Source organism: Maniola hyperantus, chromosome 10, assembly GCF_902806685.2.
Source record: "Maniola hyperantus chromosome 10, iAphHyp1.2, whole genome shotgun sequence".
Lineage (NCBI taxonomy): Eukaryota > Metazoa > Arthropoda > Insecta > Lepidoptera > Nymphalidae > Maniola > Maniola hyperantus.
The window spans coordinates 9,504,032-9,648,210 of NC_048545.1; the positions used below are offsets into that span (position 1 = coordinate 9,504,032).

The window sequence follows — 144,179 nt, forward strand, 5'->3', positions numbered from 1 at the left end:
AAACAAGTACTTTATTACTTCCACGTCGATTCTCAATTCTGTGACCATGGAGTTCCCTGAAGCTCTAATCCGTAACATGTGCGACAAAAAATCGACGGAGATAAGGGTCAATTTCGAGAACTTGCAACGCACACCGGCTAAAAAAAGTCGCGTCGGATCAGCGCACGGATTGACAATGACAAGCGTTTAAGAGCCTGGTTTATTTATTTGTACAAGCATTTCCTTTTAGCGACGATGCGCTGTAAGACAAAACAAGAAACTTTAGATAAGTGTTATTCCTCTGGGATACAAGCGGTCAGAGAGTTGTCATATTACTAGAATCAGCCATGGACTAGAGTTCACCTGACTTATGTACAAGTTTACCTGTGGTTAACGCTCTAAAACGCCATCATCCTTGGAACAGTACACCATTCGCACATAGTTCCGTATTTTCCGTAATTTAACTAAAAACCTAGGTATATAACTACTTCAATTGGTTCATATTTTTGAAGAAAACCTACAAAAAGATAGGTATTACGTAAAAAATAAACAGCACAATAAAGAACTTGCGACATGAATATTCAAATATGGCGATGTTCTTCACATCAATTGAAACACCAGCACTTTTTACGGTTATGTAATTGTGACCGAAGGGTGCCAACGAGACCCATAAGCCTCCAATGGCCGTCAATCTGTCTGTCTGTCAGCGAGCTGTATCTTATGAAACGTGATATGTAGAGAGTTAAAATTTTTACAGTGTTATTTCTATTTCCATTTGTAACTGTATAGGTACAAATACTAAATAATTCGAAATGGCCACCATGAAAATAAAAAACAAAAAAGTACGTTGTGTTATATCTTGTACAATGGTATGGAACCCTTCGTACGCGAGTCCGACTCGCACTAGACTGGTTATATTTGACGCCTGATGAGGTCTGCTACTCTATGATCCCACTCAATGTAAAGCTGGTGGTATATTATGGTAATAACTTGGGGGTCGTCGTGTAAGGTCGAGACGGCTACGAACAGGATAGATTGAATTAGAATATACCATCGCTGCTTCCACGCTTGTCTCATTTTATGGAAGGAAGACTGCTGGTAACTTTATATTGTTCTTGGAACACAATTTTCTTGAAATTTACACCCCTGCTTTTATTTACAGCTTTAATAAGTGCGAATATTCCCGACCCGGCGTGGCAGAACTGGCTAATGGTCTGGGTCTCAGCGGCCCACGAACATTCGCCAGCTCGGCTATACGAGGCATCCTTCATGCAACCGGGCGGGTCGGCGGGGTTGCGGATTGCCGGTGTCCCCCAGGACCCTGGACAAGAAGGACTGCTACGGTACCACTCCCAACACCGGAGCAGAATCCAGCAACCCTCTTTCCGTGTTCCACCCATCCCCCTCCTAACCAAACAACCTTCCATCAAATTCCTGTAAACAACCCTAAACTCCCGCACACTCCACACTCACTCTAAACACACAGAGACACACATAAACACTATACAACTAACACACCTTTTCTAAAAAAAATGGCGGACTCGATAAAACATAATAGTCTCCTGGTGGGTAGCGGCTCAGAGCCCAAATCCCACCCTGGCACCCAGGCGTCGTCCACGGACGGCACCCAGGGCCCAGGCTGCCCCACCGTATCAGGAGGGGGCAACGACCCGCACCTTAAACCAACGACCTCAGCAAACCCCATATTGGACATGTCCGCCCTAGCCGCAGCGATCCCGGCACCTGCCAGCGCAAGTGCATGGACGCTTGTGGCTCCAAAAAAGAAGAAAAAGGGAAAAAGGACAGACCGACGGACGAGACAACAAATGGATACACACAAGGACGGACAGACGGACACAGGAAATAACCGACCGACTGACACTAGGAAGGTCGAAGGCGGGAAGCGGAAAGAACCCGACTGCCCAACCGCGGGTGCCGGCGACTCGGCCGGGGGAAGCAAGGGAAGAAACGAAGGGCGGCCCCCGCTAAGTGGAGGACGTCCTCTCGTGGACACCCGCGCAACCCCTAGCTATTTCGCCGGCGGACATGCGAGCGGGCAGGTATCGGCCTCTGACCGCAACCCACATGCCTCGGGAGAGTCGAGCACCACCACCGGCGGGGCTGGGCAAACCGTGGTCATGGACAGGGGGAACGATGGCGGTCACACTGACCCCAAAGGGAACCCAACCCGGACGCGGGGCGCAACGGGCCCCGACGGTTCCAACACCGCTCGACCCCCAACGACAACAACGACAACAACAACAACAACAACAACCAAACCAGACAGAGACAACATGCAGGAAGCCCCCCACCCACCTAACAAGCGGGCTCACCCCCGCTTTAGGAAGAGGAACAGGGGAACGACACAACCAGACACACAGAACAACCCCGGACCGTCGTCAAGTCAACCTAACAACAAAAGGAACAGACTTGACGACACAATATCACCCAGGGGGGAATATAAACGTCCACGAACAGACCACAGACCACACCGAGACGCGAAGGACAACTACGCGAAAGCCGTCCAATCGCACTTGAGTGTGGCTGTGACAACTACCCCTAGAACTGACCTAACCCAAGCTGAGGCGAACACCATACAGGGTCTGATACAGAAGGCGATTTTCGCGGCCTGTATCGAACCCTTGGCGCCAGGCCAAACCCGATACGCCCCGGCGTTTGAAGGTAAAGCCTTCCTCAGCGAGGGTGTTCTAAAAATGTGGTGCCACGACGACCAAGCGCTTAACTGGCTCAAGAACGTGGTACCAAATTTGACATCACCCAAGAGCGGAACAAAACTCACTGTGATACAACAGACCGAAATACCAATTAGGGTAAGGTCGGGGCTATACGTCCCGGGCTACGACGGGGAGATAGGCCAACTACATCAAGTCCTATCTCACCAAAACCCGTGGTACAAGGTGTCACAGTGGGTTTTGTTCAGCTACTCACGAACAACTAGCAGCCCTCCTGGGGTGTTCCTAATATTAGGAATCCCCAACGAGGAGCTACCAACGATCCTGGAGCGCGGCAGGAAGGTCGCCTACTCCACGGGCACTATCTACATCAGGTTCTTCACGGATGAAGGACTAAGTGATGTACCGCCCGGGCATAACTTAGAGCCTGAAAACCGAGAGGAGCCTGATGTGGGTGGTGACATGGATGTGGATGAACTAACCAGTCAGCTCCCTGCAACACCTGAGCCCTCCGTGAGCACAGTCCTCGACAGAATCGAGGAAATGCTAGCGGACCCCCGGACGAACCTTATACGACCCCGGGAGAAAAAGGCGACACAAGACGCTCCAGAGGAAACTGCCCCTGCCGAACAACCCCCGGCACAGAGGGCGACGGAGAAATGAAAATTATCCAAACCAACCTCCAGCACAAACACCTTGCCACGGCCACGTTACGTAGGCAGCTGGAGGTTGAAGACGAGACCATCGCCCTGATCCAGGAGCCGTGGGTCAGGGGAAAAACTATATGTGGTTTCGGAAGCTGTCATGGTAAGATCTTTTCACACAGCACCGACGAACCACCAAGAACATGCATCTACACTCCACGCTGTATTACAGCGTTACTACTAACACAATACTGTTCCAGAGATCTGACAGCAGTCAAAATAAATAACGGAATACAACAAGGCATGGGGCGACCACCAAGACCGGTGGTTCTAGCATCAATATACATGCCCATCGAAGACCAAATACCACCAAAAGAACTGGTGGAACTTGTAATACACTGTGAGGATAACGACATCGATTTAATTATCTCTGTCGATAGCAACGCGCATCACAACCTATGGGGATGCAAAGTCAACAACAAACGTGGTGAGCAATTTGTGAACTATATACTAACCACTAACCTAACAATTATTAACATAGGCACCGAACCGACCTTCGTGACGAGTAGGTACCAAACCATAATTGATATAACCTTAGCGTCAACCAGAGCCGCAGATCAGGTAAAAAACTGGCGAGTCAGTGACGAGCCTTCACTATCTGACCACAGGCGGATATGCTACGAGCTAGATCTCATGATAACTCCACACGTACCAAGGAGAAACCCAAGAAAAACCGACAGATTAAAATACAAAAGCCTGCTGACACATCAGATAGGCGTAAATAAACCACAAGACATCGATGATATCGCCAACATCGAAGAAAACGTAAATAAACTAACGAAATATATTAAGACAAGCTATGAACAAGCTTGTCCCCTAAAGAAAAACAACATAAAGCAACCATCGAAAAACAACTGGTGGGGTCCTGATCTGGAAAGAATGAGGAAAAAACTCAGACATCTTTTCAACAGAGCCAAAAACACCAAGCAAGAACAAGATTGGGACAACTATAAGGAAGCCCAATACCAATACAATAAACGCGTCAGGGAAAAGGAAAAAGCTTCCTGGCATAAGTTCTGCACAAGCATAGAATCAAACGATACTGCTGCTCGCATACGCAAGATTCTAGCAAACGACAACACCCGCACACTCGGCTCACTGAGGAAAGCGGACGGAACATACACCAAGGACGACAAAGAGATAAGCGAAACGCTCATCGAAACACACTTCCCTGGCTGTAGAATAGTAGATTCAACAAACTGGGGAAGCACCCTTGGTCACCATCCAATAGAAGAGGATTGGGACTTTGCCAACAACATAGTCACGCGAGATAGAATCAGCTGGGCTATTGACACCTTCCACCCTTTCAAAACAGGAGGGACCGACACCATTTTCCCAGCACTTTTACAATGGGGAAAACTTCAACTGACACCATGGCTGGAAATAATATACAAGGCCTGCATAGCATACAAATACATACCAATGGCCTGGAGAGAAGTGAAAGTGGTCTTCCTACCAAAACCTGGAAGGAGTGACTACACATTGCCGAAGTCTTTCAGACCAATCAGCCTTACATCTTTCCTACTAAAAACGCTCGAAAGACTTGTCGACAGGTCCCTCAGGGACAGAACCTTAAAACATCTACCTTTACACTCACATCAACACGCTTACAGTACGGGCAAATCAACAGAAACCGCACTTCATTCTGTTGTTACCAAAATCGAACATGACCTCGAAAACAAATTATCGACACTAGGCGTGTTCATAGACATTGAAGGAGCCTTTGATAAAACAACTTTCGATAGCATAGACAAAGCCTTGGGAAGATACAAGGCGTCAAAAACCATACGCAGCTGGATAAGAGCTTTACTAGAACAGAGAATCATACAACTAGACATCAACGGAGTCACAAAAGGCATAGTGGCGAGAGGCTGTCCTCAAGGAGGTGTCCTGTCACCAATACTATGGAACCTTGTAGTTGACGACCTGATAACCAAACTAAATAAAAGTGGGTTCTATACCATTGGTTATGCAGATGATCTCACCATCCTAATCAGTGGCAAGCTAGAAAACACATTATACGAAGTCATGCAACGAGCTTTGCGCTTAATAGAAAGATGGTGCAATGAAAACGAACTTACAGTAAATCCGAAGAAAACAGAGATGATACTGTTTACCAACAAAAGGAAAATTGAACTAACCAAACCACCAACTTTGTTTAACACAAGCCTTGAACTGTCCGCAGAGGTAAAATATCTCGGTGTGACACTGGACAGCAAACTCAGCTGGAAAAGGCATACAGAAGATAAAACCAAAAAATCACTAGCAATACTAAACCAATGCAAACGCATGCTAGGGAAAAAATGGGGGCTAAAACCAAAGATAATGAAATGGTTATACCTATCGGTAGTAAGATGTTCACTAACATATGCTGCACTTGTATGGTGGCCAAGAACTCTCCTTACTACCGCCCAGCAAGAACTACAGAAATTTCAACGACAAGCATGCCTCGCCATTACCGGCTGCATGAGCACCACACCAACAGCAGCGTTAGAAGTCATATTGGGCATTCCGCCCCTACACATACACATCAAAGAAGAAGCAACACTCGCAGCCCTGAGACTGAAAACCTCAGGGCATTGGAAAGAACAAAACACAATGCACACTAAAATTCTAGGGCAAAGCATAAACAAAGAACCACGTTTGCAGTGGAAATGCGACAGAACCGAAAAACAACACATACTAGACAAAAACTACAAGATAAACTCAGAGAAGAACTTAGATCCGAAGCCAGCACAAGACACAATAGAAGTGTACACCGACGGATCCAAAACGAAAACGGGCACAGGAGCTGGAGCCTACTGCCAAGAACTAAACATGAGAATAAGTCACGCACTCGGTAAGGACAACTCTGTCTTCCAAGCAGAGTGTGTGGGCATTATGACCGCGGCTATAGCCGTGGCCAATCGACAGGTAACAAACTTTAAAATTAACATTAACTCTGATAGCCAAGCTGCTCTTAAAGCCTTGGCTAGATTCTCGACGACCTCACAACTCATACAAGACTGCCACAAGACTCTGGAAACACTCGCCATGTCAAACGACATCACCCTAAGGTGGGTCAAAGGACATGATGGAGACCAGGGAAACGAGGCGGCCGACGCACTAGCACGAAAGGCTACGACATTGAAGGTGATCGGGCCAGAACCTATTGTTCCCATACCCTTCAGTGAGTATAAAACCTGGTTGCATGAACTAACACAAAAAGAGCATTCCCAACTATGGGCGAACACAACAGACTGCAGGCAAGCCAAAGAGGCTTTCCCCAACATAGACAAACGGCAAACTAACAAACTACTCCGCCTGGACAGAGGTAAACTTAGAAAGGTGGTGGGACTCATAACAGGGCATAGCCCACTAAACAAACACCTTTTCGTTATAGGTGTCACCGACAGTCCTTTGTGCAGGGCATGCATGGAGGTCGACGAAACACCGACGCACGTGGTCCTAGAGTGCACGGGCGTAGCAGAACAACGCGAACGCCATTTGGGTTCCCCGACCTCATTCCATGAAGCCCTCGGCAACCTGGGCGGTCTACTCGGCTTCTGGAGTGAGCTTGGATGGCTGGAGTGAAGACTTCAGCGGGAAGGGGCAATGCACGCACAACAGACGGAAACGTTTAAGTGCGGAAACCAGCCCAGAGCGAAGAAGAAGAAGAAGTGCGAATATTCGTACTTCATACTTATAAAATGAACAGTATGCGTACGGACAACACTTTATTAGAAACTAGATGATGCCCGCGACTTCGTTCGCGTGGATTTAGGAAAACACGCTCAGTTGTAACCAGTGGCACAAACCACAGATTCGAGTAATAGTGACAAAACATTTGTTAAAGATTTGAAAGTAAAATAATTCTTCCGTATTTTCCACATCTGTTTACAGTATGGATTAAAGATTGCTTTATAGTTCAACGTCCTCATAAGGCGTAATAGTTTTGGAATCGACAAGGGCACCACAAAACTATCGAATGTGTAATTGAGTCGTCGTCATGAGTCATTCGCCCGGGCACATCTGCTGCGTAACGCACTGCGAGGATGCCTTGTGGTATGTTGATGGCTTCATGGGTAACTTTTTAACCTTATTCATTTGTATGCAAATTTGAATTTTGTAACGTCAGCATTTTGTATTTTTCAGTGTTGTAGCAAAGAATATACTAACTTAATTTTTTTAATGATTAAAATTGTGACTACACTTTGGTAGCCAAAATTGAATAACATCAGATCAGATTTCTAATCAGATCAAACTGGATTAATCCAGGTTTCATCATCATCTTGAGAAACTCGGCTCACTATAGAGCACGGGCCTCCTCTCAGAGTGGGGGACGGGACACGGGTCTAAGGAGACCCGTGTTTGCCAATCTGCGCTTCTTGGCCAGCCTGGAAGGCCAAGCTGGCCAAGTGCAGATTGGCAAACTTCACATACCTTTGAGAACACTATAAAGAACTCTCAGGCATGCAGGTTCCCTTACGATGTTTTCCTGCACCGTTGAAGTATGTGATACTTAAAAGGCACATAGCTCCGAAAAGTTAGAGGTGTGTGCCCGGGATCGAACCCCCGACCTCCGATCAGAAGGTGGACGTCCTAATCACTAGGCTATCACAACTTTTCTCGTTGATTAGAAACTATGTAGTTATATACCTAATACATAATTAATTATGTACGTATGTAATAAATATACTTGGTAAGAGCGAGTGTAGTAATTATGTTGAATCCAAGGTACAAATCCCTTCTCTCTTGTGAGAAAAATGGTGTATGCGTAGACATGGCAATGCCACTGGGGATTTTTATATTAGGACCCTGTGGAATAATTAAAGGTTGATGATCATGATGACGACTGGCATATTTTGCTTTATCCTCCATGAACTGTTAGGATTATGTTTGAACTAGAAAACATCACACCTTGAGTCTTGACTTGAATACAAAATTCACTTTATAGTGACAGCTACACACCACATTGCTTGATCACCTACCCTATGGTAGGTACATTAGTATGTTTGGTTCCGGTACTTTTTGTTTAGCCCCTCGGCAGCCGCGCTGTATTATTTAGCGAAAACCAAAGGGACTCGTTTAATGGACTCCACTATGAGGGGAGTAAAAAGATTAGATTTCTTATCGCACAAAAAATCTAACCATGGAACGTACGTGCGCAATTAAGTAGGAACAAATTGTATTGATTGACAGCGTCATATAATAAATTATAGCCTTGTTGCATTTCCCTGTAATAAGTTCCATTCTTTATAATGTAATTAGGTAAATGCTCTTGAATAAATGGAATTGTACTTGTATCTATAATTAAAATGTCGCTTAGTTTAGTTTCAGTAATCAGCCGTAATCAAAGTCTACCAGATCAAGTAATTTATGAAGATTAATTTCCATACCGATCCAATACAATCAATACAAGACTTCTTATACTTGATGGCCATTAGAGCAGCCTTTGCTTCCTGATGCTAATTAAATAGATTGCCCATCTGTTTCTACATGACGCACGGCACAAACTCAGGCTTTTTGAGCGTAACAAACATCTGACAGACTCGACCTGGTTTAGTCTGTTGGGAGGCTTCGGCCGTGACTAGTTACCACCCTACCGACAAAGCCGTGAGATATGTTGTGGCCGTATGGTAATAATTAAATGCGGCAACGGTGAAAGATGTTTATTGAGAGCCGGCTTATGATCTACTCTCGCTTATGGACTAACAATACTAATAAAGAAATCTTACATACTATTGTCTTAATCGTATTGCTTAACTACCTAACCTACATAATTTTGCATCACCTCTCTTTCAATCCGATGTGCAGGCAACCTAATTCGATATATTGAGGAGTTGCATTTTTATGTTACTTAAACTGACAATTCGTACATATTACAACTCCCCTGAAAATGTATGCGGTTACCCCTCCCCTTAAAAGAAAAAAAATGTTAGACGCTACATCGAATTAGAAGAAAAGATGATGACAATCACAAAAATAAAATCTAATGCTAAATAAAATTAAAATTATGTAAGGAAACATTTTTTTTAATCGTTACTTCCTGTGCTCAAAGTGCAATTTATCTTATCTCTTACTTCGTATGGGCATACTTTCAACTTTACTTATAAATAGAAAAATCGTTATCTATTAAGTGCAAAGTCAAGGATTTAACTTATACAAAAGTTTCGAAAAAATCTCATCATAATAAAATAATCTCAAAATAGCATCATAGGTATTAGATATGTATAAGCTGAGGTATCGATTTCACAAATCGACTTCAAAAGATTCTTTGACCTATCAAATCGTCGTCATCATAAGTATACAGCTGTCGTATAGCATCGTCGTAAGACGGTAAATATAAGGTTTCTATTCTATAACCCATAATAATACCTATTATTAAGTAAACATCTCAGGTATTCATATTTCCTGGACAGTCAAAATAAATCTCTCCTAGTCTTCATCTTCCTTTCAAGTTACTTCTTCACATAATACAAATAAATAAACAAATCAACAAACGCGGCGCGTACTCTCCTAATTAATATTTAACATAACATGCTTGCGAGCATTTTTCATAACACTTATAATCTTCATCAAACTTATTTCTTTCAATAAGTATTTCACTAACATTCAACTTTTCATAAAAATTCTAGGTCTTTCACTAACACCAGCGCGGTAGATAATGATCAAGAGTCTAGACAAATATATAGTTGAATGAGGAGGTACTAAATATGCGCAAAACATCGCGTTTAAACAAATAAATAACAATCATCTTCCTACGTCAGTATGTCTCAATCTAAAAAAAAATTGTATATTTTATACCTATAGCACTTCTACAGCCGAAGGGTGATCAAGCCTTTGGTTTGCAGAGTCCTAACTTGTCAAAGCCGGGTATAGTCTTATATCGTCAAAACTTGCACGAAACTAGACGAAAAACGTCTGTAGGGGAAAAAATTCTCTTTATTTCATATTCATTTCGTTGTATTTGCAAATTGCATCTCGAGCAAAACCATTGTCTCGTATAACAATACAAAATGTTCGGGTACGCGTGTGTCGTTGACCACGCGATGACACCGTTATAATTCTCTGAATTATTAATATTTACGAAAGAAGTAAGTACCTACCTACTTATTCATTTATTAATTATTATCTATTATTAGTTTAAACTATCCTACACACTATATAAAATCTTACAAATTAAGCACGAACGGAACTTATTAGTAGATAGTGGAGCAAGTATTATTTATTATAAAAAACCAATATTTACCTAACCTACGTACAAAATTAAATTAACTAGGTACCCAAGATAAAAAATTACAATAGCTACACATTCTACCTGTTTGCCCATTACGAGAGATAAATTGCACTTACTTTAACTGTTAGCGACGCATTTCAAGTCAATTTCGTGACCGCCGTGTAGTCGCCGTCGTCATCAGGACTGGTTTTGGTCATCAGGTCCGGAGGTCTGGAGTCTGCGCCTCTTCTTTACTGCATCTTAGTGGGCCGGGAAAACCCTGGACTCCTCGAACTGGGCCGGGAATACCCTGGACACCTCCTAGTTGTGGCCGGGATAACCCTGGACGCACGATGATGCTGGGCCGATCAATGAAGCTTGAGATGTCTTCTGTTCATTATGGATTCATTTTTTTTGGCTTATTTCTTGATATTAGTGTTTCTTGATTTTTAATACAGGACGTGGAATTAGTTTCTTCTTTTTGTTCTAGCTGAGTCTTGAATATTCTTTTGAAAATTGTGTAGTCTTCTTCTTGATCGGTGCCCAGCCGGTGCACGCACTTAGATTAGGCATGCACCGACTGGCAAGGGTCGCCATGAGATATGTTGTGGCCGTATGGTAATAATTAAATGCGGCAACGGTGAAAGATGTTTATTGAGAGCCGGCTTATGATCTACTCTCGCTTATGGACTAACAATACTAATAAAGAAATCTTACATACTATTGTCTTAATCGTATTGCTTAACTACCTAACCTACATAATTTTGCATCACCTCTCTTTCAATCCGATGTGCAGGCAACCTAATTCGATATATTGAGGAGTTGCATTTTTATGTTACTTAAACTGACAATTCGTACATATTACAGCCGTGCCAAAAAGCGATTTAGCGTTCCGGTACAATGCTGTATAGAAAGCAAAGGGACAAGGGTTTAATAAAACCATACTGAACCATACTGACTCTAGAATACTATACAAAGCTATAAATTGGACTATACACGTAGTTCACACCAGAGAAATGAGAATTATGATAACTTCGTTAAACAAATCGTCATAACAAAATATAGACTTAACATCAAAGTCGTGTGAAAATTAACGAACGATTCTTAGAGCCCACATGAAAGCACCATCAATAACAGAAAATGGACGAACCACAGAAATAGCAATCCATTATAATTTGTAAACGAATTTACGCACGATGCGGGCGATGGGAGTGGTAATTATCACCATGGCCTGCCCACGTCGCTATTGTTCTTACAACTGAGGTATTGTAATGACAACCACAAACCAAAGACTTTCCATCGGTCTACATCTGCTGTTGATAAATCATATTCAAAGATTTATAATCGACCGATAGAAAAGTTTGATAGACAACCGATACCAGTCTATTTGCAAGCGCATAAACAAATAAAAATAAGTTTTAGACCAGTTATAGGTAAGTATACGAAAGTTTTATTCAAATGAATGTTCACAAAGTGCTTTCGAATCATCAAGTGAGTCAGTTATAATTCGGAATGTTCTTACCGTGATGAATAAGGAAGAAACCAGTCGAAAGTAAATAATAAATAATAAATAAATAATAAAGCTTTATTTAATTCCATACAAAGTTTTTGACATAAAGTTATAGTGAGTAAGTACTTAAAATAATTATGATTAGTAGTTAGTTAATATTATAAAATTAAAATTAGGGTTAGTATGTTAGTATTACAAATTATTTACATAAGTACCTAGGTCTAATTATATTATAATGTAAAGTTAAAGTTTATGTATGGACCCCCTTCGGGTAAAAGCCTCCTCCAAGGATTTCCACTTGGCTCTATCTTTAGCTGAGGCTAGCCACCTTCGACCCGCTATCTCCACTATTTCGTCTACCCATCTGGCATATGGCCTGCCTCTGGCTCTGGTGCCTCTTGGTCCCGACCATCTAACTGATCTTGTGGTCCATCTATCGTCACCGTATCTAGCCACGTGACCTGCCCACCTCCATTTCCTTTGTAGTGAGAAAGATAAGGCGTCAGTGACTTTTGTTTTCTTGCGAATGTCCACATTCTTCACCCTATCTTTTAATTTTATGCCTAGGTAACTTCTTTCCATTTTTCTCTGGGTAGTCTGAATTTTGTTTCTGGTTTTGTGATCAAACGTCCAAGTTTGGCAACCGTAGGTAAGACATGGTAATATTTCTGAATCCATAACTGTTTTCTTAGCGGGCAACGGGAGCTGCGATTTGAATATTTCTTTATGAGCCCAGTATTTATTCCAGGTGATCGCTATTCTACGCTCTACTTCTTCTATATTTCTTTCATTGTTAAAAGAGATCTGTTTGCCAAGGTAGGTGTACTTTTCTACAAACTCGAGAGGTATGTTATTTACCAAAATGGGTGATTTGTGGAAATTAGTCATTACTTTCGTTTTGTCGAGGTTCATTTCTAATCCAACTTTGATACTAGCCTGATGTAGGTTATCGATCATACCATTTAATTGCTGTGCGGTCTCTGAAAACAGAATGATGTCGTCGGCAAACCTGAGGTGACTTAGAAACTTCCCATTAATATTGATGCCTTGTTTAGACCATGGTAATGTTTCCATTATATGTTGTAAGACGGCTATAAACAGTTTTGGAGAGATCGGGTCCCCTTATCTTACGCCTCTATCTATGTTAATTTTTGTGCCTGTTCTATCTAACTTGACTCTACTCGTACTATTGGCATAGATGTTTTTCAAAATGTTTATGAATTTTTCTTTTATATTTTGAGCTTTTAATGCTTTCCAGATGCTATCGTGTGATATTGAATCAAAGGCTTTTTTGTAGTCGATGAAAGCTAGATATAATGGTCTTCGGAATTCTAAATATTTTTCTATTACTTGGTCGACTACTTGAATATGGTCCACGGTGCTGAAGTAGCTTCTGAATCCTGCTTGCTCGATTGGTTGATGTGCGTCAATGTCTGGCGATATTCTTTCGAGCAAACAGGAAGCAAATAATTTGTAGAGGCAAGGCATGAGGCTTATAGGACGGTAGTTCCCTATGTCCGCTGGATCGCCTTTTTTATATAGTAAGATGATTTCAGATTCCGTCCATAGCTGTGGCACAGACTCTTCATGTAATATCTTGTTCCATAGGAGTGTGATAGGTGACAGTAGTAAAGTCCTTGCAAATTTGATGCATTCGTTTGTGATTCCATCTGGCCCCGGGCTTTTTTCAGACTTGAGCTTCATAATTTGTTCCAGGATTTCAGGTTCCGTGAACTCTTGAATTGGGGAGGTATCTTTGCATGTTTTATAAATATTTGTTTGATTTAATGAGTTTGTTTTGCTATATAGTTTTGTATAAAAGTCTGTAGCTATATTTATGATTTCCGTTCGGGATTTGAATTTGGTAGAGCCACGCTGAAGTGATATAATCCAATTCTTTTGTCTATCTAGCTCTTTATTTGCTTTTTTAGCTGATCTAGACTTTTCTAGGTGTCGCTGTATGGTGTTTATTCTGTAGGTATCGTAGCATCTTCTTATTTCTTTATTTGTAATTTTGTAGAGTTCCTTCAGCTTTTCTCTATCATTCTTGTTTAGTTTTGACTTATTTTGTAAACTGTTTCTTTCTTTCATAAGCTCTAGTGCCTCCTCTGACAAAATTCTGCGTCTTTCTTTACTTTTAATACTTTTCAAGCCCTCAAACATAGCGTGCATAATTTTTCGGCAGTATTCATCGGCTTTATAGTTTTCTTGTGTCGATATAAGTTCCGGTATATATGTTTTTAGGTTTTCAAGGTATATTTCTTGCTCTTTCAACGTTTTCAGAGTTGTTGATATATTAGAAAAGTTCCGCCTACTTTTTTTCATTGATTTCAGATTGATTGTAGCTCTTAGTAATCTATGGTCTGAGCCAAAGGAGAATGACGATAGTACTTCATATTTAGAAAATAAGTGGGGTTTTGTAGTCATAATATAATCAATCTCATTTTTTGTATTTTTGTCTGGAGAGATCCATGTCCATCTATTTTTATTTTTTAACTTGAACATGGTATTTATAATTTTCATGTTGTATTCATATGCGTATTGAATGAGTCTTACGCCGCGTATGCTCCTGTTCCCATAGCCATATTTGCCGGTAACTAAATGCTCATGGCTTTTGGGTATCCCGATCTGTGCATTAAAATCCCCCATAGAGATTATGTATTTTGTAGAGATAGAGTCATGAGCTTTCGCCAAGTCTTCATAGAAATTGTCTATGTCTTCTTGAGATGAGCCTTCAGTAGGTGCATATGCCTGTATTATTGCAAAAAGTAAGTCTTCCATTTCGATTTCCAATACTCTCTCCGATATTCCGCTGAATTTTTTAATATTTGCTCTATATTTTTTCTTGACTAGGAAGCCCACTCCATAAAGACCTTTGGTAGTGCCTAGGTAATACATGATGTAATCTTCATCCTCGATAATATTCTCTCCTAGACGACGGACTTCACTCATACCTAATATATCATGGTTAATGTTTTGTAGAGCTGCCTTTAATTCGATAAATTTTTTTGCTGACGATAATGATTTTACGTTGAGAGTACAGATATTCAATTTGCTTTTCTTTACCATTTGTGTTTTCCTTGGAGGGTTTTGGTCGAACTCTCCCGCGGTGACCAGCCGTACTGGGAGATTGTAGGGAGGTAGAGGGTCCTTTTGTGGTTGCTATACTGCGTTGGGCTGTGTTGTCTTCGCTTGGCCTTGAGAAGAATGTGTCTGAGAATAGTTTAGTTTCGGTTTTTGTATTATATAATCTTTCATGTAAGTTGCTTTATTTTTCTTAGATGGTTGTTTATTACTATGTAGAGCTGTTTGACTGCTAGCCTGAGAAGTCTCCGGGGATTCGGAGAGGTTTCTCTTGTTTAAGTGGTTGCGAGAAGCGGGCTTGTTCTTGTTCAATATAACAAGTTTGTCATATTTTATAAAGTTGTAGTTTCTGTAGTTGGCTTTGCAGCTCCTTGCGCTTGTTAAGGACTTCCATTGGGTAATATTCTTTCATGTAGTACGAGGTGTTCTGTAGACATTGCTTGTTTTTTTTGAATTTTGATTTTAAATCCCAATGTAGAGAACGATATCACAACCGGCCTGACTTTCTCACCTTTCTTTCCCAGTCTTCTAACAGCTTCGATGTGGCTACTATCACATTGGATTTTGAAGTAAGTATTTATTAAATTAATTATTGTGTCCTCTAAGTCGTGGTAAGATTTTTCTCGCTCTTCTACTCCGAACAAGACAAGATTCTTGCGTCTAGTATGTCTTTCTAGGTAGCTTATTTTTGTGCTTTGTTCAAGGACTTTTTTCTCCAAAAGTTCGTTTTTTAATTCCAAACTGTTAAACTTTTCGTTGATATTGTTATTAATTGTGTTTTCAATATCTTCCTTCATCTCTAGCATGTCTTGTTTTTGTTGTTTTAGATCTTGTTGCATGTTCAGTAACATATTTTTTATTTCTTCCATATTGTATTAAGATTTGTGTATTATGATGTGACACCAAGCGACCTCTATCTTCTGGTAATACTTCTTTTCAATTCCTATAAATCATTTGACTGTGCTACAAATTTCGAATCCAAGTTTTCAATCATTTGTACAACAGAAAAAAGTTTATTTCGGTGAGTCGTTTGTTATCGATAAGAAGTCGCCACCTAGCGGAGTTCAACGTGTCGGCATATAGGCTCCACGCAGAAAGTTCAGCGCACGCTCGCTAGATGGCAATGCGCGTAATTACGCTATGATTTTGCAGAGTGATTGATGCACAAATTTTTAGGTTATCGATATTTCACTTTATACTAATAATCCAATTCGCGACTTTCACACTCGTATTTAACTTTAATTTTCAAAATCTGGCATGTCAAATTCTGTTATTAGTTCGAATTTCTGCGTTTTTCTATGTTTTAGCACTATTTTATTTCCTTCGTACTTGGATCACTTTTTCACTTATTTGGCACAAAATCTTGCTATAGCTTCAGAACTTCATTTCACTTCTATCGAAAGTAGTGTGAGCCAATTGGCCCACAGATATCCATAGCAAGCCGCGTCCGCCAAACTCAAATATTCAGGGAGCTATTGAACGACGCCAGTAGCAACAGCCGCATCTCATTGGATACGCCGCTCTATCACAGCGTCACTGACGTCATAGGCGCTCGACTCGAAAGTTCACCTTTATTAGGCTGAAATCTATAGAGCGTACTTTGCTCAGACTTAATACAGACAGAATAGAGACAGATATTTTATGTAAGCGATATAGCGCTGTCTCGTGATAACAGTGTCTTCAGTCTGAGCAAATTCTAAGCACGCTCTATAGATTTCAGCATTAGTGACTAGCTGATGCTCGCAACTTCGTCTGTGTGGATTTAGGTTTTTTCTTAAATCCCGTGGGAACTCTTTGATTTCGGGATCGAAAGTAGCCTATATCACTCTTCAGGTATTTAACAATATCCATGTAAAAATCTCTTCGATCTGTAACAAACAAACAAACCACTACGCATTTATAATGGGTAGTGATATCGCTCGGTAAGTCGGTGGTTTGTAGTTGCCCTATGAGGCACAATAATGGTATGCTTGATGAACTAATCGCCTGCATACTTGATATGGTAATTGGTCGGATTTCACGCATGATGGCTTAATAGCTAATAACAGTGACAATATTATAATGCAAGTAAAGTAAATCTACCACGAAATGGCTTTATTTCATCAATAGCTTGGTGCAGGTGGGCGGTGCAAGACTTGATGGTTGATAGGTTTTATTATTGATTGTGCTGAACTTTAAAAAAACTCGTTCTCTTAAATTTACTGTCCCCCATAGTTATTACAATAAATTTAAAAAGATACACAAAACAAATATAACTAATAGGCGGCCTTATTGCTAAGAAGCTATCTCTTCTTATTGCAAAGAAGAACCGGCCAATATCATTAGAATAGAGACTAACTAAAATGTTGGATATGCAACATTTTATAAATTATACCTATAACCTAATACATAGTTTGAAATGTTTAAAGTAGCCCAAACATTTCAAAGAATGTCAAAGGAGGGTATAAAATAACACTATTGTTAAACCAAATAATATTAACACCCAATGATATTAGAAGAAATTGTTAACACCTTTTCAATGATCATAGCCTAGTATCAAAAGACATAAAAGGTGTCTCGTAGTGAGTGACAAAACAGTCGCCAAGTGACACCTTGATAAAAACTTTAAAATGTTGCACTGTTTTCATTTTATGACATTGATATAGGTGCGACTCAAAACGATCCTATAGCCAGCTATAGACTGAATGTAATTCGAAAAATATCCAATCCCAAGGGAATAAATTATAGTTTGCGATAACCATCGTTTTGCCCATATCAGCCCGCAGATTTGTCCCGTGTCCCCCCATAAGTCATAACGAACAGCGAAAAAATAAATGCCACTCAGAATAGTCTCGGAGGCAAAAATTGAATTAACTCAGCCATTAAACAACTAGCTGGAAATGTCACGATGAGTTTTCGTTTAACTTGATTTTTATTAAATTACCCAGAGTAACGAGTCACTTGAGATGATAAATTAAAGAGATGGTGGCTAGGTTTTGTTTGTAAGGACGCCGGACGATGGAGAGTGAGCAGACGTATATAAGTTCGAGCAGTTGATCGTTGAACAACGTACACGGAGAGCTTGAGCAGTCGCTGTCAACTGCTAGATCAAGTAACAGAATATACCGTGTGCTGATCGCAATCATCTCTGATTAAGCAACACTCTCTCGACTCTCACTATTGTCTATTGGCTACATAATGGATTATCGTAGCAAGATTACCATAAATTCATTCAAGAGATTGTAAAATTAATGATGCAGCTTTTTTGTAATCGACCAGCAATTGACAACTGCACTCGGAGCAGTCGCGACTCCAAGTGAAAGTTCTCTATGCCGTCGCAGCTTAAAGTGTTTCCATATAGAACATCTCCTCTATAAGGTTAGAGTCTTATAGGGAGAAGTTGAGTAAGTGACCTCACAAGATCTCTAATGAAAATCAGGGATTCTCCTACTAAAATAAAAAAGGATTCGCAAGCATCTGCTAGTGCCCATTCGATAACCGTAAACGTTAAACAGTTAAACAGACCGTCCATAAAGAAGACGCTCTCAACAATGACTCAAAAGACATTCGGTTGGCTTAAGTGTCCAGTTGAGTATTAAACCCGCCTACGACATAACACTTGCGATGGCCCGACCTCCGCCCTCTATCCCACACTTTATAGCGATCTCCGGAGCTCGTACAATAAACACTTCTGTAATCGGGCTTATGAATAAAAATAGCGTGTTGCTATTAGTGCTTATCTTAATATTATAAATCTTAAACAAATTACTAGATGATGCCCGTGACTTTATCCGCGTGAATTAAGTTTTTTTAAATTCCCATGGAGTCTCTTTGATTATTTATCCGAGATGAAAAGTAGCCTAGCGAGTAACGACAACAGCTTTCTGATTTTTGCAAGATACTTACAAGCCCACACAACGCAAGTGAAAAAGGCATTTGCAAAAAAGATTCAGGGATCGTATTATTTTATGAGAGGTACCTTACATGGTAGGTACATCACTAATCTTACAAATTCACCACTACAATTATGCACATAAATGGTATTAACACTTAGCATTACTCGACAAAAGGAACCCACGGAGAAACATCAGCAAAAACACGAATGCACTTGAATTGCAAGTCGCGTTCAATGATTAAGCAAATTTGAAATGCATTTTCCATAAAGTCAATTTTAAGTGCTGTGCCGCCCGCAATGCAGTTGCTATGCGCTGGCCACTCTCCAGAATCGAGATTGTATGGAAAATTATACAACCTCTCATGGAATCCTTTAAATGGAATCGCGAAGAAAAGTATAGGTATAAAACTCGTATTAAGAAATGGTCGCACAGCGGTGTGTAGAGCTTCTAAAAATTCAAATTGGAATATAAAATTTTGCTGTTTCTTCGAATTGGTTAAGCGTGCAAACATATAAAATTTTATAAACACGATCGTCAGCATTCTGTACAGCGATCATAAACTTGTGTAAGTATCTACCTATATAAAACTAAATAAATAAGTATTAATAGTTATTTTACTGCATTAGTTTTTTTGAATAATTAATTACTTTTGCTCTGCCCTTTCACATCTGAACATCTATCCAACCACAAACGAACTTGAAAATTATGAATCAAGTAGGTAAGCATATCTCAGTAAGTAGCTTGCGGAACGGAACTTGCGGAGATGATGCTCGTAAGTCATACACGCGGCTCTCTAGTTTTGATGGTGCAGTATATGAATAAAAAAATCTGGCCTAGAAGACAAGGGGAGATCGTTTTAGTCCCTGCGAGTTGAATACGCTCTGCACGCGAGCAGAAGTTCAGAGGATTTTTTTTCTTCCTCCGAGGAGAAAAAAAATAAACATGCGGCTCTGCTGTAACTTATTTTGACCGTGCAGTCAACAGTGCAGTGTTAGATAGCTACATGTGAGTGAACTTGCACAGATTGATGATGCGTCAGCCGCCTCCGCACCACTCTGCCTGGGTGCAGTCTGATAACCTTTTAAGTCGTTTAACTTATTTAGTGCTATTGGTGTAAAGCCATTTATTGTATTAAGTGACTCGATCTGTAGTTTGTTACATTGTCTTCCTTTTCTGTTAGGAATTATTATTAGAGACAGTTTTAAATGCATTATAAGTACCTACTCCTACCTATATTACTAAGTGTAAGTATATCCTTTGATTTCCACTACAGAGATGGATTTATTGTTACTTTATTATTCTCATTATTCTATAGGTAACCGATCCGTGAACTTCAAAATCTGACCCAGAATTTTCTAAAAATTATAGTGTGTGAACTTAAAAAAAATATTATGCTTATCTTACCATACCTATCACTTTTATATATAACTACCTGATGCCCGCGACTTCGTCCGCGTGGATTTAGATTTTTAAAAATCCCGTCATAACTCTTTAATTTTTCGGGATATAAGTAGCCTATGTCACGCTCCAGGTCTTTACCTGTGCAAAAAATCATGTCAGTTCGTTGCTCCGTTGCAACGTGATTGAAGGACAAACCAAGAAACAAGCACACTCGCATTTTTAATAAATGGGTAGTGATAAGAACAGTGCAATCTATTTATAGAAGGTCATAAAGAGTGTAATCGTATCAATCAATTTTGAAATTCCTACCAAATGTCTCCCAATTAATTTTGGTGGCACCCGCCAATGATACCAGTGTCAACCGTTCACAACTAATTGATAACGAAGCGGCACCGCGCCAAATGCACGTGACACAAAATCAATAATCCAATGATGGATGATGCAGAATTTTAATTAAGCTCACATCACCGTGTTAGTCGACAAAATGAGCTTATAATGACATGGATCGTATAAAGATGGCTTAGATTAATAATGCAAGAGATAGGTAGGCTTAAACAGTAGAGCGCTTATGGGGAACATTTTCAGATCAATAATCACACTAATATTCAACGTACACGGAGAGCTTGAGCAGTCGCTGTCAACTGCTAGATCAAGTAACAGAATATACCGTGTGCTGATCGCAATCATCTCTGATTAAGCAACACTCTCTCGACTCTCACTATTGTCTATTGGCTACATAATGGATTATCGTAGCAAGATTACCATAAATTCATTCAAGAGATTGTAAAATTAATGATGCAGCTTTTTTGTAATCGACCAGCAATTGACAACTGCACTCGGAGCAGTCGCGACTCCAAGTGAAAGTTCTCTATGCCGTCGCAGCTTAAAGTGTTTCCATATAGAACATCTCCTCTATAAGGTTAGAGTCTTATAGGGAGAAGTTGAGTAAGTGACCTCACAAGATCTCTAATGAAAATCAGGGATTCTCCTACTAAAATAAAAAAGGATTCGCAAGCATCTGCTAGTGCCCATTCGATAACCGTAAACGTTAAACAGTTAAACAGACCGTCCATAAAGAAGACGCTCTCAACAATGACTCAAAAGACATTCGGTTGGCTTAAGTGTCCAGTTGAGTATTAAACCCGCCTACGACATAACACTTGCGATGGCCCGACCTCCGCCCTCTATCCCACACTTTATAGCGATCTCCGGAGCTCGTACAATAAACACTTCTGTAATCGGGCTTATGAATAAAAATAGCGTGTTGCTATTAGTGCTTATCTTAATATTATAAATCTTAAACAAATTACTAGATGATGCCCGTGACTTTATCCGCGTGAATTAAGTTTTTTTAAATTCCCATGGAGTCTCTTTGATTATTTATCCGAGATGAAAAGTAGCCTAGCGAGTAACGACAACAGCTTTCTGATTTTTGCAAGATACTTACAAGCCCACACAACGCAAGTGAAAAAGGCATTTGCAAAAAAGATTCAGGGATCGTATTATTTTATGAGAGGTACCTTACATGGTAGGTACATCACTAATCTTACAAATTCACCACTACAATTATGCACATAAATGGTATTAACACTTAGCATTACTCGACAAAAGGAACCCACGGAGAAACATCAGCAAAAACACGAATGCACTTGAATTGCAAGTCGCGTTCAATGATTAAGCAAATTTGAAATGCATTTTCCATAAAGTCAATTTTAAGTGCTGTGCCGCCCGCAATGCAGTTGCTATGCGCTGGCCACTCTCCAGAATCGAGATTGTATGGAAAATTATACAACCTCTCATGGAATCCTTTAAATGGAATCGCGAAGAAAAGTATAGGTATAAAACTCGTATTAAGAAATGGTCGCACAGCGGTGTGTAGAGCTTCTAAAAATTCAAATTGGAATATAAAATTTTGCTGTTTCTTCGAATTGGTTAAGCGTGCAAACATATAAAATTTTATAAACACGATCGTCAGCATTCTGTACAGCGATCATAAACTTGTGTAAGTATCTACCTATATAAAACTAAATAAATAAGTATTAATAGTTATTTTACTGCATTAGTTTTTTTGAATAATTAATTACTTTTGCTCTGCCCTTTCACATCTGAACATCTATCCAACCACAAACGAACTTGAAAATTATGAATCAAGTAGGTAAGCATATCTCAGTAAGTAGCTTGCGGAACGGAACTTGCGGAGATGATGCTCGTAAGTCATACACGCGGCTCTCTAGTTTTGATGGTGCAGTATATGAATAAAAAAATCTGGCCTAGAAGACAAGGGGAGATCGTTTTAGTCCCTGCGAGTTGAATACGCTCTGCACGCGAGCAGAAGTTCAGAGGATTTTTTTCTTCCTCCGAGGAGAAAAAAAATAAACATGCGGCTCTGCTGTAACTTATTTTGACCGTGCAGTCAACAGTGCAGTGTTAGATAGCTACATGTGAGTGAACTTGCACAGATTGATGATGCGTCAGCCGCCTCCGCACCACTCTGCCTGGGTGCAGTCTGATAACCTTTTAAGTCGTTTAACTTATTTAGTGCTATTGGTGTAAAGCCATTTATTGTATTAAGTGACTCGATCTGTAGTTTGTTACATTGTCTTCCTTTTCTGTTAGGAATTATTATTAGAGACAGTTTTAAATGCATTATAAGTACCTACTCCTACCTATATTACTAAGTGTAAGTATATCCTTTGATTTCCACTACAGAGATGGATTTATTGTTACTTTATTATTCTCATTATTCTATAGGTAACCGATCCGTGAACTTCAAAATCTGACCCAGAATTTTCTAAAAATTATAGTGTGTGAACTTAAAAAAAATATTATGCTTATCTTACCATACCTATCACTTTTATATATAACTACCTGATGCCCGCGACTTCGTCCGCGTGGATTTAGATTTTTAAAAATCCCGTCATAACTCTTTAATTTTTCGGGATATAAGTAGCCTATGTCACGCTCCAGGTCTTTACCTGTGCAAAAAATCATGTCAGTTCGTTGCTCCGTTGCAACGTGATTGAAGGACAAACCAAGAAACAAGCACACTCGCATTTTTAATAAATGGGTAGTGATAAGAACAGTGCAATCTATTTATAGAAGGTCATAAAGAGTGTAATCGTATCAATCAATTTTGAAATTCCTACCAAATGTCTCCCAATTAATTTTGGTGGCACCCGCCAATGATACCAGTGTCAACCGTTCACAACTAATTGATAACGAAGCGGCACCGCGCCAAATGCACGTGACACAAAATCAATAATCCAATGATGGATGATGCAGAATTTTAATTAAGCTCACATCACCGTGTTAGTCGACAAAATGAGCTTATAATGACATGGATCGTATAAAGATGGCTTAGATTAATAATGCAAGAGATAGGTAGGCTTAAACAGTAGAGCGCTTATGGGGAACATTTTCAGATCAATAATCACACTAATATTATAACTTGGTGAAAGTTTGTTATGTGTGTGTGTATGATTGTTATTCTTTAACGTAAAAACTACTAATACGGATTTGATTAAAATTTTGACAGGAGATAGATTATACTCTGGATTAACTTTATCCCGGAAAATCAAAGAGTTTCCACGGGATTTTGCAAAAACTAAAACCACGCGGTCGAGGCAAGTCGCGGGCGTCAGCTAGTAGTACTTAAATTATGTTTCCCGGTTAAATAAGAGCGAAAGTACCCAACTTATAATAAGGATAACCAACCTTCTCACGTTCTCACCTAGAAATTACTTGTTATATCTACTTATGTAAATATTCATTTCATAATAATAACTACCAAACCAAGCAATTAACTACTTGAGAAATTGATGACTATTATTACAATAAACAATATAGTCTACCTTGATTAACAACATAATTATAAACGCACTCATAATAAATGTTTATAGTTCGAAGTGATAATCACCAAGAAAGTACTTGAGCAATTTCAGAAAATTATACCAAGGCATACGAGGAAACCATAATTATTGTTTTATTACTTGCATGATATTTTATAATTGTATACTTAGCTACAATCAGGCTATTATAAAGAGGGATGATTATACTTAAAGCTTGCAAGAGTATGAATTGACATTATGATTAAATTGACTATTATTTACCAAGAAATATATATAAGTATCCGAGTATGAAAATCAGACGCAATTGCGAAATTTTATGTTAACCTCCTTGGTCTTATACTACTTAGGTATAAGTATCTTAGAATTCATAACAATATACGAACACAATAAACTATTGACCTATCGAGGACCATACATAATATAGCTCTATGTATTTCAAAAATACTTGACCAAGTGCGTCTATTTTAAAGTCTGTTCAAACTAAACATTTTTTTATTTACTTACATAAAATTTTATAGTAGAGTGACTATTATAACGGATGATTAAGATCTTTTACGGGTGCATTGACATAAAAAGGGGTCAATATGGGATCATCTCTAAATATAGAATTAAGACTGAAAGCGAAAACACAGGGTGTGACGAATTTCGTTAGCACCCTAAGATCGCCCCCTGTGGGCGAATGAATAACCATGAAATTACTCGTAAAAGTTGCATTAGTGCGGCAGTTTGAAATGTCCTCTGGCTCTTGTGGTCGACTCGTAAATTCCTCATATAAAATCATATTATTAGGATCGTTTATAGATACCCAAATAATTGTCTATTGTCTCTCTCAATATTGGCTAATAATTTTGGTTGTGTTTTATAGAAAGCTAAGAAGCAGAGCCTTTAGAATAGTAATATATAATTAATATACAGTTATACAAAATTAAACATTTTAATTTACAGCGCTGTGTTTAGACTTGGATAGGTACTTAGTACTTACTAATAATTAGTTTCAACTCTCAACCAAAGTTAAAACTCCCTCAGATTCAGGCACCTTTTTGAAGAAAATTGCGTACAATCGGCATTAAAATTGCATTTAATTCTTGTAAAATTTATTATTGTGACAAGCATCGAGCTACAATGATGCAAGTTTTTAATTTTTTTTGTAGGTATACTTACTGTTACTTGTGCTATAAGACCTACCCTATCTCCTAAATTTAATAATTCTAGGTCAACGGGAATTACTCTATAGCTTTCTTGACAGACGTGACAGGCAGACAGACGGACAGTCAGACAGAAAACGAAGTGATCCTGTAAGGGTTCTTTTTTCCTTTTGAGGTACGGAACCCTAAAAATAAGCATAGGTTTCACGGCGATTAATAGCCTCATCTGGTGACAGAAGGGCTGGCTCATTTTTTGCGCAACGGATCAGCCTGACTGTCCAGCGCGGAAATGCAGTATTCCACGCGGGCATGATTTGTATAGTAATTAGATAAGGCTAGCTTTCAGTTTTACTGTAATATTTTCATGTAGGTTTTTTATTATTAGCTATGTTTCATTAATGTTAAAATCTTATGTATAATAATCTTATTTTCTTTTTACAAAAATAACAGTAATTGAAACAGCCAAGTAGGCATTATTTACTAACAATTTTTTTTATATCTAAATTAAAAGTTAAAAAAACATGTAGGTTAAATTATTACAATATCATATGGGTTAATTGCTGAATACACTTAAAGCCGATTGTTTCCTAAATAGAGAGAAATAAATATCCAAGAACCAATTCATGGTGGGAAAAATGCTTGATTTACTCTTCGTTTCTTCGAACCGAACCCCAAAAAAAAATATTACGACAGCCATCACATCGGCGTCATAAAACCCAAATTGGGATTATTAATAACCCTGCCCGCTTATTATTGTAATTAATTTAACGATTCCAACTTCACCGCGTCTCACGACGTTGACGCCCGGTCATTTTGAAGTACACATGGTAGAACGTATGTTGGCAATTAATTAATTAATTGTAAACAAAGTATAAAGCAGCATGTACTCGTTAGGTAGTCATTACTAGGGCTGCCAACTCTTCTTGTCCGTGAGGGAAGTCCTGACTCCGTCTCCTGGTTTCATATTATATACTTTCATGTTTCATCCCATAAGAAAAAATAAGAAAAAACTCGACCGCCCTGCCAAAAACAAACCAAAAAGTAAATATAAGTACACCCACCTAAACTTACCCCTACCAAATTTTATATATTCGTTTATTCCAGACAAAAATACTCATCAATAATACACAAAGTACAAATTAAAATTGAAACATTAAAATCTAAATACATACCTACAATAAAATGAATTTATTTATTTTTTATTTTATTTATCACAAAACCGCCGACAGAATTACACACTATGTTTTTAAGTTCTATAAGTCTCATGTAACTTAATTTACGGTCATAAATTAATATAATATGTTGTTTATTTTATTCATATTATGAAAAAAAGAGGTTTGTTCAGTGTTCCTATGAACCTATTTTCCTGTTCATTCTAAAAGACAGATAAGCTCATCATCATAATCATCATATTGTTATCAACCCATCGCCGGCCCACTGAGAACGGGCTTCCTCTCAGAATGAAAAAGGTTTAGGTCATAGTCCATCACGCTGGCCAAGCGAACGCACAAGAACTCTCAGGCTTGCAAGTTTCCTCACGATGTTTTCATTCGAACGCACATACATAGCTTAATTGCAATGTTAGAGGTGTGCACTCGGGTTCGAACCCCTGGCTAACGTCTAACTACTAGTCCATCGCTTCTACAATTATCTAAATATATAAAAGGAAAAGGCGACTGACTGACTGACTGACTGACTGACTGACTGACTGACTGATCTATCAACGCACAGCTCAAACTACTGGACGGATCGGGCTGAAATTTGGCATGCAGATAGCTATTATGACGTAGGTATCCGCTAAGAAAGGATTTTTGAAAATTCAACCCCTAAGGGGGTGAAATAGGGGTTTGAAATTTGAGTAGTCCACGTGGACGAAGTCGCGAGCATAAGCTAGTTTTTTATAAAATTATTTTCAGAGTTGGCAATCCTAGTAGTGGGCTTATACTTGTACGTATTTTTATTATATTTTATGCTTTTTGATTGTCATTTTGGGTTTTAATTGGGTAATTATGGCGTGACGGCAGCGTTCGGTAATTTTTGAGTCTAATTGGATAGGGTTGCACAGCGGTTAGCCTTTTCAGACGTTTTCGATTTCGATCTCGAACGACAAATTGTGACAGCCTCGATTTACACAAAATAACGTGTGAGTAAATAAAAATATTTTTGACAAAATATTACCTTGGCTTAATTAGCTCTCTCTTTTAATCAGTGGCTCTGCACTGTATGAAAGTTTCAGTTCAGTTCGTTAATTGCATTAAAAAAAGCAAGGTTATTGGAAGGTACAAGTTTTATTAGTATAGTAACCAGTGGTTTCGATATCATCGTCATCATCATCATCAACCCATCGCCGGCTCACTACTGAGCATAGATCTCCTTTCAGAAGAGAAAGGTTTGATCACACTCCACCACGCTGGCTAAGTGCGGATTGGCAGACTTCACACACCCTTGAGAATATTACCACCCTACTTGCAAAGCCTTCAGAGCCTCAATAGCTCAACCGGTATAGGAGTGGACTGAAAACCGAAAGGTCGACGGTTCAAACCCCGCCCGTTGCACTATTGTCGTACCTACTCCTAGCACAAGCTTGACGCTTAGTTGGAGAGGAAAGGGGAATATTAGTCATTTAACATGGCTAATATTACTATTAAAAAATAATAAAAAAAAGCCGTGCTGCCAAGCGATTTAGCGTTCCGGTACGATGCCGTTATGATACCGGGTTTTAATAAAAACTGCCATACACCTTCCAGGTTAGGCCACTTCCATCTTAGACTGCATGATTACTTACCATCAGGTAAGATTGCAGTCAAGAGCTAAGCTGTACCTATCTGAATAAAAAAATACATATTGTGGAGAACGTTCATGCACGCACTTTTCTCACGATGTTTTCCTTCACAAATGCTATTTAATTTTTTTAAGACACGTAACTCCAAAAATCTAGAGATGCGTCGCGGTATCGAACCCCGATCTCTCGAATAAAGCCTTTACACCCTAGTCTGTAAATACGTATTCTTGCGTTTTTTATTTATTTTTTTGTATTTAGGTATATTTTGGGTAATTTCATCCATTTATCGTCTGTTAAAAAACAGTCAGCAGCGTTTGAATGCATTCGAGTACATATTCAGTTGTTAATGAAATAAAATGAAAGTATTAATTATTTCATGTAGGTACCTACTTAGGACAGCATGTGCCACTCATGATATTATCAAGACTACCACCGGTTCGGTAAGCAGATTCTACTGCGAAACTCGGCAGGTAATTGGATAGCTATAAATTAATCATAATTACAAACCAATCATTAAAAATCGGTCTAGCTACTGCCATTTATTAGATTCGTATACGAATATCTACATAGGTACATCGTATTCGGTACCCGAAAGGTGCCGAAAGCCATCATTCGTAATTGGACGCATTTTTCGACGTGTCATACGTTTGCTTCTTGAATGTCAGCCGTTTTCCACTCCAACGGCTGCACAAAGGCGGCTGGGCACCGTGACATGATGAGCTGTCACCGCGATGATAAACGATACGCCATCTCGCGCGGCAAATGAGAAATCTAATTCCCGACTCCCGTTACTTCCTTTATCTAATAACTTGTTATATAACACGAGGAAGGTATTAAACGTTGCGTAGGTGCACTTAATTGTGTTTGAAATTGTTCCTGATGCTTGTGGTAGTCGTTTATTTTATGACACCACTTCGCCAGAACTTACCTAGGTACCTTATAAATGCGAAAGTGTGTTTGTTTGTTGGTTTGTCCTTCAATCACGTCACAACGGAGCAACGGATCGACGTGATTTTTTGCATGGATATAGATAAAGACCTGGAAAGTGACGTGGGCTACTTTTTATCCCAGAAAATCAACGAGTTCCCACGGGATTTTTAAAAACTTAAATACACGCGGACGAATCCCGGACATGCACTGTTTTAAAGTAATTAAATATCACCTGTCTTAACAGTAAAGAAAAATATCATGGGCCAACCTGCATGACCTGAGAATTCTCCACAATATTCTCAAATGTGTAAGAAGTCTATCAATCTGCACTTGGCCAGCAATAGGCTGGCGATGGGTTGAGACTTTGATATAATCAAACACAGTACCTATTAGTAAAAACCAGCTAAGTACAACTTTTTATAGCCTCTTCCAAATACTGCACAAATTAACAACATCCTCATAGAGCATGGTTTTGGTTATGTAGACAAGACAGTGTTTATATTTACGTGTTGACAAGTAAAATAACGCAGCAAAGTAGACAGAGTACCTACCGATGTATTCATAACTTCCGTCGTTGATGATATGAAGCATCGTAAACCCTGCATTGTTCGGGAATGTTTCAAGTATAATCTATACGATCAATTTAGTACATAGGTACTAAATTGATCGCATAGATTACATAGGTACATAGCTACATAGCTACATAGGTAGCTACTAGCTATAGTCACCAATAGGTCGAGATGGCAATCGGGGGTATGCGGTGTATGTGTATCTACACGACTTGACGACCTCCCTGGCGCAGTGGTAAGCGCTGTGGTCTTATTAGCTCGTGGGTTCGATTCCCGGCAGGGGTTTGGAATTTTGTAATTTCTAAATTTCTGGTCTGGTCTGGTGGGAGGCTTCGGCCGTGACGAGTTACCACCCTACCGGCAAAGCCGTGCCGCCAAGCGATTTAGCGTTCAGATACGATGACCAAAGGTGAATACGTTTAGTAAAAACTGCCAGACTCTTTCCAGGTTAGCCCGCTTCCATGTACTGACTGCATCATCACTTACTATCAGGTGAGATTGCAGCCAAGGGCTAACTTGTATCGGAATAAAATTAAAAAAAATAACAAATTTTAGTTAAATCGGTTCATTAGTTGTGGCATGAAGGAATGACACGTGAATTTCGTTTTTTTTCAAAATCCCTCGGGAAACATATTTTGTTACGGGATAAGATAAGTCTCTTTTACAAAATTTACAAAAGTTTTACAAAATCCCACAGGAACCGAAGATTTTTATGTGATAGAAAGAAGCCTATGTAATAATCTAGGGTAGGTATAATCTATCTTTGTTCTAAATTTTAGCCAGATCCGTTGAGTATTTGGGTTTTTTAAATCCTGCAGGAACTTTGTATTTTTACGGAATAAAAGCAGCACTTTCCATGGGTAGATACGCGACAGGTCGAGACGGCAATTGGGGATGGAACGCCCCGCACAACCGTACAGCCTCCGCGCTAACCCAGTGCGGACGAGCGCGGGTGACGTGCGAGTGTGCAGGGCGTCCCTCCGCCTCATACCAATATTGCCATCTCGATCTGTCGTGGACTATAGGTGATTAGGGATCATTATAAAGTGTAGAAAGACGAAAGTCATTCGCTTTTCATAAAATAAGGAAGGGTTGGTAAATCAATCATTTCACAAAATCAAGACGTACTGAACCTAAAACAAAAGCCTTTAGAAATGCCTTGTTTCGATGGTAATTCATTAAGAAATCACATTTTATTAATCAAACATCTGGCTGATTTAAATGCAAAAGTCTAATTTCAAACGGAAAATAAGTAGGTAGGGTTTAGGTAAGTATAGTACGCGACAGGTCGAGATGGCAATCGGGGTATGCGGCGTGGTGGGTACGCACGGGCGCCCCGCAAACCCGCACGTCATCTACGTTATCCCGCACCGGGTTAGCGCGGTGTCTGTGAGAGTGTGCGGGGCGTCCCCACCTCGATTGCCATGTCGACTTGTCCCTACTTGTTTCTATTTTTTTTTTAATAATATACCTCCTACCTACTTAATGAATTTTTCTGAAGTTTGATTCGTCTTACAAAAATTACAAAGATTCCAAAAGTTTTTTCCAAATAATTTAATAACGAAGAATCGTGAATTTAAAAAAACAGTTTCAGTGTAGCAAGTCACTGCTTCGCAAAGTCTCTCTAGACGTCACTGACCTTTTCAAGTGGTTCGTCTGAAAGCCGCCCGCGCCATTGCGTTCATGACTTTATAGGTAGGTATGTAGTTAGGTACTGCAGGTAGGTAGCTGTACATAAGAATTTAGAAGACAAAAAAATTGGAGAAAACTCTCTGGGTTCCGAACCCGCCAACGGGACTCTAAATTCGCTCTCCGTCCGTCTGTCCGTCCGCCCTTCTGTCTGTCAGCGGGCTGTACCTATCTCGTCAACTGTTCTTAACAGGGGTGTAGTTCTATTGCCCTATAATAACCAATACTATTAATTAAAATTTCAAAATAACCGCCATAAAAACTGTAAAAAAATTACTAAGTGTTATATTTCTTGTACGATGGTACGAAACCCTTCGTGTGCGATTCCGACTCGCACTTGGCCGGCTTTTTAGGGTTCCGTACCTCAAAAGGAAAAACGGAACCCTTAGAGGATCACTTTGTTGTGTCTGTCTGTCTGTCTGTCAAGAAACCTACAGGGTACTTCCCGTTGACCTAGAATCATGAAATTTGGCAGGTAGGTAGGTACATCTTATAGCTGACATTTGGGGAAAAATCTGAAAACCGTGAATTTAGGGTTAGATCACACAAAAAAATTAAATTGTGGTCATGAACTAATAATTAGTATTTTCAACTTTCGAAGTGAGATAACTATATCAAGTGGGGTATCATAATATTAAAGCTCTTCACCTGTACATTCTAAAACAGATTTTTATTTATTTTTATGCATCATAGTTTTTGAATATCGTGCAAAATGTCGAAAAAATACGACTGTACTACGGAACCCTCATTGCGCGAGCCTGACTCGCACTTGGCCGGTTTTTTTCATTATATTCATTTCATTAATTCCATCCACTTGAGTGATGTCTCTCCCATCCAATGCCATCAAACAGCGAGACAAAGCTATAAACTGTGTCAAATTTAAAAACCCTTTGAACATGCCGTGAACATAGCCGTATACCAAAATAAAAAGATCGTTACCAATTCGAGACATGTGTCCACATGTTGCTAAAAGACAAACCGTGTATAATGTGATAAACTATAGCCACGTAGCGTCCCGACAGCTTTTAATTACTGCCTTTTAAGATGTTCTTACTTTTATTTATATCCACATAGTGCTGACTTGGATGTTAGTAGCTTGAAATGCTATGGTCGTGATTGTTTTTCTAATGCCCTGTGTGTTCTTTTATCTTTTAAATTGAAAGCAATAAAGGTTAAGGTAAGTTGGTATAGATATATTATGTGCGGCTTTGAGTAAAAATAAGCGGTGATTGACTTATGGGCAGATTACACCTACCGAGTAGTAAAGCGAGACAGTAAAATGTCACTCGGCCGAGACAGTGCTGTGGCTGAGAAATTGCGGCGAAATTGCACTCGTTAAAGTGTTTATATAGGTACCAACCGAGTACTCGGCCGAGGACACTGACTGAGTACTCGGTAGGTGTAATCTGCCCATTACTGGCCATCACCGCTTCCGAGTGGAAAGGCTTTACACATACACGTTAATCGGAGGATCCGGGGTTCGATCCCGCGCACGCACCTCTAATCTTTCGAAGTTAGGTAGGTATGTGCTTTAAAAATTTCTAAATAAGTAGGTATTTCTTGCTTTTTCTTAACTATTAATTCTTAATTATAATTTTTTAGAGTTCTCCATAATGTTCGTATTTTATTCGATTCAAAAACTATGAACATTGTAATCTTTTATATATAAAAATGAATCGCTGAATGTGTTGCTGATCGCAAGTCTCGAGAACAGCTGAACCGATTTCGCTAATTCTTTTTTTATAATATTCCTTGAATTACGAGGATGGTTCTTACGGAGCGAAAAAATTAAAAAATTGTAAATATTAAAAAAAATAAAAAAATAAGAATCGACTGTTAGGCGGTACGAAGTTCGCTGGGTCAGCTGGTAAATAATAATATTCTTAATCTTAATGTTTCGCTTCAGGTTACGGGACTTCATAGCATACTAGTATGGCAACATTATTCAGATTAACCAACTTAAGAAAATTAAAATTATAGTTCTGAACCTCAGACTAGAGTTCTGAATCTTAGACTATAGAAGCATCTACGGTGCGACAAGGCTATCATGGCGCGTGGCGAAAATCGGAACTAATGTTACTCTGAAATTTTGTTCTCCAACAGCGCCCCCCCCACCTGTCATTGTCATTCAAGTGCCAAGAGAGCCTTGTCGCACTGTAAAACTTAACTCTAAGTAAAATGACAGCTGGGTGTAAAGATCGCAATCGTGTATTGGCTATTGGCCAACACCAGCCCACACTCTCTCCCTATTGGCTAAATTAATGCATATTTGCAGCAAAAATATCATAAATTCAGCCTATCACAAGTCACAATAATATGACAATAATCGACATGACAATGGTAGATATCAATAGTCTTTGGTATCAATAATCAAATTAAAACGCTCAAAAGGGCTAGAACCTAGTGCCGTAAAACCAGTTAAAATCAAACCAAAGCATCAATCCGGTATTACTGGTCTGTGATCGTAGACTGAGTAAAAAATCTAGACCAAGGAACGTTTGCTTTCTCATTCACACTAAAAAAGAGAGCACAGATAAAGTTACTAATGTGCTAAACAGAGACGCAGCTAACCTATTTTTTTGTCCCTTATCGTGTAACCGATTTTTTTCAAGGAATACAACTTAAGTTGCAAAACAAACTTTGAGAATTTGTGGCGTCATTGTATTTCTCATTAGTTATTTAGGTACTTGTTTTCACATAAAAAACGTTTAATACAAATATTGTTGATCGGTTAATACAAATATTGACTACTAAATAATGGTAATTGTCGTGTTATTCATCGTTACGTCGCGCTATCGCTATCTCAGACGCGGTTACACAGTACTTTAGTCTAGCTTTTTACTCAGTCTACGTCTATGATCAAAATAATGTACAAATACCTACTCTTTGGTACAAATCTAGACTAGTATATAGTGATCTGTGGTACAAATTGTAATCCCAAAGGAACTTCTTAGGCTCAAAAAGGCTAGAGCCTAGAACCCAGAGCCGTAAACCAGTTAAAAAAATCCAAACTCCCAAACAAAGAAATATTTGATTTTATCTCTAAAAAAGCATAATCTTAAACATCCAATTTTGAATAACTTAAAAAAAAATGAACGCCCTACGTCTACCTGGTCGTCTACCAAATTACCTTTATGGAGTATTGTGCAAAGAAATTAGACCTTTAACCTCACTTAATATCAGCTGTTTGTGCAATACTTTGGGAGCAAAAACAGTTGATGTAAAAACTTTAAAACCATTGACTTTATCTTACAATGTTATTCGTCAAAAATCAAAAAAGGTACCTTTAATACTTTCCATCTCTCAATAATCCAGTATCTATCTACTCAGAATTAGCTCCAAAGTTGCCTGCCTGCTTAAAAGTTTTAGTCATTGTATCATAAGTAGGTAGGTAAATAAATATTATTTTCCTTAGTATTGACAGTTTTTTACCTCATAATCAATTAATAGCAGTGCAAAATGGAAATAGTACCTTGGAGGAAATACTTGTTTTGTAATAAAAATCTTATCACCCAAATACTAAATTTTAATGATTTGGGAGCTTAGCTAGCAGGTAGGTACAGTGAGAACTTGTACTGAAAGTCTTCTGTAAGACAAATAAAATAATACTTTCAAAGTTGTAAAGGTCTTTTTAAAGTACCTACCTAATTTATGTTTGCCTTATGAGGAAGTAACAATAATGGCTGCTGCTAGCAGTCCAGCTGGTCGGAGAATGTATACTTATTAATAAATTGTTGATCTGACTGTCGTATATTTCTGTCATAGTGGTGTTGTGGTGACTGGTGGTAGTGGTGATCATCTAGTGTGCGGACCGGTCCGGTCAGTAAAAATTTTGTCTTCCGTTGGTCGGTTGGCTAGACACTGGCATACGTAATTGGCAGAGATACACTAACTAAAGCTACATTATTCCTGCGGCCCTACCGCGGTTGTTTGACAGCTACAATGTCACGATCGCAATCATCTCTGATTGGTTAATGCTCGCTCACTATTGGCCACAATGCATTGTTGCAACAAGAATCGCACAAATTCAGCCAATCAGAACAATTGAGATTGTAATAATGATTGATGCACGTTTTAGACAATCGCCCTACTGAGTGACATAGGATGTTTTATTTTCATAAAAAATATTAGAGATCTGTACAAAAATTGTAATAAACTACCAATGCAAAGCCAGGGCGGGTCACTAGTTCTAAATGGTGTCTTTTCAACTTGGCTTAGAAATCACTGTATTATTTTTAATTTGAAATCATTTTTCCAGCAAAAAGATGAAGATTCAGATGATGAGGATGTTGATATATTTGATGGTGATTCATCCCTGACAAAGGATTCAAAAGTTGTCAAACTCAACACTACTTCTCTGAGAATGGATGCTATACTTAAATCCACTTTAGGAGTAGCAAGGAAGTATGTTGTAATAAATATTTGTCTACATTATTGAATTTTAAGACTGTACATATGTAGTAGGTACACAAAAACAGGTGTACTATATTATATATAGTCTTCTTGTTAGGATTTCTGAAAAGACTTTGCTAGTATAGGGCCTAAAGCGCTTCCTCAGGCATTACAATTGTACACTTTTTCTTTGTTGCCTATATTTTAAGGTTTAAAAAAAATGAAAACTTCTATCATTTAATTCAACAATTCAAACACAATGAAAACCTTTTCTTTTCAGCAAAGTAGAAAAATTATTTTATGAGAGTAAAATAAGAGTTAATGGTAAAAAGATTTTAAAGAAAAGTATCCCAGTGCGGGTAGATTATGAAATTGATGTCATAAAAAGTGTCAGCCCCAAAAATCCAGACCATTTGTATGTAGCAAGGATTGAAATACTAAGCATAACTGCCAAAGAAGATAGCATAGCAATTACAGCAAGAAGATTCAAGAATCTGCTTATAGAGAATTATGAAACAGATCCATACAAACCTTCAACAGCTGATGAAGATAAATGAAAATCGAAAATAGTAACAAATTTTTATTTTTAACAGTAAATTAAGCATTAAATATAAACATAAAGGAAAGTTTTCTTGTCTTTTTTTATACATTTATGTGGCATGATCAATTCTTCTTTTCTAATATATGGCTTTTTTCAGTGCCATGTCAGCACAAGGTATGATCAATACAAAACTTAAAACAACATGATTTTATATATCAAAATCTATATCACAGTCTGAACTTTCAAACATAGATAATTGTGAACTAGACACTGGTTTTTTAGGATTTTCAAAAGAATTAACACTATTTTTATTTACAGAATTCTCTGAAGTAACTACTGTTGAGTTTATTACATCTTTATTACTTTCAACATTTTCATCATAAAATTTACTCAGATCACGTTTTCCTGCAAATTCGAATTGTTTTAATTTGCTTAGAGAAGTATTTAATACCTTTTCATTGCTTTGATTATCTTCAGCAATTTTTTTATCATTCGAATTAGATCCCGTTTGATTCTCTTTATTTAATACAGAATGTTCTATAACTGCCTTAGTAGATATGTTTTTATCACTATTCTGGCTTGAGTTACAGTAAGAACCATTGCCACACAGTTTGAAATCTATTCCAAGATCAGCAAAAACATCATTAACACTTGGTACTGCATTCAACATTTTATTAACGTCACATTCATCACTATCAGATGATGTATCCACTTTGGTTTGTTTTTTTTTAGTAACTCTTTGTTTTTTATTTCCAAACTCACTGGTATCTATAATCACTTCTTTTCTTTTCCGTTTCGAATTTTTCTTTTGGACTGTCGGCAGTTTTTTGTCTATTTTATTAAGAGTTGCGTGTTTCTTTAGAGTAGCTGCTAACTTTTCATTCATTACTTTCACATTTCCTTCTTGAATATCAATTGGTCCTTTGTTATTTTTTTCGTTTACTTTAGCTCCATTTTTGTTATTATTAAAATACGAACTTGTAATGAGAGACGCTGTCAAAGGAATATTGTCATCAGAAACATCGTCATATTTAGTGAATAACTTATAATTTCCTCTTTCTATATCATTTTCTAGTGTTCTGAGGTCTATCTGCAGTAATTTTCCATAATAAAATAGTTCTTCTTTCCATATTCCTATCAAATTTAGTTTAGTTAGTAATTTTTTTGCTGTGCAGAGGTAGTCAAAGTCTGGGTACTTTAAAAATGTTGAGTGTAAGGCATCTACGGTATCTTCCAAAGTACAATCCTGCATCGATAGATCAACTAGAGATATAGCGAATATGGCATCGATTGGTAATATTGTGGTTCGATACATAAGGCGACAGTGTGCTTGGGATAATCTGTGAAGAGACACAAATTTTTATTAAAATTACAAGGTCTCAACGACGGACAACGCTGTACAAAACTGCTATCTCTTTCTAAAGATATTAATATAATGGTTAGGATGTTATGAACAAAGGCCAGAAGGATAAAACTTTTACAATAATTACCTTATCAAACTGTCGAGCATTCTAACGGTAGTCCTCGAAGGGTCTCTGTTCTCAGACTTCCGCTGGGTCATGTAGTAACATTGCAATATAGTGTTCGCTGATTTTGTCATCTGTGTGTGTCTCGGCCCGATCAGACCTATGTACATCTACAAAATAATCATGGACTAAATTATGTTTGTTTTATATGACAAAAGATTGCAGGATGCATTTAAATCGGCATCCAATTGCACGCCCGTACCGGGATAGCGCGGGGGGTGTGCAGGGCGTTCCCTCTCAGATTGACATCTCGAACTGTCGCGTACAATAGGTAATCATCATCATCATGATCAACCCATGACCGGCTCACTACCGAGCACGGGTCTCCTCTCAGAGTGAGAAGGGTTTTGGCCATAGCATAGCACGCTGGCCATGTGCGGATTGGTAGACTTCACACACCTTTGAGAACATTATGGAGAACTCTCAGGCATGCAGGTTTCCTCACGATGTTTTCCTTCACCGATAAAGCAAGTGATATTTAATTAATTAAAACGCACATAGCTTCGAAAAGTTACAGGTGCTTGCCCGGGATCGAACCCCGGCTTCCGATTAGAAGGCGGACGTCCTAACCACCAGGCTATCACAGCTTCAATCACAAAACAAATCCATACTAATATCATAAATTCGAAAGTCTGTCTGTCTGCTATCTTTTCACGATCCATCCGTGTCCGAAACTACGAAAGCTAGAGATAGCTTGCTTGGAAGGGGGCATAAGGTACTTTAGGTCCCGGAAAATGAGAGTTCTCCCGGGATTTTTAAAAACCTGATACCAACCGGACGAAGCCGCGGTTATCATCGAGTTATTAAATAAAATATTGAATCTTACTTGCAGCTTTTCAATGGTCCATTTAGTTTTCGACTCGACTTTGTTGTCATCGCCAAACAAAATGTAGGAAGACACGAGTTTATCCCATGATCTGTTTTTTGAATCCAACAAAATGAATATTAAATCGAATCTGTAACAATAGATTAAGCTGTTAGAAAAAATAAAATATACCTATGCAGTTTCTATGAGGAAATAACAGTCGGAATAATAATGCGCGAATCTTTATACTATGCATACTATTCCCGAATCATAACAAATCTTTTACCTACTCAACAAGGGTGTTCCCAAGGAGACGTTGACGCTCAAAGGCTGGTCTGTCTGGTAGTGGCCCTTGGGATTGCACGCCGCTATCACCGCGCAGCGAGAGTTCAGCTTGCATACTATTCCCGCCTGAAAACGAAGGGATTGACGATGAGAAGACGAATTTTTAGGGTTCTGTACCCCAAAAAGAACATTACATGTCGTGTGGACGCGCCTATATAGTCTGAACTATATCACACATCTATTGTATATATAGCTTCCAATATCTAAATATATAAAAGGAAAAGGTGACTGACTGGCTGACTGACTGACCTATCAACGCACAGCTTAAACTACTGGACAGATTGGGATGAAATTTGGTATACAGAAAGCTATTAGAACATAAACTACGAAAGGAATTTAGAAAATTCAACCCCTAAGGGGGTAAAATAGGCAGTGGCGGATTTGTAGTCTTGGCCGCCCTAGGCCCCAGGCCATCTAGTAAGTAGGTACCAGCCGCCCCTTTCTTAGCACGCATGATAATAGACTACATACTTAACGATTTTTTTATTTCCAACTTTTATCATAATTAACATCAGTGAATTTTTTTCATGATTGGCCGCCCATTATACCTGGCCGCCCTAGGCCCGGGCCTGCTGGGCCTTAGGGCAAATCCGCCACTGAAAATAGGGGTTTGTTTGTAGTCCACGCGGACCAAGTCGTGGGCATAATCTAGTTATAAATATAAATGAAGTACAGTAGCTGGCAAGAAATATTGTACATCAAGCTTTAGAATGAGATTTCAGCTTTGTAGAACTTTGATGTCACTCATACTTATGTGACGTTTTGTCGGCCTCAACGACAGAGACACGCTCTACAAAACCGCTATCTCTTTCTAAAGGTCGATGTAAAATATTTCTTGCCGGCTACTGTAATGTTACCTTAGCAACCGATATAGTCTGTTGCTCCATAGCCTCGTGTATAGCGGTCCGGTCGTGGTCCCTCAGATGCGATATCTCGTCGATGCAGCAGACCCCGCCGTCTGACAACACCAGGGCTCCCGCTTCTAGTTGCCATTCACCATCTTCCTGATTTGACATTGCAGGTTATTTTTGAAACCATCAACCAACCAGACCAAACAAGCAAAAGAATATCTATAGGTATATAATCCTAATTCTTGGCTTAAAAATTGGCATTGTAAGTACTAAAGACCCTGATCTGAATGAAAGTACGCTGGATCTTCGATTGCCGACTTGTTTTAGAAGCAACTAGATTTTAATGATTTTTTGCTCTGATAGCAGCAATGAGCGTAGTCAGAACTAAATGTTAGTGATGAGATATCAGTCAACAAAGTGTCAATTTTGTTCCCGGTACGCTCGGTAGGGCGTTGAATCGGCACAAAAAATAACTATTATTTTGTATGGCACAACTCAGAAAAAGATCTAGCACAACGGGTGATAGAAGTAGTACACCAGACAAGGTGTGGTGAGCCGTGAGGGTGAAATTCACTTACGTGGCGTATGGCACTTTAGTAGGAAAGCGCGGCGTCAGCTCTGCGCTCGCCTTTAGCAGCTGCGACTTGCCGGTACCTATGTACAGAGGAGAGGGGATCATAACAACTTACTCTAAGAGCTGCGCACGTGAGGCCGGCCCTCGTGCTGCCGGCGCCGGAAGTGAACACCGAGCGCGGCGTCAGCTCTGCGCTCGCCTTTAGCAGCTGCGACTTGCCGGTACCTATGTACAGAGCAGAGGGGATTATAACAACTTACTCTAAGAGCTGCGCACGTGAGGCCGGCCCTCGTGCTGCCGGCGCCTTAGCTAGAGGCTAAGGGTGAGTACCCCGGACCCCCCCGGCTAGGAAGCCGACGTCTTAACCACTAGGCTAACACCACAGTCATACCTGGGTCACCGACTAACAATAGATGGCACTGCCCCCTGACATGTGACGCATGCTTGTCGTCATTCGTCGTGTTCTGTTCCTTCTCGGCGATATGGTTGGACCCCGTTATGACTGTGAGCAACACTGCTAGCTTCACTAAATATAGGCCATACACCTGGAATGAAAATCATCAATTAGAATAATGATTACTAGCTGATGCCCGTGATTGATTTTCCGGGATAAAAAGTAGCCTATGCCACTAACCGAATCTTTAAGGATATCCATGGTCGGGCCAAAAAGTCTGGTCGATCCGTTGCTCTGTTGAGACGTGATTGTAGGGCAAACAACCACACATTTTTATTATGGGTAGTGATGCGAAAGTGTGAGTCTCGAGTGAGTGAATTCGGGTACTCAAATATATGCGCAAACTAATTTTATCTGTAGCAATTACATTAAAAAATAATTTATTCAAACTTACCTGTGGACACACAGAAGCTAAGATCTGATCCCTCCCTTTCAGCGGACACTGTTGATACTTGGCCCAGAAATCGTCGAAGCAATCCTTAACATCCGGGGCCATGGCGATCACTTCGGACCTCTGAGCATTGATCACTTCTATATAGTTGGCTTGTAAGACCAGTTCCACTTCTGACTTCTTGGCCTGGACTGAAGGGCGCCAACGACGTCTCACTGTTCCACTGGAAACGCGACATACATATGTAGCTCAAAACCAAAACACAGACAAAAAGATACTTGTAGAAAATGGCAAATTGCTTTTTCTTGTTATATTTATTACTAGATGATGCCCGCGACTTCGTCCGCGTGGTTTTTAAAAATCCCGTGGGAATTCTTTTTTTCTGGGATATTTCGCCTATGTCATTCCCCAGGATGTAGGCTAACTCTATACCAAATTTAACTAAATTTAACTGTTGGGCTGTGAAAAGCTAGCAGACAGATGACAGACAGACAGACACACTTTCGCATTTATAATATTAATGTGGATATATTATATTATATTTATAATTTAAATGTAGTAAATAAATTATACTCATACCATATTATAACATCATCACCAGGCTTACAGGTGTCAACCAGATCATCCTCCAGCACTACCCACATGGAGCCAGGTATTGTGCCAATACTGAGCTTATTCACTTGCTCCTAAAAATATATCATTAAGGTTACACTTCTGACACGCTTCTTCATACAAATATATTAAAGTCAAAGTCAAATAATTTATTCAAAATATTTATTACGCTTTTTGACGGTCGGTTGTTGGATTTGTAAGATGATATAGTGGTGGTAATTTTTACGCGACCTTTAAACTTAAGCTACGAGGGTTTCAAACAATATATAGGCTGCGTGTTCAATGGACATTTACTATCAGATAAGATTCAAAAAACATAACACACAAACTGTAGAAAAACTTGTACTTACTTGTATTTTGATTTCTTGGTAATCCTTACAATGTTCTCTCGACACCAGATTTACCTGTGTGAATGTAGAACATTTGCACCTTATATTGGAGTTCCAACATTTTGTTGGTGCTTTTATAATGTACCGGTTTTCAAAATTTGCTTCAATAGTGTTCTCAAATTTGCACTTCATACATATGTATTTCCTTTGGTACTCTAACATCTTTGCCTGTGTTACTCGTACAGTGGTACCTTGAAAATAAATTTTTGTTAGCAGTGGTCTAGCTAGACAGGGTTTTTGATCTGGGATCGGGAAGGACAAGGCAATGTCATCACCAGAGATTGCTCATTGTAATAAGTAACCTTTAGCTTAAATAATTAATTTAAAAAAAAGTACCTGTAACTTTCAAAAAGCATCCGAGATCAATATTTTTGGGGAACACAGTCCTATGCAACTCCGGGCAAACAGGAAGGCCAAAGAATCTAGCATGTACATTCCTTTTCAAGTATTTAAAGCTTAGTTTATCTATCATTGACTTATATTCATCTTTCTCTAGAATATTCTGTTGAGCTTTTATAATTTCTTCATTACATGATTTTAGTGTGGAAACAGGACTGCATAAAACTTTGTCACCAACATCTGGGTATGTTTCAAATAGTTTCAGGAAACTGAAATACAGTTCAACAACATTTTAATCATCAATCTAGAGAAGTTTCATCGTAATCAACCCATAGACTACAAAACCACAGTACAAAGAGCCATAGAGAAGAATCATCCCATAGCAGGCTCACTACAGAGCACGGGTCTCTTCTCAATGAGAAGGCCTAATTGGAAAATCAGAGTGCCTATGGGATTTTAGGAAAACTTAAATCCACTCAGAAGTCACAGACACATCTACTTTGTACAAGCTACTTTTAAGATGGAATGTCTAAGTTCCCTTAGGATTTTTAAAAAACCTAAACATAAATCTACACGGACGAAGTTGCGGGCATCATCCACACAAACTAAGCAGTAAGGTATCATTGATTTTTAGTCTTACAAAACAAATTGCTTCAGGACTTTTGTTTTAAATATAGTGTATAGTTGTAGGTACTTACTCAATTTTGATGCTGTAATATCCCAGAACATCCTGTTCCGATAAAATATTCAAGCAATCTTGTAAATGAAACTTTGTAACATATTCTAATATCATTGTTTAATTAATAAAATTAGAGATCAACTATTCGACGATATTGAAAAATAACAATGATAAGTTTCTGTAAAAATAGTAATGCTTTCAGATTTCACTCAGTCTTCACCACAGGTCTTCACTGAGCTAAACTCAGCATATTTTTTTTTATTTCATTGTTTATTTTAAATACCTATATTTTATTATAATTCTCTCCCTTGTGCTCAAAGAGTATATAACCACATAAAAGTATATAACACAGAATACATTTACTCCAATATAATCACATATATAATCACTACGTTTTACTTGTGCTCTCCCCTACCCCTATATTCAAAGTACTCTGTGCCCCATACCAATGTACCACAGAGTACATTATATATACTGGCAATGTACTCTGTGCTCTCCCCATAGAGTATAGTAGTATAAAGGCTCCCCCACACAGCCGCGTTATTATCGGTCGATAATATCGCATGCGTTATTGCAATATCTGTTTTCAGTACATTTTGTATTAGGATGGTCATGTAGTTACACACTGCTGCGATAATAACGCCGCTATGGAAGTAGGACGTATTATCGCAGCAGTGTGTAACTACATGACCATCCTAATACAAAATGTACTGAAAACAGATATCGCAATAACAAAAACACAGTTTTTTGTCTTTATTAGTTTTTATTTAGTTTTCTGTTTTAAATTTAGTATTGAAGGTGTGTAGAAGCCATTTATGTTGCATTGCTGTGTAAAAGTTGTAGCGAACGGAAATTATGAAACATAACCTTTCATACGTAATTATGATTTCTTTTGTTGTTTTGTCCCTTTCGGGTCTTCGCGTCTGACAAATCTCTTTGATTCTTAAGTCTGAGACTCCAAAGAGTATAATATAATCACTACTGTGAGACTCTAGCCAACAGCTGCTTTCCTGCTTTTCTACGTCCTACGACCGTAGTGATTACATTGACCAACATTGACTACGACAATGACGACAACCAACAACCCTCGAAGTAGGTACCCTAAAAACCAACCTTTTTGTATGTATTCACTCTGATGACACTAGCGGTAGGGAGGGACAAACAAACTTATCGCCATACACTATCAAGTTTGCAGCGGCCTTAATTAAAGCGGCGTCCAGTAAACTTGACGGGGTATGACAGATGACTATTAGCGTTTTGCTATCAGTTGACTTTACGATAAACTCGGTCATGTATAGCAGCAGCGAATAGCGATACAGTAGGTACTATTCTATATCAATGTAGGCCATGATTGATGGCCAGTGGCCAGCGTAATAATGAACCACATTTTATTGAGTTTTAAGTGATGTGATACTCTTTGGAATGCTATAGAACCATTAAGGTATGATATCAATACCTAGCGTAAATCCTAGAATTATTATTTATCATCCATGCGAAAATCACATTTTAAATATTTAAGAATGCCGCCAAAAATGCCGCAGTGACGGCAATTGACTACCTACTGTCTGCTGTATTGACAATTTTTTTTTAATTGTCAATTTGTCTGAGGGCTGTCTGATGGTCATGGCGTTGTAGCGGAATGGATATCCATTTTACGGTGCGATTGTAGAATTCATTAATTTAAAAAAGTTTGTGGTTATTTCAAAATTCGGTCGCTTCCGTCGCTTCGCGAAAGGGCCAGGGGCGGACGGAAGAAAGCAATGGCGGAAAACAGAAGTTCGGACAACGTCGTTATGCCGGACATTACCGAAGTAGCCGAACCCGATTCACTGTCGAATGCGGCCGAGCATGATGCCGACGACGATTGCTCTGATGGCGCTACGGTTTTGTCGACAGCAATTAAGGCGTCCCGGCGGACGACCGATTCGAATGGAGTTGTCACGGTGCCCGTCTCACTTCCGGTCGGCACGCTCATCACGGGCACTACTTTTAATGTTATAACATCGGACCAGCTGCAGCACTTCAAGCCTATGATATGTGTAGATAACGGCTTCATCTCGGGTGGCTCGGTGCCGGAGGACATAAAGCCGACGCACATAGTGATACAAAACACTCCGTCGTCGCCGACAGCTCGCGAGCAGAAAGATCATGACCCACAAACAAATGAAACAATTTCCACCAAATCAATGAGTAATCGATCATGGGTCGAAACCGCGTATATGCCCATTATACCTGTGAGGTGTAAGAACACTTCTGCGGAGCTTCATAAACAGAGGTTAGGATCTGGAGGTCGAGGAAGATGCATAAAGTATGGAATGGAATGGTATACTCCAAGTGAATTTGAAGCACTGTGTGGTAGAGCATCAAGTAAGGATTGGAAGCGCTCAATAAGATTTGGCGGGCGAAGTCTACAGGCATTGATTGATGAGGGTATACTGACTCCACATGCAACCAGTTGTACTTGTGGGGCATGCTGTGATGATCAAACTGGTACCTAGTTCCATTTTACAATTATTTACCTACAGCCTACTAGATGAACATCACTGGAAACATTTTTTTCATTATTGTACTGTCCTTGGTAATATTATGGTAAAGGTATGTTTTCTTAACTTTACTACATCAAGGACAATAACAGATATTGCTGTTAATATTTTGTTCTTGTTTGACTGGGTATATTATGTATAGTATACCTACCTAATTACAATGTTAGATTTAGATTTATATGAACACAGCATGCTGCATGCATGCAATATATCAATAATAGTACATACTATTTATTAATTACATTGGAAAAGTGTAACTTATAAGGTTAAATCTATTCTTTTAACTAAGTAGTAGCGGGTAAGTCCCATTTGTTCTATAGAACTTGATGTCATTGGATGAAATGAGACAATTTTATCCTAATTTGTTTCATAAAACAATTGTGTCTTTTCTGTCTTTAATAATGTTCTACAACAAACAAAGTTAACAAACTGTCCTTTTTCGTCACAAAATGACATCAAGATCATTTTTAGGGTTCCTTTGTCACTTTTCAAGTACGGAAACCTAAAAATCCTGATCCTATATCCTCATGATATTCTGTCATAAAAAAGAAAAGTTTTTTTATGATGAAATGCTAGTACATACGTACTAGCATGAAATCTATGGAACAAATCAGGATAAGAGTCTCATTTTGTCTGATGACGTCAAGTTCCATGGAATAATTGGGACTTACCGAAGGTACCTATTTACCATAATGATCACGAAATACGATCTAATATATGAGCTCACTTACAGTACTAGTCCAGTAGGATTAAAATTGGCAGCTGAGATGTTAGTTACAGGTCGCATGGCAATGAGATTGTTTAAGGCAGTGACTATTAGTCTATCATCCGGAAAGAAACCATAGTCCTCGAGTAAGGAGGCGCCTCCTTTGCGAACACCTTCGTGTTCCTAGTGCGCCTCAGAGGGTGTGTAGGGACCTTATTGTCCTCAGCAGGTGCCGCTGGCTGGGTTGCGCGAACGTGTTTGGCCCCGTAGCCCAGCCACCAGGCGATCCGTAGAACATCGTGGGGTTTTAGTCGGAGTCCGACATAATTTCCGTGCCTCCCCAGGTGTGGTGGTATCCAAGAGGATTTCCCCATGGAAAAAAAATGTATACTAGCTTATGCCTGCAACTTGTCCGCGTAGACTACGCAAATTTAAACCCCCTCGTTTTACCTTCTTAAGGGTTGAATTTTCAAAAATCCTTTTTAGCAGATGTCTATGTCATAATAGCTATCTGCATGCCAAATTTCAGCCCGATCCGTCCAGTAGTGAGCTGTGCGTTAATAGATCAATCAGTTAGCTTTTCCCATTATATATTTAGATTTGATATGACACATTTATTAATAAATCCCTATTTTATACTTACAGCAATGGGGCCAATAAGATTATTCACTCCATATAAAAGAAAGCGAAAAAATCCAGAAGGTAATGTAGACAGTACCTATGGTAATAAAATTTAGGAAACATGGAGATAATTTTAACATTCCTTATATAATTATTAGGACTAGAAGAAAAGAAAATAAAAGTGAAACGTGAAAGTACTCTTGTTGAAGCTGATGTTGATAATATCCACCAGACAAGCAGTAACAGTCATTCCAAAGATGATTGGCAGACAATCGCAGAGGGACTCGAATCCAATACAGACTACCAGCTGTTGGGGAGTCCAGAAATGACTACATCAGGTGACAAAATATTATTTCCTCTATGTTAAATTCAATTTATTTACTACTAGATGATGCCCGCGACCACGATCGTCCACGTGGATTTATTTTAATAATCCCGTGGGAGCTCTTTGATTTTCCGGGATAAAAAGTAGCTTATGTCACTCTCCAGGTCTTCAACTATACCCATACAAAAAAATTCTTCAATCACGTCGATCCGTTGATCCGTTGCGACGTGATTGAAGGACAAACCAATAAACCATCAAACAAACACACTTTCGCGTTTATAATAAGGGTACTGATCAAATTTCAATAGCAAAGTCTTACCCCCTGTTCCCACTTGTCGTTTGTCGGACCCGGATTTAAATCGGATGTTCCAGTGGCAGAACATTTTATATGAAGCTATTCACACTTGGGGGGGGTAAAATATCATCAAATTGGGTATTTGACTCCAAATTTTTTATTACTTTATTATAAACTAGAATTAAAATAATGACGTAAGCCGAAAAAACTAATTAAATCGATCAAATAACAAAAAGTTATAAGCATTTAAATATTTCTAATTAGACAGTGATAGCGATATAGCATTTTGACGTCACACCTTACTAATGCCATAGTAGCTTCGTGCCATACAAATTTTCGTTTTGCGAAAAAGGGATAAGAAGCTAGAAGACCCTCCCACTCCAAAATTAATATGCCTGTAACTTTGTAAATCTTTGTTGGATTTTAATATTTTTTTCAGCGTACGTCATTATTTTTATCCTAGTTTATAATAAAGTAATAATATTTATCAAATTCAAAAGTATGAAAATACCCAATTGTTATTAAATTGTTTGTCATTATAGGTCTTTCAGATATGAACAAAGTATTGAAGAGGTTGGAAGATATTGGTCAGACTCTAATGCAGCTTTCCAGTGAATTAAAACAGTGTGTTGAAGATGTAAGAATTATGAGTGCCAGACAATTGGACAGGCTCGAACAGGAGCGCGCATCCGCCATACTCGCGAGTGTGGACGCTTCAGTGGAAGCTGAACAGGTCTCACTACATAGTGTAGACGAATCAGTCCCCAAAAAGGTAAAAGTAAAAAAGTAAAATATGCTTTATTGTACACCAAAACCAAAACAATAGACATATAACAAAGATAGCATGTACAATAGGCGGCATTATCGCTAAAATAGCGATCTCTTCCAGGCAACCTTAGGGTAGAGGATATTATAAAATTAAAGAAAGCCACCATATCACATCACTATTACTTTATACACTACTAGCTGATTGCGTATACTGACTTCGTACGCGTGGATTTAGGTTTTTAAAAAGTCCCGTGGGAACTCTTTGATTTTCCGGGATAAAAAGTAGCCTGTCCTTCCCCGGGATGCAATCTATCATTGTACCAAATTTCGTCAAAATCGGTTATACGGATGGGCCGTGAAAGGCTAGCAGACGGACAGACAGACACACTTTCGCATTTATAATATCAGTATGGATTTTGCGAAAGTGTCTGTCTGTCTGTCTGCTAGCCTTTCACGGCCCATCCGTTCAACCGATTTTGACGAAATTTTGTAACCTAATTTCAGAGATGCAAACTATATCTTTACCAAATATTATGTAGATCGTTTAGGTTTTTGAAACTCCTGTGGGAACTCTGGTTTTCCAAGATGAAAAGTAGCCTATGTCCATCCCCAGAATGCAAGCTATCTCCATAGCAAATTTCGTCAAAATCGATTAAACGGATGGGCCGTAAAAAGCTAGCAGACAGGCAAGTTAGACTTACATACTTACATTCGCCAATGGGTTCAATAAAAACTGCCATACCCCTTTCAAGTTAGCCTGCTTCCATCTTAGACTGTGTCTAGTTGATATTTATGTGTAAATAATTTATTTAGCGAATTTATTTAGAAAAAAAATATTATTTTCAGTGTGCAAATTGCAATCGTGAAGCATCAGCTGAATGTTCCCTCTGCCGTAGAACGCCATATTGCTCGACATATTGCCAGAAAAAGGACTGGGCGTCCCATCAAATTGAATGCCTACGAACCGTTCCAACAATCCATGCAGATAGCCAACAACATCAGTCTATAATGCTCATTGTTGAGAGTCAACATCAATAGTGTACAAAACTTGATTTTAAAATATCATATTGGGGCTGATTCTCTTGTACACAATCTCTAATCTAAATTAACAGGTCTAAATTTAGCGCCATCCTTTTCCACAAGCAACCTTATGAAAGGGATAGATGTGTCATTTTAGTTTAGTTTAGAGATTGTGTACAACGGAATTAGCCACAGTGTAAATTTAAACTTGCGTCGTATAATCAATTTTTCCTTAGTAGACCTAAAAGGCAAACAAATTGCAGAGAACTCTGAGAAGCGCGTAATTTATAAGCTTTACCTGGCATTTTAGACGTTCCGAGGTTGTTCACTTGGTAATGGAACAAATCGACCAAAATCAAATGTCACGATCTGACTAAAAATCAAATGTCACGTGCATGTTTATTTTATTTTATCTAACAATACATGGTGTTGCTAAATAATTTTTATTTCACTAGCTGGTATGACTTACTAATCTTTTTTAATCATGTCACAGATCACGTCGATCTTGTTTAAGACACAGAATGCCAAAAGATGTAAAACGGTACGCAAAATGGCAAATTTGTATAATGCTTTAGTGTTTCCATTGACGCGAAGCTGGGCGGAGTGGAGCGGAGAAGAGCGGTAAAATTTGGCAAGTGTTTCCATTGAAGTCGAGTGGAGCTGAGCTGAGCAGACCCTGACCATTGAGCCGTATTTCGATCAGTCAAATTTGTCTGCCCTACCCTACCCGCCCCGCCACACCGTCTCGCTACCCTCCGCTTGGCACCACAGCCTACTCGCCTCTGTTCTTTCCAGTTCAGGGCCACGTGTTAATATGTTTTATTTGAAAGTCCGCTCCGCTCCATTTACACAGATTCCACTGATGCGGAGTGGAGATTTCGAGTACTGTGATTGGCCAATTTGATTGTGATTGATCCGCTCCGCTCCACTCCTCCCAGCTCCACGTCAGTGGAAACGCACCCTTATGCGCGAAATGTTGAATCGCGTAACGCCAAATGAAATGCCAAATTGCTATGTTAGTAAAAATGAATAAAAAAAACAAAGCTATATGAACTAAATTAAAGTAGAAAATATAATAAGGGCAAAATATGTTAATAAAAAAGTAAACTACCAAAAAATTTACAAAAATTTTATTCGATCGATTAGTGTCATAAAAATGAGTTTTAATTCTGCATTTCGTCGCTAAAACGCTACCCGCCAGCCATCTTTTTAGGTTCATTACCGGCATGACGTCACACGGATTGGTAAGCAACGGTGTTTTCTTAGTGAAATACATTACAATTTCAAACCATGTAACGTCACAGTCGGAATTAACATGGCGGCTGAGGTATCATACGTTTTGGATATTTGTAGAACAGATAAAAAAGTAAAATCTTTAAAATGAATTATAAAATGAATTATTTAATTTATAGGCTGAAATTAACATGTTTCGATTGTTTAATACTATCTTGTTAATACATTTTGAGATTTTTTCTCGCTTGGTGTAAAATACCGTATTTTGGCATTTTGCGTTTTTTGTCCTAGTCGATGATCGATCTCATTAAACGCTGTTATAAAACTGTTACTGTTATTAAGTATTGTTATAAATAATTTTTATAAGTTGTATAGGTACAATAATATTTTACTATTTACTTGATATTATTAATGAAGTCATTAGTATTATGAGAAATTTAAGTTAAAAAAATTAAATCGAAAATAAAGATTATGAATGGGGAGCGTACCTAATTTTTTCTAAAGTGAAAATAAACGTGATTTCAATTTTTTTTTTGTTTTGCTATCTCTGATGGATACTGTGCAATGTTGCCAACTTAGTACTCTAGGTACTATAGTTCGCGACAGATTGACATGCCCGCCGCTTCATACCCCGATGGATTTGAGGCGGCGGGGTACCCCGCACGTCACCCGCTCTATCCCACACCGGGTTAGCGCGGGGGCTGTGCAGGTGTGTGGAGCGTATAGCAGCACCACAGCAGTGAGCGTGGTAACATGAACATACTGGGAACTAAATGTTCGTGATGACGATAAGGCGTCTGCATAGGGTCAACACGAAGACCATACGACAGTGTCAATTTTTATTCCCAGTACGCTCGGTGGCGGTGGTGCTTCTAATTGTACAAAAAATAGATGCTGTCATTTTAGTCATTGCCCAGTTGGTGTATCTAAAAGGCAATTTTCAGGAATTGAATTAATGGCACACCTCTTCCAGTGTATTTGTACAAAGTCCATTTCAGTGGGATTCTGCTAAAAAGGCGAAATCATTTCCTGTCTACAACCATGGACACACAACGGTACTAAAACTAAAGACTTATTTCATGAAATCACTTTAATTCATCTAGCCGTACTATACTCCACACATCTAGACGGATCAGTAGGGAAATATTCTTGGCATTTCGTCATTAGTCTCTTCAGAGCCTGGATGTATTTCCTCTGGGTCTCGTCATTCATGACGTGCGCGACGTTTTTGGAGAAGATCTTCTCACGTCCGGTACGCGCGTGGATGCCCACCATTGTCACACCAATGGGCCATGGGGCGTTGCCAATCGCCATCTGTAGATATGCGTCGCTTGCCTGTACAAATATTGGAAAGTGTTAGAACCACATACAGTTAGAATAAATCTTTATTTTTTTACAGACCAGCTAGCGCTTGGCTGCAATTAGACCTGCTGGCAAGTGATGATGCAGCTTAAAATGGAGCGCGCTTGCCTAGATGTTTATATGAAAGCGGTTTCGCTTAGATGAGACACTACGCCTTTGAGGCCGAGATCTATAAAGCGCGCAGACTGCTCAGTAAGTTAAAACGAGACAGATTTATGTGAGACATATAGCTCTGTCTCGTTTTAAGTCTAAGCAAAGTCAGAGTGCAAAAATGGCGAGTGAGATCTTATTTTGTAAGCATTATATACATTTATGCTTTTTTTTAATACCATGATATAATTCCTTTCCAATAAATGCTTAGTGATTTCCATGAGGCTGTCGCAAATGTCTTCCGGGAGGGTTTTTTTCTTGAGTTTCCTCATCAAGGGCTTGAGGTACACTTGTGTTTGTGTGTACGTCGCCCGCGTCATCTTATGTTTGATTGCTGTTTTTTCTGTCGCTGTACCAGAGTTTAACTGCTGACCCCACAGTTTCAAAAGGAACTGGAAAAAAAATCAAAAACTAAAACATACATAATAGCTCATCCAATATCAGTACCCATATTAGTTTAAACTAGCTTATGCTCACGACTTCGTCCGCGTGGACTACACTTTCAAACCCGTATTTCACCCCTTTAGGGGTTGAATTTTCAAGAATCCTTTCTTAGCAGATGCCTACGTCATAATAGCTATCTGCATGCCAAGCCCGATCCGTCCAGGAGTTTGAGCTGTGCGTTGATAGATCAGTCAGTCAGTCAGTCAAACCCCTTTTCCTTTTATATATTTAGATTCAAAGATTTAGCATTTTGACTTTGCTCAGAGTTAAAGGCGAAAAGAAATATCGGACGCGGCTGACATCCTTGGCATGAATTACAGGTATCGGGATAAACATAGTACACTGAACGGTGCAAACTATCAGACGTACCTAAGTCGCAGACGTAACCTTGAGCGCTCGGACTTGCGAGAGATATCTCGCAAGCCGCGTCCCATCGACTGTGCAATCCTATCTGTCGCGGCTGTCAGCGGCGGAGACACGCAAACCACGTCCGAAACAACTGTGCAATCCTATCTGTCGCGGCGGAGACACGCAAGCCACGTCCGAAACGACTGTGCAATCCTATCTGTCGCGGCTGTCAGCGGCGGAGACACGCAAGCCACGTCCGAAACGACTGTGCAATCCTATCTGTCGCGGCTGTCAGCGGCGGAGACACGCAAGCCACGTCCGAAACGACTGTGCAATCCTATCTGCCGCGGCTGTCAGCGGCGGAGACACGCAAGCCACGTCCGAAACGACTGTGCAATCCTATCTGTCGCGGCTGTCAGCGGCGGCTTACAGACACGTCCCAGTTTGTTTAGGCCTGTCTTTTTAAGAAGCGTAAGTAACGTGAAGCTAGACAGGCCTATGTCCAAAGAGGACAACCTGATCTGTAAATTGCTGGTATTACCAATTTTTAAAATAAATTATGTAGGATAGGATAATTAAATAATAGGAATAAGAATTAAGTAATACGGTTAGTTAGTAATATAATATGTACAATTAATTGTATCAGAGAATAAAGGCTATTTTATTTTATTTATTTTATTAAGTAAGCTAAAGCAACGTCAAAGTGCGATCTCAGCCTTAATTTTACTTTTGGTCAGAATCACAATACAGGATGTAACCAGAACGTTAGCAAAAAGCTAGCGTTATTGTTATGCTACCTAAACACAATCCAATACCAATAACCATTTGCCTCATATTGTAGTTTTAGGGTATTAGTATGTTTCAAACCAGCAATAGGGTGCAAAACTCGGGTCAATGCCCCACCTACGACGCGGCTTTCACTCCGAGTGTCCTACTTACAGAATTCGATTTTTTTTAAATATTTTTTGCAGTATCATATCAGTAATCATAAGTACAGCACCTCTACACTATCACCTGTCTTCGTTTTTGCCAGCGTTCTGGTTATACCCTGTATGTATTTTAAAACAAAAAATACCTGTAACAGGATCATTATAACATTCATGTCATGATTTCTGTCTCCTTGACCCATGGTCTTTGCCATTTCTTGTATGAACTCGTATGTGACTGAATCTTCTAAATCATCTTCATTTTGTGGTTTTTCACTTTCGTTCTAAAACATAAAAACTAAAATTATAATTCTTATGCATTGCAAACCTCCTACTTTTTAGAGTTTGGTTAGAGGTAGTTTTTATCTTATTTTCCAGAAAAAACCAATTTAAAAAATACATTTCAAATAACTTGTTATTAATCTTGTGATTTATAATGTACTAGCTTTTGTCTAGCTAAAAGCATTTATTTTTCCAGAATAAAAAGTGTCCTGTGTATGAAAAACACAAAATGTCTCATTTTTAATATTACATAGTTTTAGTTATTAGTGTGGACTGCTTGCTGCCTTATTTAGTTTATTCTGAGAATACAGTAAATTATACAAATTTACCTGTGTTCCCAGTGCCAATATTTCATTGAGATAAGCCTGATCCACTTTATCCATAGCTTCTTGAAAGTCATTTCTTAAACCCTGAAATAAAAATTATACCAGTTATAACTTTCGGATTAAACACTCAAATTAGTTTAAATGCCTACTAGCTGATGCCTGCAATGTGTTAAAAAACCTGTGGGAACTATTTTATTCCCAGTGATAAAAAGTAGTCACTCTGCAGGTATTTCTTCTTCGCTCTGGGCTGGCTTCCGCACATAAACGTTTCTATCTGTTGTGCGTTATGCAGGTCTATAAATATGTATATCCAATACCCATGCGACGTGATGTTGCGACGTGATTGAAGGACAAACCAACAAACAAACACACTTTCGCATTTATAATATGGGTTACATTACATGATTCTTTTAAGAGAGTTTTTAAGAGTTCATCTTTCTGCATACTGCAATAGTACTTTTACCTTTGTGAATGTTTATACTTTATAGATCTTAAACATCAATACAAAACTACTCTAACTCATTCTATTTAACTTAATTAATTTACCCTATTTGCTTCTGGTTCCTGTATTTCAATTCTTCGTAACCTTCTGAATGCCTGTAATTCACTTTCACCAAACAATATGATGGGATGTGCTCTTTCTCTCAACCTTTTGATAACTTCAGCTCTTGGCAAGGCCACACTTTCAGTTTGTTCATCAGTTTCTTGCTTTTTAGCTGCAATTTTTATTATACATGATGTTTAGAAAAATCTATACAATAAATAAAATTTAAAGTCCTGACTGACTGACTTACATATCAACGCACAGCTTTAACTGCTGGTCCTAGAGACATGAAATTTGGAGTGTATCTAATGTATAGATTGTATGAGTCTGTCATTTTTCAAGTTATTTCCGTTTTCGGTTTGGATTTTCGGTTACAAAAGAAAAAATATGTTGGTATTAATTTTTTTTATTATTTCAAGATTTTTGAAAATTCTACCCCTACATCGATTTTCTAAATTCCACCCGAGCGAAGCCAGGGCAGGTCAGTAATAAATACATTAAAGTAAAAACTGATTTTGAACAATTCAGCCTCATTTTGTACATATACCTACTGATGTACAAAAATCTTTCGAAAGAATAAAAATCTATATGCTATTATATACACCAAATTTATCCTCACATAAGTTCTATAAAATAAGCATTAAGCATGTTTAGTTAGATGCACACGGCACAATGCCAAAAATGCAAAATTAAAATTGTGGTGTTTGTAATGATATAAAATTACCGCAAAAATTGAGAATTCAGAGGGGTCAAACCTTTTTCTATGTCTTCTATTTGATTATTGTCATCAGCCAATTTATCTAGGTGTTTTTGTGGTCCATATTTTTTATAGTATTCTTCTTGTTCCTTTGCTAGCAGTTCACCTCTCTTGAAATACTTCTTTGAAGAATTCTGTAACCAATTTAAATTATCTTAATCTACTTATGCCTGCAATCTTGTGTGTGCAACTATGTGGACTTAGGTCGAAAAATTCCATGGGAATTTTCTGATTCTCCAGGATAAAATGTAGCATATGTCCGTTCCCGATATGAAAGCACTATCAAATTTCGTCAAAATTGGTTAAACAGATAGGTACCTAGGCTGTGAAAAGCATCGATGTTGAAAAGCTAGCAGACAGACACATATTTTAACAACCCCCGCGAAGTCTGTAGTTTCTGGCGAACCACTAGAATCGTGTAGGATTATCAAGCCAGGATGTCAAACGTACCTACCAGGATATTTTTCTCTTCAAGAAGTTTTCGTTTTCTAGCAATTTCTGCCTTTAGAATGTCCATTTTAAAATAATCAGCCAATGTTATAATGTAGGCACTTGAAGATGTTAAATAATTTAAATATTTTAATAAACTCTCTGCTTTATTATTTTCAACGAAAGAGCAAAATATTACAAAAACAATCAAATAAATCATGAATAAATACCTATGTCTCTGTCCAAGATCCAAAGACTCAATCCACAGATTCAATCTGTCACGGGATACGTCAAACGGCATTTTTTTAAACTGGTTTTACAGCTCTGGGTTCTAGCCGTTTTGAGCCTTGTGCTCGTCAAACGGCAAAAAACTGTCAAACACAGACTTAACATACAGGTACATAATAATTATTTAGAAGTCCAGAAAAATGTATCGTAATGGTAGGTACCCCTTCTTCATGCTTGTGGCAAACAACATAAAGCAACCATGCAACCATAAGCAAACACCACAGAGTGCGGTGCGGTGCGTTGCACTGCGATGCGGTGCGGTGCGTTGCGGTCGTTGTGGTCCACTGCGCTACGGTGCAGTGTAGCAATTTGCTATTGCGCTGGAACCATGTCTCATTGACATCGAAATGACGTCATTTTGACGTCAGCCGAAATAAAAATATACCATCAGCTCCAATGATATCATAACTCTATGATCAGCTCGAAACTTCAGTCTAGTGCTGACGTCACTAAAATGGTGACCACGCGTATTAGCAATTTGCGGGACTTACAGCTGAGATGAGAATCATAAATTCTTGTCATAAATAATTGTTCCATTTGAGTAGTTATCGGATGTGAGCCATAGATTAATAATTAGGTAGGTATTGGTCTCGATGCTATGAGCTTTGTATAGCGGCTTTTGAACCAAATTAATCGGCCGAGTAAGAGTAGTTAAAAAATTGCCGAGTATGCCGAGTATCGAGTAATAAACGAGTACTAGGCCCATCTGTAGTAGCTTGTTTCAATTTATTTTTAACCGACTTCAAAAAAAGGAGGAGGTTCTCAATTCGACTGTGTTTTTTTTTGTATGTTTGTTACGTGATTACTCCGTCAATTATGAACAGATGATGATGATTTTTGTTTTTTTTTGTTTTGTAAGACATACTTTAGAGGTGGTCCCATTTCAATTTTGGTAAAGATCTGATGAATATCTTTGGAGATGGAGAACGGAACTCCTCAATGGACAAGCGTAAAATGCTCGCGTGAACCATAGGTACCTACTTTTGACATAACAGTTGACCCGAGAGTTAAAATGGAGTCATTTTTACGGACTATGATCGGTAGACGTACCTACGTTCTTAGGGGTTATAAATTAGCATCTTATTGGAATCTAAGTTTTGTATGGCATCCATAATATTATACTAATAATTTAATCTTGATTGATATCGAACATATTTTAATCGATAACGATATAAATAGACGATTTCAAAAGATATTTAACAAGACGTAATGCATTTTTGCTTTGCAATCAGAACAGAAGAGACAAAATACTATCGCTAAAATGTATATTCTTTTAATTTACCTTAGTTGTCTTTTAATACAAACAGAAGGTAGGTACCAATCAATCTTTTCACAAAGCAAATCCGTTACGATACCCACTTAAAGTTCGAAGTACCTACCTAGGTACCTCTAATGAAATTAAATCAAACTTACTAGGATCACAACGTATAATAGGAGGTACGAAAGTCCCTCGTGGGTTCGGAAGATTTCATGCATCGCTCCAAGACCTTACTGGCAATCACGTCTGTGGTGGTGCAATTATATCACACAGGCACTTAGCAACTGCCGCGCATTGTGTTATTGGGTGAGTTGTATGTTTATTTTACTTGAATTTCAGTTTTAAATTGCCGATTTGAGAAGATCCTTCCAAATTAGCCTATTTATTTGAAGACCGCATTGTCACTCAGGTGAAATCATCATCATCATCAACAACCCATCGCCAGCTCACTACTGGCTACCAGTCCACCACGCTCGCAGTTAGCTAATTTGTCGTACAATAAAAATAAAAATAAAATAAGCATTTTAGTTAAACTCTAAACCCGTATTCATGTCATGTAATTTTCAGAACTAAGCCTGAATACATAAAAGTTGTGGTTGGTACAACTGATTTAGATAGAGGGGGATTGAAATACGAAGTTAAATCAATACACGTACATGAAAAGTACAATATCAGTCTTAAATTAAATGATATTGCAGTCTTGGAGATTAAAGAATTGTTCGATTCGGAAAAAGTCGAAATACTACGACTTGATGATAAGGAACTACAGGAACATGACATTGTCCTTTTGACTGGTTTCGGAGCTAAAGAGGTACCTATTAACTGACGATAATGTACCTGAGTACTTTTATAAATTGAAGGAACTACCTATCATGTCATTGATAGAAATCATAATAATTAAAATCTGAATTTAGAATAAACCGATTATTGTGTCATTGTTTCTTACAATAAAGTATGATGATAAACTTTCGAATTTTACTACACGTAGCCACACGGAGAATCCAGCCGTAGAATGTACGCGTTGAATATAAAGGTATTCAATCAGGAAACTTGTCAATTTGCAATGCGATACAACAGAGAAGTATTTGATAGCATGCTCTGCACATTTTCGAGGATTGGTCAAGGTGGCTGTCACGTAAGTACCAAAAATAACAGACTGATATTAACTTTGGATTTCCACGAGTATTTTAATTTCTAAGGAAATTTTTACTATTTTGCTTGAAGTTAATGCGTAAGTTGCGAGGAATTTAAGTATCCTTAAAATTAATAAGAATAAGAATAATTTATTTTGAATTTAGAATTTAGACACAAGAAACAAGTTTTCTGCCCTCTGCACTAGGAAAACCCTGTATTGCAGAAGGCAGTTACAAGTTTTTTAAAAACTAAGGACTTAATATATTATATCTAATATTATACTAAAATTATAGGTAAGAGAACGAGTTTCCTACCCTCTGCACTAGGAAAAAACCTGTGTTGCAGAAAGGCAGTTACAAGTTTCCTAAAAACTAACCTAATAGAAATGTCATGAACATTAAATGAACATGAAGAATGTCAGAAACATTAATGTTAATGTAATTGTTGTAAATATTTTGTTCTAGGGAGATTCAGGAGGGCCCTTGACTAAGGATAACAAACTTGTTGGATTAGTTTCTTGGGGAATACCATGTGCAGTTGGCTTTCCGGATGTGCACACAAGGATTTCGTCTTATGTGCTGTGGATAAAGAGCATTATAGATAGAAAGCTTTGTAGTTATTGCCGCCCGAGAACACTTAAGACCGCAATGAATTTTAAAATTTACAAGAAATAAATGATGATGACGAAGTTCAACTTCCTACCTACTTAATCAAAATGATTGATAATGATGATACCAAAGATAAAGAAAATGTACTATCTACTTAACAGTATTAGGCAAGGAAGAAATGAAAAAATTTGGTGTATTATAAATTTGTAGTTTACTACAATTAAGTATATCAATTAAAAGATTCCTTGATCTTCGATCTATGTCATCTTTTTCAATTTCTTGATTTGCATGATGTTTACCTGCAAAACATTTTAAGTATAGTAATATTATATCACTTTACAACATTTTAAAATTAACTAGATTTAAAATTGGTTCTACCTTATAGGTCCGACTATAATTTTTTAATTCCATCAAAACTGCCATGACAGGTCGTCCATGGGCACATTGAAAAGGAGTTTTGCATCGAGCAAGCGAATTAATCATATTCAAACAATCATTTTTCGTTAGCTTATCCCCAAACTTAATTGCGTATCTACAAGCCTGGAAAAAATCAAGATTTACCAATAACTATAACTTATGCATTAAGTATGCATGTGTAAGAAAAGTAGGACCAAGATGAGAGCACCTTGAGGTGCACCAGAAGACCAGTTTCAACAGAAACACGTGATGTATTAAAATATTTCTTACCTCACTAAAAACAAGTTCCATTATTGATTTCGGATACAAGGAGACATTACCTCTCAGTGATTTAATTGCCCCAATTTGTTCTGAAATCAATTTCTTTACAGCTTTCATAACTATTTCGACCTGTAAAAGATGCATTTTACAGCAAATTTCTTTACTTACCTCTTGTCTCATTATTTCATTATTAACTATCTCAATAATGTACCTGTCTGGGATTTTTCCCTAGCATTGCTTTTGGTACAGCATTGAACAATATTTTATTCTCTGCCGTAAACGTCCATTGCAATCCAAATTGAGCTAATTTATCTTGATGATTGACTAAATAAAGATAATCATCTTTACTTAGTACAATTAATATAGGATCTATATCAATACTTTTCCAGTCACTGCCCTGTATGTAGTCTGCATGATAGAGCACGAATATTAAAATTACGGAAAATGCATGTACATATTATATTGAACTAATAAATAAATACAATGAGATTTACCTGATAAATTATTTTCGAGCCTGACTCTTTCATCTACAGCATGCTGGTCAAACAACACAAAGAATTCGGAAGATTTGCCAGTTTGTACTGACCTACCGTTTAAAACAACAGCAATAAATTTACGATCTACTTGGCCTAAAACCTGAAATAAAAAAGATGCCTGGTATATCTTTTACCGTTACATCGATATTAGACGTATATTATGAATTTAATACAAATTAATGCGACAACTTTAGCTCTCATTAACGACAAAGAATCGAATGTTAGATCAGCATTCTGTTTTTGTATATCAGTGTTGACTTTTTCTATGTGCTTCGAAAAAAGATTTTTGACATTTTGTACTTCTGGTTCAAATATTTCTGTATTTAATAAAACATCATTTGCGAAGTTGGTATAAATCATCTGAAATCAAAGTTTGGATTAAATGACACTTATTAATCTTTAAAATATTATAATATTCTGGAGTCCGCTTACATCTTTATAGTATACATCGTCATCATTATATAAATACGCATTCTGAAGTTTACAAAGGTTGTCCGCTATCGGAGACATACCTAAAATGATTTTAGTTTGTGATTAACCGTAAACAATACATACGTACATGAAACAATAGTATCCCAACGAATTTTAAGAAATTTACCTTTTGGTAAAAAACGATGACGACTTTTTATTTGAAAGCTGTAAATTTTGTCACCATGATTTTTATCCCTATCTATCTGTAGTGATTGTGTTTCCTGGCCTGAATTACGTTTTAATCCAACATTTTGAATGAGCTTGTCTACTTTATCTTCCAATGATTCCTTGCAATTTGTAAAAATATTCAATCTTTGAATAGAATGACTGGTATTTACATTTTGATTGCTTTCAAAATCGTTTGCTTGTTGTAAATCATTATTAATATTCGAAATTCCATTTTTAACCAAACTATGATCAGAATGTGTTACACTGTCTCTTCTATTAACAAAAGTGTTTTCAAATTCTTTCTCAAAGTCTCGTAGTTCATTACTGTGGCAATGTGGTTCTATGTCATGAGGCATTATTTCTGTACTGTCGCTTTCGGATTCAAGTATTATAAGGTTTTCCTTTTCAATTTGACGGTTATTACTTTCGTTATCAACTATTTCCTGCATCTCTGATGGATGTACCTCTTCTGAATAATAATAGGCACTTGATGTATTGCATATTTGTAAAGAATATGTCTTATTTATTGCGTTGTTATCAGTATGATATAATGACCTCTTATTACCGCCTTCAAGGTTATATGTATTACCGAAATAGAACGATTGAGTATGGTTGTCAACTTGTGGCAAATTATAGTTCATAGAATGAAAAGTTTCACTTCTACAATTAATTATTTCGTGGCTACCAGTCATCTCAATAGTATATGAATAGCCTGGAGGTTTCTGATTATAATATCTGTTTAAGAAATTACAATTCGAAATCTCTTTGCTACTTTTATCTACGGGCAATTTTGCTGGTTTATTATAATTATTTTCTTTTGAAATTGCAAATTGCTCTTGGTCATGTAGAAAGAAATTATTACGTGAAGCCTCACTGATAAAGTAACCCATCCTTTTGACTGCTTCAGCGTTATTATTGTGGCTATTATATGTTCCTATAGGAATATCAGTTTCGTTATAAGTATTATTCATTTCCCTTTCATCTATAAAAAAATTTATAAAGTATCAGGTACTAATAAATAAAATTATTAAAAAAATTGAGCTCTTAAAAATTCTTACAGGGCTGTCTACAAAGTGTTCGAGTATTTTTATATTCTTTCACGTTATACTGGCTCGTAATTACTGCTTTAATAAGATCATATGATTTTACAATCTGATAATTTAAATTATTAACTTTGTTATAATTTCCTGAAATATAAACATTTGACATTGTGCGATTCAAATTTTCATCTGCTTTTTTATACAATGATAATGTTGCAGTGTCTTTTGTAATTGTTTGATACTGACTTTCATTATTAATAAAACTATACACATCATTTTTTGCACAGCTATTATTATACTCTTTGAAAATATTTTTATCTGTTGACTTGAGCACTCTTTGTTTTAGGTATTTAATCCGTTTTCGCACTGTTTTTGTAGGTGATTCAAACCTCTTACTAAGTGAATCGTTGAAGTTAATGTGTTTATTCGTTTTAACAGACTTCTTAAATTTCTTATTTGTTTTAACAGGTTTCTTAAACTTCTTTTTTTCTGAAATCTGTAGATTTATCTTATCTCCACCATTATTTCTTGAAATGTTGATTAAAGAGTTTTGATGATTAAAGTTTTGCTCTGATGTTTGTTCTACTTGTTTCTTAGTTTTCTTTATTTTGGAAACCTTTCGCTTCAGTCCTATATTTGTTAAATCCTGCATCTGTAAATCCTTTATACTATTCAAATTAATTGGTTGTTGCATTAACTTGTCTTCTGATGTTTTTCTAGTGGAATATTTAGGATAGTCTCTTGAGTGACATGGCTTATTAGTTTCAGTCTTATTGTTTAATATTCTTTGCATTGAAAGATCTTTCTTTTTCTTCCGATTTCTTTTCAAAATTTTACCTACAATAAAAGCAATATTACAAAACTGGTCTACTAAGAAAATGTTTTAAAACGTCTATAGGTATTTTTTTTTTAAATCTTCCAACAAGTTTACCTTTAACACCATTTTGTAGTTGAGAAATTTTCTGTGGCTTATTTTTATTATTTAATATTTTTTCCATAATTCCTTTTATTTCTGTCCTTGTATCTAATTTCTTTTCTGCATTTCCTATTTTATTTATCTCTTGTTTTTTAGTTACCAAACCACCACTATAAAACTGGATAAGTTTTTCAATTAATTTATTGACTTCCTTCCAATCTTTAAATTCAACTAAAGATTTTTCAGAGTTATAATTCATGTCATAATCATAAAATGGACATGTTATAAATATATAGTAAAATGGGATATTCGAATTAAAATAATTATTTCCATCTTCATCATGCTAGGAAAAGTAATATTAAATGCAAATTTTAATACTTACTAAATTACATTATTTAAATATTAAATACTAAATAAACAAGTAATAAAATAACGAATTATAACAGTTAAAATATTACCATATTTTTTGTTTTATAATTTATTGTATTAAATTTAGATAATTTTTCGTTTAATTTCCTGTGTAAAATTGATTTGTTGATAATTTTGCCATTTATATAAATCCATTGGTGATCATTATTTGATTCTGTATTATTTTTACCAATAATAGCTTTAACTTTGTATTCATTTTTCTCTATTTTTAATTCTTGAAAATCTTTCTCACTTATTTGAAAAACTGACCGTATAGTATCATGCATGGTACTATTTTTATGTATTTGAAGAATAATATCATTTTGCGAATCATCTCTTAAACTAATAGATACATTGCAATGCACGAGCGATAACTGTTGTAGTGCTATTTTAATGTTTTGTAATTCATTCCGTGTATCTATTGATTTTCTTTGAATATTTAAATTATACAGAAATCCTTTTATTTCTACCTGCAATAAAATAGAGTAAATTGATAATAAGTAATATCATAGAGCTGATTTACAGCTTATCAGCTTTCGACTGAAGAGTAGGTATTCGTTTTTTTATACAAAGGAAAGTTAAGTACTTACTGTAGAACCTTTGGATGGTCTGGATGTAGTTTTACATATTTCTTTCTCTTTACTATTAAAGAATGTTTTCATCCAAGTATCATTTGAATTTTCATGTCGTGAAGTTATTTTAACACATTGCGAGACTTCAATAATGCTTGCCAGAGATAGGCCTCTATACCCGTACTTATCCGGTGCAGATTTTAAGGTGGTTATATCAACATATTTACTAGTAGCATACTTTTGCCCTAGCAAGCTAAAATTATCTTTTAGGATACCATTGCCGTTATCCAATACCTGAATGAAATTTTCTTGAATACAAACTCTTATTGCAATAGAAGAAGACGCAGCGTCAAGTGAATTATACACCTAAAATTGATTTTAAAATTGAAATCATTATTCCTACTACTACCAATAAAGTTAAAGAATTAAGTACCAGTTCTTCTATCACTCGTTTGAAATTGTTGATATGAATAGAAGCACACAATAAACTTTGTTCGACTATTGATATTTTTTTCATAGCCATATTTTTTAAACAATAAATATCATAAAATAATATCGACTTAAAATAATTGAAGTATTCTACCTATTTTTGATTTTCTCTTGTTTCAATTTTGATTAGTATTCGACATTCAAACCTAACAAACATTTAAACTTTATGTTCCCGGATACTTTTATAATTTATACTTACGTAGGTACCTTCTATTAAAATGGACTTTATGTTAATAATTAATTAACTAAATGCAATAATTTCATATTACATCTTCTATTAATTTACTATTCTAGTCTATACCTAAAAATTATTGTAATAGGTATGGGTGCGATTTTTACATAATTTGTTCATCAATCGAAAATTCAAATGAAGAAAAGAAAAAATAAGTTCATCCAGTATAATCAAGGGCCAGAGACTATTTGCTTTTTTTTACGTGATTGTCAACTTTTTAAAGAATAAACCCGAATATTTTTTTTTTTTAAAATTTATTTTACGGCCCTGGATAACAGTCTTTTAAGGCCTTTCAAAAATTTACAAATACTAAAAATACAAAATTGCTAATAACTAATTAGTCTAACGTTTTTACACTTTATTTATAGTATTGCATATATAATTAAAAATAGACTTAAAATATGACGTTTTACACAACAAGTCCTTTACATGGCGGGGAAAATCAATTTTTTGTTTTTGTTCCATATTTATAGTGTTTAATAAGTCTTTGTATGCCAAAAGCTGGACATTTGAGTATCATATGCTTAACATCAGCCTCCTCATATTCACAATAGTTGCATTTTTTACTGTTTAGTATTTTTATTTTATTCAGGTGTGTTGGCACCAGACAGTGACCAAATCTCAGTCTATTCATTAATGATGTAAATTTTCTAGATTCACACTTCGTTTTGAAATACCATGGTTGTATTGGTATTTCCTTTTGAATTTCCGCATACCATTTTCCTTTATTTTTATTAGTCACATCCCACACTTCACTCCACAATTTCTTTTGTCTTATTTTAATTGTATTGCATAAATCCGTAAATGGCACTTTGATGCTACTTGAACAATCTTCATAAAAATTACTTCTTCTTGTAGCAGAATCAACCACTTCATTTCCTGTTATGCCTCTGTGGGAGGGTACCCAAACAAATTCTATATTGATTCCACTTTGTTTTAAATTAAGTAAACCCGAATAAACCAAACAAAGAACAAAGAACATAGATTCGTGCAAAGAACTAAACTAATGCTGCGTATACACGGTGCATGTAACCGATGCAAGTAGCATTTACGCAACTTGCACTGTGTTTAAACCCGCGTGGTTTCCCTATCTAACTATACACGGTGCATAAGTCTATCCCGCTCAAGTAAACCCGCGTGGTTTACTTGAGCGGGATAGACTCATGCACCGTGTATAGTTATGTACCATCATTTTTTTTATTTTCATTCACGGAAAGCAGCTGTAAAAGTAGGCTACAAAGTCAAGTTAAACCCTCAAGGGTACTGTATAGAACAGATCAATGAAGGGGAGGTGTTAGGTAGGAACCCAAAAGGTAAATAGCGGGCGATTTTATGAAATTAATTGTAAACTGCTAGTCTTAAAAGTATTTAAGTAATAAATTATAGTGCTTATAGTCCGTAAATAGTAGATTATTCAACATGGGGGTAATGAAATGTCTTACATTACGGGCGCCGGGATAAATCAAAAGGGTAGGGAGGTATTGTAGAATTTGTAGAGTACCTAGGTAATAACTCCCGGGCGGAGCGAGGATGACTTTTGCATCTAGAATCCTGAGTATTCCTGAGTGAAGCATGGGGTTTAGAGGTGCCCAAGACGTAGACAGCATTACCCACGCGTTCAATACTCTACTTTTCACACCTCGTGAAAAAAATATCTTGGTGGGTATGCTTAGATAAATACCTAGTTACTTATCTGTTTTTTAAAAGTTTCTGGGAGCAAATCGCTTACATTAAACTTTGAGCATCTATTTTACATTTTAATAGTTTCCGGATTCAAACAGCTATCATCGTCGTCACTAGACATTTTTATTTCAAGAATTTCAATAACACCACAGTAAAATAAAATTGTTATAACGTTTCGCAGTTAAGTTTTGGAGGGAATTTTAAATAATCACTTTGTGGTTCATCGTTCTGGCGAGTGAAAGGGACATCATGACTCATCGAAGCGAGACAGCAAAATTCACGAGTGAGAGAGACGCCGTCAAAACGAGATAACTATATTTTGATTGAACTAAAAACTCATTAATAATAAAAACCTCCTTGGAAGGAACAAAATTTTCTTCGGATGCGGGATCAAAGACCCATAGATCTAACCTACCATGAACCTATCTAATCGCTACGGGGATGTTCTAAATTCAAAATCTTCCCGGCGTATTTTTTGTAATTATTAAAAATTAACGTAAAATTAAAAATAACTGGCCAAGTGCGTATCAGAACCTTCCTTAGGTAGTTATGCGTGTTCTGAAATAATTTAAGAACATGCATAAGTCCGTAAGTAGTCATCCTAGCTGCTAAAAACGTTGGTGGTACCTATTATTACACTATATCAGAAACTCTCGCTAAGTGCCAACTACAACTGTGTAAAGTTTCCAATCAATTCGATCCACGATACGTGAACGTATAAAAAAACCGGCCAAGTGCGAGTCAGACTCGCGCACGAAGGGTTCCGTACCATTATCAGCTACAAAAACGTGCAAAAAACAACATATTTTGTTGTATGGGAGTCGAGCCACCTTAATACCTATTTATTTTATTCTGTTTTTTAGTTATAGCGGTAACAGAAATACATTATCTGTGAAAATTCAACTGTCTAACCATCATGGTTCATGAGATATATACAGTCTGGTGACAGACAGATTTTATTACACAGATGAAGCAAAACAATGGAGCCACAGCGTTAGTTTGATAAGGGAAGGTTACACTACCTACGTTCATTAAAAGTTCATGTGCAAACCATCGATTGGTGTTTCAACCCTGAACCCAGCCTGGGGGTCGAAGTTGCTACTATAGCTGGACACTCAATAGTTATCCAATGATACATCGTAATGAACGTTACGTGAACTAGTTACGTGGAAATATTTTATTATTGACACAATTAATATTTAGGTACCCTACCTACTTTATTAGTTTAAACTTGGTGCAACTCGAACGCAATTACTTAGTTATACAAAAATAAATACCTAGGTGTCTATAAATGTGTGACCATGTTAAGTTGACAGTTTGATAAACACAAAAATAATTCTTTTGCATATTCTAACTCTACTAAATATTGTATGTAACAAGAAAAAGAGATTAATTATTAAATAAATATTTAAATTGTTTTAATAAATACCTACGTAATACGTAAAATATTATGACGAATATTAGTTTAGAAGAGGAAATAAAATTGTTTTGGGAGTACATAAAACGGTGAGAACTGGTGTGTGTACCACGTGTTTTGTGTATGCACTGCACCTATTTTGCAAAATGCACTTTTTACTGAGTTTTTATTAAGTATTTAGGGCGATTACGCACTAGATCCGACTTCCGTCATCCGATTATTTCTCCGTCATCCATCATATCGGACGTACCTATAACGTATAGCTATGTCACTGAATAGCGTGGGCTCAAGGGCTAACTTGTATCTGAATAAAAAAAATAAAAGAACCACGTTCAAATCCTTCCAAATTAACCCACAGGAATCAAACTCGGACGTGCCAGTTATAAGGCAAAACCATGATGGCGTACCATTGCACATCGTCCGCGTGGATATACTTACCTAAGTTTATTGAAAACCGCGGAAGAACTCTTTGATTTTCCGGGACAAAAATAGGTAGGTATACCTACATAGCTTATGTTTGTTGTAGGATGCAAGCTATCTATTTAGGTACCAAATGGATGATACCGTTCGACTTCGTCCACGAGGATTCAGGTCTTTTAAAATCTGACAAACTGTAGCCTATATCCGTCCCCGGGTAACTCTGTACCTTTTTCAAAATCGGTTGAGTGGAGTAGCCAACAAATGCTAGCAGACAGACGCACTTTTGCATTTATAATATTAGTAGGATGGACTTGTCAACCAAAAGAAATAGTAATAGAAAAGTTTTTTATCCAAAATCCAAAAAAACTTATAAAAGTGCTTTCGAGTCGTCAAGTGAATCTACAATAGCGTGTATAATCCGCGACAGGTTGAGATGGCAATCGGGGTATGAGGCGAGCGGACGCCCCGCACACCCACGCTCGCCCGCACCGGGTTAGCGCAGGTGTGCGGGTTCCTTCCCCGATTGTCATCTCGACCCGTTGCGTACTAGGTATGTATTTGGTAACACGGAGTTGATTAGGTAGATAACCTTACAGTATTTTTCTTAAATACGAAGTTAAAGTACCTAAGAACCACCTAAGAACCTAGTACGTATCTACAATTACCCTTTTGGCTACATTCCAAAGTTTTGACGAATATCTTATCGCTCGGGATGGCACGGTGTCATTTATTCTTGCAAAACAATGTCCTGCAGATAACTGTAGGCCTACACGGAAATATGTCTCCTACTGACTGTATGTCAGTCCCTGTTATAAATAGTGCAATAGATCAGGATACTGCATTAGTCCTGCGTAGAAGATTGTTCGGTGAAGAACAGGACTATTTAAGGTAAGAAACTACTAATATTAATTTTTAGTATCTTCCAACTTAGTCGTCTACCATTTAGATGCATTCCAGTTTTACGTCAGGCATTTTTAAAGTAAAGTTATATTGAAATTTTAACTTTCCCACCAAAACAACAGCAAAAAGCAATACCTTATATGGTCTAATTTAGGTACAAAGTAAGAATACTGTCTTGTGTAATCCAAAGTATGTTTTTGGTGGTCAATTTTCACTTAGTTATCTAACGGTCATGTCCAACTGTCATGTCCCCATAACTTAGTTATTTGTATTAGGTACTTAATTAATTTGGCATTTCCTCAGCATTTACCTACTTACTATTTAATCCAGATTTTGATATTACTCTGTCAAAATGTAAGCCGGTTAACCGGTTAGATAACCGGTTCAGCTAATTTTAAAAAATCGATCAAGTAAGAGTCGGCCTTGGACATAAAGGGTTCTGTACCATCGTACAAGAAATAACACTTTTTTTCCATGGTGGCCTTATTAAAATGTTCATTATTATTGTTGTTAAAGTGGCAATCGAAAATTCTGTGAAATTTTTAATTTTCTACCTATAACGGTTAGGTAGGTACAGCCTGCTGACAGGCGGACGGATGGACGGACAGACAGTAGGGCCCCGTTGGCACCATTCATATACGGAACCTTAAAAAGCAGGCTACAAAGCACAAAAGGAATTCCAATGCGTGATCAATGCAACTCTTTTTGATAAACAAACTCCGTTCTAGATTTAGTAGGTAAGTATAGGTACTTTGGCTCGAAACATTTTTATAGTTTCTTTTAAAATTTTAATTCTATCTAAGTAATCCTTTATTTCAGATGACGTATAAAATCATATTGATCTCTGTTGTCATAGTTTCGGCGCTATGCGCTGAAATACCATCTCATTTAACACTAGACAAACAAGCCAACATAAAGCCAGATGTAGCTGAAGCCATAGAAACACATGCGGTTTACAAGAAACCCTTGAAGCCAGAGTTAGAACATCACCCAGTGTATAGAGCAGAGGAACTTAAGACGGGTCGTGCAAGGATTGAACCAGTGAGGGCCAAAGGTCCTATTGTTAAACATGACATGCTAGCTGACGAACCTACGCTAGCTTCTGATGTTGAGAAAGCTGTGAGTATCCTTAGAATTTTATCTTTAATTTATTATACTTATCGTCACTTATTTCATAGGATCACTTCGTTGTCCGTCTGTCTGTATGTATGTCTGATAACATCCTTTTTCTAAGGAATGCTTGGAGGTGTCAAGTCGAAATTATTATCAAATACTTATAAAGAACTACTTTCCCTCGAAAAAATCAAGCTTCTAAAGTCAACGCAATCAAAAAATTACGGCCATTTATGCCGCATACAACTTACTATGCTAGCTGTGATAGCCTAGTGGTTAGGACGTTCGCCTTCTAATCGGAGGTCGGGGTTCGATCCCGGAAATGCACATTGCACATTAACTTTACGGAGTTATGTGCGGTTTTAAGTAATTAAAATATATCACTTGCTTTACGGTGAAGGAAAACGTGAGGAAACCTGCATGCCTGAGAGTTCCCCATAATGTTCTCAAAGATGTGTGAAGTCTACCAATTCGCACATGGCCAGCGTGGTAGACTATGGCCAAAACCCTTTTCTCTGAGAGGAGACCCGTGCTCTATAGTGAGCCGCCTATGGGTTGATCATGATAATGATGAAATAATTAAATTAATTTTGTTGAGCTAGAATCATCGCACACGTAAAGAAAAAAATCGAAAAGCGTTAGTTTGTAATTATATCACACAAAAAATATTTTGTTTTACAATTACAAACTTAGGTACATTTGCAGTTGGAGATAATAATATACTTAATATGCAACAAAATAATTACCTATAAAGTTCACGTATCCTTCCAAGTTACAGTGCGCTAGTCCAACTTGCACTCTGCCGATTTTTTAAAGCATAATGAGTAATTTGAGTCATACCCAAGTAACAAAGACTTCTCGTTTATTTCAGGATAATTATGGATTCTCCAATCCCGTAGAAGTAGCTTATCCTGATATTCCTTACGCCCCTGGCTACGGTTATGGTAATGGATTTACGGGACCAAATGGGTTCGTAACGTTTCTTTATACCTAGCTTATGCTCGTGACTTTATCCGCGTAGACTACACAAATTTCAAGCCCTCTATTTCACCCCCTTAGGGGTTGAATTTTCAAAAATCCTTTCTTAGCGGATACCTACGTCATAATAGCTATCTGCATGCCTTTCAGCCCGATCCGTCCAGTAGTTTGAGCTGTGCGTTGATAGATCAGTCAGTCAGTCAATCAGTCACCTTTTCCTTTTATATATTTAGATTTAGATTTGTGAATTTATATAAAGGTTAATTCTAAAGCTTAGGTATATCTTTTCTATCTTTTATTTCAGTTATGATTTGTACAATCCCAGTGATTACTACATGGAACCTGATACTTCGGCCACTGGATTACTTTGGAGTCAAGTACCAGATTCTAGGGTTTGTTTAACTTACCTACTTTTTTACTGGTCATAAGTTGGTATATTGGGTGCGTCATTGTTAGGATTCCTTACCTCAAAAGGAAAAACGGAACCCTTATAAGATCACTTTGTTGTCTGTCGGTCTGTCAAGAAACCTACAGGGTACTTCCCGTTGACCTAGAATCATGAAATTTGGCAGGTAGGTAGATCTTATAGCTGACATCGAAGAAAAATTGAAAACCGTAAATTTGTGGTTACATCACACAAAAAAATTTAAACTGTGGTCACGAACTAATAATTAGTATTTTCAATTTTCTAAGTAAGATAACTAGGTATATCAAGTGGGGTATCATATGAAAGGTCTTCATCTGTGCATTCTAAAACAGATTTTTATTTATTTTTATGCCTCATAGTTTTTGAATTATCGTGCAAAATGTAGAAAAAAATTAGACTGTACTACGGAACCCTCGGTGCGCGAGCCTGACTCGCACTTGGCCGGTTTTTTTTTAATAAAAGCCAATCCCCTCCAGAGTCCAACTATGCGAAAGGGGTATGTGCACTCATCCGTATTCGGTTCGTATCCGTGATTCTTCCAAGTGGCCGTCATACGCACACCGCACACGTAAATACGTACATACACACGTAACAAGCTTTTTGTACAGTTATATATATTATCTTACTACTAATAACTAAGTACAAATCTATTGATTATACAAAAACATATTTCTAAATAAAACGGCACAATGGTGGTAGGTAATTTATTCGTATTTTAGTTTATGTTTGATGTAAATACACTTAATTATCATGAAGCTTTTTTAATTCGAAGCCCATAAATTCTTTGGAATGGGAGTCTAGAGTTAATTGCCACGGGCGCCGCGGAAGAAGGTTTCACTCGAATATTTTGAGCTAAATATGTTTCTAATTATTTGCAGACGCTCATAAGCTACGCAGGCAAGACTATCAGCTGGCTTTTCAGCAGTGTTTTCGTCCTCATGCTTGGCTCTCTCATCACCGTAGGAGTTTGTAGTTACACACATATCTGCAGCATCACTTTCGACGGCGTGGGGCCAATCCACGAGGAGATGAGATCTTTGATCACACCAGAGCGATTGGACAGGATAGGCAAAGCTGCAGACTTTGTGAAGACGGCCATTGATAGATATCAAAAGATACAAACAGTAGCTGAGCCGGGGACAAGAAAACGTCGTTCATCTTTTTTTTGAAAACTTAGATTTTTAACATTAAATAGTACTTCCATACTTTACCATTTTCCTTTTCTTTTATTTCTTAACACAAATGAGCTCGGCTCGGTGGTTATTTTCAGTGTTACCGCCGTACTCAGAGTCGCCAATCGTTACTTAAGATTGAGTTAAAACGAGACAGATTTATGTAAGAGACATAGCTCTGTCTCGTTTAACTCAATCTTAATTAGTAACGATTAAGCGACTCTGAGTACAGCTGTTAGACACAGAGTTAGATCACCCCACTGTTGTTCATAATAATAATATTAACATTAAGTACAAACTTTGTACCTAGACGATAAATATAATATATATCTGATAGGATAGGCCTGTAGTCAGATATCACGTCAGTACCTACATAATCAAGAGTGGAAATATCCACTAGCACAGCCACTAGTACGCGACAGGTTGAGATTGCAATCGGGGTGGGGACGCCCCTCACACCCGCACAGCCCTCGCGCTAGCCCGGTGTGGGATAGCGCGGGTGAGATCCGGTTGTGCGGGGCGTCCTCCCGCCTCACACCCCGATTGTCATCTCGACCTGTCGTGTACTTATAGGTAAGTACAAGTTTGTTTTGCTTCCAGCACACTATTAGGGGTAGGTACTTCCGATTTCCATTACGATGATTTGATATGTGTAGGTAATCATAAGGCCATTCAAATTACTGTTTACGAACTATGCAGCAATCACATTACTAGAAATTCAATGTACTTAGGTGGAATTTGAAATAATAAACATATTAGCCAGAAACTCAAAAACCCCCTAAAAAGAAAACAAGTACCTACCTACAAGTTATTAAAGCTATTAGTTCTATGCAAGGAGGTATAGAATAGGCGTCTTTTCGTGCTCTAATTACCTACCTATGACGTAGGTACTGTATAATAATTTTACGAACATAGGTATTGGCTATCCGATATTCTTGGTGACATATTGACTCTACTGTCTACATGATTGATGATTTCTATTCAGGTGTTCGATCCCGAGCACGCACCTCAACTTTTTTGACATAATGTGCATTTGAAGCATGCTTTAGCAATATCGTTTGCTTTATTAACGGTGAAGGAAACATCGTGAGGAATCCCATTTCTGAGAGTTGAGCGAGAGCATGCCTGAGGAGAGCTCTCCGTAGCTATTAGTAATCCACGCCAAATCTTGTCCAGTGAAGCAGACTTTGGCCTTCTCATTCAGAGAGGAGACCCATGCTCAGTAGTGGGCCGGTATTAGTTTGATAATGAAGACTCAGAATGAGAGCCTCAATAGCTCAACCGGTATAGGAGTGGACTGAAAACCGAAAGGTCGACGGTTCAAACCCCGCCTGTTGCACTGTTGTCGTACCTACTCCTAGTACAAGCCTGACGCTTAATTGGAGAGGAAAGGGGAATATTAGTCATTTAACATGGCTAATATTCTTTTTTAAAAAATAAAAAAAAAATAAAAAAAAAAATAATGAAGACTGTCTTTGTGTAGAAAATTCCGTGAAAACATCGTGAAATGAATTTAAATGGAGTTCATTAAAAAATATGTAGGTGGCATAGAATTCACTCTTCGGCAAACACAGCTGATATCAAGTGAGTTATTGCAACCTAGTTCACTGAATAAAATATTCATGGATAAAGACACAATGTCAAGTCGAAGTCACTTGCTATTGATCGTGTTAAACTATACACCTACCTAGTAGACTACTTCTGGAATTAATTATTGTAATATACCTAAAGGCAATATTTTCAAGGTTATTTATAGAAAATTGTATGCATAAATAGGTAAGTATTTGAATAAATGAAAAATATCTGGCAAGCTATTGTGACAAATGATATGACGACCTAGCGAGTGGTGTAAGATTTTGCCTCACAACTAAAAAGTAGGTGACATTCCCGGTAATGAGATACTTTTTTTTTAATTGCAATAAAACTTATAGTTAGCCTTATCTAATTACTACAAAAATCATGCCCGCGTGGAATGGTGCCAAGAATACTGGCTGCATTTCCGCGCTTGTCCAGCCAGGCTGATCCGTTGCGCAAAAAATGAGCCAGCCCTACTGTCACCAGATGAGGCTATAATCGGGGTGAAATGTCTCGTAAATTTTTTTAGCACTGAGACTCCATGGCCCCAGGGTATCCATGGCAAACGGAACAAAAATGCAGTAACTCTCAATAAGAGAGGCATACTTGCGCCGCTTGCTGTTTTTAGCTGAAAACACGATAAATCACGGTTTTGTGATACTGAAAACACAAAACGGTTGTGTATTTCTTTTGATAAGTGAAGAAGTAACTTTGTACGACACTAGCAGAACTGAATGTAAGTATATAATATTTCCTTATGAATGAATTTTCCCCAGTAGATATTATGATAAATCACAGTTTTATTCTTCGAAGTTTATACCTAAGTACTGCTCATATTGTGCTCATTGTGCCAGTCTTTTCAGGCTAAAATTGGATTATTATGGCCTAAGATAAATAAAACGTCGCAGATTATGACAGTTTTATACAGACTTACTACAGTTAAAAGCTTCGATGTTTATCCAAACCACCATTTAATAAATTAATCCATCAATTAGAAAATTGATAACGCCATGATGACGCACAGAAATAACTACCTGGGCTAGTGACTTGCAATGGAAGTGAATCATCCTTAATTTGTTCTCACTAGGTTCCCATTACTAAATTATAATTATTATGTTAAGCATAGTTTGCTCCATTTTTAGGAGTTTTAGGGTTCCGTACCTCAAAAGGAAAAAAGGAACCCTCATAGGATCACTTTGTTGTCTGTCTGTCAAGAAACCTATAGGGTACTTCCCGTTGACCTAGAATCATGAAATTTGGTAGGAAAGTAGGTCTTATAGCAGACACGAGGGGAAAAATCTGAAAACTGAGTTTGTGGTTATATCACAAGAAAAAAATTAAAATGTGTTCATGAACAAATATTGCTATTCAACTTTCAAAGTAGTACTATACCAAGTGGGGTATCATATGAAAGGGCTGTACCTGTGCATTTTAAAACAGATTTCAATTTATTTTTATGCACCATAGTTTTTGAATTGTCGTGCAAAATGTCGAAAAAATACGATTGCAGTACGGAACCCTGAGTACGCGAGTCTAATTTGCACTTGGCCGGTTTTTTGTTATGCAATTGTGTATTAAATGCAATTAATAATAGACCTATTTAAGTCAGAGGTTTCGTATTTAAAAATGGGAAACCTAATTTGAAATATCATACCAATCGTGTCGCTGAAAGGAGAGTGTGATTTAAATACAAGTGAATAATATTGAAAAGGTAAGTTTTTTATTTATTTATTTATTTTTATTTTTCATATACAAAAAAATGTAGTTACAAAGTAATAATAAATTAAGTTACATTGGAAATGCTTATCTGTAAATAGAGATTTCTTCCAGCTTCCCATTCAAGCTTATAATAAGTTTTTAATTATTTTTTAACTTCATCTCTTATGTTATTTGGTTTCCCTGGCGCAGTGTAGAGCAAGCGTTTATGGAAGGTATGTCACGGGTTCGATTCCTGGCAGGGGTAATCTGGTAGGCCTTCAGCCGTAGCTACATGGTCCGATGCGGCGTACAAAACAATTATAAGGGGTATGGGTTTAAAATAAACAGCCCTGAAATTGCCATACTTCTTCCAGGTTAGCCTGCTTCTATCTTAGACTGCCTCATCACTTCCAAAGCTAATTTGTATCTGAATGAATAAAAAAATTCTTTGCCTATTTTTTTTACAGATGTTCAAAATTATCTTTATTGCATCTATCCTGTCCATGGTATATGGAGCCCAGTACGCTTACTTTGATAATAATCTTGTGGAATTTGATGATCCACCAGCACCAGTAAGTATATCTAACTAATTACCTATTTTAAGGTCTGTATGTCTGTCCGCCTGTCCGTCGTGTCTGTCAAGAAACCTATAGGGTACTTCACATTGACCTTGAATCATGAAATTTGGCAGGTCTTATAGCACACGTAAGGGGAAAAAATCCGAATATCTTGAATTTGTAGATATTTCACAAAAAAAATTTAAATGTGTTGCAAAACAAATAAATTAGTATTTTCAACTTTCAATGTAAGATTACAATACCGAGTGAGGTACCATATGAAAGGAATTTACCTGTACATTTTGAAACAGATTTTTATTTATTTGTATGCATAATAGTTTTTGATTTATCGTGCAAAATGTCGAAAAAATGTGACTGTAGTACGGAACCCTCGGTGCGCGAGTCTGACTCCCACTTGACCGTTTTTTTTGTCTTCTTTTTAATCAATCTATTTATTCTATAATATCGTGTATGTTTATTTTTCAGACTATTTCACTCCCTTACCCTTATAAAGAGCATAAAGTGGTAAAGGTAGAGCCGCGACCTGCAGTGACCTATGATGTTGGAGTTCGCACTGCTGTAGTTTCGTCACCTCCTGCTGTGACCACATTAGACTTGATCCTGTCTCCGATCAGGCTGATCTGGTCTGTGGCAACGGTATGTCTTTTCCTGTGATTTTATTGCAAACTAGTTCAGCTTCGCCCAGGTGTGCTTATCTATTCTATGGATAAATAATAATTAATGTGAATTATTTACGATACATAGGTACTCGTACGTACGTACTTAATAATAATTATAAACTTTCCTCGTGAAATGTTCTGAATGATAATGAAACATGTAGGTATTCAATATAACTGAGAAATTTAGGTAAGTATCCAGTTAGATATTAGCTTTGCCAAAAAAACAGCTAAAATATGCTTAACTAGCAAAATATAATCAGCTCTTGCTCCATAACATAATTATTTTAAGGCAGGTGATCTGAACTTCATTAGTTATTGCGATCTACATATTTTTATTTTTATCATACTTACAATGATTTTATAATAATACGACGATATACCTATAATATGTAATTTCCTATTTCTTTCCAGTGCGTTATTGGATTCATAAAGAGGGCCATTATGTTCGTCATCACTTCGCTCCCAGCGCTTATCTTCGGATCCAACCTTTCTTCTATCTGTAAATTTTTCAACATCGATCCATTGTCTTATGTGAATGATATTATAGTGTCACTAGTGAATCCTGAAAGATTAAAGAGGGCGACTGAATTCGTGGAGACCGCTATTAACAAGTATAGAGAACTTCAAAAGGTTTAGATTTTAATTATGTAGATAGGTATTTGAAATGTATGTAAGGATCTATTAATTGAATTTATAGTGATAAATAAAAAAATATTAACATAATATTTTTACTTTTATTGGAATCGGAGGTTGCTGACTGTTAGTCAATTTGTAGAGGCCCGTCTACATTGCAATGGGATGCCAAATTATGTTAGCATTAACACAAATAAAGGAAAAAGTAGAAATATTTCAGTCAGTTAAATAGAATAACCTTCAACATTAGGAAATTAAGTACAAAAAAGGACAACAGCACACAACAGAAAAATTCATGGTAGGTAGGTAATAGGTATATCCATAATGCGTAACAAAGCATACGCTATGAACTTAAATAATTGGTGACGTAATTACTTATGATTCAACATTTAAAGTATGTACTTACTTAATTCCGGTTACTGATAAACTATATTATGGTTTGACTCTGCTTCGTGGTTTGACCTCATCTTTAGTGTATCTCAAGTAGGAGCGTGACTCTATCGTTGAAAATAACATAACGTAAACTGAACAGGAAGAAAATATGTAAACCTTCCTAATGAAAACGGGTTTGGAAGAAGAAATAATTGAGTTAAGAGGCGAAGAATTCACGTAAAATTGTCACTTAAAGGTTCGTACGCACCTGAGCGGCGCGGCGCGGCGCTTCAGTCCGACTGCAGAACGCTTCACCTCAGGCCGCTCGACGGTGCCTACCGCACTACAACTTCAGTACGCGGCAGCTCGCGTCACTTGCGCGTCACTTCTACACCCGTTCGCGTACGAGCAACAACGTCGCAAGATGAGCGACAGTGAAGAGGATTTGATTATTATTTCTTTGTTGTGCAGAAGAAGAACGAATTATCGAAGAGAAAAAACCGGCCAAGTGCGAGTCAGGCTCGCGCAATGAGGGTTCCGTACTACAGTCGTATGATTTCGATAATTCAAAAACTATGATGCATAAAAATAAATAAAAATCTGTTTTAGAATGTACAGGTGAAGACCTTTCATATGATACCCCACTTGGTATAGTCACTCACTTCGAAAGTTGAAAATACTAATCTAAAATATTAGTTCATGACCACAATTTAATTTTTTTTGTGTGATCTAACCCTAAATTCACGGTTTTCAGATTTTTCCCCAAATGTCAGCTATAAGATCTACCTACCTGCCAAATTTCATGATTCTAGGTCAACGGGAAGTACCTACCCTGTAGGTTTCTTGACAGACAGACGGACAGACAGACAGACAGACAGACAGACAGACAGACAGACAGACAGACAGACAGACAGACAGACAGACAACAAAGTGATCCTATAAGAGTTCCGTTTTTCCTTTTGAGGTACGGAACCCTAAAAAAGAAGAAGAAATGGATTGCTGACATACCAAAGTCACGCTATCAAGAAGGATATCACATTTTGTTTCCTCGCCTTCTTAATGACTCTGTACCATTTCACATTTACTTCAGAATGTCAAAGACAAAATTCTTTATGCGATTGCCTAATAGTTTTTGTGGAAATTACATTAGAAACAATAGGTATACCACACAGGTCGGTAATATAATCCTACAAGAAACCTATGTCCAGCAGTGGACATATCTATCGGTTGATGATGATGATGATGATGATAGTTTTTATGGAAATTATAAAAAAATATTTATGCATATCCATACTTATATTATTATCAACGCAAAAGTGTATTTGTCTGTCTATCTACTAGCTTTTCACGGCTCAACAGCTTAACCGAATTTGATGAAATTTGGTACAAAGTTGAATTACATCCCGGGGAAGGACAGGCTACTTTTTATCCTGGAAAATGAAAGAATTTCCACGGGATTGTTAAAGGCCCATTTATATGAAGTTTGGACCAGAGGTAGCTTGCATTCCGGGAATTGACAGAGGTAGGCAACTTTTTATCCCGGAAAATCAAAGAGTTCACACGGGATTAAAAATCTAAAAAAAAATGCAACTAGATGATGCCTGCGACTTCGTCCGCGTGGAAAAGGGATTTATGAAAATTCAACCCCTAAGGGGTAAAATAGGGGTTAGAGATTTGTGTAGTCCACGCGGACGACGTCGCGGGCATAAGCTAGTATAATATAAACACAAGTACAACAATAGGTAGGCATATTTCCGAAACTATTAATTCTACCTAGATGAAGTAGGTAGGTATAATATGTACATAATATATTATAGTTATTTAATCAGGATTATTTTTACCATTGATGTTTTCTCATAACGCTCGGAGAGACATTTATACATTTAGACACTGGGAAGGGGGGAAGCCGACATCCTAGGGGTTGGGACCTTTGAGGATATACTTCTAAGAGCATGAGGAACACGTCATGTGTCAAAAATTAAACCTACGTTATTTATTTTGAGGTCTATCTTGCCGATTCTTGCCTGTACTTTAAATACCTAACAAGATGCGCGTGTATCTTATTCGAGCGACGTACGCATACTGAAGCGCCGCGCCGCGCCGCTGGGTATGTCGCACTAGCGTCACTGCACTGCGCGTCGCTTCGGTGCGCTTCAAAATATTCTCTCCAGCCGTGCCGCGCGGCAACGCGCGGTGAAGCGCCGCGCCGCGCCGCTCTAGTGCGATATGCGCCATACAAAATGATAGAAATGATATTTTGAAGCTCTGTGCCGCGACGTGAAGCTCACTGAAGCGCCGCGCCGCGCCGCTCAGATGCGTACGAACCTTAAATGCTACTTTTGTTAAAGTTAGTTCATAATAACAACATTGTACAAGTTTGTCTTATTCGGTTTTAAATATTATTTTGATTTCTACATATGAAATGACCTTTTACTAAACATCATGTACCTACACAAGTGAACCACAAGTGCAGCCGATAACCTTGTGCATGTATTTGCGTGATGTCACTCAGTGGCATATTATTTTCGTCCTGGTGACTCAAAAGATAACAAAAGAACTGAGATAAATCGACAAAACAACGACTTTGAACAAGTATTTCAAACACTGAATCATGTCAGTGTACCTACCAGTATTGCATTTCCTTTTGATGTATACAGCTGTTATTAGTGAAATAAACAAGTCTAGAGTGAAATTCTTAAACCTAGTTGAAGCAATTGGCTTGTGAATTATGTTACTTTGGCCTCACTGCAGTCAAGAGTAGGTACTGTGGAGGATATTTTAAAAATAGCTGATTTATACGAAGGAAACAATATAATAAACATGCGGTCAATGTAACGTTTATACGGGCTATGTGTCATTGGCGCCTTATCTTGTGAGCAGTATGATAACCACATGTTTTACTAAATATTTACAGCAGTTGCAATTTCGCGTTGTATGCTCGCGGTACTCGGTACTCTTATCATTATATTAACGCCAGCTTATGGCCCGTTGTTTAATTAAAAAGATTTCAGGCCTGTTATCAAGATTTTATCTTTGTGAAGCAGAAAAGTTATCAACAATACGCATCAGTCATACATGAGATCACCCACATTCAGGACTTAACATGGGAAATTCGAAGAGTAGAAAAATGAAAATAACCCAGAGTGATGGGCAAGCGCCGGAAGAAAATCGAGAACGAATTAACTCTATTAAAACTGAGTCTCCCGATGTAAACGTTGTCAATAAAAGCGCTGAAATAGAAAAGGCCACGGAACAAATGGAAGAAAAGAATAACGACAATGCGAGCAGTGCGTCTACTGTTGAAGTTTTGGATGAAAAGTGAAATGTTGTGCCATACAAACAATCTATAGTTATCCTATTCTAAGTCAGTGCAATCTCTGATTAGTTTATTTGTCTAATCTTATTTTGGTTAATATCGTGTAATTATAATGGTAATTTGAAATATACTCAATTGTAATTCAATTGTTTTATTGTTGAAATTGACTATTGCAAATCGAAATAACCTATTTTTGAATATTTTGTATATACTTACTTAGGTATTTTATCTAATACTTAGAGAGAGAGCCAGCGCGTGCCAGACCTTCCTTATTTTATAAAAGCTGAAAGTTTCTCTGCGATGTCCCCAACACTGGGAGGAACGTTTATATGGATGTTTGTTTGGATCATGGTGGCTCTGGGAGATAACAAGTACATAGTAAAGGTATAAAAATCTTACGTCAAAGTATACAGTCTAATTTTTTTATAATAAAAAAATCATGTCATGCATTGCCAGACACTTAGTGTCGTGAGAGCCCTCACCAGACACCCTTAAACATTGATAATTTATTAAACTTTAAAAGGTGTCTGGCAGGGGGTTACCAATTGTCTGGAAATGCATGAGATGATTCTAATACTATAGAATACCGTACAATAGTAATCAGAATACCGAAAAAAATATAAAAAATTAGACTTTATACTTTGACGTAAGATTTTGTACCCCTTTATTACCTGTTATCTCCCAAAGGCACTATGATCCTAGCAAACATTCAAACAAACGTTCCTTCCAGAGTTGGGGACAATGCACATAGATACTTTCAGCTTTTATAAAATAAGAAAGTTCTGGCACGCGCTGGCTCTTAGGCCATAAGTAGAATACAGGGAAAATGCTATCATGACGTCTATTGTTTAGCTAGTGGTAATGGGTGCATGTCAAACCTTTTTTATCAAAAACAAAGTATGTAGATAAAATACTTACGTAAGTAAATGATGAAAAAACAATAACAAAAAAAAACATTTTGGCTTGATAACAGAGCATTTCTCTTTTATGTTATTTCGAGTAGCATTCTAGTATCGCATTACTGATAAGAGTTATCCGGCGACTTTCTATCGACCTCTGTAGGTACATTTTATACAACTTTTATAGGCCTTTCAACCGTTTTGTATTTTTAATACGGCTGAATATCAGTTTCAGTTATTACTTATAAACTCAATTTTTATTATTTATTCATACAAGCCTATGAATATTAATATTTTTTATTATTATTAGATATAATTGAAAATTTTACAATAAAACTTAAAGCTAGCCTTACCATATTTCTATATAAATCATGCCCGTGTGGAATGGTGCCTGTATACTGGCTGCATTTCCGCGCTGGACAGTCAGGCTGATCCGTTGCGCAAAAAATGAACCAACCCTTCTGCCACCACATGAGGCTATGGAATCTCTACCTAACATTATTTTTCAAATTCAAAATTTACTTATTTCATATAGGACAACTAATGTTTCTTGTGCTACGTCTGTCTGAGTCTGTTTCCGGTACCGGTTCTGAATGCAGCTTAAATTGAGAAGAGCCGGCAAAAAACTCAGCAGTTGCTCTTTTCAAATTGTAAAGAAATACAATTACCTAAGTAAAAGGGTATAAAATATACAAGTAGGTACACCATCTAGTGGGCAAACCCTGCTATGGACTTCATAAGAAAGCTCAGAGTCACTCAGCGGGCGATGGAGAGAGCTATGTTTGGAGTTTCTTTACGTGATCAAATCAGAAATGATAAGATCCTTAGACAAACTAGAGTAACCGACATAGCTCAACGGGTTGCAAAGCTGAAGTGGCATTGGGCAGGGCACATTGTGCGGAAAATTGGGATCCCAAGGTGCTGGAATGGCGACCTCGCACTGGAAGGCGCAGCGTTGGAAGACCCCCCAACTAGGTGGACGGACGACATCAGACGAGTCGCAGGGAACCGCTGATTCAGACGGTGCAAGACCGTGTGGAAGTCCCTACAAGAGACCTATGTCTAGCAGTGGACGCCTATCGGTTGATGATGATGATGATGACACAGGAGAGAAAATTATTATTAGTACAAACTACACAGCAACTACAATCATAAAAGCAAGCATTATACTTAGGTAGCAAGAGATATGTAGGTATATTTTAATGATTTGCATTTACATGCAATTTCAGTTAACCATACAGGCTTTTACGTACAATGGGCTTAATTGGCCATTTACCATCATTATAACACGTTCATGAAAAGCCCTTAAACACTCTGGCGTCGTTTGTCGTCAATTTAGTACGGGATTCATTTCCAACTACTTGAACTAATAATAGGTACCTTTACTATCATCAAACGAAATTATTTTCAGGATTTTGTGTTTGAAAATAATTTTTAGGTTTGGTTTTGCTTGCACTATTTATTTATAAATTGTGAAAATATTTCATAGCTTAGGTAGGTACTTACTTCTACTTATTTTATTTTAGCGAGTATGTTTCGTTTTTTATAAGCTCTGTGTTTTAAAATGTAAGTATACCTAAATACATCAAAAAGGTATTGAAAATAATTATGTATAATGCTCTAGTCTTCTAAATATATAAAAGGAAAAGGCGGCTGACTGATTGACTGATCTATTAACGCACAGCTGAAACTACTGGACGGATCGGGCTGAAATTTGGCATGCAGATAGCTATTATGACGTAGGCATCCGCTAAGAAAGGATTTGTGAAAATAAGGCGGTGAAATAGGAGTTTGAAATTTGTGTAGTCCACGCGGACGTAGTCGCGAGCATACGCTAGTTACTAATAAATCATCAAGTACAACAGTATTAAGTATTGAATGGTTCCATCAAGTACTACAAGAACTATAAGATATAAAAAAACGGTAGATATACGGACATACATAAGTATCTAAATATATGAATTATTTGCGTCGTCACTCTGACTGGCCGTTCGCGGGCCCGCCTATTCGTTACCATGGTTCTCTCGACCATAACATTGAACAATAATCATGGTATAAATCTACTTCTTCTCACAACTTCACTGATCATCAACGTGGTAGCTAGCTAGCAACGTTTCAAAACTGTGAACTAATAATATAAACGTGTAAAATATTTTCATAACATTTCCTAAACTTATTTTAACAGGTGACTTTACATCTATAGGTAGGTACGATCATAACATGATAATAATCATTTATACATAGTTAAAGTAGTAGACGTAAATTTTATTCTTGTAAATAAATCAAAATATTACTTATCATTATAAATTAGGTTTTGGTGGTATAATACCAAACTGGGGCAATGTATGGACAAAACGGTTGTGCAGAAAATACATGTTGCAAAGTGAGTTCAAAATTATCTAATCTGGAAATTGGATTCTGGAATGATTTGGATTGTAATTGATAAAATGTGCTTTCTAAATTTTTTTACAGTTTAGTTTCGCTTTTAAAGTGCCTTCTTATTTAAAGTTAAAGCAAACCTGAGGAATATGACTTTCTTTAAAAAAAAGTTTGAATATATTTTCATAAAATCCTTCGTATAAAAACCTTAATATAATAATTTTTACGATACCTGTCCAGACTCAGATTATTGATAGATGACGTGATAATCTCAAAAATATGATTGGTCAACTAACCACCGCTCCGCTCCGCTTAGTTGACAGGCATCCTTACGTTTTGATTAATTAGTATTTAATTTCTCTTTTTATCACAGCATTCTTGTTAAGAAACAAAATGACCCAAAACTAGATAGGTACCTACGAATTAAAAAATTGCACGGCATATGACTTCATTCACAATAGAGATTAAGTAGGTAGTAATGCATGGCTTAAAATTTTATTTTTTTATAGAAAAGTATCTCCTAGGCAGTAATTTTAAACTTTTAGGAACTACGGAGGTTTATGGTTGTATTTATTTGTGAAGATTAGGCTGATATCGAAAATTATTTGCTATATAAGTAATCTAATCTTGAATATTATGAAGCTGCTTCCAATTATTGTAACGACAATTCTCTTTATCAACCTTAAATGGTAAGCAAAAAGTAAAACTGTTGCATCAATTGGTGTTGGTGAATACTTAACTGATATAATAACATATTTAATGGATTTCTCTGGTACCAATCAATAATTACGTGTTTGTTAGAATCTAATCTTATAAAGGTAAGTGTGTTGTGGTTTTCCATTTCTCTGATAATAATAAATTTATGGGCATATGATCTGATTAACTTCATATCTATATTAATGGAAAATGTGTGGCACTGGCAGGTGGGGTGTATTTTACCGAGCGACTATTGTGAGTAGTTAACTTGTAAGTAGATACTAAAAATATATTTGTCGAGTTTTACAAATTACAAGCCTGATTAAATCTATGCACGCTACTTTACGTAATAGTAGGTGACTTTGGAATTGGAATAATTTATAAAATATGTACATAGGTTAAAATACTTACCTATTTCATAAGGTACCTTAAAAGTGTGAATATAGCACTGGTAGAAAGAAGTTTAATCAGCAATATTTTTTAATGCACGCACCTAAAATCTAAATATGTATAATAATTATAATATGCACTGTTTTTTGTGTCATTATAGGTAATAATAATTGTTTCTTATTTTATCTCTTTTTCAATCCATATACCATAAATCTTTAAGTCTGCTAAAGATACTCACGACAAATCATTTAATTTAAGAAAACATTGAACAAGGGTTGGCCCTATCATTTCCTTCCTCATTTAAACGATTGTTTTTGTTAAGAAAACACAAAGTCAAACAGATACATCATCATCATGATCAACCCATAGCTGGCTCACTACAGAACACGGGTCTCCTCTTGGTATGAGAAGGGTTTGGCCATAGTCCAGCACGCTGACCTGATTGGCAGACTTCCCACACCTTTTAGAACATTATGGATAACTCTCAGGCATGCAGGTTTCCTCACGATGTTTTTCTTCACCGTTAAAGCGAGTGATACCTATTTAGTTATTTAAAACGCACATAACTATGACAAATAATAGAGGTGCGTGCCCGGTATCGAACCCCAAACATCCGATTAGGAGGTGGACGTCCTAACCACTAGGCTATCACAGCTAACGCAAATAAATACGCTAATGCGTAATACATTACAATAATGTTTGAGTTCGGTTCGTCTACCTATATTAATTTCAATAGAGATGTAACGTCTACTTTACAATGCCTATTGAAAGAAAGCTTTATGCCGCAGCAACGCAGCAGCAGCGGCCAGACCCAAAGGCAGTAGGATGCCGAGTCAACCCATAAAGCTGTACTATCTGCCACCCTCGCCACCATGCCGGTCGGTGATGATGACCGCCAGGGCCTTGGGCATCGACCTGGAGTTGGTCCTAACAAATATTATGGAGGGGCAACACAAAACACCGGAATATTTAAAGGTAGGTCTACAATTTCCTTATCAGTTTCTTATAGGAAGGTATATTTTGATAAAATTTAGGTAAACATGGTAGGTCAGTAATATGGTAGATACAGCCTACTATGAATATGAACTATCAAACAATACCTAGGAATATTGCAAAATAATCAAGTAGGTATGTCGTACGGTCTATGTTATTGTACCTACCTACAGTCAAATCATTTTTATTACAATTTCAGATGAATCCTCAACATACAATACCAACCATGGATGACAGCGGTTTTATTTTATGGGAAAGGTAAAAAAAAACTACTTAAATCTTTGTTTATCTAATACCCACGACATCGTGGATTTAGGTTTCATACAAAAATCCAATGGGAATTTCCGTAATAAAAAGTAGCATAATATGTCTAACTATCCTGTACCTACCTTTCATCAAAATCCGTAAGGGTGCGTGTTCATTGAAGGGGAGCGGAGGGGAGACGTTTTAATAGACCAATCAGGGTTATAGTTAAACGATGATAGTTTTAGCACGTCATCTCTCAATAATCTGATTGGTCGAAAACACACGTCTCCGCTCAACTCCACTTTAGTGGAAACACTTAAACTGATGGGTCCTGAAAATCTAGCAGACAGCCAGACTGCCAGACACACATACACACCTTCGCATTTATAAAATTTATTAGTACGGGTTAACTTCCATCGCATATCATCCGATACTCGATAGTGATGGTTACGTAACACTGACCCAACTAGATGGGTGACTGACTTTGGCCCCTAGACCATTTTGGGCTATAGTTCTCCGTGCGCCGGAGTCGGTCCCGCTTATTGTGTCTCTAAGTTCTAACATCCGATAATATCATTTGAAAATTGTATCTAATCATACGTGTTGGATGCGCAAGGATACGAGAGCCCACTATATTCGAATTATTATGTAAAAAAAACTTCCACCATTAGGTAGGTATATGAGAAAATGAAGGGGTCACCACCTCAGCAATAATGATTAGACGGAAAGAGGCATAGGTAGTTACTACTAGGGATACACTGTACTAACTTGAAACATTTAAACCAATTTCGAAAATGCTGGCGGAATACCAATTCCTTCCATTTGATCGGATTCAAAAGTAGGCAATCTGACTTGTGAACAATCCCAAACTAACCAGCTCGTTGAAAATCCTGGGGCACCGCTGAGACGTAAGCTCTCTTTGCGTGTTCTACCTCGTTTGACCCCATCCCACCCTCCCTTTTCTACACAGACCACCACCTATAGACTCCTAATAGCCGGATACCCGCGATCGCCAAACTTAGGCAGTTGCTTAGCATAAAAGTCGGCCCATGCCCGTTCGGTACCCTCATTCCGCACATTGTATTGATTGCGTGACTTTTGAATTCACCAATCGCCTGTCCCCCGCCAACATATTATTACGATTTTGTTTCCATGCAAAATACGCACCGCACGCCATTGAAAACAATTTCACTCTCACCACCTGGGTGCCTGCAGTACCTACCTACAGCAAATTCTTGAAAAGCGGTAATGCATTGGCGGTTCCTCTGCTGCTGCAAATGTTCGAATAAGCGATTGTAATCACTTAACAACCGGCAACCAGCCAGCTCGTTTGCAGACATTTGAACCGTTGAGTAGTTACGAACGGACATACATACAAAAATACATAACCTCCTTTTGGGCTTCGCAGCAGGGGTAAAACAGGTAGTCTACCTTTGTTAAAATTTCATTCCATAATTTTTTGCTAATCCACCTAAATCCACCTATGATTTCCTTTCAGTCGCGCTATCATTGCGTACTTGGTAAATGCTTACGGACGAAATGATTCCTTGTACCCGAAGAATCCACGGCAGCGGGCGTTGGTGGACCAGAGGCTCAACTTCGATCTCGGCACATTGTACAAACGCTATATGGATCTCTATGTATGTATATTTTGTTTTAATCTACCTTGAAGATAGCTAATCTATGTTATGATCTTCTAAATCAATAAGGTAAGTATATAATTTCTATGATAGATGTAGAGCAGATTTTTTTCAATTTTAGCTGATTTTGATGAAACATCTAGGTTGTTGCAACAAAATTTTAGTCCAAAACTAGGCATGTGCCTACATGGCTGTCGGATATTGACTGGACGAGAAAGTAAACTTTTTTTGTAGATTTATTTTTGACTAGTACCTAGTTTAAGTAATTGTTAAGAAAAAAAGTATACTTACTTACTAAATTGGAATAATTTAACAGAATAACTACGCGGATTAATCGCTGCAAATATCAAATATCTTTTGTAAATATTCGTCGAATCGATCCTCATGCCGAAATAGAAAATCAATAAAAAATAATTTAATTGCAGGCTCCGATGTTATTCCAAGGCGCAGAATACAACGATGAGGTAGCTGAGAAATTAAACGAAGCTCTGAGCTGGATGAACACTATGCTGGAGGGAAGGGTGTTCCTCGCTGGGGATAACTTGACGATTGCTGATATCTCTATCGTCGTCATTTTTACTAATTTAGAGGTTAGTTACTTATTAAGTACTAGTGCCATAATATGGTTTATGATGCTCGTAAGATCGTCCGCGCGGATTTACGTTTTAAAAATCCAATGAAAAGTTTCTGATTTTCCCGGATAATCCGTCTCCAGGATGTAAACTATCCATAAGCTATGTACTAAACCGATGATGCCCGCAAATTCACCGAAGTGATGCACAATCTGTAGAATCAGTACCTAGTACGTTGATAATAATAATATGTCAGTCAGTCAATTTCACCTCTTGTACCTCAATAATAATTAATAACTTATCCATAATAATATAATAGATGCGAAAGTGTGTCTGTCTATCTGTCTGTCTGCTAGCTTTTCACGGCCCATCCGTTGAACCGATTATGACGAAATTTCGTAGGTACCTACAGAGAGAGCCGAGATAGCTTTTTAACCCGGAAAATTAAAGAGTTCCCACGCGATTTTTTAAAAACCTAAATCGACGCGGATGAAGTCGCGGGCATCATCTAGTGTAGTAATTAATAACTAAGGTAATTAATTAATAATAAAGTTTCTAGATGTAGAGAGTGATTTCTAAATTATTGTTACAGGCATTCGAATTCGACTTCAGTGCACACGAGAACGTGGCAAAATGGTTTGAAAGAACGAAAAAATCCTTAGAGCCGTACGGGTACGAGGAAATCGATCAGGCTGGCGCTAAGATACTGGTATCGTTCATGAAGAAGGAATAAAACTACAAATCACTCGCATTGTTTGTTTTACCACTTATGCAATAAAACTCAACCAAACGCTGTGGTTTATTATTTTCCTTATCACGTACATGATGTGAGGTTAGTTCACCCAATAAATGAAATTCGTTTAATTTTAGAAGAATGCTACAAAATATACCTACTGTTTCGCATATAAATTCGTAAATTGCGTTTGGAATATTATGGCATTCAAAAATTTCTTGAGATGACTTCAAATTAAAGCCGGCTTGGTACATCGGCTACAATATATCAATGTAGAAAAGTCATCAGCTCAAGTACCTAGTCCAAATCCTTGACTTTAGTTCTTCTAAGTAGGTAGGTATTAGTTCGCGACAAGTCGCACATACCCGCACAGCGCCCGCGCTGGCCCGCACCGGATTAGCGCGGGGGCTGTGACGGTGTGCGACGCGTCCCCAAACTGATTGCCATCTCAGCCTGATGCGTACTATATGTAGGTACTTTTGAGTGCATCATTGGAGATGATGTCGTCTGATGGACAAGTCGAGGTGATTCATGTTTGTCCATCTCAGATGAAACAAGAGATGAATCATCCTCATCTCTTATCCATCAGATAAGCTACTCAAGCATCCAGGCGCTGCTGTGGTGAGTATTGGAGAGTATTGTATAAGACGAATAAGTGAGAGGTCCAACATTGATCTAGAATCATGAAATTTGGCAGGTAGGTAGGTCTTATAGCACAAGTAAAGGAAAAAAAATCGAATTTGAGGTTAAATCACACGAACAAAAATTAAAATATGCTCATGAACAAATTATTAGGTATATAATATTCAATTTTCATAGCAACAATAACTTTACCAAGTGAGGTATCATAATATGAAAGGGCTTTACCTGTACATTCTAAAACAGATTGTTATTTATTTTTATGCATAATAGTTTTGATTTATCGTGCAAAATATCGAAAAAAACCCTCGGTGCGCGAGTCTGACTCGCACTTGGCCGGTTTTGTAATATTTTCAATAGTTGAGTACCTATATTATGTACCCAAATGCTTTCATAGCTATAAATCGTAATCCTTTACCGCTATAGCTAAAGAGAGTGATGATAGCAGATATAGATAAACCACTCCCCAATATTGATGAATAAGATGTTACGATGTGCAGCTTCCGGTCTCATACGAACATCCTGACTGTATGAATTGTGGTGGGCATTTCTATATCACAACACAGAACAATGAGTCGGCACTAGCGGTCGAGTCGCGGCTCGCGTTGTGTTCAATGTATCAGGCTATCATACCAGTCCACGTTTTGAAAACAAAGTCAATTGTTCAGAATTGAAAAAAAAAATCGAAACGAGCAAACATAAGGCAGTATTCACAAACATTGCGACCGAAGCAGTGAAATCCAACGAAGAACAATCGACATGAGAATGCGATAGTAATTTCACAGGAATATTTTTAATTGAAAAATGTAGTTTTGTGTTGTGTTTTGTGATACTAACATGTTAACCAGAGGCAGAGTGATATCGAACATGATTCTGATTGAAGTAGGTACCGTTTATTTGTTACTTAATTCTATAAGAGACTAGATAAGAATTAGCTAACTAGATTTTGCTGTCTGCTCCGCCCATCTAACATTTGGTTAAAGCTATAGGTACCTCTACTCAATTTCTAGTAGGTAGTGGCCCGATTTCGATTAAAATTTCTATCGGAACACCTATTATATAGGTAAGACTTTTGATTTATGAAAGTTTTATTTGTATTGAACCAGTAATTTTTCGCGGACTTACAAAATACAACAGACAAATAGAAATCTTAATATTATGTAGGTATTATATTATATTCTATCATCATCATCAACCGATAGACTCTTGCGCCGCCTGAATCCAGGGGTCCCTGCGACTGTTGTCCGTACACCTAGTGGGGGTCTTACAACACTGCGCCTTTCCGTGCAGGTCGTCATTCCGGCACCTTGGGACCCCAATGTCTATCGGTTTTTCAAACTACCTATATGTCCCGCCCATTGCAAATTCAGCCTATGTCGGTTACTCTAGTTCTCTTACGGATCTCCTAATTTTTGATTTGATCACGTAGAGAAACTCCAAAAATACTTAATAATGTATGAGGTTTAATGATCCAATTTTGAAAATTCTTTCACCGGCCGGCCGGCTTTGTAACCAATATACAGGGTGTATACCAGAACGCTAGCAAAAACGAAGACAGGTGATAGTACCTACTGATGATTACTCATACCTATGATGCCACAAAAAAAACGCGGAAAAAATTCTTTATTTTGTAAAAGTTCACGATATACCTACCTATTGCAAATAAAACATCTGACTGACGCTAAAGGTATTTTTCAAACCCGCAATGTATAGCGTGCAAAACTCTTGAGTTTTGACATTGCGGGTTTGAAAAATACTACACCACTAGAATTTATTGGTATTCGATTGTGTTTAGGTAGTATAACAATAACATTGAATTTTTGCTAGCGTTCTGATACACGCTGTATTTTAGAAGAAGGTTACAAAGAAACTGAAACCTTCATCGCCGTAACTGAATAAAGGATGCAATCATTAATTAATCACCACGCTCGGACTATTGTTGTATTGTTATTACACACATTAAATCTTATATGCCGTCTGTAATAAGCCACATGCAATATCACATAACATAATTAGACTCTAATAGTCATGCCTTTAGAAGTAATAGGATACTGAGCATTTCCTTTGTCTAATGGTGATGACTATGAGATTATTTCTTCGAAATCATATTTCATTGAATTCTTGACAAGTTGGTATACTGACCTACTCACCTATTATTAAAAGAAATGCAGTTTGCGATCCTGTAAACGTTGAGGCTATCCAGTTCCTCGTCCTCGATAATACAGATCTAGGGCAAAGACTTAAAATGACTAAGCTTTTTTAACTAAGTCGTGTATAGTGTATACTTAAATACTAACTTCTAGTGCAATTCAAAAAACACAAGAACAAAGTGTCTTCCAATAGAATCTAAGAAAGAATTAACTAGAAACTAAGATAAGTCAATGAACCGATTCTTAGGCTACGTATAAGTTTAGGTTAATATAATATTACTCATTAACTCGTAGGCTTGATTTTAATTTTAGTTACTGACTTGACTTTTTGACTTTTGAAATGTGACGTGTACGAGCCTTTAGCCAAAGTTATCAGGTCTGAGCCAAAAATAAGCAGACGGCTTAGTATACCTGATAATATAGGTCGAAGAAGAATAGTTTGTCCTGTGTAAATATTTTCTAACCTATACCTAGTCGTCACAGTCATGATCAACCCATCGTCGGTTCACTACAGAGCACGGGTGTTCTCTCAGAGTGAGAAGGTTTTTGACCACAGACTACCACTCTGGTCAAGTGTGGATTGGCAGACTTCACACACCTTTGAGAACATTATGGAGAACTCTCAGGCATGCAGGTTTCCGCACTATGTTTTCCTTCGATATTTGATCAAAAACTTAAAACGCACACAACTCCGAAAAGCTAGCCCGATCTATAGCTGTGATAGCCTAGTAGTGAGGACGTCCGCCTCCTAATCAGAGCTCGGGGGTTCGATCCCGGGCACGCACCTCTAATCTAAGTACTTACTTATTTTATACATATAGTAGTAAGTATAATCCATAGATACCTACTAATATTATAAATGCAAAAGTGTATCTGTCTGTCTGTCTGCTAGCCTTTCGCGGTCTAACCGTTCAACCGATTTTGACGAAATTTGGTACAGAGATAGCTTGCATCCCGGGGAAGGACATACTTTCTATCCCGGAAAATCAAAGAGTTCTCACGGGATTTTCAAAACCTAAATCCACGCGAACGAAGTCGCGGGCATCATCTAGTTTATCATAATATCAAAGTTAGTATGTAAGTATTTGAATAAATTGTGTACTTATCTATTTCAGAAATTAATATGTATCACGATATTCATTACTGCGATAACAGCCGTCCAATTCCCGAACCACCCAACATCAGAAATGTCTGCATCTGCAGACGTAAAGTTTTTTGTCAAAAGTAACAAAACAACGGAACAATCTGACGAGAGTGGACATGAAATTGAAACAGAAATAGAAGAAAAGAAATTCTTAGATGACGCTTTAAAAACAGTATTAGATCCTAGAACTGTGATTGGGAAAGTTGATGAGGTAGTTGAAAACTTCAAAATCCAGCTTGAAGAAGTTGATAAGGAAAATAGCACGATAGAGTTGTTTATGGAAGAAATGGATAAATTAAGCTTAGAAATATGTAAAACGTCGCAAGAATCTCTTTGGGACTACGTGACTGATATAAACAGTGAAGTGAAGAAAAATAAAATGGTAACATATAATTAATTCCATTGTTAAGCACTTATTTCATTGGAAATGTAAATCTACACAGGTTTCCTAGCGCAACTATTATATCGCTCAACTTTTATTGTGCTTTTTCTGTTTACTGGTATGTCATGATTATTGCATACAAGAATCCATACCTAATCATATGGTTAGTAAAAAAGGCAATCAACGTAATGAAAATTTCAGGTCCGAATAGCAGCCGAAGAAGATGAAATAAAGAAACAGTATTGGACTATTTTAAAGAAAAAATACATGAATGACCAAGAACCCATGCTCGATTTGAAATTAAAGAGAAAAATAAGAATAATCAAAGAGAGGGGAACTAATGTCCAGACGCCTCAAAGTAAAGTAAGTTAACCATTCTAAGCATTAACCATTTTGAGAAGGTAAAAGTCAACTTAAATTACACTGTACTAATTTGGAATAAACTTACGATAGTGTGTCGATAGAGGATCAATCGTATTGAATTATTTTTATTGAAATAATCTATTCCCGTGGATTTTCCAAAAAAAAAATTTCATTTGAACCTTGTCCTAAAGGTGGCTCCACACCAGCCCGGCAGCTAGGCTCCACACATGCCCGGAACAAAGCCGCGGATGTTACTCGCCGGCATTACCGCGGGCCGAGCGCCACTAATTTCAACGATAATCACAGCGATACTGCGGCTTCTACGGCCTACAGCGGCAATGATATAAAACATTGGCTCCATACCGCCGCCGGTAAAGCCGCCGCTGGCCCAACCCGACGGCATGTGTGGAGCCACCTTAACAATTACATACACAGCAAAAAAAATAAAAATTATCCAATTTAGTTTAGTCGTTCTAAGGTTATGGCGTAACGTGATGAAGGGAAAAAAGGATTTACTTATTTACTTATAAAATACTAGCTTATGCCCGCGAATTTATCCGCGTGGACTACACAAATTTCAAACCCCTGTTTCAGCCGTTTTGAGATTGAATTTTCAAAAATCCTTTCTTAGCTGATGTCTACGCCATAATATCTGCATGCCAAATTTCAGTGCAATCCGTCCAGTAGTTTGAGCTGCGCGTTGATAGATCAGTCAGTCAGTCAGCTTGACCTTTTATGTAAGGTATATTGTATTGAGGTATTTCTTTCACTGAGAAGTTGTTAATTGATTAAGTAGGTACCTACTTATGTGATTTCTCTTTATTCTGGATTTCCTTCAAGTCGTTGCTTATATGATACAACAAGATATTTCATTAGAAAGCGTAATATAGCAATTAGCCATCTGGATTTTACACGTAGGTATACCTAGTCCCTATATCAAACTAAGTTATAATTCTATAAAACACCTACTTACCTACTTGCCATATATAAAAATAATATTAAAATCTGCATACACACAATGTACATAATTTAATATCAATGTAAAAATATAAATATTTTTCATAATCATTGTAATTTGATAATATTGATTTGAATTCAGGGCCATCGTAATACAAGGGTTCTTATATACCCCAAGTTTTTTACTCCAAAGTTAATATAGTCCGTAAAAAACCGGCCAAGTGCGAGTCAGACTCGCGCATCGAGAGGTTCGCACTACAGTCATATTTTTTCGACATTTTGCACGATAAATCAAAAACTGCTAAGCATAAAAATCTGTTTTAGAATGTACAGGTAAAGCCCTTTCATATGATACCCCATTTGGTATATTAATCTTACTTTGAAAGTTGAAAATACTAATTAAGTAGGTAGGTTTATGAACACATTTTAATTTATTTTTCGTGATGTACCTATCCAGGAATTCACTGTTTTCGGATTTATCCCCTTACGTGTGCTATAAGACCTACCTCCAATATCCAGTTAGTTAAGGGTTCCGTTTTCCCTTTTGAGGTACGGAACCCTAATAAGGGCTAAAATCATAACTTTTGGCATGACAGTTGCCAGATAAAGTTAAAATGGCGAGTGAGAACTAATTATTCTATATTTTAGCAACGCGAGGAAATAGATACAATGCAACGTATTTGGAGCCGAGTGTCGGTGTGCGCCTACAATGCGTCTGTTTGCAATGACGAGGATTCGCAACGAACAATGAATGGTCAGTTATTATATTTAGCTTTCTTACGTATTAAACATCGTATAAAGTCTAAGTCTAAAGTTTTGTTGAGATGTCCACTGCTGGACATACTCGTAGGTCTCTTGTAGGGACTTTCACACGCCACGGTCTTGCGCCGCCTGAATCTAGCGGCTCCCTGCGACTCGTTTGATGTCGTCCGTCCACCTAGTAGGAGGTCTTCCAATGCTGCGTTTTCCGGAACGAGGTCGCCATTCCAACATCTTGTAACCCCAACGTCTATCAGTTTTACGATGTGCCCTGCCCATTGCCACTTCAACTTCGCAACCCGTTGAGCTATGTCGGTTACTTTAGTTCTCCTACGGATCTCCTCATTTCTGATTTGATCACGTAGAGAAACTCCAAGCATAGCTCTCTCCATCGCCCGCTGAGTGACTCTGAGCTTTCTTATGAGGCCCATAGTTAGCGACCATTGTCTCGGATCCATAAAGACGAGATTATAATAATATTGAGAGGTATTAAAAACCTTGTCGTTCTTATGGACAAATACAGTAAAAACGCAAAAAGAGTGACGTTCCATTTACTAAAGATAGGTTAGTGAGGTTAATGGTACTTTATTTGAAATTCCAGACACACTTTTACGAGCCCATTCCATAATTTCAGACATAATAACAGTTTTCAAAACGAGTAACGACACAGATGAATTGGCATACTACTGGAAGGCTTACAGAGATGCAACGGGGAAGAAGATTCGACCAATCTTCAAAGATTATGTCAATAGAATGAACAACGTCGCCGTATCAGAAAACTTTACTGATGCCGGTGAAATGTGGCGATACGTTTTTGAAGACGACGATTTCATGAACACCGTTAATCGACTGTGGAATGAAATTAAACCATTCTACAATCTTCTGCACAGTTATGTAAGAGCAAAGCTCAAGGCTTATTATAAAAAGGAATTAAAAGATGATGAATCAATACCAGCTCATATTTTAGGTATGGTTAATGTTCGCTATAATAGCAATCTTGTAACACTGTATCTTTGCTTACGTACCTATACTCGATTTCTGGTTACTCATAATGAAACTACGCCTGCACACAAACACTAGCAAAAATCTTTTTGTTTCTAGGTAATTTGTGGGCTCAAGAGTGGCAAGCAATATACCACAAAGTTGCAGCGTATCCGAATATTGAAAGAGCGACGGTTTTGCAAAACGAAAGCATTCATTTCAAGGACCTCTTTAATGCCGTAGATGAATTCCATCAATCACTCGGATTTGAAAGTGCCAAAGATACATTTGCAGATATTAAAGAAACAGTGACCTCAGTCAATTGTTTACCCTCCAGCCATGATATGTGCGATGGTGTTAATTACAAGTGAGACAAACATTCTATTTACACAAACGACAATCTTAGCAGACAAAGAATTTCGAAAACAATTTCTAAATTGATAGGTCCTATCATATTCCTATCTTTTTCCCCAGGAAGCATTATTCAGCCAAAGCAACAATACAGCTCCTATGTAAATTTTACTACTACCTATTAGTTTTTTTAAAAAGAATATTAGCCATATTAAATGACTAATATTCCCCTTTCCTCTCCAATTAAGCGCCAGGCTTGTGATAGGAGTAGGTACGACAATTATAGTGCAACGGCCGGGGTTTGAACCGTCGACCTTTCGGTTTTCAGTCCAGTCCTATACCGGTTGAGCTATTGAGGCTCTAAATTACAGTACAGGCTCTAATTTACAGTATATTTGGTAGAGATACCTTCGGTTGTTTATTTGGTGACCAAAGGTTTTACTACTAACGATATTAAGTGTCAATGTTGCAGAATTAAATGGTGCGGCGAGAAAGTATCAGACGTAACAGTGGGACTGTCCAGAGCCGCAAGACTGTTGGGGCATGTGCAATACTTCAAGCACTATCGCAATCTTCAACCATTGTATAGAGATGGCCCCAATCCAGGTTTGTTACGAATATACTACTAGAATTAATATCAATGTAGAAAAAAACAGAACTCTTGATGAGAGAGCCTTATTTGCCCCGTTTATCGATTTTAACCTCTATTTTTCCGGTTTCCGGTCTCGATACTGTTTCCCTAATATAACAAGGGGCCAATGTATCAAGTAAATAAAAAAATATTCCAAATATACCATTCCAAATAAATAAATTAGTGAAGGCCCGGTCCCGTTCCCAGGGGACTAACGTCAATCCATTGGCTCTCTTGCCATCTATTTTAAAACTTCATGATCGTCATTGGCCTGTGGCACTATTACAACTCTTTGTGGGTACCAACCTCTTCCACAGTTTTTTTTATTTGTACCAAAAAACATTTAAGTACAATAAAGAGAAAAAGAGAGTAAAAGTGGACAGGGAAGCACTAGTTTTCTTTTGCTGCGCGTGGTTCTTACTTTGCCTTTGCCAGTTTGTGTATTTTTTCATTCTCCTCAGGTTTTTATGCTTTCCATTCAATATTTGTTTAGCCTACATTTTGGTATTTTCTGCTCAAAAGTATTTCAAATTACGTATTTTAAAAGGTGAATTAAATTCTAGTAACAAAGACAAAATGCTACCGTAGCCATGCTAAGGCATGTTAGAAATAATGATAAAATAGGTATTTTATAAAAATAACATCTTTCTACACTGAGGTTGTTCTCATCTGCAACATTCTAGATTTTAGACTACACAAGTCTAGAAGTTAGGAAATAGTAAATTTATATTTACAATCATTTATGATTTTATTAATGAAACGATTTGGTAACGATTCCAAAGAAACATTCGAAATTAGTTCTAGTGGCCATAAATTCTAACAAAGGCGGTTAAGACTCAAATGTGTATTTTAATTGTATCTATGAAGGATTTAATAATATGAAGTGTTAAGAATCAAATAAGTAACTAAATAAGTAACTTTTTATGATTATGTACATTCTAAATTGATCCATTATAGTATAAGTATATCGATGTAAGTATAGGTACATAATATTATTATATGAGATGTTCCGTAGGTACACTTGTCTTTGTCGGTTTGCATAAGTATACTTGCAAAAATTGCAGAATGATCTGGGTGTTTATATTTATTTACTCAAGTTCAAAAATTTAATGAAAAAGACGCGCATAAAGGACAACTTAGGGCCCTATTAGAGAGATAAGCATTAGATAATTTCATAAAAGATCTTTGACGTACCTAATTTCATTGTTTGCATTGACAAAATAAAATATACATACCTATAGTCGTTTTAATAAAGAGGTAATTAATCAAAACCGACCCAACGTACAGACCTAAACTAGAATGAACTACCTAAAGCTTAATACGACTGGACATTGATTAGCCTTTTTTGTCGTTTTTTGTACCTAATAATAAACCGCAACGTAATACTAAGAACCTAAATAGAAAATGAATGTAAACGAAAAAACATAATTGAATTTTTAACGCTCTGTTTTTAGACATAGGTTTGAAGTTTTGTATCTAGTTTAGTTTCATATAACACAGATACTAGACTCGCTTTTGTTCAGATGACATTATCAAGATTTAAATAGTACCTACCTATCTAATATTATTATGATGACGATAAGAAATATGATCATTTTTTTTCAATTAGTTAAGCGTGAAGTTTGAGCTCTTAGGTTCAAGCCTTAGATCTCTATCTGTACCTAAGTATATAATTTTTATACTTAATGTAAAAATGTTTTGTTAACTGTTTGGGCTTGAGTGTTAAATAATAGTTTAAAATCTATTAATTAATAGATTTATAGTATTAAAATCTATCTATCTGGAAAGAAAGGAAAAAAGGGGTTATTTGAAAAACAACCATGATAATAATATCATCCTTACCGGGCTAGCTTGCTTCCGTCTATCGTCACTACGAGTTGGTGACATAGATGAATAATTGGGTATCAAATATTTTTATTTAAAAACGTAGCTGTAAGACTGCGAATTTTCTCAAAATAAATGCACTAAGATTTACCTACTTATTTATAAGATTAAAACATTACCAATTAAAAGTTATTTTATTCGTTAAACAATAGTAATATATGCAGAATCTTTGCAGCCTTCCACGATGCAATCTCCGATATTGCAGCCGTGCAGTTGACCTCGCCGAAGCACCTTCAAACCTTGAACTTCGTGAAGGTAGAATCAACTGCTGAATCTACGCTAAACCATTTACTTTGGCTGGCACTCGAAAAGTTTCCACTCATGGCTTACGCTTATGTTCTTGATAAATGGAGATGGGATGTCTTTGCCAATAGCACTATGGAAGATTGGAACCAATATTGGTGGGACCTCAGGTACAATACAAATATTACGATCAATAGTAATAGAAATATTTTTTATTCAAATAAACTTTTACAAGTTTCCACTTTTGAACCGTCAAATGCTCAAACACTGTACTGGTTCAGAATGTCTTTTCTACCGAAAAGAACCAACAAGGAACTCGGTGGTTGCTCAATCAATAAAGATTAGGCACTATAGATATTATGTGGTACAACTTACGAATATTTACGACAGGTTACGAGTAGGTACCTATGTACCTATATAAATAGTTTACATGAAGCTTGCAAAATAATATTATAGTCCGTAAAAAATGACTCCCTCACGTGCCATTTTAACTCTATGGTTCAACTGTCATGTACTGGTTCACCTTTAAAATCTTAAATGTATAAAAGGAAAAGGTGACTGTCTGACTGACTGACTGATCTATCAACGCACAGCTCAAACTACTGGACGGATCGGGCTGAAATTTGGTATGCAGGTAGCTATTATGACGAGGGTATCCGCTAAGAAAGGATTTTTGAAAATTCAACCCCTATGAGGGTGAAATAGGGGTTTGAAATTTGTGTAGTCCAAGCGGACGAAGTTGCGAGCATAAGCTAGTAAGGACTAAATTTGTACTTTTGAGCAGAACTTTGACACAAAAAGTTAAAATGGCGCGTGAGGAGTTAAATTTTACGCATTATATACTTCCAATTCCGACTCTTTGTAAAGACCAATACTTATTATTTTTATGTAGGAACCTTGTACCCAAGATCACCAAATCAAAGCAGCATGAAGGTATTGTAATCTGTAATATCATTTATGTAAATAGCTCAATCAAAACATGCATCTAAGCATAATATTATCCAGTTTACTTAGCGTAAACTTAATTAAATGTTTCATTCACGCTTTATGAACATAAGAATTTTAACCAAGAATAGTATAATAGTAGGTACCTACCTTCCAAACGTGGAAAAGTAAAATAACAATCGAAGTCCATAATATAACGATATGGACTTCGATTGTTATTAATTTACTTTTGAATAATCATCATCATGATCAACCCATCGCCGGCTCACTACAGAGCATGGGTATCCTCTCAGAGTGAGAAGGGTTTTGACTATAGTCTACCACGCTGGAAAAGTGCGGATCGGCAGACTTCACACATCTTTGAGAACATTATGGAGAACTCTCAGGCATGCAGGTTTCCTCGCGATGTTTTCATTCACCGTTAAGCAAGTGATATTTTAATTACTTAAAACCGCACATAACTCCGAAAAGTTAGAGGTGCGTGCCCGGGATCGAACCCCCGACCTCCGATTGGAAGGCGGACGTCCTAACCACTAAGCTTCTTTTGAATACCTCCCTGGCGCAGTGATAAGCAATGTGGCATTGTTATGTGCTCCCGGGTTTGATTCTCGTCAGTTCACTATTAGACTATGTTGATAAAAAAATTGTTACCCATACTTGCAATGTTATTTGTGACGTCATGTTGGAATGCATACCCATTGTGAACTATTGTTAAATAGTTGGTTTCAGTGGTTTAATCAACTATTGTATTGTCATCGCAGAGTTATTCAACCTCAATTATTATTCGACCATTTGTTGTCATCGTAAAAATAGGAGATCATTCTTACTCCTTATATAACGCGTAAAATTGAACTCCTCACGCGCCATTTTAACATTTTGTGTTTAAATTTCATATCAAAACTTCGATTTTAGTCCTTATCCGTACTTTTGACATGACAGTTGACCCATAGAGAAAAGTCGCCTGAGAAGTCATTTTGTACGGGCTCGGGCGGGGGATACTTTCCATCCTCACATAAGCACATCTTTGTTAATACATATTATTAACATTAGGTACGTACCTACAGATTTATCGAAATATTGTGCTATTCTAATAATTTTTGGTTTTAATTATTATCAAACACCACGTGTGTTTTCAAACAGATTTAATCTGTATTATATTTGACCTTGTTAAAGAAGATAGGTACTACTAATGGTAAGTATGTTGCGATACATCACGTACTGAGCATTTTATGTAAATGCACAGTTACTTACTAGGTATTTACCTGAACCATCATGACAACGGCAATGAAGGCAAAAATTGGTTCAATAATGAAAAAGTGGCTAAGCATGAATTTTTTTTTATAAGAATACTAGCTTAACCGCCCCGGCTTCGCTCGGATGGAGTTTAGATAATTAAAGGGGAGGTTGAATTAAATTTTTCAAAAAAAATAATTAGCGAAATTGGTTCAGCGGTTCTCGAGATTTGCGATGAGCAACACATTTAGTGATTCATTTTTATATTTATAGATTAGCCAAGTTCATCATGATGATCATGATATTCCCCTTTCCCCTCCAATTAAGCGTTAAGTTTGTGCTAGTAGTAGGTACGACAATAATAGTGCAACGGGTGGGGTTTGAACCGACGACCTTTCGGATTTCAGTCCGCACCTTTTGACCGTTGAGCTATTGAGGCTATCTAGTAAAGTGTTATGATTTTTTAGATTTGGAAATTCTTGTATTTGATTTCAGAACACGAGAGACTGGCATATCACCCCCTATGGATCGAAATGAAAGTGATCTAGACCCTGCTGCCAAATACCATGTGGTTTCTCATGTCCAATATATTACGTAAGTTAAAATATAATAACGTATTACTGCTTATTGTACCTAATCTAGGCCAATCGTTCAATGCAGACAATCACACTAATATATTTTTAAAGGTGAAAGTTTGTGTTTATTTATGTGTGTGCGTGTGTGTGTGTTTTTACGCAAAAACTACTGCACAAATTTGGCTTTTTGGAATGGAGATAGATTATACCCTGGATTAAACATAATATGCTACTTTTTGTCGCGGAAAATCAAAGAATTCCCACGGGATTTTGAAAAATCTAAATTCACGCCGACGAATTCGCGGGCATCAGCTAGTAATAAATAAGGAAAAAGGAAATGTACTGGACACTTTGTTTAACATAAGACGTGCCGCCAAGCCACCAAGCTGTTTACCGTCCGATAGTACGACGACGACGTTTGAATTGAACTACGAGTACCTACAGTACGCGACAGGTCGAGATCGCAATCGGGGAGGGAACGCCCCGCACACATAACAGACAACAAAGTGATCCTATAAGGGTTCCTTTTTCCTTTTGAGGTACGGAACCCTTAAAAAAAAAGCGGAAATATATTATGATCTCGATTATAACGAGTTCGATCAACAAAATATTACAAAAAACATCGGTCAAGTGCGAGTCGGGCACGCACACGAAGGGTTCCGTACCATCGTACAAGAAATAACACTTTTAATTTCATTTTTAATTTTTATGGCGTCATTTTGAAATTTTCATTAGAATTAGATGTTATAGCGGCAATAGAAATACACATTCTGTGAAAATTTAATTCTCTACCTATTACGGCTCACGAGACCCACTGACAGACAGACGGGCGGACGGACGGACACACAGCCGAGTCTTAGTAATAGGGTCCCGTTGGCACCCTTCCGATACGGAACCCTAGAAATTATGCTTTTTAATTCCTTTTCTGTATTTACTACGACTACTTTCAAAATGTGCAGGTTCAGAACGATTCGCCCTTTAAAACGGCTATCGAATCAAACCTTGAGAACTTAAATGCAAAAAAGATAGACACATTAATATACACGTAACAGCCCATTTTTTCCAATGAAACCAATTTCAAGCACTATGCAATTAAAGCATGTTTGATAAATTGTAGCCAGAATAATGATTTTAAGCGTTTAAACTACCGTGAGTGATTTCCATTATAAATAATATCTATCCCGGCCGTACTCACGTGTCTAGGCGCGCGCGGCCCGCAGTCACAGCCGCGGCGCGTGCGCGAACTCCCTTGAAAAAGACTTCGAAGAGGTTTGAAACTAGTCGGGCTATCGTCGACTAGACACGTGAGTACAGCCGGGACAGATATTATTTAGAATAATGATTCTTGTTTTGCAAGTGCAGTTAATATTTTGTTGTCCTTGATTTGCTATTTCACTTCAGGATCTCCAAATCTTCCTCTTGACTTGTATCAATTATACTTACTTACTAGGTATGAGAATTATTGTCATGTCATGATCAACCCATCGCCATCAAAAGGGTTTGGCCATCCACCACACTGGCGATGTGCGGATTGGCAGACTTCGCACACCTTTGAGAAGATTATAAAGAACTCGTAGGTATGCAGGTTTCCTCACGATGTTTGTTTATGTGATACTTAATTTCCTAAAACGCACGTAACTTTGAAAAGTTAGAGGTGCGTGCCCGGGATCGAACCCGCGACCTCTTAAATAGGTGGCTGACGTCTTAACCACTAGGTCATCACCGCTTGACTTTGAAACTTGTTTTTCAATTTGATTATTGAGTTACAACTGTTGTTTAATCTTGGGAATTAGATTAAGTTGAGAATTAGATACGGTCTAAGTGGGTAAAGTGAATACTTTGAACGTATTTGCAGTCTCATAAAGTTAATTCGTGCTAATAATAACAATAATAAGAACAACATTAAGTATTAAGGGTTCATTATCATTAACGGATGTAGGTACAATGCTAACGATTGTGGACTTTATTATGGGAATTTTTCTATTCAAGAAACTTAGGATCTTTGTATGCATTTGCATCTTGATTAACGATCCATATTTCTAGTTTTAGTAGATCGAACCCTCTTAAATTCCTATGAATGTCTACAGATTAGGAGTCGACGGAATATTGTTATGGATCACATTTACTAGGTACTTATCAGAAATATTATCCTTTTATTTCCCGTTTGTCATTTAGTTATGTCTCTTTTTTAAGTCTTTATCAAGTTTATTTTTCCATAATAGAATAGAAATGACTCGCACACGAAGGATTTCGTACCATCGTACAAGAAATACTTAAAACCTGAGCTTAAAACTTTTTAATTTTCTCTTTTCTTCTTTTAAGAATCTTTTAGTAAGTAGGTAAGTAAGTACCTATTTATTTGTTGTTATAGCTGCAATAGAAATACACATTCTGTGAAGATTTCAACTTTACCTATTACGGTTTACGAGATACAGACCACTGACAGACAGACATATATATATATATGTATATAATATTATGCAGATTCTAAGTGTTCACGGTGTTTTAAGTTATGTAGAAAACAGAAGATAAGTATAAGAATAGCCGCTAGGCGTCGCGACGCCTAGCGGCTATTCTTATACTTATCTTCTTCGGTTCTTGAACGTGGTTCATGATCATTTCACGAATGATGGATAATATTATAATCATTATGAAATTTAGTTCAATAAAACATAACAACATTCGTGACAAATAAATAATTTATTTAATGTAATTTTTTCTTTAGATAATAATTTAATAGTTCTAATTTTTAAATTGCTACCTCTACTCGAAAAATGTATTATATATGAGAATGTAGGTATGCCGTATGATACTAATTAATAAGTAAGTATAGATATAAATAAATTGCACGATGCCCGTACGATAATAGGTATAGCACCTGTGTATATCACCAAGGCTCTTATAATTTCCATAATAAATCGCTGTGATGACAAAAAAGACTCTATCTAGTATCTATAAAAGTATCTATTAACAGTATTATTGACAATAGAATAATCTAGACTAGACAGCTAAATAACTACCCATCACTATATATACCTACCTATATTGTAAGGGTGTGTTTCTTTGTTGATTGTTGGTTTATTGGTTTGTCCTTCAGTAACGTCGCAACGGAGCAACGGATTGACGTGATATTTTTGCATGGGTAGGTTAAAGACCTAGAGAGTGACATAGGCTACTTTTTATATCGGGAAATCGAAAAGTTCCCACGAGATATTTAAAACCTAAATCCACGCGGATGAAGTCTCGGGCATCAGTTAGTAAAAATAAATAAAACATATTTACTTGATGTAGTAAGTAAGTACTATAATTAAATTTTACATGATAAACCCAGCCAGCCCAGGAAAACTTAAGTAACATGCGTTCGACCTTAGAATTAAAAAAAATGTCTGATGATGGCTAAAATGTTTAACGCCAACTTAACGCTTGCCCGAGCATGCTGGGTGTGACGAATTGTGTTTGCATTCTGATGGTGTTTCGGCTGTAATTGATTTCCTAATGAAAACATCGCATTGTTCGGAACTACCTACTATAAAAAAATTCGGGGAACAGTATTTTCGTTTGTTTGCGGAAATAAAATGTTATGTAACTTTTTAGCTTCTTTCAAACATCCATACTAATATTATAAATGCGAAAGTGTGTCTGTCTGTCTGTCTGTCTGCTAGCTTTTCACGACCCAACAGTTTAACCGATTTTCAAAAAGTTCCCACGGGATTTTTAAAAACCTAAATCCACGCGGACGAAGTCGCGGGCATCATCTATTTACAAATAACCACGATTACGCAGCCCTTGACTGTGATAATCGGTAATGCATACCTATTATTATAGTAAATGCGAAAGTGTCCCTATCTGTCTGTCAGTCTGCTAACTTTTCACGGCCCATCAAAATCGATTTTGAAGAAAGGTTAGAGTTTGTTTGCATCCCAGGGAAGGACATAGGCTACTTTTGGTTCCGGAAAATCTAAGTTCCCACGGAGTTTTAAGACATGTAAATCTACATGAATGAAGTTGTGCGTATTGTCTGCCTACTCGTTACACAAAACTAGCATCCTGGAGACGGGCATAGAGTATAGACTATCTTTATCCCGGAAAATGAAAGGGTTTCCCACAGGAACCTAAATCCAAGTCTGGGACGTCATGTACCTAGTATGATGATAAACAGTCCAAGAAAATGCACTAGCCTGATGGAAACCCACTATTATAGGCTACGATATGAACTAGGAAAAGGGCCTACCTGTAGATACAGTTCGTTACTTGAAGTGTCAAAGATAAGGTCTTGATGAATAAGCTTGCTGGAAGACCTGTACCCGTTTCGTATGCATAAAAGCTTACAGTAGTATAATCGCTTGAAATTAACAAGGTAGGTATGCTGCTTCCATTGCCTTATAGAGACTAGACCGGAACGAATTCCGAATTAAGGTCATCCATGAAAAACAAGAACAAATCTTTAGTTCACAGTAGTTTAATAGTTACCAATTGTTATTGTTATTGTTATTTCAGCTGGCATACTAAAATTATTATGTTTGTTCAATTAGTAAGTTACATTCAGTTATGGTAAAATGCAGCCACCCTGAAATCTCGCTTTCAGACTAGGAACAAGATAACAGTTACAATTTAACTTATCCCAGTCATTTCAATTGGAAATCGTATTTGGGATTTCATGTTTATGTCTAACTATGCTTTTCAACAAAGTCAAACACCGCCATATCTCTATAATATAAAAATGAATCACTAAATGTGTTGCGCATCGCAAATCTCGAGAACAGCTGAACCGATTTCGCTAATTCTTTTTTTATAATATTCCTTGAAGTACGAGGATGGTTCTTACGGAGAGAAAAATTTAATTCAACCTCCCCCTCAATTTTTTACACTCCACCCGAGCGAAGCCGGGGCGGAATGAAAGGCAACTCGTAATGTTAAACTTGTACGGATTTTTTTCTGCATTCTTTTCATAATTCTTGTATTTTCTTGGGTTTCTTTAAAAATAAAACAGCAAAAATAAAGCGTTCTTTTTGTTGCTGGTAGGTAATAAGAGTTTGCCGATGGGTTTTTAAATTGACATGTATAGTACCTACCCCATAGCACCCCATAGTAGCAACAGACATCATCAAAATCACAGTACTCTGTTGTGCTCTAATGCCTGTTTTTTTTATAAAGGTACTTGATATCACACATCCTGGAGTTTCAAATCCTGCTATCACTATGCAAGAGAGCGAATCATACCGGACCTTTGCACGAATGTTCCATATACGGCGATAAGGAAGCCGGAAAAATGCTAAGGTAATCCTCTATTTGGTACCTACTTCATGAGATAGTACCTGTTTCCTGTGTTGAATTTTAATGGCACTTAATTTGAATAAATATATCTTATCACCTATCTGTAGGACTTCATTAGGGTTCACAGTAAGTAAATCCATACTCCATACTAATAGCTATTATAAATGCGGGAGTGTGTCTGTCTGTCTGCTAGCTTTTCAGGGCCCAACAGTTCAACTGATTTTGACGAAATTTGGTACAGAGATAGCTTAAATCCCGGGGATGGTCATATGCTACTTTTTATCCCGGAAAATTAAAGAGTTCCCATGGGATTTTTAAAAACCTAAATTCGCGTGGACGAAGTCACGGGCATCATCTAGTATTAAATAAATATGTAAAATATATCAATATTCTTAATACAACCCGTTTGAAAAATATTAGTATACCTGATGTTTGCATACGTAATATCACACTGCCGAAACGGTAGGAATCTACTATCTAAAAAAATCATAATCAATGTATTTACAGTTTTATTACCTTACTTAAAAATGTGAAATTCATTTCAAAATTTTTTTTATATTCTGCATTTAAGTAGATACCTACTTACCTATTTTTATTTTTCTACATGAAAAAGTTAGACGTCATTAAAATAAGCTGTCTTCATTTTACAAAGATGTTGTTTATTATACCTTTTATCACACATTTGCTAATAAGCGAAATTTTCCCGACAGCGACGGTATGTCTCTAGGTGCTAGTGAAGATTGGCGGACAGTATTACATGCTATGACAGGTGAAACTGAATTATCAACAAAAGGCATCCTAGAATACTTCGCAGCCCTGAAAGACTTTCTCAAAGAAGAAACAGCAAAGTTAGAAAGAAAGAATGCAGAAATGGATACAAACGCACCAATAATAATAGGAATTGTGGCAGTTCTTATAACTTTACTTATGTTTATACTTTATTGTGTTAAAAATAGAGATTCAGTTATTAAAATCCTTTCTTACTGTAGCTTAAGTAAGAATGGTTCGTTAGATATAGTTACCAATGAGCTGTCACAACGTAAACCCAATGACGTAGATGATGGAGTATGTGAAGATAAACTATGATAGAATATAATATGTAAATAGTAAATAGGTACAATTTATTTTTAGGGTTCCGTACCTCAAAAGGGTAAACGGAACCCTTATAGGATCACTTTGTTATCTGTCTGTCTGTCCGTCTGTCTGTCAAGAAACCTACAGGGTACTTCCCGTTGACCTAGAATCATGAAATTTGGCCAAATTTCATGATTCTAGGTCATTTCTAGGCAAATCTTATAGCTGACATTTGGGGGAAAATCTGAAAACCGTGAATTTAGGGTTGCATCACACAAAAAAACTTAAATTGTGGTCAATTTTTCAATTTTCTAAGTAAGATAACTATATCAAGTGGGGTATCATATGAAAGGTCTTCACCTGTGAATTCTAAAACAGATTTTTATTTATTTTTATGTACCTATCATAGTTTTTGAATTTTCCTGCAAAATGTCGAAAAAATACGACTGTAGTACGGAACCCTCATTGTGCGAGCCTGACTCGCACTTGGCCGGTTTTTCGTAAATTAAAATGATACTTTAGTTATTTGACTTTAAAGGCAAATAAGTAAAGGAAACGCGTAAGAAGGAACTATGCACACAATGAAATCAAGGAATATTACTCTCATGAAAAACTTTGGAAAGGCTATGGCGCCAGGAAAAGCGTGCCGCGTTCGCCAAAGTTTTTGTAATTTGTTTACAACTAGATTATAATATTGCTAACGTGTGTTACAGTTTCTAATTATATTTATGTAATTATAATATACTGGTTTTATAGTTATTTATGGTTTTATACGTAAGAAATGTTGATTATGAATTCTGTACTGATTGTAGGTAGGTATGTTTATAAAATAATGTTGACGTTATGAATTATTATGAATAAAGAATGATTTGGTAACTGTTTTTAATTTTCAAATTTTTAATGCAATCAGCCAAATTGATATTTGAATATGTGTAATTTAAGGTCCATTTGCCCATATTACATAATACAGATTTATAAGCCGTTATAGCTCAGTGGTTAGGATGTCCGTCTCCTATTCGGGAGGTCGGGGGTTCAATCCCGGGCACGCACCTCTGACTTTTATCCACTCGCTACGGTGAAGGAAAACATAATGAGGAAACCTGCATGCCTGACAGTTCTACATAATGTTCTCAAAGGCGTCCCAATCCGCAATTGGCTAGCGTGGTGGACTATGGCCAAACATGTCTTATACTGCGAGGAGACCCGATGACCCATGTTACGAATTCATCCATAATATTATAAATGCGGAAGCGTGTTTGTTTGCTTGTTCGTTTGTTCGTTTGTTTGTTTTTTGGTTTGTCCTTCGGTCCAGCCGCAACGGAGCATGGGTATCAAGTACTATCTACAGTTAAAACCTGAAGAGTGACATAGGTTAATTTTTATCCCGGAAAATCAAAGAGTTCAATCTTTAAAAATTCATTAACTAGTGTGGTAGGTATATTTTTTTTGGAATCAGCTCATAAAACCCTTTCATTTGGTATCTCACATAATAGGTCAAAAAACTTGAATCCTATGCAATTCAATAAAAATAGTAATGACGTCATAAAAAATTACAACCATAAAACATGTTGGCAACATTAAAACTATAATATAAGTGTCCTTGTGACCTTAAGAATAACGAATAGAAGTCAAATCGCAATTCTTATATTTTGAAAACGTAATTCCTCTTGCGGCTCGGTCTATCCAGGTTCAATGAACTACCAAAAGTTGCACTTTTGCATGAGAGGTTAATATATTGGATTGCCTTTGCGAAAAGTCAGTAACGTATCAGTTGCGACTTGCGACCTAATAACTATAACCAAGGAGTTAGACCACGGAGTAGCAAACGTCATCAGTCGTTAAAAACACCTCCACCTAATGATAACAAAAGCGTAAATTTTCGGAGGGACAAAATCCGTAAGAGGAAGTACCAAGGTATAAGTCCCGCAAATTGCTAATTCCCATCGCCATTTTAGTGACGTCAGCACTCGAGCTGATGGTAAATTTTTATTTCAGCTGACGTCAAAATGACGTCATTTCGATGTTAATGAGACATGGTTCCAGCGCAATAGCAATTTGCGGGACTTATAACCGACATAGCTCAATGAATTAGCAAGTTGAAGTGATAGGGCAGACGAGTTCAAGAGTGGAGACCATTGTACTAGCAAGCACTTAGCACAGTATGGGACGACCTCCAACCCGCTGGACGCTGACGGCTGAAGGGAAGTGGGTGGTGAGAAACGCGGTGGACCGTATGTAGTATACCCTTGTGAAGGTCTATGCCCAGTAGTGGACGCAAACAGGCCGATTGATTGAAAGCTTCGATTAACTAATGACAAAAACAACGAAATTATTGACCGACAGAGATAAACAGCCAATTTACTGAAACAAAAAGCACAAAAGGTGAATGTAGGACATTGCTGCTCTACGCAGAACTTAAAGTAAATTATCTGAAAGTTAAGGTATTCTGTGCTATTTGCTACTCTAAGATCGACACCTCTAACTAACTTATCAATTACTATTGTAAGATCGAATTATTAAAGGATACGGTTGCTGTACTTTATACATATAGCTGAATCTTAGCGAATGTTTTGACCTCAATGGCGCAGTGGTGTGCGCTGTAACCTTATTAAAAGATCTCGAGGTTTGATTCCCGGCGGAGACAATTAGGGAATTTATAATTTCCTAATTGGCACAGGTCTGACCTGCTGGGACCGATTTACCGTGCCGACATTTAGCATTTCGGTATGATGTTTCATAGAAGTCAATTTGGGGTAAGTATAGATATATTCTGTAGGGTAGTAATAACTAGGTAAGTATACCTACTTATTAATAAATAAATAAATAAAAAAGCCTTTATTACAACGTAACGTAACGTAACGTTTGTAACGTATTAGAATACGTTACAAATAATCACCTACTTATTATAAAGAGGTAAAGTACATCCAAACTTAAAACCTACTTATTATTAAGAGGTAAAGTTTTAAGTTTGGATGTAGGATGTGATCTCCGAAACTACTCATCCGATTTCAAAAACTCTTTCGCTGACAGATGCTACACAGTCCCAAGTGCTGTGGGTTATAAAATATATGTATCGTGAACGAAATTGCGGGCGAAAGCTAGTGTTAAATAAAACGTATCTAAATCTAAGGGTAAAGACGGTCAATGTGGCAGACATCTTCGTGGAGATGGGTAATCGCAGTGTAGGACAACTCCATGAGCCTCAATAGCTCAATGGGTAAAGGAGTGGACTGAAAACCAAAAGGTCGACGGTTCAAACCCCGCCCGTTGCACTATTGTCGTACCTACTCCTAGCACAAGCCTGACGCTTAGTTGGAGAGGAAAGGGGAATATTAGTCATTTAACATGGCTAATATTCTTTTAAAAAATAAAATAAAAATAAAAACTCCAGCCCGCCGTACCGATGCATGGTCTGAAAAGGGTGGCGGAAAGCAGGTGGATGAGAAAGACTTAGGACCGTGTTTGGTGGTGCGCTCTCGAAGAGGCCTATGTCTTGCAGTGGACGCATGCAGTGGATTGGATTGAAATCTAGGAACTGGGAAGATTAACGAACCCAGAGCATATTTATCCAAGGAAACCTGTCTACCATTATTGGAAGGGGTCCAATTGGGTTTAGAAAGGCTGACGTACCTACCTGAAATAGACTTTAGCGATTAGGAGAGCACGCCTTTAAAAGGTTTTTGTATTACGAATTCTAGGAGCTGAGTTCGAAAATGTAAGTTTCAGACACCTGCCTACTCAGTTTAGAGACAATATTTATTTTGACATCTACAGTTTCTTCAGTAGGTAAGTATTATTTGCTCTTATTTGTTTACCAAACATTACGTATGTGAAACTGCCGATAGTGACAAGGCGACAAAAGACGTGTTGTCGAAATCCTCCAAGAGCTCGTAGAACATTTTTAGTAGGTGCTTGATAAATGATTCTTTATCATAAATTATGATCTGACCATATCAGCCGGTCCTTATAGAACATGAGTAGATTTATAGTATTGCAAGTTACCTACTACAGAGACCGATTATTACGAAGTCGGCGGCGTTTAGTAAACATGTCTGTAAATGTACCTACTTAATAAGTTAATTAAAGTGCTTAAAAGTGTAACTGAAAGGATCCTTAAAGTAAAGAAACGAATAGAGAAGTACATTAAAATTTATGCATGGCAGTTGTGACCTCTGATATTATGATGATAATGTTGACCTGGCAGTTCCATCTGAAATTCATAAATCCACAACGAATAGCGAAAAAGTTGGTATAAACAGTCCTATTTCAATTTTCACTACTATAATTACACCTGCTAATTTCACTCATAAAATATAACATTACGCAATTGTGAAGTTGGGAAGATGTGTCATGAACCGTCCTTGTTATCACTTCAAAATTATACCTAGATCCATTCTAGCGCCATACTCAGGCAACGCAAAAACTCTACTTTGCATACTTTCAGCATTTGTCAAGCACCTCATCAAAATTTTTCACAGCCTCTCAGTAAGAATATGAATCGGTAGTTGGTACTAACTTTAACTGCAATCATCCAACAGTTACCACTTGCGGCTAACGCACGGGACATTGCGACCCGACCCGCGAATCTAGCTTCGCGCGCGATTTGAAATTCGAATTTCGAACACCTCTGTGATACTGATATAAAAATTTAAAATTTTAATTAATTCAAATTACGAATGAGTTTTTAAAATTATAATCTCAAAATTATAATAATTCTTGTTAAAAATATATGAGTATTTAAAAAAAGTCGAATGGGTTATAAAAAAGAAACATTGATATTACTTTGAATTTTAAATAAAATAATGAGTGCTTAGTGATGAAACTTGGTTGTGAATAACACTTTAAAACATTGGTAAGTTAAGTATGTTCTTTTTATATTTTTAAATGTTACGTATGGGTAACTATGTAGGGTTGCGTAAAATCTGCAGCGTTTTAAGAATTAATATCGCAATCGATCTATGAAAGTAAAAGTCTGGTACTAATTAATTTTTTCTTTTTTGCGATTGCCTTTGCAACAAAGCAAGCCTACTTCAATTCGATATACTTACATAAACTTATAATATAAAGTGTAAGCTCGCATTGCAAAATAAATCCACCAGATTTTATTTCTGGTCCAACTTATTAACTATGGCACTAAACATGCATTAGTGCGGATTTAACTCGCGCCGCATGCGGTTGATTCTGCAGAAGAACATAGATTTTGTGGTGGAATTAATTACACGCGTTTTTTGTTCACTAAGTAGCGCTAACTAGCTCTATGTCACAGAATTCCGCGGAAAAATTTAGGTTAAACTCTTTAGTGCGGGCTTAACTTACATACTAAAAACTCTGAGAAGACAAAAAATGTAACAGAAATAAACAATCAATTATTGTTTTTCATGTCTATTCACTATTTTTACATCTTTTTAGTCATGTTTACTTGAGATTTTTAAAGGTTTTTACTTATTTTATTTTACTGCTAAGGCACAAATATCTCTTTAAACTAATTTTTTACATTCGATTTTCGCTTTAATGTTTTTTTAAGATTTTATAAAGAGTACCTATCTATTTAGATAGGCAAGTTAAAAAAGCAAAATACCTACTTACTTTATATCCCGTGGGAACTCTGATTTTGTGAAAAAAGTATACCTACTTAAATATTTCCGTCTACAAGATGCAATTGCAAACTGCAAAATGTAAAATGCAAAATACTAGCTCTGTGCCAAATTCGGTTAAAATGGATTCAGCGTTTGAGCCGTGAAAAGGTACCTAACAGTCAGACAGACACATTTTCCGCATTTATAATATTAGGTAGGTACTACGACTACGGGTAGTAAAATATGGATTTAGTATGTTTTCATCAAAAGTCTATTTGTTTTGTTTTCTAAGTAACATAAAGTGTGTAGGTACTCGTACTACATATAGGTAGCTACTTAATGCAATATTTAATGCAGATTTAATCTGGGCTGAATTTGGAAAATTAAGTGAAGTCTTCTCATGATCAGTACCTCAATGCTCAGTATGACAAGGGCTCAGTTCTCAAGTTTTACGGTAACTAGAATCATGAAATTTGGCAGGTAGGTAGATCCTATATGGCAGATGGCAGGTAGGTAGGCTTTAGGGGAAAAATCTGAAAAATGTGAATTTGTGGCTACATCACACAAAAAAATTAAATTGTGGTCATAAACTATTAATTAATATTTTCAATTTTCGAACTAAGATAACTATATCAAGTGGGGTATCATATTAAAGGGCTTTACTTGTGCATTCTAAAACAGATTTTTATTTATTTTTATGCATCATAGTTTTTGAATTATCGTGCAAAATGTCGAAAAAAATACCACTGTAATACGGAACCCTCGGTGCGCCAACCTGTTTCGCACTTGGCCGGTTTTTTTAAATAAAAATGGCGAGCAAACGAGCAGGCGGGTCCACCTGCTCGCAACTTCGTCCGCGTGGACTACGCAAATTTCAAACACCTATTTCACCCCTTTAGGGGTTGAATTTTCAAAAATCTTTAGCAGATGCCTAAGTCATAATAGCTATCTGCATGCCAAATTTCAGCCCGATCCATCCAGTAGTTTGAGCTGTGCTTGATAGATCAGTCGGTCAGTCAGTCACTCTTTCATTTTATATATTTAGATAATTCTCATATAATGTTATGAGTAGGTATATGATATTTTTGAATTCCTTCTGTTTGCTGTAGCTTACAGCTATGTGGATTTTAATCTGAAATTAACTGCGCGCAGCCAGGCGTGACCACGCTGCAGTTATGGGTATATTGCTTGTATTGTAGGACTGTTTTTTTGTCAATTACGAGATCTGTACATGTTGCTAGCTTTACTAGATTTTATCCAAGGCTAGATTATTAAGAGCGAACTGAAATTTAGTCTTAGGTAGTCATCATCATCATCAACCGATAGACGTCCACTGCTGGACAATAAGGTCTCTTGTAGGGACTTCCACACGCCACGGTCTTGCGCCGCCTGAATCCAGCGGCTCCCTGCGACTCGTGTGATGTCATCCGTCCACCTAGTGGGGGGTCCTCCAACGCTGCGTCTTCCGGTGCGAGGTCGCCATTCCAGCCTCTTGGGACCCCAACGTCTATCGGTTTTACGAACTATGTACCCTGCCCATTGCCACTTCAGCTTCGCAAAATATGCAACCCGTTGAGTTATGTTGGTTACTTTAGTTCTCCTAAGGATCTCCTCATTTCTGATTTGATCACGTAGAGAAACTCCAAGCATAGCTCTCTCCATCGCTTAGGTAGTAAAAGTCATTAATTTCAAAATTATGGGCCTAATATTCTATTTTTCCGAGTTTCGGCCCCAGCAGCCAATATAATAATATAAGTAAGAACCTTTAAGAACCTAATAATTATAATTGTTGGAAGCTAATAAATAATTTGATTGTGTATACCTACCTACTTGTAGGTGGAAGCTGGAAAATGGGAACACATCAATGACCGCCGTAGTTAAAATTAATTAGGTAGGTAAATGATTAATTAATTTACTTGTTAATTATAATCTAAAGCATAAACTGAAATGGTTAACTACATGTTTATTATGGCAGTTATTAGGGTTCCGTAGCCAAATGGCAAAAAACTGAACCCTTATAGATTCGTCATGTCTGTCTGTCTGTCCATCCGTATGTCACAGCCACTTTTTTCCGAAACTATAAGAGCTATACTGCTGAAACTTGGTATTCTGTAAATACTTAGAACTGAAACTCAAAAATTTTTTTTTCATCAAACCCATACGTTTGGGTTATCTATGGATAGGTCTTCAAAAATGATATTGAGGTTTCTAATATCATTTTTTTGTAAACTGATTAGTTTGCGCGAAAGACACTTCCAAAGTGGTAAAATGTGTCCCCCCCCCTGTAACTTCTAAAATAAGAGAATGATAAAACTAAAAAAATATATGATGTACATTTCCACCGAAACTTCCACCGAAAATTGGTCTGAACGAGATCTAGTAAGTAGTTTTTGATTTATCGTGCAAAATGTACGGAATGTAGTACGGAACCCTCAGTGCGCGAGTCTGATTCGCACTTTACCGGTTTTTTATAGACCCCTAATCGGTCGCATAAACCAACGAGTCGATTTCGTAAAATCTGCATCAATCATTATTACAGTCTCAATAATTGTTCTGATTGGCTGAATTTGTGCGATTATTATTGCAACAATGCAATGTAGCTAATAGTAAGCGAGAATCAACCAATCCTCTGATTGGTTGATGATTGGGATCGTGACATTATAGCTGTCATTCCACCGCAATTAGCAGGTCCAAGCCAAGTCCATTCTGTAGTTTTTATTTATACTATGGTAACTATGCAGCATAGTATCCGGAACGCTAACTAAGGCTTTTTTGGCGATTTTATTAACAAATATTAAATTGTAATGTGGTTTTTCCTTTTTGAAGTAATTCCCATTTTCATATTTCATGAAACCGGATTTGTTTTTTTTGTGTTTGTTGGCTCGGGCGTAGCGGTGCTATAACTAGTACCTACGTTACATACAATTGAAAACATACGAAATTGTTTGTTTGCAAAGTGTTGTTAGGTATATTTTTGATGGCACAAAAACACAGTTGCAGCTAATTCTGTTGTTCACAATCTCTAAACTAGAAGAAAAGTTTTTTATTGCAACTTATCCCTATTCATGTTACTGCCTGCGGAAAAGATAGTATTACTCAGATCTATTAGTTATAGACCTGTCATTTAGTTTAGTGTAGTGATTGTGTCCAACAGAATTAACAGCAACAGTGTTTTTTGACATCAAAAATCCAATATTCCAGTCACAAGTCACAACCAATCAATTGTGATGGTACCTAATACCTACGCGAATGTACAAAATTAATTGCTGGTAGTATATTTACATACAACTAGGTAGAAATTATATTCTTACTTCTTATTTAGATACACATAGTTTGTAATGTAATCAAATTAAAAGTTATAAGTAAGTACCTAATTAGTCTTTTTTGTGATAAAGCCTAAAACATACAACGCGCGAAAGGATAAAGCGTCTTCTAGAACTGTGAGACGTGGACTCTAATAACCATCGATATAAATGACAAGATATGCCCAAGCGAACAAAATATTTTACGGTTTTGGAACCAAGTAAATCAGCGCCACCTCTTATATACCTACTAATGAACGACCCGTTTGAAATCCAGACGTCACTGCCTTGCCTGCCGGGCCTTGTACTTACGAAGTCAAACCTAAAACTGAATATTTTACAAGAAAGAAATAAGGTAGCAACCCTAACTGAAATACGCAATAATCCTGCTGGGTAATTATCAGTCAACTAACTTCTCAGCTCTGTTATTTCGTTGACAATTTTGTCCATTACAGGGTACGTATAGGTACCTGAACGTCAATTATCTCTTCATGGTGTAGATACAAAGTGTAGTGCAATTACACAGTAAACATGTGAAGTTGGGCAACAATGGAATAACAGCCTTCGCAAAGTTATAAAGACGAACCATTAGGACGAGATATCATCATCTCTATTGCTGTTTATGTAATATGTTGTTGTATGTCACATACAACAATATAATGTAGATTAAAAGTATAGTGATAGCCTAGCTAGTGGTTAAGCCTCCTATTCGGGGGTCCGAGGTGCGGCCCCGGGCACAGAAATCTAACGTTTCGAGCTAGCTGTGAAGAAAAACATCCTGAGGAAACTGTATGCCTGAGAGTTCTCCATAATCTTAGGAAAGCTGTGTGAAGTCTGCCAATTCGCACTTGACCAACCTGGTGGACGTCTCATTCTGAGATGACCTACTTGAAAAATAACGGATTTTTATAGAAACTTACATTCCCTATATAAGGCGGCAAAAATCGTGAGCCTTCCAACAGAATTGGGTACATTTGGGAATCAAATCCGGGACCTACCTACTATTTCTCCAACAGCGCTTATCACTGCGCCAGGGAGGTCGTCAAACCCTTCCGTTATGCGTGTTTTGTAAATAAAGTTTTGTTTGCTAACCTATTACATTTTGATGAACGCATCATTAGAATCAAACAATTTTGCCATTGACCTTTAGCTTGCCATTCTGTTATTCTGCACAATAAATTGCTGGCACGTTATTTATTTGTGAATTGTCGTAACCTTCCTGTCACGGTTAGTAAACTTTGAAATGTTAAAAAATTAACTGTTTAAAAAAGAAGATAATTACACTGAAAAAACAAAATGATCGCTGCTACTAAAATTTTGTTCATAAATAGGGGAACATTTTATTGCTACATTGCTAGCAATTAAAGCTAACGTTATCACTTGTGTTGATCAATTTCCGACAATACTTTCTGAGCGAAAAATTACGTCATGAATGGAACCTCTATTAAAAAAAATTAAAAAACCGACTTCCAAAACCACTATAAAGTAAAAAATAACTTTTGTTTCTACACGTGTATGTATGTATGAAGTCGGGCGAGCATAATAAAAGAAACTAGAAATCAAGGCGTGAAACTCGCCCGACTCAACATACGTACACGTGTAGAAACCAAAGTTATTTTTTACTTTGTAGTTTTGGAAGTCGGATTTTTAATTTTTTTTAATAGAGGTTCCATTCATGACGTAATTTTTCGCTCAGAAAGTATTGTCAGAAATTCAATCCCTAAGGGGGTTAAATAGGGGATAAAAGTTTGTATGAGATTCCGTTATTAAGTAATTAAGTTAGGTAGATAATTGGGGCCGATTCTCTTGTACACAATCTCTAAACTAAACTAAATTAACAGGTCTAAATTTAGTGCCATCCTTTTCCGCAAGCAACATTATGAAAGGGATAGCAATAGATTTAGACGTGCCATTTTAGTTTAGTTTAGAGATTGTGTTCAATGGAATTAGCCACATTTATTAATTAGGTTAAGTTATTATTTAATTTCTGAAAATTATTCCTACAGACATTTGGCAGTCAGACATAAATACTTTCATATTTTATAATATTAAATATGGATGACAAATGTTGTACTTAAACGAAAAATATGAAATCAAACAACAAAGACCTAAGTGAATTATACTAGTCACAAGTAAATGTGAAAGGTGCGATGAAGCTATTGCATAGCCGTATGCACTTGCAGAATATTAATTAGGCATCCTAACCACAATCCCTACTCTGTGCCCTAACCTCAGGTCAATGCCAGATTTACAGTCTTATTGGGGGGCTCTACTGCTCTACAGAACCACTTCACAATTAACTTTTTCTGATGGAGAATCCTTTCTGTTATCTTTTGTGTTTGCTATGATTAGCAAACACAAAAGATATGTTATTTGAAAACATAACCTACCACTAACCACTGTTTATAAACAGCACCTGTTTGTTCTAACAATGTAGGTAGGTAGCTAAAATAACTTTCATTCCACTTGACCATTTATGTTTCCCTATTTACAAATCCCAACAAAAAATATTCTGAATCGAATATATTATAAATAATCGAAGAACACTCGATGCGTGAGGTCTCGGTTCAACATTGGATCATGTAGGTATGGGAAGACATCTAGTTACCTACTCGTATATATTTTACAACCTTTCTCTGTTCTGTGATAGAACAGAAAATACTCGTCTCAGTTGAGAGATCGTCCCTACATCTTCTAAACTTATAACTTTTGTAAAATAAATTTTTCTAGATGAACAGAAAATTATGAAATTTTAAGCGCGAGCGAAGTGAACGCGAGTTCACTAATTTGAAATTAAGTAGGTATACCGGGGATCCGAGAGCTGGCAGCTGCCTTGGCCAAAGAATTAGTTTGGCCATCCAAAGGGGTAATGCTGCCAGCATCTTGGGTACAATGCCTCGCTGCGGTGGTCTCGATGAGGTTTTAGATTTAATTTAATTTATTTTAGTTTTAATTTAATGTTGTTTTTTTTAGATTTAAGTTTATTAATAGTTTATTTGTAATTAAAAATTGTATAGATTATTATATATTATACTCCGAGTAGGTATTTAATCCTGATTTACATAGCAATTTTGTCCAAGCACAAATCTCGCCATGTAAATAATATTTATTAGACCAATCAAGAATCGAGAGTCGGGACAATGCTATAAAATATCTACATAATCAAATAATTAATATAATTGCTTATTGCTGATCGTTATTTATTACATATATTTTGCAGTAATCAAATATTTGGGACAAGGTCACTTGAGGACTCTTGAGTTACGGTACAAGTGAATGGTAAGTAACGTACCTATCTGTGCAATGATTTTGCATTCACAAATCGCAACGGAGATGGATTTGCCAATGTTAAAAATATAGATTAGATAAACGGAGGTTGCTAACCGTTAAATTTTGCAACTGTTTCGTGTATTTTTTTAATAAGTTATCTACAAGCTTTCGTAAGCTCTATTTCAATTTATTTCAGTAGGACAAATTACTTAACTTATGTATTTTACATTTTGGACTCTACTACCACTGCCACCGATTCTGAAAGTAGATCTGAACAAAGAATTAGAAATTAGATAAATCAATAGAATTACTTAAACAAAACCGAAGAACTTGGTGTTTCCGTCATAGTGTTTGAAATCTTCATTTTTTCATGAATTTTAAGTAATCTCTTGTGACCTTCTGTTAAAGCTAGATTTTGATTTAAATAATATTTATGTAATTACTCTATTGATTACTATAATACAAAAAAATAAAATTAAAAAATGAATATATTTTGTGCAATATACCTACATAATAAGTTTATAGGTTTAGTACGCGACAGGTTGAGATAGCAATCGGGGTATGAGGCGGGGGAATGCCCCGCATACCCACACGTCGCCCGCGCTCGCCCGCATCGGGATAGCGCGGGGGCTATGCGGGTGTGCGGGGTGTTCCCGCCACGATTGCGATCTCGAACTGTCGTATACTGTACCTAAGTCAATAAAACGATGGTCTCGGTGTAATCAAAGTATACGTTTTCACACAAAAAAAACAGCGGATGCAAGTAGGTACAAGAGTAACACAAAGTTCCTGTAATTTTACGTGTCAGGGTTGCAATTTTATGAAATTTACATCGACAAAATTCAACCCCTAACTAAAAGGGTAAAATAGGGATTCGAAATTTGTGTAGTCCACGCGGACGAAGTCGGGGACATAAGCTAGTAATATTCATGTGTTCAAGAGGCAATCACATTATTGAATCACAATCACATTATCGAATTTTAAATTTTTATAAAATCTAATCGAGTGCCAATTAAAAAACCGGTCAAGTGCTAGTCGGAGTCGCACACGAAAGGTTCCGTACCATTGTACAAGCTTATACGTACTTTCTTTTTATGATTTTTTATTTACATGACGGCCATGATTTTGTAATTTTCATTATTTGTGTTGCCTGTGTTGCTATAGCGGCAATAGAAATAAGTAAGTAAGTACACATTTAATTCACTACCTATTAGGTATGGATCATGAGATAGGTAGATACAGTATTTTGGTAGTTTTTGTTTAAAAATAAAGTGAAAAAGCTTCATATCTATGAGTTATGACATATAAGTACTTACCTCGAGAGACCATGGTCATACATCATACTGCATCCAATATTTTAAATAAAATGAATTATGTCCTGCATTTTATAGTTTCAAGGTGGTGGTAGTAGGTATAGTAAGTGGAAATAGTGATTGAAAACCTTTAATTTTGCATGGTTTTTTCATTTAAGCACATTTTTTATTTCAGTAGGTACCTACTACCTTATTTTATTAATAGCACCGATATTTTTCGCTGACCCAACATAATATTGTATTATGTTTTGCTTCTTACGATATCATACGTTTACGTAGTCATTGACATTGTGTAATAAAAATCAATCTAATCCATATTCATACTAATACTGTACATGGGAAAGCGTGTCTGTCTGTCTGCTAGCTTTCCGCGGCCTATCCGTTTAACCGATTTGGCGAAATTTGGTATGGAGATAGCTTGCACTTGCACCCTTCCATCCCGGGGATATACCTACATAGGCTACTTTTTGTTTTGGAAAACCAAAGAGTTCCCACGGGATTTTTAATACCTAAATCCACACCGAAGAGGTTGCGGATATCATTTGGTATAGATTTTTTCACACTTGGCATTTCACTATTTTTTCTTTCCCGCATCCTTGATAAGGAATACGAAATCGACGCACGAGGTCGTTATGACTCTGCCTCTGCTAGGTACCTACCTTTATTACCTACCTAGTTTTTGTTAGCTCGTCGTGAATGTCCTCAAGGTTTATCATACGATAGTCAGCGTATCCGCGTTCAATCTTGAAAATTATTCGATTGAGAGAAACTTAAAGCCGTGCCGCCAATCGGTTTGTAGTCCGGTACGATGCCGTGTAGAAACCAAAGGGGTTAGGGTTTAATAAAATCTGCCATATCCCTTCCAGGTTAGCCCGCTACCATCTTAGACTGCATCATCACTTACCACCAGGTGAGATTGCAGTCAAGGGCTAACTAACTGAACTAACTAAATGTATCTGAAAAAATAAATAAAAAAAAAACTTTTAACTCGAGCAATCTCCAATCTATAAATAGGTATTACTTATACTTAAATGCCAAAGCTATGATAGCCTAGTGGTTAGGACGTCCGCCTTTCAATCGGAGGTCGGGGGTTCGATCCCGGGCACGCACCTCTAATTTTTCGGAGTTATGTGCGTTTTAAGTAATTAAATATCACTTGCTTTAACAGTGAAGGAAACCGGCATACCTGAGAGTTCTCCATAATGTTCTCAAGGTTGAGATGATCAACCCATCGCCGGCTCACTACAGAGCACGGGTCTCCTCTCAGAATGAGAAGGGTTTTTGGCCATGGTCTACCACGCTGGCCATGTGCGGATTAGTAAACTTCACACACCTTTGAGAACATTATGAAGAACTCTCAGGCATGCAGGTTTCCTTCACCGTTAAAGTAAGTGATATTTAATTAATTAAAACGCACATCAATCCGAAAAGTTAGAGGTGCGTGCCCGGGATCGAACCCCCGACCTCCGATTAGAAGGCGGACGTCCTAACCACTAGGCTATCACGGCTACCTACAGATGAATACGTTGCCCAAATTCATTTTACTCATCTATTGGAACTTTTGTAAACACCGGTAGAATATTACCGGAAATCTTGCATAGGTAATGTAGACTACTGAACCGTGAAATTAAATTCTACTCAGCCTGACGTCACTCAAACAATCATTTAGAAACATCCGTGTCGTATCTAGCTTAACAGATGCGCTTACAGTGATTTAAATATAAACAGTAGTTACAAAAAAAATGAACATCTCACATTCCGTGACTTAGTTGGAAACAGCGACACGAGTAAAATAAAAACATTACGTCTAGGTAAAGTTAATTCTGTCCATTCAGACGATTACAACAAGCACGCAGTAATCATGAGATGATTACGACGTCCGGTATTTGCTGTATTAGAGCATTTATCAATCAGAGGTACAAAAGTTGGTCCAGGGACATCAAATTTGATGCTAAAATAAAAAATAAACCGTATATATAAACCTACAAATAAAAAGAAAATACTGACGCTAGGTAACTAAGCTCAAGTAAGTTTTGTAAAGTTACACCTAAGTCTGACAATCTGCAGGCCAGCGTGGTGGACTGTGACCAAACCGTTCTTATTCTGAGAGACCCTGTAGGTTGATCATGATGTTGATGATACCTAAACTAAACCTTCTACAAGTAAATTAACAAAATTAGGTAAGTATATAATAGCAGTATTTTTTTTGTTTCAGAATCTAGTTCCGGAATCATGACGCCCGACGGCAACCAGTCCGCGCAAGACAGTAAAGATGCACCAGAAAAACCATATGAGGCTAACGGGCGCAATAACTTAATAGTCGACAACGCTATAAGAAATAGTTTCATTAAGGACAAAATAGGCAAAGAAAAAGCGAATGTCAAAGACGATTTCAAGGATGATGATAGTTTAAAGGGACTAAATGTATTCCAAAAGGCACGACGTATGATGTCCTTGATAACGGTTGAACCGATTTTAGCATGTTATGTAATGCCGTCCGTACTTTCAGCTTTGGCTACACAAAACTTATACTTAGAGAAGGCTTGTAGAGTCAACTTGGGCTTCGGCGATCATGTTTGTGATGCTTTAACTAAAAGACAAACAGCTAACTACACTTTGGAAGAAGAAGCGGTGCAGACGTTAGTGGCCTCTGTGGCTGGTTGGAAAACAGTATTACAATCATTCCTGCCGTGTGGAATATTGATATTTCTTGGCGCCTACAGTGATCGAGTTGGGCAGAGAAAATTTTGTATGCTTCTTCCGATCGTCGGAGAATTTCTGACGAGCATAGGCCTCATAGTAAATACTTATTTTTTCTACGAACTGCCGGTGGAAGTTGCAGCTGTTACTGAAGCGATATTCCCTGCTTTGACGGGAGGCTGGTTCACTATGTTCATGGGAGTGTTCAGTTATATAGCGGATGTGACTACAGACGAACAGAGGACGTTAAGAATAGGAATAGTGAATCTATTCTATTCTGTAGGAGTGCCAGTGGGTGCAGCTCTTAGTGGTATATTAGTGCGAAAAATTGGCTTGTATGGTGTTTTCTCACTGAGTGCGACGTTGTACGTTTTGAGTTTCATGTACGGATACTACAGGATCAAAGAAGTTAAAAGGACTGATATTACTTTGGTATGTATAAGTATTGTTTTGTTTATTTGTATGATTCCCGTTGTTTATAATATAGGTTTGTCGTCAGTATAGCAACTGAGCATGATAAAAGTAGCCTGTGTAGTATGGGGAATGCGCAAGGATGCAAGCCTGGTCTGGTACCAATTTATGTCAAAATTGAAGAATGATGAATTTAACACAGATGGGAGTTAAAAGCTAGCTAACAGACGGAGAAACATTGCATTTGTAATTATAATAATAGTATGGATACAAATATTTAATGCTCATTATTATAATACCTAGATACATCATACAGTATTGTTAAAGTATTGTAAATTGTTAAAGGTATAACAGTAGGTACAATAGGCATCTGTTCGTCTCTTTCAATAGTAAGTAGTTATTAGTTTAATTAGATGACCTAACGAGTGTTAGATAATACCTACCTATGTCAGCGGCTGATTATAACTTCAATGAACAGACTGTGTTGTGAAAACAAATAACAAAGGCAAATGTCAGACTCATGTGCACTTTAACGTTCGTCCTTTGAGAGTGAAATAAATACAAGAGAGAGATAGCCAGCGCGTGCCAGACCTTCGTTATTTTATAAAAGCTGAAAGTTTCTCTGCGTATTGTCCCCAACACTTGGAGGAACGTTTGTTTGGATCATGCTGGCTTTGGGAGATAACAGGTAATAAAGGTGTAAAAACCAAAAAGGTGTAACCGGCTTTGCCGGTAGGGTGGTAACTAGCTACGGCCGAAGCCTCCCTCTTATGAACTTACGAACCCCTGCCTAAAATTGCACCTTCCTCTAAATACCACTGCGCTTACCACTAATATTATAAAGAGGTAAAGTTTATGAGTTTGTTTGTTAGGGGTAATCCCTGGGTAAACTAATGAACCAATTTTGAAAATTGTTTCACCAGTAAAAAGCTACATTATTCTTGAGTGACATAGGTTATGATGTTATTTAACTAGCTTATGCTCGCGACTTCGTCCGCGTGGACAAATTTCAAACCCCTATTTCACCCCCTTGGAAATTGAATTTAAAAAAATACTTTCTTAGCGGATGCCTCATACCTAATAGCTATCTGTAGTGTATCGTCCAGCAGTTTAACCTGTGGGTTGATAGATCAGTCCGTCAGTCAGTCAGTCAGTCACCTTTTCGTTTTATATATTCGGATTAAAATAATAGAGATCCCTACGAAAATTGTAACAAGCTCCCGTGCGAAACCGGGGCGGGTCGCTAGTATAAAAATACGAAAGGAAGTTAAGTAAGAGTGGCCATGAACGACTGTAGACGCAGACTGTACTAGCATCTCCAGTTATATAATAGGTCACGAGTTCAACGACTAAATATGATCATCGAGCGTAACATTAAAACAAGTCCATCAACTTGACCCACTTTGGTGTCACTCTCGCTTGAAAGGAAGGACGGGGCGTTCTGCTCCGGGTGTTTACTTTATGTTCTAGACTAGAATATTTGTTTATGAGCTGAGAACAAAATAATCATACAATGATCTTCAAGCACTGAGAAATTTCGAATGAGAAAACCAATAGGCAGGCGAAATTGTTATGGTGTTGTAGAGGTATACAGTAATTTTTGGTCTAAGTATTATTAGGGATTGATCACTACTAATATTCGGGCACGGCGATCTATCGAGTCAGAAACTCTAAGTACAATGCTCGATTGTGGTAGAATGACAGCTACAATGTCACGATCGCAATCACCTCTGATTGGTTGACGCTGGCTCACTATTGGCTACAATGCATTGTAGCAACAAGAATTGCACAAATTCAGCCAATCACAACAATTGAGATTGTAATAATGAATTGATGCAGGTTTTACGAAATCGACCTACTGATAAAATAGTACCTACTACGTAAGGCACGGAATAAAAGATTGCGTTCGAAAAACGCACGTTGACTATACGCGTTAAAATGTCGTTACTTGGCATTCCAAACGCATTTAAACTTAAATATGTAGGTACAACTATAATATAAAAATGAATCACTTCGGAGAGAAAAATTTAAAAAATTTGAATCGACTGTTAGGCGGAACGTAGTTCGCCAGGGCAGCTAGTAATGAAATAACAATCCTGTCATAGATAAAATTATAAAAATTAACGCCTGCTTCGTAGAATGATACCTATTCCTAAGAAGTTGTTGGTACTAAGAAAACTGTTGTTACTAACACAATAGAAAAATATCAGCGCCAATTAGGTATACAACATCAGCGCATATCTCGAGAGGATCTCAAGCAGATACAAGTATAATTACAATAATAATCCTTAAGTAGTTCAAAGTTTTTACGTGCAATTAATTCAATGTGACTCTTATCGCGTTGAGTGTGTAGGTCACCGTAGGTAAAAGATATAGGTAGGTACACAATATATTATTTATATGTATTTATTGTACTTAATTATACTTATTATATTCAAGCAGACAAGTATAATTACTTATTATTACAACAATAGTCCTTATAAGTACCTAGACCCTAGTTCACAGTTTTTAAGTGCAATTAAATAAATCCATGTGACTTTTATCGCGATGAATAGGTGAGGTATTAGAACTTAAAGATGGTAGGTACAGTACGCGGCAGAAAGTAATGTACATCGAAGAACCTTTAGAAGGAGATAGCAGATTTGTAGAGCATTGTCTCTGTCGTTGAGACCGTTAAGAAGTTTCGGCTTGGTAGAGCGTTGTCTCTGTTACTCATACCTATGTAACGTTTTATCAATCTCAACGACAGAGACAATGCTGTATGAAACCGCTATCTCTTTCTAAAGGTCGATGTACAACATTAATTCCAGCCGGCTACTGTAGGTACCTACCTACCTAATGAAAAAAAAATGATGTTTATTTTTGCAGAAGAAAACCAATGGTTGTTGCGAATGGTTGCGAGATTTCTTCGACACGCGGTACGTCAAAGACACCCTGATGGTTGCGTTCAAGACAGGCCCCAACAACCGAAGGTTACGGGTCATCATGCTGGTTGTCGTCCTCTGTGTTGTTATAGGACCCATCTACGGCAAGTTTTTATTAAATTACTTAGCTGATTTTTTAATTTTAAATACCTACATGTCAAAAATTGTGGACCGGCAGGATCCGAACCCGCTTCTCCTGGGATCGCGCCCGACGCTCTGACCGCTAAGCTACGTTTCGCTTTAATAATAATATGGTGAATCCACAGCCCACTGACTAGAAGAAATGGCGTAGGTACCTAATCGCCTGAAAAGGTTTGCTGTGGGTGCTCTGTCTGCATTTACCAACCTATTGGTTTTCGAGACTGAATTAGGGTCAATTTTCTTAAACAACTAGCAGATTTCTAACGAGTTTTATAATATTATCATTGTTAACATAGTTAGTACCTGCTATTACTCCTTGTGGAATTAAATACTTGTTATAGGTATCTACTTAGTTATACTCCCTACTCAATCTTAACTTTATTTTGACCTTATAGTCATTATAGCTTATTTACCTTATTTACTTATGTTCTCTAATAAAAAGATATGCGGTTTTTCTTTTAAATACATACTTAGGTACTTGTTTATTAGTTGCAGTTAGTGTTAGTACTTATACTTAAAGAGTAGTTAACTCTGAAGCAACCTAACAAGTGTTAGTAGGTATGCATTTTTAGGGTTCCATATCTCAAATGAAAAATAGGAACATTTCAGAGGATTACTTCGTTGTCTGTCTGTAAAGAAACCTATAGGGTGCTTCCCGTTGGGCAGGTAGGCAGTTCTAATAGTACCTATAAGTAAAGGAAAACATCCGAAAACTGTGAATTTGTGGTTCCATCGTAAGAAAAAAGAAAAGTGTGTTTAAGAAAAAAATAATCTTCTTAAGTAAATAGTTCTATCTGGTTAAGTAAATAGTTTCTTTACAAAATCACACATAGATGGCGCAGTCCGTCTTTAACTAACAGTGTTATAATACATAAAAGTGTTAGGTAATTGTATACCTTGTACGATGGTACGGAACCCTTCATGTGCGAGTCCGACTTGCACTTGACCGGTTTTTTTGTTTTTATAAACACTTATCGTCTTTACTTTTGTCAACAATGGCCACCACATCCTTCTATTGACACATAGTTAGTTGATCCTTGTCTGGTAGATGATGACCTATCCAAAACATCCGTCATTAAAACATTAATGTAGGTACGCAGTTACCTGACTAATATGTACCTAGCTATTGGTCCATTGTTGTTAGATAAAAAGCTACGTGATTAATCTAACAAATTAATTTGATTATACTTAATATCTATTATCTAGATTATATCGATGTGCCTACAATTTATAATTACATTATCTACTACAGGCTCAAAAAGAGCTGTAATCCAGAGCCGAGAAGCCCATTAAAAATGAAAAAATGTTTTTCTTTTCAGGTGAAATGTCAGTGATGTATCTTTTTACGAGATACCGGTTCAACTGGAATGAAGTGGATTTCAGCATGTTTTCCACCTATGCCATGTGCACTTCCCTAGTGGGTGAGTAGATATCTAGAGCGAATCTAGATTGGTCTTATGGTATAGGCCTTCGAATCTAGATAGTAGCGTAGGTACCTACCTACAATTTAGCTTATTGTGTGTAAAGTGCGTCGTCCACAATAGAGCGATCGAACTAGACCGTGTCTCTCAATGATTTAGGTAAAGTATAATATCTAGAATGAATGCTCGGGTACCTTGCTTCGACCACCCAAATCGTCTCTTCGAAGTTCTACTGTACCTACCTACCTAGATAAGAGTAGGTAGGTTAAGTAAACAGTTCCTTGTTGCTTATTGGCTAAGAGTCCCCGCAGACCACAAACTTTTTATCGGTCGATAGTTTGGTCGGATTCTTAATCAGTATGAAGATGAATCGTTATAATTTGCGCATTTACATGCATCTTCATACTGATTAAGAAACCGACCAAACTATCGGCCGATAAAAAGTTTGTGGTCTGCGGGGACTCTAAACTCAGCGTTATATTTTTCTTGGCGTGTTTTTTTGCCTTGGTTATAACCAGTATCCACCATATTGGATTTGTCATGACGTCAGGAGACTGTCACTCGAACGCTAAGACGAACCAATGACACCTCATCTAAATATTCTTCCTGTCGTCAAAGTCCTGACTGACTGTCTGACTTATATATCAACGCACAGCCTAAACCGCTGGTCCTAGAGACATGAAATGTTGAGGGTGTTTTCTTTGTAAAGAGTAGGTATCCACTAAGAAAGGATTTTTCGAAATTCCACCCTAAACTCCGAAAAGCTAGAGGTGCGCGTGCCCAGTCCTCCGACTCCCCGAATAGAAGGGCAAAGTCTTAGCCACTAGGCTATCATAGCTCGTTAGATTGTGATATCCAATCCGGGTCACAGCTGAAAATCAGCGCCCTGCATTTCACACGTATAATAATATGATGCAAGATATTTTAATATGCTGAGTGTTAGGTACACCCATTTGGGGTGGTGTCACAGATTTTTCTTTCTTTCTTTCAATAGGTATATAATATTTACTTATCACAGGAACCCTGTTCTCCGTGGGCGTGTTCAGCCACCTCCTGAAGTTCGACGACGCGATCATAGGAGTGATATCTTGCACCAGTAAGATACTGTCTGGCTTCATGTACGCGTTCGCCACCGAAACCTGGCATATATACATAGGTTTGTACATACAACTAGGACCTAGGTATTATATATATTACTTACTTACATAGGCAATATAATTTTTTATGCATAGTATTTGTTCGTTCTTCAGGCATGAAAGGTAAGGTATGTAATATGTAGGTAGGTATACCATATTCAATGTACTCTGTGGGTATACCTACCTTATATAATATTATTATTATATTATACCTACCTAGAAAACAGTACGAAGATTAGGTAATTTTTTTAGGTTCAAATTATTAGGTAGGTAGGTAGGTACTTACTCTACTAGCTAATGCCCCTGATTTCATCCGTGTGGATTTAGTTCTTATAAAATCCCGTGAAAACTCTTTGATTTCCGGGATAAAAGTAGCTTATGTCATCCAGCGCATGCCAGACCTTCGTTATTTTACAAAAACTGAAAGTTTCTGAGCGTATTGTGCCTAACACAGGGAAGAACGATCAGGGACTATAAAGTTTGGACCATGCTAGCTTTGGACGATAACAGGTAGGTACCCTCAAACTTTAAGGGCGTCTGGCAGGGGGTTGTCACGACACTAAGTGTCTGGCAATGCATGACGTGATTTCTAATACTATGCTGAAGAAAATATTATATAGGTACTTACAAATTACACTTTTTACTTTGACGAAAAAAAATTTACACCTATATTACTGGTTACCTCCCAAAGCCACCATGATCCAAACTTCATGACGCTGATCGTTCCTGCCTGTGTTGGGGACAGTACGCAGAGAAACTTTCGCTTTTACAAAGGTCTGGCACGCGGTGGCTCTCTCTCTCTATAGGTTGACGTAAATTAATAATTTGACCTACTTATAGCTTTTATGTCTTGAATAAGTTTTCTCATCTTGACATGGTTTTCCTTTCAGCGCCGCTGATTGAAATCTTTAACGGCACTTCATTTATTGCTATGAGATCGATGGTGTCCAAACTCGTGGACAGGGACGAACTAGGTAAGGATATTCTGTTGCTTCTTAAAACAAATATTATAATTTTATTATTAGTTTCTGTAGTTGTAGGTGGTTCCTCGTAAGCTGACCAGTGCGTACAAAGACTCGAAAGTGTTCTAACTCCAAGTTATTCCATGCAACATTATAGCCGTCGACAGCTTTCTTTCTAGAACGATGTTACGCACCTACTATATTATAAAGACCGAATAAACGATATAAATTCCGAGTTATTTCAGGCAACATTGTAACCTTCGACAGCTTTCTTTATGATCCATGGTTTGCAAACAAAGTACTAGGTATAAAATAAAGACTCGAAAGTGTTCTAATTCCGAGTTATTCCAGGCAAAGTGAACTCATTCTTTGGGGTGGCTGAAGCAATGATGCCGCTAGTATACGCGCCGATGTACACCACAGTGTACACCGCCACCATCAAGACCTTCCCTGGCGCTTTCTTCCTCCTCGGCGGCGGCCTTACTGTGCCCGCTGTACTTATATTCTTGTAAGTATTGTTCTAAGTTATTCCAGGCAAAGTGAACTCATTCTTTGGGGTGGCTGAAGCAATGATGCCGCTAGTATACGCGCCGATGTACACCAGTGTACACCGCCACCATCAATACCTTCCCTGGCGCTTTCTTCCTCCTCGGCGGCGGCCTTACTGTGCCCGCTGTACTTATATTCTTGTAAGTATTGTTATTCACCACTATCATATTGTACACAGCTCAGACAAATATTCCCTGCAACACTATTATCCTCTTATTTCTTGGATATAGCCTGAAGCAACAGTAGCAATGTAGGTAATGGTGTAATACATCGGTAACAAATTATTGTTGTATAACATTTGTTAGATAACATTTTGTAACAAAATATCTATTGCAAAGTTATATCATGTTAACAAATGTTATAAGCAACACGATAGGTACCAAATTATATAACTTTTACTATATAGAAAGAAAGAAGAAAAATGTTATCTTGTCAAATAAAGTTATAGGTATAACTTCAGTGTGGTAACGTACCATTAACAATGTGGACGTGTTATAAGTACAACAAAAGTTTTATAACACTTTACAATCTTGACGCACCCTAACATTATGTAATCGTTTCAGATGGTTGTATTTGGCTAACAAGAAGTACATCAGTCCAAACACACAGCAAGATGGTAGTAATAAAGCGAAATTGGAAGAGAAAATAGAGAAAAACGGTATTGACAACAAGGCTTATGAGGCTGAAGAGAAAAAACCTGCGTCCAAAGTGGATGGATACTTGTCTGAGGACGTTAACCCTAATGTGAACCAGTCGCAAATAGAAATGGGTTTCACAGAGAGTATGCTTTGTACGAGTAAACTGTAAACATCCTTATATAGTATAAGAGCTAGTTAAATTTTTTGAAGAAGTAGGTAGTTAATAAAAGCTGAAAGGGCGGTTGATACATTTTTGTATGAAGCCTGTCCACAGCCGACACCATATTATAAACCCACCCATATTATAAATGCGAAAGTGTGTTTGTTCGTTGGTTTGTCCTTCAATCACGTCGCAAAGGAGCAACGGATTGACGTGATTTTTCGCATGGATATAGGTAGTTGAAGACCTGGCGAGTGACAAAGCCTACGTTTTATTCTGGAAAATCAAGAGTTCCCAGTTCCCACGGGATTTTTAAAAACCTAAATCCACGCGGACGAAGTCGTGGGCATCAGCTAGTATAATATATTTTTGGAATTTTGCGGTTTTGAATCTGATAATTTCTTGATTTTGTGGCCACTTTTCAAGCCGATAAAGGACGTCAAGACAATCACAACATATATTAGGGTCCTAAAACTTCTCGGAACTGAGACAATCGGCGTCAAAACTACAAGTTAAGGATTATAATATTAGTTTGCGGTCACTCTTTTTTCGAAATATTTCATCTTATAGGTACGTATCAAGTACCTTTCTTCTCCCAACTAGCAACTCTAGGACCATAACCGTCCGTTAAAATATTATAGGGATGATTATTTACTACATAATATTATAAAGAGGCAACATTTGTTTGTTTGTTTGTAATCGATAAACTCTGAAACTACTGAAAATCTCGCTTCCTTATGTAGTAATAATTAGTTAATATTGTATGCTTATACTGTTTAGTGCTAATTACAATGTTACCTATTGGTTTTAATGCGAATTTAATTAACATCTATTAGTTAGTAAGTTTTAGATTTACATATTATATTTAGGTACCTAATTATTTAAATGTTAAAATTTATTAAGCATTGTAGACGTTAAATAAAAGTGATAAATTGAAATAGATTTAAGTACTTAGTAAGTTTTTATATTAGATACTTACCTATTTAGATTAAAAATATTTATATACCTACTTACCTAACGATTTGAACTTAAAATGGTACCTATTAATGACTTCTTACTCAGAAAGAAACAAATTCAAGTTTATTGCGTGTGGCATTTCATATTAGATTCTTGCAAGTCATAAAACAATAATAATACCTACTTATTAATGTTATTTTTATTTTGACAGAAAAATTAAGTACCTAAGTATTCTTTTCGCTTAGTTTTTCTATACTTCAAACCATGTTGTTTACTCTAGCTTGAGTATTAATCGTGCATCTCTGGGACTATAAATCCCGAAAATCGCTAATGCGCGTGGCCACCATTTTAGTGACGTCAGCACTAGACTGAAGTTTCGAGCTGATGGTATATATTTTTACTTAATTATACGTCAAATGACGTCATTTCGATGTTAATGTTCCAGCGCAATAGCAATTTGCGGGACTCATATAACTATTTGTTATTTTATAAAAAAAATATTGTGATTTTATCAATTTAACAGAAACCAGTCTGTGATATTCATAATGATATTAAAACTATTTATAATGCGTTAATATTAATTAATTAACTATACCTAGCTGGTAGTAAAAATTATTTTAAAATGCAATAGAAGATAAATATAATATATATATATAGAGAGAGAGCCAGTGCGTGCAAGACCTTTGTTATTTTATAAATGCTGAAAGTTTCTCTGCATATTGTCTCCAACACAGGGAGGAACGGTCAGCGACTATGAAGTTTGGATCATGGTGGCTATGGGAGATACAGGTAATAAAGGTGTAAAACAATCTTACGTCAAGGTATAAAGTCAAGGTAAGTAGTATAAGTTATATTTACTTCGGAATAGTATTATAAATCACGTCATGCATTGCCAGACACTTAGTGTCGTGGCAACCCCCAGCCAGACGCCCTTAAAGTTTAAAAGTTTAAGGGTATCTGGCAGGGGGTGCCACCATACTAAGTGTCTGGCAATGCATGAACTTGATTTCTAACACTATTCCGAAAAAAAAATGTAAAAAATTAGACTTAATACTTTGACGTAAGATTTTATACCTACACCTTTATTTCCTGTTATCCCAAAGCCACCATGACCCAAACTTCATAGTCGCTGATCGTTCCTGCTTGTGTTGGGGACAATACACACAAAAACTTTCAGCTTTTATAAAATAACGAAGGTCTGGCACGCGCTGGCTCTTAGTCCAATACAAAAGTATGTATTTTGATCTTGGAACTTACCTACTTTATAATAGAAAATATAATATAATCGAAGTGTTTTTTCATACTGTGTTTTATTAATATTTTATTAGGTAGGTACTTAAAAGGACCATTAAACACTTACAAACTAAATTATTTTTGTATTTACCTACCCACTATAAGGAGGTACCTGTCCAAGAAAACAAAATTATCATTTATTACATCATGAGAAACAATAAGTAGGTATAAGACAGTATATGTAAATATTAAGCTTTATTTTTGTCCCTTTATTGTAGTAAAGCTGATGTATTAAACATAGGGTACTTAAGCTGTTTAAGTGAGGTCTGATATTTTCATTCGCCAAATTGTAATGGGCTTCTAACGCGATCAAGCGACTTGACGTCAATCGCGTAGATTTTTGCTTTAGCTAAGCACTTTGACCGCTTGCAATATTTGTTTGAGGCGTGAGTCAAGCATTTATGTGCTTGACGGTGATTGATGCGATTTTATAATTTTGCTTGACGCGACGTTCAAACAGTGTTCGAGATAATATGAGAAAAGTACCTGCCGGTTGCTTGATCGAGCAAAACAAACTTGACGTGCTTAACGTCAAGTCGCTTGGTCGTATCGGAAGCTCTTAACTGACGACCACCTGACGACTAAAAGACTACGACTAAAAGATTTCCTTTACCAAAGTTGTCAAAACGAAATTAAATATTATTTGGCGATTGATTAATAGGCCTTAGTTAAAATAAATTATTGATTTTTATTGCTTTGTTTTATTTTATAGGTCTCAGCACCCAGTAGGTTAAAACTTGGACGATTTAACCTATGGACTTGTAACGCGCCTAATATTACGAATAAAAATTTCTGTCACTTTTGGTGCGGGACGAGGAAACACTACATAGACAACTTGACACACTCACTCAACAAAGTTTTGTGTCATTATTAACACACACATATCTAAATCTTCAACACTACTACATTTTACGCACACTAATAAGTTATATACATCAACATACAAAGACATTACGAGTGTAAGACAGTCAAATTGATTTGCGATGCTACCGTATCGATATTTTAAAATATATCGATAGTTTTTCAGAAACAAAAGTAGAAGTAAGAATTTATTACTCGTATTTAATTACTTAAAACCAGTGTTTGGTCAGCGTAGCGTATTCTTGCATACATTCACCTCACTTAATAGGTAATTATCCCAAAAACTAATAATGCAACGTAAAAATAAGAAAAATATTTATTTAAAAAATATGCACATACTTTTTTACTTATTTATATCATTTTTAATCTTTTGTATTTTTTTATATAACGAAATTTTCATTTAAAATTTCGATAGTGAAAATGTGCTTATTAATGACTTATATTATTATATAATACAAAATAAACCTGACCGCGCAAAAGCCTACCAAACATAATTAGTAGGTATATCAATCAATAAAATGTTTTTTTCTTTCCAATCAATCATTTATTTATTGCACATTGGGTTTACATGGTAATTCCAATATGGTGTACTCTTTGTCCAAAAAAATTAAATGTAAGTTATTAAATATAACACGTATTGCCCTTACAAATTAGCAATGCAAAAATTTTCTCAATACCTGCCGCTTTTACCCCACAGCAAAATTCCATAAGACAGATATGATACTATGAAAATAAATTAGTAAACACACACGGTGGCCTCTTCTATTTTTAACACGTCATTATTTACCATTAGGTTAATGTTATGTACATTCTTGGCGATTTAATACATAAATTTTATACATTTCGCGCCTATCACTAAAATTGCGTTGCTTTAATTTTTTTTTAAATGTATTAAGTACGTGAAATCACACAAATCGACCAGTTTTATTACAAGTATAGGTAGCGAAAAAATTGTGGTAATTAATAATAACTATTCTTTACTTGACTTGAAGACGGTAATTTAGTCCTTAATAATAAAGAAAATGTTTTCATCGATATCGATAATCGAACCGCAATCACTATCGTACTACTACGTAATTTCATGCTGTTCACGGGTATTCAAATTTTAACCTAATTTGTATATATCGAGGGTTGCAATTGTTTAGAAAAAACAAAATATAGCTCGTGAGGAGTGTGACTCGTTTCTACCGAATTATTATGTACTCAATTACTGAATCGGTAAAGTTCTCGATTGTTATTTTATTATAATAATTTATGTAATTTAATTTATAGAAAGCGTTTATTACACCAAAAATACTTACTTATGAAATGAAATTCCATCTTTTTGTAAATTTGATGTGTTTGATTTGTTCTTGCACTCACTAACGGCACAAACAGGCATTTTTCACCCAGCGTGTAAGACGTCGTCACACATCGAAAACGATTCTGACAATGACAAAATCGATTCCGCAAACAGTGTTTATAAACGCAGTGGATTAAAAATCCATTACTATTGACAGAGGGGAATAATCATGCGAGGCGCGTCCTTAGGTTAAATCGTCCAAGGGTTAAAATCATGAAATGATACTAAAATATCGTAAATATCAGTACCCTTATTATAAATTAGAGCCTCAATAGCTCAACCGGTAAATGAGCGGACTGAAAACCGAAAGGTCGACGGTTCAAACCCCGCCCGTTGCACTATTGTCGTACCTACTCCTAACTCAAGCTTGACGCTTAGTTGGAGAGGAAAGGGGAATATTAGTCATTTAACATCAGTACCCTTATTATAAATGCGAAAGTGTGATTGTTTGTTGATTTGTCCTTTAATCACATCGCAACGGTGCAACGGATTGACGTGATTTTGTGCATGGGTAGGTATAGATAAAGACCTGGAGAGTGACATAGGCTACTTTTTATCCCGGAAAATCAACGTGTTCCCACGGGATTTTTAAAAAACCTAATTCCACGCGGGGACGCTTTGATTTTCTGGGATAAAAAGTAGCCCTTGTCCTTCCGCGGGATGTATGCTAACTCTTTACCAAATCTCATTAGCAGACAGATAGACACACTTTCGCATTTATAATATTAGTATGTATTGCAAAAATAAAAGAAAAGTTATTACAACGTAACTTTTATTTTCTCATAAACATATTTAAAAATGTATAGAATAAGTAAATACCCATTGCACCTTTTAGATGATTTGCACTTAAAATATTAAATACGGAAAAAGTCTTCATTCTATTTTGCTTTTACAAAACTTACAACAATACATTTAAGCCTCATCTACACGAGCAGTGTTTGATAAATAATAATAATAATTTCAATTTCAAAAATATTATTGGATTCCTAATGAAAATACAAAAAACCAAAATACCAAACTTATTCTAGAACATAAAAATTACAAATCGAAAATATCATCTAAACCACCGCAACGAGGCAGGGTGCCCAGAACGCTGTTTTGTGTGCCTTTATTTCAAAAATTGAAGTACAGTAAAGGATATATTAAGTACTGAAAAGAAAATCTCCCTATATACCAGACATGAGCCTCAATAGCTCAACGGGTAAAGGAGTGGACTGAAAACCGAAAGGTCGACGGTTCAAACCCCGCCCATTGCACTATTGTCGTACCTACTCCTAGCACAAGCTTGACGCTTAGTTGGAGAAGAAAGGGGAATATTAGTCATTTAACATGGCTAATATTCTTAAAAACAACAAAACCATAACGTACGTACATTACATGGATTAAGTTGGTTTTTACTTTAATATGAAATTCATAATAATATTTATTATTGAATTCGGACAATATAAGTACGCGATAGGTAGAGATGGCAATCGGGGTGGCGCCGGGGCGTCCCCCCGCCTCATACCCGGATTGCCATTTCGATGTGTCTCGGACTATAGGTAGGTATATAAAATGAAAATTTATAAACTGCAATAACATAATATAACAATATTATTTAGAGAATAATAAATAACTGTGTCGTTTATAATAAGTTAATTTCAATTTTCAACAAAACTTGAGGTTTTAAAACTTGTACATACTTCATTTCACTTCGTGTAAACAAGGCTTTATACAGGCACGGCACCTCTAAATCTAACAATTTTTAAAAGTTAAAACAATATTAAGCACCAACAAAAAAAACTTTTCAAAACACTTTCTATTCGCCACTCGCTGACTCAATACAAAAAGAGCGAGAGAGAAATAGTGTGTGCAATATTTTGAATTGTAGTGTTTATTGGCACAAGTAAATCTATTATACTTATAATTATAAAAATACATATAAAAATGCTTTTGCGCTTATTATAAAGTACTCAACACACCAAAGCCGGGGGCATGAGACATTCTCTCCTGTCTGGTTTACAGTAGTTATGGAATTTTACCAACATTGATAGAATTTGAGCGTCGAAACAACAACGCCAGAGTAAAATGGATCTCGAGGACATTGATTTAAAGTTAAAAATTCAGTACCACTGATTTAAGCTTGAAGCGCTGGCTCCTACATACGGACGAACTCAAGCTTCAAAAAAGCTTTCAGATACATTTTACTTCGACCCTCAAATTCTATAAACTTGATGCGATGTAAAATCTTAAGAGCTTCCGAGACGGTTAAGCGGTTTTACGTCAAGCACGTAGATTTTGCAGCTGTGATAGCCTAGTAGTTAGGACGTCCGCCTTCTAATCGGAGGTTGGCGGTTTGAGCCCGGGCTCGCACCTTTTTTTTTTTAATCAGGTACAAGTTAGCCCTTGACTGCAATCTCACCTGATGGTAAGTGATGATGCAGTCTAAGATGATAGCGGGCTAACCTGGAAGGAGTATGGCAGTACTTAACCCATACCCCTTTGGTTTCTACACGGCATCGTACCGGAACGCTAAATCGGTTGGCGTCACGGCTTTGCCGGTAGAAAAAGAAAATCCTTCTCACTCTGAGAGGAGACCCGTGCTCTGTAGTGAGCCGGTGATGGGTTGATCATGATGATGATGATGACGTAGATTTTTGCTTCACTCAAGCATTTTGATCGTTTACAAAGTTTGCTTGGTGCTTGAGTAACATTTACGTGCTTGACGCGTGATTGATGCGTTTTTATATTTTTGCTGGACGCGAACGTTCGGACAGTGTTCGATGTATGAGAAAAGTGCAGTTTGCTTGATCAAGCCGCTTGACGCGCGCGTCATGCAAACGAAATCTACGTGCTTGACGTCAAGCCGCTTGACCGTGTCGGAAGCTCTTTATACTAAGGTCGTAGTAAAAAATGATTTGTAGTTTCTAGAAGGCATTGTACATCATGAAATAGAGATCTCGCAGAGAAATGCGCATTGTTGGCCGGCCCCTCACTAGATGAACGACATAAAACGAGTCGAATGGAGCGGTTTAATTTAGGCATCGCAAGTGTGGAATAAGACATGTCCAGCAGTGGATGTCTATCGGTTGACGATGATGATGATGATGAATAAAGCCGGCGGCTTCGGCGTGTGAGCGTAAGACACACGTGGAGTTAAATGCTGACGAGGATTTCGTACTGCTTGTGCGGGATCTCCTTGCCCGCAAAGGAGACATACATAGCGCCGTGGCTCGGATGTACCTGGAAAAAATGTTTTGCGGTTAGAATCATTATCAACCCGTCGCCGTATTTTTTCCCCCTGGACGGGCGCAGCAAACATGCTATTGTCGCGTCTCACACTACTTTCACACGGCAGTCCAGTTTTGCAGGACCGGCTTTTTACTGTATCCTGCAAAACTGGACGCTGTGTTTACATGACCAGTTTTGCAGGATCCAGAAAAAAGCTGGTCCCGCAAAACTGGACTGCCGTGTGAACGCGGTTGCATCGTGGCGGGCGCGGGGCGGGGGCTGCCACCACTCCACTATACTGCAAAAAACAGTGTCCAGCATAAAACCGCACACAGGAAGCCGTGTGAAGACTGCTATTGAAATATATGTGTGATTAAACGGGATCTCGCTTTTTACTGGACTACGAATCCAGTTTCTAGTGAATGGATGGCTCAATTCGCCGGGATCGATTTTTTTGCAGGATTCCGCATGCGGGGTGCTCGTGTGACCGCTAGCATTCGCCATCAAACGGGATCCTGCAAAAAACTGGACTGTGAAAGGGGCTTCACAGTTAAATTCAGGTGCAACTATTTGACTGGCGTCTATCGTTCGCACCACTTAAATAGTCGCCTTAAACTTAAACGCAAGACGCACCGCAATAACATTTTTTTAAGCGTCAGCGACGCGCGGGACGCGAAGGAGCGGAACACACCAGCCCGCGCGCCACGCCGCACACCGCGTTCGCCATCTGCATTAGTACGAGTGCTACATCTGTACACAGTACACGAGCACGTGGTACAATACCTGCGCGAGCTCTCACTCGCATCGTAGGTAACTGCTAGGAACTATATTATACCTTGCCCGGAGTAAGCGAGCCTTGCTCCCGTGCTCTGCCGATGTAGAGCGGCTCGCCCGCGGCCGTGTTTCCGCCCACGATAGCGTTCGGCGGCACCACTCCGTCGCGGTTCTCTACCCAACGGACCCGGTCCGGACGGGCGCAGCAAACCTGAAAATTGTAAGCAAAAGGTTTTTGTTATAACTTGCGTGTTCAGGAACTTTTTGATCTTGTTTATAATTTTTATGATAGTGTTTTTTTTTTACCTACACTTCAAGGAAATATCTAAGAGTCAACAGTGGTTATCCTTTTGGATCGAAAACTCCAGTACGCGGCAAAAAATAATGTACATCGACCTTTAGAATGAGATTTCGGCTTTGTAGAGCGTTGTCTCTGTCACTCATACCTGTATGTGACGTTTCGTCGGTATCAACTACAGAGACAATGCACTACAAAACCTTTTTTCTAAAGGTCGATGTACATTATTTTCTGGTACATTAATTCAAGGGGTTTTCAAGGACAATATCGTAGCGATGTGAGAAGATCATTTCACTAGGGAAACGCGTCCTATCTTAGAGCACAGCATCACTTTCTATCAAGTGTGATACCCATAGCGGGCTATGATCGTAGCCCTCATAGCCCGCCACCACAGCGCGGTCACTCAGTCTGTAGGCCTCACTTGGGGTTATTGGGATGTTTTACTATGGACCCTAACAAGTTGACTTACCTCAATGGTATGGACCTGGTTTTCACGTCCGCCCCACGGCACGTAGGCCGCCTGGTGCTTGACGGCGAGCTTGCCGGGGATCAGGTCGCCCTCGTACCGGCTGCGGATCACCCACAGCGGGCTCTGGTCGTAGCCCTCGTACCCCGCTACCACGGCGCGGTCACCCAGTCTGTAGGCCTCGCCCGGCGTGGTTGGGATCCATTCTACGAGCGCTGC

General features: G+C 37.3%; 11 protein-coding genes and 1 long non-coding RNA gene across 22 annotated transcripts in view; 8 read left to right on the forward strand and 4 right to left on the reverse strand.

Moving 5' to 3' along the window:
- Positions 1–34,386: 34,386 nt before the first annotated feature.
- Positions 34,387–36,430, forward strand: LOC117985709 (mitochondrial transcription rescue factor 1). Its single transcript, XM_034972473.2, has 3 exons — positions 34,387–34,687; positions 35,666–35,811; positions 36,080–36,430. The coding sequence occupies exons 1-3, from the start codon at positions 34,499–34,501 to the stop codon at positions 36,354–36,356; spliced, it is 612 nt and encodes a 203-aa protein (XP_034828364.1). The 5' UTR covers positions 34,387–34,498; the 3' UTR covers positions 36,357–36,430.
- A 62-nt stretch (positions 36,431–36,492) lies between these two features.
- On the reverse strand, positions 36,493–56,634 carry Prp18 (pre-mRNA processing factor 18). The gene is given in 19 exon segments (XM_069501279.1): positions 36,493–37,680; positions 37,831–37,976; positions 38,693–38,822; positions 38,958–39,082; positions 39,874–40,020; positions 40,557–40,666; positions 40,833–40,986; positions 41,290–41,509; positions 41,866–41,972; positions 42,249–42,478; positions 42,624–42,895; positions 43,325–43,446; positions 51,906–52,151; positions 52,508–52,720; positions 54,196–54,330; positions 54,658–54,738; positions 55,201–55,370; positions 55,954–56,089; positions 56,410–56,634. Coding segments are annotated over 19 exon segments (4,071 nt in total). The 5' UTR covers positions 56,605–56,634; the 3' UTR covers positions 36,493–36,548.
- On the forward strand, positions 44,890–51,344 carry LOC117985793 (deformed epidermal autoregulatory factor 1-like). The gene is made up of 5 exons (XM_034972587.2): positions 44,890–45,795; positions 47,200–47,256; positions 47,334–47,513; positions 48,338–48,567; positions 49,410–51,344. Exons 1-5 carry the CDS (start codon positions 45,066–45,068, stop codon positions 49,599–49,601), a joined length of 1,389 nt encoding a protein of 462 aa, XP_034828478.1. The 5' UTR covers positions 44,890–45,065; the 3' UTR covers positions 49,602–51,344.
- Positions 56,635–57,591: 957 nt separating the features above from the next.
- Positions 57,592–60,065, forward strand: LOC117986114 (chymotrypsin-2-like). The gene is made up of 5 exons (XM_069501467.1): positions 57,592–57,621; positions 57,980–58,236; positions 58,498–58,741; positions 58,919–59,065; positions 59,529–60,065. Exons 1-5 carry the CDS (start codon positions 57,592–57,594, stop codon positions 59,736–59,738), a joined length of 888 nt encoding a protein of 295 aa, XP_069357568.1. The 3' UTR covers positions 59,739–60,065.
- LOC117986115 (DNA mismatch repair protein Mlh3-like) lies at positions 59,871–64,984 on the reverse strand. The gene is made up of 13 exons (XM_069501280.1): positions 64,895–64,984; positions 64,480–64,827; positions 63,940–64,359; positions 63,497–63,824; positions 62,584–63,402; positions 61,485–62,507; positions 61,319–61,398; positions 61,076–61,246; positions 60,845–60,986; positions 60,562–60,758; positions 60,360–60,479; positions 60,051–60,212; positions 59,871–59,971 (listed from the first exon to the last, which is right to left on the reverse strand). The coding sequence occupies exons 1-13, from the start codon at positions 64,982–64,984 to the stop codon at positions 59,930–59,932; spliced, it is 3,942 nt and encodes a 1,313-aa protein (XP_069357381.1). The 3' UTR covers positions 59,871–59,929.
- Positions 64,985–67,723: 2,739 nt separating this feature from the next.
- On the forward strand, positions 67,724–73,325 carry LOC117985883 (uncharacterized). 3 transcript variants are annotated; one of them, XM_034972689.2, is made up of 7 exons: positions 68,057–68,371; positions 68,641–68,774; positions 69,457–69,590; positions 70,422–70,721; positions 71,587–71,684; positions 71,998–72,085; positions 72,999–73,325. In XM_034972689.2, the coding sequence occupies exons 4-7, from the start codon at positions 70,422–70,424 to the stop codon at positions 73,287–73,289; spliced, it is 777 nt and encodes a 258-aa protein (XP_034828580.1). In that variant the 5' UTR covers positions 68,057–68,371; positions 68,641–68,774; positions 69,457–69,590; the 3' UTR covers positions 73,290–73,325. The 3 variants fall into 3 exon arrangements, with proteins under 3 accessions (XP_069357406.1, XP_034828580.1, XP_069357407.1); XM_069501305.1 differs by lacking the exon at positions 69,457–69,590 and having other exon boundaries at positions 67,724–68,371; XM_069501306.1 differs by lacking the exons at positions 68,057–68,371; positions 68,641–68,774; positions 69,457–69,590 and adding an exon at positions 70,294–70,339.
- Positions 73,326–76,497: 3,172 nt separating this feature from the next.
- Positions 76,498–78,549, forward strand: LOC117985964 (uncharacterized). Its single transcript, XM_034972763.2, has 4 exons — positions 76,498–76,578; positions 77,033–77,137; positions 77,609–77,779; positions 78,214–78,549. The coding sequence occupies exons 2-4, from the start codon at positions 77,033–77,035 to the stop codon at positions 78,436–78,438; spliced, it is 501 nt and encodes a 166-aa protein (XP_034828654.1). The 5' UTR covers positions 76,498–76,578; the 3' UTR covers positions 78,439–78,549.
- On the reverse strand, positions 77,676–81,494 carry LOC138402879 (uncharacterized). Its single transcript, XR_011237209.1, has 4 exons — positions 81,133–81,494; positions 78,842–79,056; positions 78,183–78,364; positions 77,676–77,843 (listed from the first exon to the last, which is right to left on the reverse strand). It is a non-coding gene; the product is annotated as an uncharacterized lncRNA (long non-coding RNA).
- A 3,517-nt stretch (positions 81,495–85,011) lies between these two features.
- GstD11 (Glutathione S transferase D11) lies at positions 85,012–90,718 on the forward strand. Of its 5 annotated transcripts, none has more exons than XM_069501303.1 (7): positions 85,013–85,225; positions 85,947–86,090; positions 87,276–87,462; positions 87,680–87,738; positions 89,225–89,366; positions 89,792–89,956; positions 90,531–90,718. In XM_069501303.1, exons 2-7 carry the CDS (start codon positions 86,038–86,040, stop codon positions 90,669–90,671), a joined length of 747 nt encoding a protein of 248 aa, XP_069357404.1. In that variant the 5' UTR covers positions 85,013–85,225; positions 85,947–86,037; the 3' UTR covers positions 90,672–90,718. The 5 variants fall into 5 exon arrangements, with proteins under 5 accessions (XP_034828853.1, XP_069357404.1, XP_069357403.1 ...); XM_069501302.1 differs by lacking the exon at positions 85,013–85,225 and adding an exon at positions 85,344–85,405; XM_034972962.2 differs by lacking the exon at positions 85,947–86,090 and having other exon boundaries at positions 85,012–85,225.
- A 1,150-nt stretch (positions 90,719–91,868) lies between these two features.
- Positions 91,869–111,119, forward strand: LOC117986126 (angiotensin-converting enzyme-like). 2 transcript variants are annotated; one of them, XM_069501609.1, is made up of 11 exons: positions 91,869–92,192; positions 94,576–94,986; positions 95,188–95,349; positions 96,955–97,060; positions 97,667–98,032; positions 98,167–98,413; positions 98,870–99,003; positions 101,088–101,325; positions 103,829–103,927; positions 109,063–109,185; positions 109,893–111,119. In XM_069501609.1, exons 1-11 carry the CDS (start codon positions 92,148–92,150, stop codon positions 110,266–110,268), a joined length of 2,307 nt encoding a protein of 768 aa, XP_069357710.1. In that variant the 5' UTR covers positions 91,869–92,147; the 3' UTR covers positions 110,269–111,119. The 2 variants fall into 2 exon arrangements, with proteins under 2 accessions (XP_069357710.1, XP_034828842.1); XM_034972951.2 differs by having other exon boundaries at positions 97,700–98,032.
- A 3,650-nt stretch (positions 111,120–114,769) lies between these two features.
- On the forward strand, positions 114,770–137,700 carry LOC117986127 (lysosomal proton-coupled steroid conjugate and bile acid symporter SLC46A3-like). 4 transcript variants are annotated; one of them, XM_034972955.2, is made up of 8 exons: positions 114,770–115,108; positions 125,933–126,849; positions 129,697–129,856; positions 131,213–131,314; positions 132,333–132,470; positions 133,341–133,424; positions 133,764–133,920; positions 134,525–137,700. In XM_034972955.2, exons 2-8 carry the CDS (start codon positions 125,950–125,952, stop codon positions 134,766–134,768), a joined length of 1,785 nt encoding a protein of 594 aa, XP_034828846.1. In that variant the 5' UTR covers positions 114,770–115,108; positions 125,933–125,949; the 3' UTR covers positions 134,769–137,700. The 4 variants fall into 4 exon arrangements, with proteins under 4 accessions (XP_034828846.1, XP_034828848.1, XP_034828847.1 ...); XM_034972957.2 differs by lacking the exon at positions 114,770–115,108 and adding an exon at positions 125,434–125,528; XM_034972956.2 differs by lacking the exon at positions 114,770–115,108 and adding an exon at positions 125,524–125,633.
- A 2,267-nt stretch (positions 137,701–139,967) lies between these two features.
- Positions 139,968–144,179, reverse strand: part of LOC117986129 (uncharacterized) — a 9,631-nt gene continuing 5,419 nt past the window's right edge. The window contains exons 3-5 of the mRNA XM_034972963.2: positions 143,964–144,175; positions 143,258–143,407; positions 139,968–142,434 (exon numbers count right to left, since the gene is read on the reverse strand). Coding sequence (XP_034828854.1) covers positions 142,348–142,434; positions 143,258–143,407; positions 143,964–144,175 — 449 coding nt within the window. The 3' untranslated portion in view covers positions 139,968–142,347. The remainder of the gene's footprint in view (positions 142,435–143,257; positions 143,408–143,963; positions 144,176–144,179) is intronic.

Bases quoted from the DNA above. Each gene is read 5' to 3' on its own strand.
- LOC117985709 (XM_034972473.2), top strand. From the start codon at position 34,499: ATGAACGCCCTACGTCTACCTGGTCGTCTACCAAATTACCTTTATGGA. The intron at 34,688-35,665 runs GTACCTTTAATA...TCATTTTTCCAG, and splicing joins TTCGTCAAAAATCAAAAAAG to CAAAAAGATGAAGATTCAGA. The intron at 35,812-36,079 runs GTATGTTGTAAT...TTTTCTTTTCAG, and splicing joins ACTTTAGGAGTAGCAAGGAA to CAAAGTAGAAAAATTATTTT.
- LOC117985793 (XM_034972587.2), top strand. From the start codon at position 45,066: ATGGCGGAAAACAGAAGTTCGGACAACGTCGTTATGCCGGACATTACC. The intron at 47,257-47,333 runs GTAATGTAGACA...TATAATTATTAG, and splicing joins AAAGCGAAAAAATCCAGAAG to GACTAGAAGAAAAGAAAATA. The intron at 48,568-49,409 runs GTAAAAGTAAAA...TATTATTTTCAG, and splicing joins ACGAATCAGTCCCCAAAAAG to TGTGCAAATTGCAATCGTGA.
- LOC117986114 (XM_069501467.1), top strand. From the start codon at position 57,592: ATGGAGAACGGAACTCCTCAATGGACAAGC. The intron at 58,237-58,497 runs GTGAGTTGTATG...TGTAATTTTCAG, and splicing joins GCCGCGCATTGTGTTATTGG to AACTAAGCCTGAATACATAA. The intron at 58,742-58,918 runs GTACCTATTAAC...TACTACACGTAG, and splicing joins CTGGTTTCGGAGCTAAAGAG to CCACACGGAGAATCCAGCCG.
- LOC117986115 (XM_069501280.1), bottom strand. From the start codon at position 64,984: ATGGCTATGAAAAAAATATCAATAGTCGAACAAAGTTTATTGTGTGCT. The intron at 64,360-64,479 runs GTAAGTACTTAA...ATTTTATTGCAG, and splicing joins GACCATCCAAAGGTTCTACA to GTAGAAATAAAAGGATTTCT. The intron at 63,825-63,939 runs GTAATATTTTAA...TACTTTTCCTAG, and splicing joins ATTATAAAACAAAAAATATG to CATGATGAAGATGGAAATAA.
- LOC117985883 (XM_069501305.1), top strand. From the start codon at position 70,422: ATGACGTATAAAATCATATTGATCTCTGTTGTCATAGTTTCGGCGCTA. The intron at 70,722-71,586 runs GTGAGTATCCTT...CGTTTATTTCAG, and splicing joins CTTCTGATGTTGAGAAAGCT to GATAATTATGGATTCTCCAA. The intron at 72,086-72,998 runs GTTTGTTTAACT...AATTATTTGCAG, and splicing joins GTCAAGTACCAGATTCTAGG to ACGCTCATAAGCTACGCAGG.
- LOC117985964 (XM_034972763.2), top strand. From the start codon at position 77,033: ATGTTCAAAATTATCTTTATTGCATCTATCCTGTCCATGGTATATGGA. The intron at 77,138-77,608 runs GTAAGTATATCT...TTTATTTTTCAG, and splicing joins TTGATGATCCACCAGCACCA to ACTATTTCACTCCCTTACCC. The intron at 77,780-78,213 runs GTATGTCTTTTC...ATTTCTTTCCAG, and splicing joins TGATCTGGTCTGTGGCAACG to TGCGTTATTGGATTCATAAA.
- GstD11 (XM_069501302.1), top strand. From the start codon at position 85,368: ATGGACAAAACGGTTGTGCAGAAAATACATGTTGCAAA. The intron at 86,091-87,275 runs GTAAGCAAAAAG...TTTATGCCGCAG, and splicing joins CTCTTTATCAACCTTAAATG to CAACGCAGCAGCAGCGGCCA. The intron at 87,463-87,679 runs GTAGGTCTACAA...TTACAATTTCAG, and splicing joins AAACACCGGAATATTTAAAG to ATGAATCCTCAACATACAAT.
- LOC117986126 (XM_069501609.1), top strand. From the start codon at position 92,148: ATGTTAACCAGAGGCAGAGTGATATCGAACATGATTCTGATTGAA. The intron at 94,987-95,187 runs GTAACATATAAT...TGAAAATTTCAG, and splicing joins AAGTGAAGAAAAATAAAATG to GTCCGAATAGCAGCCGAAGA. The intron at 98,414-98,869 runs GTGAGACAAACA...TCAATGTTGCAG, and splicing joins TGCGATGGTGTTAATTACAA to AATTAAATGGTGCGGCGAGA.
- LOC117986127 (XM_034972955.2), top strand. From the start codon at position 125,950: ATGACGCCCGACGGCAACCAGTCCGCGCAAGACAGTAAAGATGCACCA. The intron at 129,857-131,212 runs GCAAGTTTTTAT...TTTTCTTTTCAG, and splicing joins TGTTATAGGACCCATCTACG to GTGAAATGTCAGTGATGTAT. The intron at 133,425-133,763 runs GTAAGGATATTC...GAGTTATTCCAG, and splicing joins CGTGGACAGGGACGAACTAG to GCAAAGTGAACTCATTCTTT.